Source organism: Dendropsophus ebraccatus, chromosome 13 (assembly GCF_027789765.1).
Source record: "Dendropsophus ebraccatus isolate aDenEbr1 chromosome 13, aDenEbr1.pat, whole genome shotgun sequence".
Taxonomy (NCBI): Eukaryota; Metazoa; Chordata; class Amphibia; order Anura; family Hylidae; genus Dendropsophus; species Dendropsophus ebraccatus.
The window spans coordinates 72,509,301-72,631,196 of NC_091466.1; the positions used below are offsets into that span (position 1 = coordinate 72,509,301).

The 121,896-nt window shown below is 45.3% G+C and overlaps 2 protein-coding genes across 4 annotated transcripts; one reads left to right on the forward strand and one right to left on the reverse strand.

Moving 5' to 3' along the window:
* The first annotated feature begins 9,515 nt into the window (after positions 1 to 9,515).
* On the forward strand, positions 9,516 to 39,384 carry TTC9 (tetratricopeptide repeat domain 9). Its single transcript, XM_069951344.1, has 3 exons — positions 9,516 to 10,013; positions 27,540 to 27,722; positions 31,408 to 39,384. Exons 1-3 carry the CDS (start codon positions 9,752 to 9,754, stop codon positions 31,485 to 31,487), a joined length of 525 nt encoding a protein of 174 aa, XP_069807445.1. The 5' UTR covers positions 9,516 to 9,751; the 3' UTR covers positions 31,488 to 39,384.
* A 20,240-nt stretch (positions 39,385 to 59,624) lies between these two features.
* On the reverse strand, positions 59,625 to 120,413 carry MAP3K9 (mitogen-activated protein kinase kinase kinase 9). Of its 3 annotated transcripts, none has more exons than XM_069950336.1 (12): positions 103,138 to 103,431; positions 100,616 to 101,678; positions 89,395 to 89,808; positions 80,478 to 80,658; positions 78,063 to 78,211; positions 76,028 to 76,203; positions 75,678 to 75,918; positions 73,344 to 73,466; positions 69,414 to 69,564; positions 66,432 to 66,535; positions 64,317 to 65,108; positions 59,625 to 62,943 (listed from the first exon to the last, which is right to left on the reverse strand). In XM_069950336.1, exons 2-12 carry the CDS (start codon positions 101,091 to 101,093, stop codon positions 62,468 to 62,470), a joined length of 3,285 nt encoding a protein of 1,094 aa, XP_069806437.1. In that variant the 5' UTR covers positions 101,094 to 101,678; positions 103,138 to 103,431; the 3' UTR covers positions 59,625 to 62,467. The 3 variants fall into 3 exon arrangements, with proteins under 3 accessions (XP_069806437.1, XP_069806436.1, XP_069806438.1); XM_069950335.1 differs by having other exon boundaries at positions 66,390 to 66,535; XM_069950337.1 differs by lacking the exons at positions 100,616 to 101,678; positions 103,138 to 103,431 and adding an exon at positions 120,381 to 120,413 and having other exon boundaries at positions 66,390 to 66,535.
* Between the last annotated feature and the right edge of the window lie 1,483 nt (positions 120,414 to 121,896).

Consider the following 121,896-nt stretch of genomic DNA (forward strand, 5'->3'; position numbering starts at 1 on the left):
AAGAAAAAAAAAATCTCCGAAGTACCCCTCTAAAGTGACTCTATTTTGAGCCGTCTGTTGTCTCTCTAGCTGCTGCTATTCCCAAGTTACAAGTTCTTCTTAAAGCGAATCTATAACCAAGATAGGAAACTACATTTCCCATGATGCATTTTCCTACTTGGTCCATTTGTGTACTCGCCCCTTAGCTTTCTTTCCTGCCCATTGCTGTCATTACTATTGCACAGTAAACACAGAACTGGTTTTTTTTCACTTATTTTGCATCACATCACCCCAATATGTATTCCATACTAGCTGATGATGTAGCAGAGCTGATGTGCGCATGGTGTAGCTATGTGCTGCATAACGGGCATCTTTACCAGGGGTTGGAGGGAACATCTATAACACCTACAATATACAGAGCTGTGACACAAAGACAGGTACATATGTCTGCATTCACTGACAGCAAGCAGAGATAGAACTATAACTTTTCTTATTACAGAAACCTAGGCTCAGGGACACATGTAAGTCTATGGAAGCAGCACAGGTGCATGGAGATGATGCAGATGAAGTCTCCTGGGGGTCGGGTTATCAAGTCAATAGACAGCTAACCCCTCCCCCAGAGAGGAGATGACATGTCCTGTGACTACAAAGGGAGGGGGGTAGAGGGAGCTGAGCGTGGTCAGAGTGGACCCAGAGTAGAGGATTTTTCATGTCCAGAGTGGAAAGGAATGAGAAAAAAACAAACAGGGAAAGGGTGCAAGATAGGTTATACATGTATATTAGACATAGGGTTGTATTGGGAAGGGGGAGTTCTTAAAAGTATTGTTTTTGTTACCTGGATAACCCCTTTAAGTAGCTGACATTTAAATGGGCGCTATCACTTTAAAAAGTTATGATGGATTAGGTGGTCTGTGGGTGGTCTGAACACTCAGACTCTGACCGATCAAAACTTCAAGACATGCCAATTTTTTTTTTTTAAAGTGACAGGTACACTTTAAGTCCTGTCTGGTTGCCATTTTTGGATGACCCGTTTGATTCATACGCTTGTCTGATCCTCTGAGCGAGATTTGCTCTGGCCGCTTTGCTTTTGCCACATGTTGTGCTGATGCCGCTGCTCAGCGTCTGGGGAGATGACGATACGCCTCCTGACATCGCCTGTCACTTCCAATCAGCCTGTCAGATGGAAGGGAGATCACTGAAGTAAGTCAGCAATATAGTGGATGTGATTACCAGCCGGGGCGGGCAGGAACCCTCCGAGGAAGCCTAAAAATACCGGGGGAAGTGAGGGTTTTCTACTGGACGTGGTGTAAGGTAGTAATTATATAATGGATATGCTCAGGCTGGATCTACCGCAACAATTCCAGTCAGCAACATCGTAGAAACCGAGCTGGTTTATTGCACGGGCCATATTATACTTCTAGAAACCACTATATGGAATATGCTATAGCCGTGCGATCAGCAGGGGGTCCGATCACTGACGCGTCCTGTTAGTCTCCATTCAAGAGGTTATCCATGGCAAATTTACTTTAATTTACAAGTAAGAGATTGGGAGGGTCGCACCTGCTGTTTCTCTGCCATACCTGCGGCTCTATTCATAACAAAGGAGCCAGGGGCCCGATACAGAGATCGGCAGGGGGTATGGAGGCCCGACCCCCATGATCTTTTACTTGTCCCCTATCCTGTGGTTAGGGGACTGGTTAATTTTCCTTAGACAACCTCTTTAAATTCTATGTAGTGATAGAGAAATAGCAGAGAGAGACCCCTGGACTTCCTCTATATCAGGTCAGAGTGTAAGGGTCCTATTAGACGGGCCGACTATGGCCTGATCATTTAGGTAAACCAGTGCTCGTTTACTGGACCTATTAGACGGCCCGATAATCCGGCAGTAAGGACTGCATGGACATCATTAGCCATTGCCCAAACACCTGACACCTTACCTCTCCCCGCTCCCGGTCTTCTCTCCTCTGCGCAGCAGCTTCCTGGTCCTGGCGGCTGCAGCGTCTGAGCGGCCTGTCAGCTGACAGGCCGCTCAGCCAATCACTGGCTGCGGTACTCCCGGTGTGCCGCACATAATATGTCTGGGTGACAATTTAAAACCAGTCATATAACAGCAACCAAATCCCTATTAGATTTGGGTTCTAGTCCCATCACATTTAATGGCAGCCTCACGTAACAGCTCAGAAGGCAGTAGGACATCACTGAGAAGATACGGAGACTGTGAGCAAAATGCAGACCCCTAGTTATATCCTCCTTGTCAGTATTTAAAGGGAAAGTGACAACACTAATATGCATGTGTCCTGCTCTGGACTCTTCAGGACAAGGACAGAGGTGGCATTATGTCAGACTGGAAAGAATACACCACTTCCTGCAGGACATACAGCAGCTGATAAATACTGGAAGACTAGAGATTTTTTAAATAGAAGTAATTGACAAATCTGTATAACTTCCTGACACCAGTTGATTTCAAATCAGTTGATTTTTTTCTTTGTAGTACCCCTTTAAGATACAGCTAGCAGTGTACCAGATCTGAATATAGAACAGATGTACATTGAGGACTCTTTGTCTTCATTACTGTAAAGCGCTGCCATACAGTCCTGTGTAATGTAGCACTTCTGCATCACAATGATGGCTAATGGAACCCATTACTGCGCCTCATTCCCGCCCGTCCTCTTATTCACAGCTTCTTTATAGCGCCTTGTTCTGCTGCCACTGCTTTTAAAGGGAACCTGTCACCCCCCGTGCCGGGGTGACAGGCTCCCGGCCCCCGTTAGAGCCCCATATACTTACCTAATCCCGCCGGGTCCCGCTTCTGGAGGTGGTCGGGTGACGGAGATCTGAGCCGCTGCAGCCCGGCGCACGCGCTGAGAGATGAGTCCAACACCCATAGAGAATGACAGGAGAGTCCAGCGCTCCGTCATTCTCTATGAGCGTTGGACTCATCTCTCAGCGCGCGCGCCGGGCTGCAGCGGCTGAGATCTCCGTCACCCGACCACCTCCAGAAGCGGGACCCGGCGGGATTAGGTAAGTATATGGGGCTCTAACGGGGGGTCGGGAGCCTGTCACCCCGGCACGGGGGGTGACAGGTTCCCTTTAAAGGTTCGTTCGGTTTAGTCAGGACCTGTTATGTCCCCCAGAAAGTAAGACTGTAGTGATTGTGGCCCCTGATTGCAGGACCCCCCCAGAGGAGAGCAAGGGGAGGTTTGTATCCTTAAAGGGGTTATCCGGGATAATGAACAGCGCCACCCCTGTCCTTAGGTTGTGTGGGGTATTACAATTCAGCTCTATTCACTTTAACGAAGCTGAAAACCCCTCCCAACCTCGGATAGTATAAACCTTATTCTATTGGCCAATGACTGTGGATTCCATGGGCCGTTCATATGCCCAGAGACCGGACATGTCATTGAATGGTCTCTATTTGTAGTGTGGGCTCCTGTACTCTTATCTGCATGGTCTGTGACTGGCACTCTGCTCGAAACACAGTTGTCTGGCTATATATATATATATATATATATATATATATATATATATATATATATATTATACAGTACATATACACTATGGGGGAGATTTATCAAACATGGTGTAAAGTGATACTGGCTCAGTTGCCCCTAGCAACCAATCACATTCCACCTTTCATTTTCCAAAGAGCCTGTGAGGAATGAAAGGTGGAATCTGATTGGTTGCTAGGGGCAACTGAGCCAGTTTCACTTTACACCATGTTTGATAAATCTCCCCTATATCCATATATACACCAGCCAGACCACTGCTTCTAGACCAGAGTGGTGGTCGGTAACCTCCACAATGCGCCATTAACAAAAGGAGGGAAAGAGCAGAATATCAGGAGAAGGAGACACCTTTGCTAAGTGATTGTATTTACAAAAATACTTAAAGTGAATGTACCACTTTGCTGTTCCTGGTGGCATGGTCAATTTTTCAAACCGCCACTCGGTTCCTGCCATCTGCTCTGGTTTCTCATAGTGCAATTTGGCCCACTTGGTGCACTGGCGTGCGGGCCCAGTACCTTCCAGTTCACCAATATCCCCTCAGTGACGTGGCTGAAGAGGCAGATCACCCAGAGGAGCCGAATTGCACAACGAGAAACCAGCGCAGATGGCGAGAATTGAGCAGCAGCTTGAGGAATGGGCCACGACGCCGGGATCTATATGCCGCTGCAGACCAGGTAGTATAAAAGTGAATGTACCGCTTTGCTGTAAATTTATTAAGTATTTTTGTCAATACAGCCATTTAGTAAAGGTGTCTCGTGATATGCTGCTCTTTCCCTCCCATAGCTTATGGCGCATTGTGGAGGTTACTGACTACCACTCTGGTCTAGAAACAGTGGTCCAATCCTCAAACTGGTGCTCAGTTCCCGCCATCTGCGCTGGTTTCCCGTTGTGCAATTAAACTCGCTCAGTGCACTGAAGGCTGGACCAGTGCGCCGACCAATCCCCTCCCCTGGGTGACCTGCCTTTTCAGACTCAGTCCGGCCGCGTCACCAAGGGGAGTGGTTATTGCCTTATTGGTGAACTGGGGGGCACTGGGCCCGCACTCCAGTGCTCCGATGGTGCCTAATTGCACAATGAGAAACCAGAGCAGATGGCGGGAACAGAGTAGCGGTTTGAAAAATGGACCACGCCACATTTAGGGAAACAGAGATGGGATAACATTAGCCGAGGCCCTACTGTGCATAGTAGGAGCATCACTGAATCCCTTTATGGTACTTATCCCTCTATACACCATTCCTTGTGATGATCTCCCGTGCTATGACTACCAGGCTGTCCGCTTCCGGTATAGATGTCTGTCCGGACTCATTTGCGTTGCTCACGTTTTGAAACCTGATCAAGTCTGAAAATGGGGCAGAAACCTGAACCCCGGAGTCCAGTGTTCCCTGTAAACAATACAATGTATTGCTCCGCACCTCTCTATGCATTTTTCATACAGTCTTTAAAGGATTTGTGTTTCTTGTGTTTCCCATGGACACTGCCTGTAAGGTATAGGATGTCCCAGTATTCCATACATTTGTAGGTGTCGACAACACAACATTTTACCTTTAATTTTTACAAATCATTATCGAACCCTAGAAGGTTAATTCGTATGCAGACCCCATAATGCTTTTAGGTAATCTGGGCTCGGTATCTGCCTGTATAAAAGGACCTTAAAGGAATTATCCGTGATTAGAATAAGCACAGCTACTTTCTTGCAGAAACAGCACCCCCTCTGTCCTCAGGTTCTGTGTGGTATTACAATTCAGCTCCATTCACTTCAATGAAACAGTGGACAGAAGTGCTGTTTCTGGAAGAAGGCGGCCATGTTTTTCTACTCCCATGTTTTCCCTATACCTTGTTTATCCATTCCACCCAATGTTCTGCAGATGGTGTATGAGTATATAACATAGTCCTCAGCCTATATACAGTATAATGTACTGGGAAAATACTCTCACCCATCACTCTTTGCTGGGAACACACACTTACAGCTTAGATCACCATCACAGGGATCTCTACCCAAAGTATAAGGGTCCATTTACACAGAAAGATTATCTGCCAAAGATTTGAAGCCAAAGCCAGAAACAGACTACAAACAGAGATCAGGTCATAAAGGAAAACTGAGATTTCTCCCCTTTTCAAATCCATTCCTGGCTTTGGCTTCAAATCTTTAGCAGATAATCTTTCTGTGTAAATGGACCCTAAACTCCTGAAGCTAATATCTGGTGGGATCCCTTTGTGGTCCTCGCCCCGAGCAGGTTATGTACAGCTTCCCGGAGGCTGACTGGATGCAGGGAATGGATGGACTCTTTCTTTATGTGACTTTCTAGACTCAAATCTATCACAGAGATGTTTTTTTATTTCGGCAAATAAGCTGCTGTAGTGAATTGGCGGCATACCTGCTGATCCATTGAAGTTAATGGGAAGCCAAATCCACATCTGATTTCATGTATTAAATCGGATGTGTGAGGTCCACGGAGACTTTCTATGTGTGACTGTATCCTTTGAGGGATTTGGAGTACCGTTTATTTGGAGGGTTTTTTTTTGTTTGTTTTATACTCTTTTTATAATAGAACTGTATACCCACACAACCACTCACTGTCAGCAGTGTAATAGCGCCAGCGGGGGAACGAGGAGCAAGCAAGCGCTAACCTGACAGGTCGGTGCCTGCTCCCGGATATCTCCCCATGTAACAGGGGCTTTAGACTCCGCTCCCTGATCCGCACCATTAGTAGCAGTGATCCAGTGGATCCATGACTCCCGCCGTTACTAATCGTACTCTGTGACCTTTAAAGATCTGCTAGATTGGCGGGCTGCAAGCCGCCATCAGCTGCCCATCTTCTATTACACGGAGAGATGTACCAATGGCGTTATACTGCGTTTACACGGAACGATTATCGTGCGAATTTGCGCGATAACGATCGAATTCGAGCGATAATCGTACGTGTAAACTCGGCAAACGATCAAACGTCGAACGAGAAATCATTCATTTTGATCTTACAACATGTTCTCAAATCGTCGTTCGCAAAAAATTTGCAGATTGTTCCGTGTAAACAGTCGTTCGCCGATTTTAACCAATGTGTGAGATAGGCTTAAGCAATTGCCAAATGATCGCAAAACGATTTTCCGTACGATATATTGTACCGTCTAAACGCTGATGGTTATGAAAAAAAAAAATGTTACTCCGACATCGTTAATCGTACGAACGGGTCAATTATCGTTTCGTGTAAACGCAGCATTAGATTATGTTATAACATGCTGAAAGACTGCGATCAGCTGAAAATGATATAATAATATAAGCAAATAGTATAGGAATCTGTGGCTGAGGCCCATGTACCATCCCATTCTATTCCCTCTATAACTATATACAGGACCAATCACAGCTCAGGTTTCAGCTCTGTAAAATGAAAGCTGAGCTGTGATTGGCTGCTGAGGACAGTTTGCACCAGTCTAAATTTTACACCCTTTGATAAATCACCCCCATAGTGTATTAAATAATGGACGTTATTTGAGTGAACGTCAAATGAATGTTCATGACCATTATATGCGGATGGGATTTTGTAAACCACGCTTGTTGTTTTTTAGCTTTTTTTTCACTGTCTTTAAAGGGGAACTCCAGGTAGAGGTAATAAAAATGAAACTTCTGCAGAAGCATAAAGCATTACTTACCTATCTATCGCAGTTTTGAAACTACCAAAAATCTGTTTGTTTTCTATTTATTTATTTTTTATTTTTTTTATTTTTTTTGGGGGGGGGGGTCTGTTTTGTGTTTCTGCACTTCCTGGTTGAGCAGTTGTACACAGTACTACAGGTTCCAGAATGCAATGCTTTCCCTCAGCTGGTTATCACAGTCCTCCACCCTGCACATTCCCTGCCCAAATCTGTTGCAGAACATCTAGGCTGTGTTCACACATTGCAGTTTCATTGTGTTACTGAATTATTTGCAGTAATTTATGATTTCATTGTAGTCCCACCCCCACAGCATACTGTATTCTCTACCTGTAACACCACACAGCGCTGTATTCTCTACCTGTAACACCACACAGCACGCTGTATGCTCTACCTGTAACACCACACAGCACTGTATTCTCTACCTGTAACACCACACAGCACGCTGTATTCTCTACCTGTAACACCACACAGCACTGTATTCTCTACCTGTAACACCACACAGCACACTGTATTCTCTACCTGTAACACCACACAGCACGCTGTATTCTCTACCTGTAACACCACACAGCACTGTATTCTCTACCTGTAACACCACACAGCACGCTGTATTCTCTACCTGTAACACCACACAGCACGCTGTATTCTCTACCTGTAACACCACACAGCACGCTGTATGCTCTACCTGTAACACCACACAGCACACTGTATTCTCTACCTGTAACACCACAGCACGCTGTATTCTCTACCTGTAACACCACACAGCACGCTGTATTCTCTACCTGTAACACCACACAGCACTGTATTCTCTATCTGTAACACCACACAGCACGCTGTATTCTCTACCTGTAACACCACACAGCACGCTGTATTCTCTACCTGTAACACCACACAGCACGCTGTATTCTCTACCTGTAACACCACACAGCACGCTGTATTCTCTACCTGTAACACCACACAGCACGCTGTATTCTCTACCTGTAACACCACACAGCACACTGTATTCTCTACCTGTAACACCACACAGCATGCTGTATTCTCTACCTGTAACACCACACAGCACGCTGTATTCTCTACCTGTAACACCACACAGCACGCTGTATTTAAGAACTTTTTTAATTTAATTAAAAAAAAAAAATCTTTTCATTTCCACGCACATATTATGATCGAGCATCTTTTATCTTTGAAGTTGAGCCCCACAATAAGGACTTTATCCGATATTATCTTACATGGGATATAATGTTTATGGCTTATTTTTTCTCCAGGTGGGATTGGCAGTGTCGGCTCTGATCCTCTCTGCCGTTTAGCATCATTTACTTGTGTTACTGCATCATTTTTGTGAATACGCTGCAGTACTGCAATGACACTCCAACATGTGTGAACACAGCCCTAATTTCACTGAAGAGTTTTGTGTTCTTTTCAGTCTGGAGAGCAGGATAGGGTTTCTTTGGGGATTTGCTGCTGCTCTGGAAAGTTCCTGACATGGACAGAGATGGCAGCAGAGAGCACTGTGTCAGACTGGAAACAATACACCACTTCCTGCAGGACATACAGCAGCTGATAACTACTCCAAGACTTTATATTTTTTAATAGAGGTAAATTACAAATCCATATAACTTACTGACACCAGTTGATTTGAAGGAAAATAAATTTGCTGGAGTACCCCTTTAATGATGGTGCCTAAAAAAACTGCAAATAAACATGATGACATATAAGCAGCTATATACCACTATATATTTGTTACTATATACTTTCATGTCTGGTTAGAAACCTCCTGCGCCAGGAATCTGTCCTCCTTCTGTCCTTAACCTCTTGACCCCTGTATACTTCCTTCCTATCACTAATGGCTTCTCCAGCTGTTCCTCTACTTCCCTTCTTTTAGGGTAAAAAAGAGTATTCCACTCATATAACAACCAAAGTTGCAGATAAAGCCTGCCAGGGACTTGTTTACATCAGCCGGGCGAGACAGAGAGAAAAGCTCACACACAGATTTTTGTGTCTTCAGCAGAAATCAGCAGCTCAGAACTGAGGGAAGGAGACTGAATAGATAATAACAAGTATGGAAGGGATTGTTAGTCTCACCATGGGCAGCAACATATGAAAAGTTATGTTTAAGTGGAATACCCCTTTAACAGGAAAGCGGTGGCAAAAATTTCCAGGATCCTGTGAGGTGTTGTTCCTGCATGAACTGCCTGATCAGCCAATCAGCGGCACAGTCCCCTCTCAGTGATTGGCTGAGCGGGCAGTGCAGGACAACACGTCACAGCAGTCAGTCAGAGCAGTGGTGGTGACGGAGCGATGATCACAGTGGCGGTACCGCATCGCCGCCAGCAGGGGGAGCCAGTACACACAGGGATTGTGATTGTCGTGATTGCTCTGCCCTTCCTGACATGTTTGATACTAAAGATGTTCTGCAGCAGCGGGGAGGGCGCCTGAGGACAGGGGGGCAGTGATCTCAGCCGCTGTGGGGGTGGTGTTGCAGCTGTCTGTCCCTTTAAGATCTGGGGAAGGGGCCGCCCTGAGAGGAGGGGGAGCTGTGTGTGCAGACGGCTCTTCTCTCCATAGAGTGATGCGTGCGGGAGCCGCGGACATGTAACCGGAGCGCCGCCGCCTGCACAGCCATGGACCGGGCCCCCGGGGGGATGCGGGGGGACCCGGCGCAGCTCATACACAGAGCCCGGGACTTCAAGAGCCAAGGGGCCCAGTGCTACAAGGACAAGAAGTACCGGGAGGCCATCGGCAAGTATCACCGGGCGCTGCTGGAGCTGAAGGGGCTCCCGGGGGAGCAGGAGACCGGGGACAGCCCGCAGCCCGGGAGCCTGAGCGACGAGCAACGGAGGGCGGTGGAGAGCATTGAGGTGGACTGCTACAACAGCCTGGCAGGTGGGTGCGGGGGTGCCTGACAGGTGGGTGCGGGGGTGCCTGACAGGTGGGGTCCTGTGCCTGACAGGGGGGGTCCTGTGCCTGACAGGGGGGGTCCTGTGCCTGACAGGGGGGGGGGTCCTGTGCCTGACAGGGGGGGGGTCCTGTGCCTGACAGGGGGGGTCCTGTGCCTGACAGGGGGGGGTCCTGTGCCTGACAGGGGGGGGTCCTGTGCCTGACAGGGGGGGGGTCCTGTGCCTGACAGGGGGGGGCAGCCGGGGGTCCTGTGCCTGACAGGGGGGGGTCCTGTGCCTGACAGGGGGGGGTCCTGTGCCTGACAGGGGGGGGCAGCCGGGGGTCCTGTGCCTGACAGGTGGGTGCAGGGGGCAGCCGGGGGTCCTGTGCCTGGCAGGTGGGTGCAGGGGGCAGCCGGGGGTCCTGTGCCTGACAGGGGGACAACCGGGGTCCTGTGCCTGGCAGAAGGGCAGCCGGGGGTCCTGTGCCTGACAGGTGGGTGCAGGGGGCAGCCGGGGATCCTGTGCCTGACAGGTGGGTGCAGGGGGCAGCCGGGGGTCCTGTGCCTGGCAGGGGGGCTGCCGGGGGTACTGTCTGGCAGGTGGGTGCGGGGGTTCTGTGCCTTACAGGGGGGCAGCCAGGGGTCCTGTGCCTGTCAGCTGGGTGCAGGGGGCATCTCTGTGCCAGTGGGGGAGCCTTTACCATGATGGCTGTCATGCCTCTAACCTAGCCTGGGTAAAGTGGCTTGCTGTGATGGTGCCCAGGGCAGAAGTGGCTGGTTGTGACAGTGTAACAGGGCAGAAGTGGCTGGTTGTGAATGCCCCCTAGGCGGTGATGGTGGCCAGGGCAGAAGGAGGGGGGGGGGGCTGTGATGGCTACGTTGCAGACAGCGGTAACTTTACCCACTGAGTGGCATCAAGCCGATGAGAAGGGTGAAGGTTGTGATGTGACCAATGGGCGAGGGCAGCTGTGTGTGGTGCCCGTTCTGTGCAGAACAGCGTCAGGTTTCTATACTCTTAAAGTGATGCCGCCCACCCTGGTTAATGAAGATGGGCACGTCCCCCCCGGGGGCCAGGCATAGGCCGTGGCCCCCGGGGCAAACAAGGTGGAAATCTACAAGGTGTGATGGAACCGGGTTGTAAAGCTGATAATAATTCTCAGTAATAACAGAGGAGAAGACGTTGCTGACCGATCATAGGACGATGGGGAGGGGGGTGACGAGCCGAGCATCCCCTAAGAAGCACCTCACATTGGGCCAGCTGCTATGTGGGTCACACTGGGCACCATGTGGATTCGTTTTTCCTCGTGAGGTCGGCCATGTTGAGGCGTTCTGCCATCAGGGGTCATTTTTGGCATCGGTAGCCATTCTGGCCTATAGATGGAGGCTGTACCTGGATCTCCTGTAGATCTCCTGAACCACCTTAGATCCCTTATAGAGTGATCACGGTACGTCTGGTCATTGTGGCCATAACACAAGGGCTACAATACATTGCTCCCCCATGATGGCGTCCTAAACCAACCAAGCTCAGCAAATTGGTGACTATGGAACTCCTTGGCCGCCATAATGGTTTGACCATCACTGTCGGCATGCACTTGTCTTGACGTAGCAATGGGTAGCTGGACACCGTTTTAGTTTTGCTATCTAGACAAGTGGGCGTGGCCTCCTTGCACGCCCGCAGTGATGGCAGCTGTCCTCAGCGCACAGGCCGACAGCTCGGCACCTGATTTGTGATCCAGACGCTCTTCTCATTCACCGAGCAGCTGTTCTGGGTTGTGGGCACAGAGGCCGGGCGCGGGATGGCGCGGCGCTGAAGCCGGTCAGGTGATGTACACACTTTGGACGAGTTCCTATTTTTGGAGTGACAGCTGCTCCGGTAAGATTAGGGCTATACGTGGCCATTGGGCTAACCCCGCAGATGTCCTATTCAGAGTAAAGTGAGGAGCGTAGACACATATACACAGTGATGTCTTCTATTAAAAAAAATCTCAAGGCTTCCAGTACATATCAGCTGCTGTATGTCCTGCAGGAGGAAGTGGTGTGTTCTATCCAGTCTGGAGAGCAGAAGATGTTTTCTATGGAGATTTGCTGCTGCTCTGCACGGACAGAGGTGGCAGCAGAGAGCACTGTGTCAGACTGGAAAGAATACACCACTTCCTGCAGGACATACAGCAGCTGATAAGTACTGGAAGACTGGAGATTTTTTAAATAGAAGTAAATTACAAATCTATTTATATTTCTGAAACCAGTTGATTTGAAAGAAAAAGATTTTTGCCGGAGTACCCCTTTAAGCAGTGCAGTGAGACAGGAAAGGCAGAGAGAAGCGTTTAACTACACGCATCTCCCGACTTGTTTTATAGATCAGTCTGGACCCCCACCGATCAACATTATTGATATGCCAGAACCTTGTTGTTTTTTTTATGTTTTGAGAGTGTTCAGGTTTTTTATGTGGAGTTTGTTCCCTTTGTGTTTGTTTTGACTGTCGTCTATGTATCATCATGTGACTCGGGCACGGCTCTGAGGGCATGTTTACGCAGCTGCTTATAGCCATGTGGCTTCGATGCCCCGGTGCTCATGCTGGGAGGGTGATCCCATGTGCCATATTGATGCCGGGGAAGGATATAGGAAAGCTCATGTCTCCTCCTCTGACGTAACATGGATCTGATTGGTGTCACATGATCACCAGCGCCCCGACCAGAGGGCCTAGTCCTCAGACAATGGAGAATTGCCAGTATCTGTAATGGGGAAAAAATGTCATTCCACACTCGACCTATTGCTCCAAGTTCTGATTGACTAATCTGTGGCCATCTTTAATATTTGGGTCAAATCCCGTTCAATTTACTTTGTATAATTCCGTATCTCATTGTCCCATATCTGCCGAGCACAATGTAAATGGTAAATGGAAATCTAAATTAACCCACCCCCCCCCCATGCCGAGCATATATGGGAGAGGGTGTGAGTTACCGAGCTGAATATTTCTACATAATGCAGCCGACTCTTATCCCGCCATCCCTTCTCTTATTATTTTATGTTGTTTTAACCTGATATTCTGTTTTTCTTGCTAAAAAAATACCCAAAACGTATACTTTGTATTCACCATGCGCAAGAGATTGCTACTTGGAGTAAGCTGGCGCATCGCAAGGTATACTGCACGCCGGGCTCGTATCTTATGGACACTTAGGCTGGGTTCACACTATGGAACCCGAGCGGAGAATTTCTGCCACATTAATTCTTTCAGCGGAATCCGCCTGTACATAGAATAGTGTCTATGGCACGGGAGAGAGGCGCGGCCATGAACTGGTACGAGCTACGGAATCTGGTGGAAATTCTCCTCTCTGGTTCCGTAGTGTGAACCCAGCCTTAAGGTGTATGCATACTGAGGAATTCCTGCGGATTCTGCTGCTTGACTCTCCGCCTGTGCCATAGACTGCATTGATATGCCAATTCTTTGGGCAGATGGTGGGATCTGCCCAAGCATAGAATGGAGTCTATGGCACGGGCGGAGCTGCAGAATCCACGGCAAGTTATCCGCGAGAATTCCTGAGTGTGCACATACTCCTATAGCTTGAAATTTCTGCCCATTCTGGTTGAAAGAGTCCAGTGGGTGGAGTCATTCAGTGATTGACAGCTGTTCCTATATGTCCACATTTTGGACAGATCATAGATTATGCCTGGTATATCAGCAATGCTCCGTCAAAGTGCCTGGAGCTGAGATGCAGTACCGCACACAACCCTGTAGACGTGGGGGGCGCCATTTCCCAGTTATTTTTCCCTGCCTGTACAACCCCTTTTAATATTCCCATCTGCATGGTATTTAGGTGGGGTTTCCTTTTAGAATCATGTCTGGCAATTTTCAATTGTGACTGATTTTCAGTTCCGGGAAAAGCGTTGGCGCTTACAATTTACCAGCTGCGCTCTATTGTGCTCTCCTTCCATTCACGACTGACAGATTACATCTGTGTACATAACGCCTCCTAGACCGTTCTCCCGGGCCGTCATGCCAACGTCGATATTGGACCCTTCCATAAAGGCTTCTTCTATAACATAGCAGTGCCGACCCATCAGTCCTTGTGTAAAATGAATGGGGACAAAGTTGGCGGGATCATGGCTCGGGACGTGTCTAGACCCGTGAATGGGTTTACTCTAGCAATAAATGGAAACAATGCCGGAGAGATGTATCCTGTCTTTTCCTGTGTTGCAATGTACTCCCTCGCACTTCCTGCCTGTCAGGATGCCTCCAGGACAAATAACATGGAAAGTAGATCCTGCAAGATTTACAGCTGTTCCTAAGCAGCCATGAGACGTCTCACCTGCTTACTTAAGACTCCATGGAGGCTATAATTATTTTCTAGATAGTTGTATAGATGTAATGTCACATATTTCAGGATGTGCTCATAGTAGTAAGCGAGCAAAGAAAATAGTAAATCGTATGTTAGACTCTTGGAGCAATGACTCCTGTGTCACGTTCCTAATACTGGTGTCAACCTGGACCTCGGCACGTGTTTCGTCATCTGTGCAAACTCTACACACAGCCGAAATGTCTCCAATAAGCAACCACAAGACTAAAATAAAACTCCATGAACATTTGAGGAGATCCAATCTCTCCAGGTAGTTGCCCCCTTCCCTCAACTCTAAACCATACTTCCTTTTTCTTCCTCTATCTATGCTGGATCCTGGATGGGTGTATTTTGTCCACCCCCAAAGGAGAAGGACATAAGTCATGAAGGTTAGAGAAGAGAGAATTCGCCAAAAGTTTGGGTTTGAACGAACCCAAATGATCAACATTTGAAACCTGCTGCCTCCAGAAGATGGATGCTGCCCAAAGACTGCCTGGAAAACACGGATACACCCTATGAATGATGATGGTGCATCATCCTAGATGACCACCAGTGGTGGATGATTATGGTGGTTTCAGAAGAGCAGAGAAATATAGTGTGGTCAAGGTCTTACAGCCGTTACTGTATTTCTCTTCTCTTATAAGACCATAGTTATCCACCATTAGTGGTCATCTAGGATGATGCACCTTCATTGTTCATAGGCTGTATCCATGTTTTCCAGGCAGTCCTCGGGCTGCATCCACTTTTTCTAGGCTTTTAGGTTCAGATGCCGATCATCAAGCTTTATATGAACCTGAACGTTCGGCACTTATTCCTAATGGAGGTTCATCACCTTTAATGGCCAGTGATCTTGCCAAGTAGTGGATGACTACGGAGGCAAAGGTCAAGGTCTTACCGGACAGCAAAAACAGTTCATGAGCCATCATACATGGACACTCAAAGCCGAAGCTTCGGCTGTCCAGACGTGATGGGAATTGAAGTTTTGCAGCAGCTGGAGGGCCAAAAGTTCCCCATCCCTGCCTTAGGGAGTCAAAATGTCTCTTATTCAACGCCCAAAGCAGTTTTAGATACAACTTGGCCTGAACCTGGCCGTCTTCAGTAGACACGGCACCCTCTTTAGATGTTTGGGAACAGCCAGTAATGAGCTCACATGTTCTGGTCTTTCAGCACCTTGAGCGTGTTTTGTATGGCGGCAGCTTTTTGTTCAGTCCACATTGAACTATTGGCAGAAAGCTTCCTATTGACCAAAGCCTTACAGATGATCAATGTTCCTGAGGTATCTACAAAGGCCTTTCTATCTTTTTGTCTGGGATACTCCAGTCAGCCAAAATCTGCCCTTTGAACAGCATCCATATCCTAAGCCGTAGCTGGCTGTGGAAAACGTTGCCGAAATGGCCTGTCTCAACTTCTTAGTCCGAAGGGATTTTTATCAACCAAATGGAACTTCTGTAAAGAGTTCCCTGCAGCTAGGCACACTACTTTTCAACGATTTCTACCCAAAGAGAAAGAAGGTTTTCTCTTAATACACTCAACACTTTGATGAACAAAATGCACCAAGAAATAAGAGTTGTTAGAAATCAGTGAAACTTTTAGTTTGTGACTGTTACCATGATATATGTAAGGGATCGATAGGATGAGTTACAGCACTGGTGTCAAACTCGCAACCCTCCAGCTGTTGAAAAATTACAATTCTCATCATTCGTTAAAAGAAGACTCCAGTAGCCTGTTGGGCGACTTGTAGCTCAGATGGAAGATAATACTGGTCTCATAAGTGCAATAAATCTGATAAAGGGCGGCAGTTTTGTGGAGATGTCCTGTGAACACATGGCCGCAGGATGTCCTGAAGAGAGAGCGTTCCAAGTTCTTAAGTTCATTTCTGTGTAGCAGCCCTCCTTGCTCACGTCCTTGACTTGGTTCCTGTCTGACACCTGCCTGCCTCTCTATAACCACGTTCTAGCCTCACGTCTCTGTACCTCACCTCACCTCAGACACAAGCAAATTGCACCAGGGGTAGCGACGTGGGAGTTGCCTGCAGCAGGAAGTCCATCCCACCTTGCAGCCGGCACTGGTGAGGACAAGCGGCCCCTTAGTGTACTAATTACATGGAGCGATTTTTAACGACCAACGATATTCAAAAATCATTCACCATATTACACAGAACGATAGGGACTCTGCTCCCTATTGCGGCTTATTAGCATGATCACTTCTGGAGGTTACGCGACTCCACTGTGCTCCAGCCATTACAATGCCTGGGAGAGATTGGAGAGGCATGGTGGCATTTGTGTCTGGATGGTGGACTAGGAAACTAGTATGTATACTGGATATGTGCACAACTCAAGCATACTCTAGTCTCATCATTTGTCATTTGAAGTTGTCTTAAGACGTTAGATGCATCCCTAGAGGTGTCTAGGAAAACATGGATATGACCTATAAATGTATCCATGTTTTCTGGACAGAATCCAACTTTTTCAGCCACCGATAATTTATTTGGTCAGTGAGTGTACCTTGTCGACTCCCATAGGGCTACTTAATTTCATAACATCATGGCCAAGGGTGACTGTTGTCAGACATAAATACCCATGTGCCCTTTATATATACAATAATGGTTGTCGGACAGAAGCCTGAGACTAGGACCCTGGGGAGCTCAAACCCCTCTCTGCCCCATCTATTGCCTATTCTACTACGGCAGCAAATGGGATAAAATGGTCACGATCCAACGGCGGTGTCTAATCTCCAAGGTAATGCCACTTATCCTATTATGCTCTTTAAATTCCAGATTGAGTCTGTAAAGCCGCATCTGACATGAAAGCTCATTGAACGCTGATGTTTGTTGCCGGCTGCAGATCTCCGCCAGTAATTGTATGAAAGCTCCGGATGGGCACAATGAGATCTGCAGATCAAAGATAGATCTCTTTTCACTGCCGCCATAGACATTGCTTTTGTTTAAGTATTCGGTATGTAGTCAGATGTAAGGGAGAAAACACATTGTTTGGAATATGAAAGCCGCTCTCATCCGCGACCGAGGCGCGTGTCATAATGATGACGGGTATTATAGTCTAGTGTATATAGTGCGATATAATAAATAACAATTACTGTAGAGATTCTGTAAGGCGTCTTTGTGCCATATTCCATTATAAATATGTAAAAAGAACAGAATGGGCTCTATATGTGCGGGGTTATCCAAGGGGAGTGATACCAATACTAGGAAAATAGAACAGATACCCAACTTGATGGGTCCTACGGTAGGCAATACACTATGAAGAGCATATGTGGACCAAGGAACGGGAAGAAAATGGTGGATTAAAGGAGTACAAGATCCCTGTCAATAACTTAAACCTCTTGGCTAACTTGGCTCTTATCCCGCGGGGTCAGGAGAAGATAATCCTAGACAATTCTTATGAAAGGAATGGATCCTTTATTCAGGAGCCGTGCCATTCCTTTTATCAAATATGAAAAAAAGAGTCTATGAGGCCTCATTTAAAGAGTTTTGAAACACAGGACTACCACCATTTTAAGTGGCCCTTTTAGTCAGTATCCTACTCAATTTACAGGTCTAAGGATTTGACATGGGAAATACCAAAGCCAGGTATCCATCCACAGACAGCTGTTTCGGGGTGTTGCCCTTCTATGAAGGACATATAATATAATATAGAGACTGAAGCCTGGTGGATTCCAATGGACCAATGAACAAAAAGAAGATGGCGGATTAAAGCTAATGTAGCAGCAGGTCACCGTCCTGACATGAAGCACTGGATGCCAGCCTGTCTGCCCCCAGTGTGACAATCTCCCCTCTGTGACGCGGCTCCATTTATTCTAATTCCATAATTCTGTCAAACTAGGGGTGGGCCCGTCTCCAGGCAGGGTCGGTGACCAGAATTAGCCCGGCACCATGCGCGGGAACTGGGCTGCGGTTCTGAAAAAAAATGGCCGCAGCATCGGCATCCCTGTGTCAGCACTGCTCTATTGATGTAAACGTCTTAAAGCGATGTACCTGCTGGTACACTCCACTTTAAAAGAGCGCAAGATCCGTGTAAACAAAACTTGAACCGACTATTAGCTTTTGGGTCAGGAGAACATAGTCCTGGACAATTCTTATAGATCCTTTATGCCTACAACATGTTTCGGGAGCTGTGCCACTCCCTTCATCAGACACACATTGTCTGGATAAAGAATCCATCAGTTTCATGAGAATTGTCAGGGATTATTTCCCCCCCAGAACTAAGAGACAGTTCAAGTCATACACTGGAATCTCACGCTCCTTTAATCCACCATTTTCCTCTTATTCCTTGGTCCATTGGATTCCCCTGGGCTTCATCTAGAGTCCTCGGAAGCAGCAGTCTCACATGGCGCATGGGGGAGCAGAGGAGCCCATTCATATTTGTGCCAATGTACGGTGATGTGGACCACGCCATTTTGGACTCTGTGCCAAGTTTTTGGCCGTCGTCCATTAAAGCGAATCTATATTCGGAGGCGTAGAGAAATCTAGAAGTCCTGGAGACTGCACAGAGCTATAATACAAGGCCCGAGAGTGAGAATCCACAGTGTAAACGGCAGACTTGTCCAAGAATAAGCTGAGCCTGTTTTCGTTAGTTAGCAAGGTGGAGAAGCGGAGAAGGAGTGCCCCCATTCTGGCCAGACTCCTCAGAGACAGGAGCGGTCTAATCATCACCAGTAACTCTGACCAGAGTTTTTATTCCCCCCCCCCCCCATGTGAAGAGCTTATGTGGTACAGTCCATGCAGCTTCATCCTCTGGGGACGTTCTGCTGGTGGCCCCATCCGGAAGGAAAGGATTCCAGGAATTTTCAGTCAGGAACAAATGAGGTAATACCATAGATATTGGCTATCCACATAATGAATACAAAAAAAAATGGGGGGGGGGGGGGAGACTTGTTAGGGGCGATCTAATTGCAATACACAAATATATGAACGGACAGTACAAAGATTTTCTAGTGATCTGCTCCTATCTAGGCCTGGAACATGGAGCCACCCACTACGTCTACAGCAGAGATGAGTGCAACTCCGATCGTTCGGCATTTGATTACCAGGGGCTGCTAATCCAGTTGGATGCAGCACTAGGGAGTCCGGGAAAACGGAGTTGCGTGCCCTCCAGACAGGGATTCTTTACTGTAAGAGCAGTGAGACTGTGGACTGTCTGCCACATGATGATGTGATGGTTCACTCAACAAGATCAAGAGCGGGCTGGATGCCTTTTTCTTATATAAATTACATTTAAAGGGCAACTCCAGCAATTTATTTATTTTTTTCTTTCAATTAAACTGGTGCCAGATATTTGTAATTTACTTCAATTAAAAATCTCCAGTCTTCCAGTACTTATCAGCCGCTGGATGTCCTGCAGGAAGTGGTGTATTCTTTCCAGTCTGACACAGTGCTCTCTGCTGCCACCTGTGTCCAAAGCAGTAGCAAATCCCCAAAGATAACCTCTCCTGCTCTGGACAGTTCCTGACATGGACAGAGGTGGCAGCAGAGAGCACTGTCAGACAGGAGAGAATACACCACTTCCTAAAGAACATACAGCAGCTGATAAGTATCGGAAGACTTGACATATTTTTAATAGAAGTAAATTGCAAATCTCTGGCACTTTCTCACACCAGCTAATTTGATTATATAGATAGATATAGATTTTATATATATATATATATATATATATATATATATATATATATATATATAATCTATATCTAATATTTTTTTTTTCTTTTACTCTTTAATGGGTACTAGATTTCTGGTCATAGGATGGACTTTTTTTTCAACCCATGTTACTATATTTATTTAGTTTGCAAAAATGTAATTGTGTTACTAGGGGCAGAAAAAAACCCTTAAAACCTCCATGGTATTAATGAGAGTGCATGCTGCGAGAGGGGAGAGGGAGCAGGGCAGGATGTGAGTGCTGTGTACTGCTCTATGAGAAGTGTGGACAGCAGGAAACTGCACCAAAGGAAGCGCGAATCTCACGCTAGGAAAGGCTTGCCCACTCAGAAAGCATGCGAGCAGAAGTAATAGAATAATTGGAGTCATGCTGTGAGACGAGAGAGATCCAAAATCCGCAGGTTAGGCACAATTTCTGGAACGCGCTTCACAGCTCTTCTACTGTAAGGTTTCCTTCCCGCTCCTTATAATGGGCTTCGCTCGCCTTACTGCTCTTTTTTTCGTCTATATGTTCATGGGTATTGTGATTACCAGGCTGACGGTATTATATGTCATGTAAAGTGCTGCTACATCTACTCCTGTCATCGGATCTTTACAGCGCGATCGATGTCTGGATCTGAAAACAGCCGCTATTACTGCGTATAAAACGTTCATGTATATTTTAATGTAACACTTCTACATTATGAAATATTCACGCGGTTGGTCGGCTTCCATTGCAATAATATTCTTAAAACCTTTAAAGAGGAATATGTTCCATAACAAATGGTCAAAATGTAATTTTCAGCGGTTTATGGCAAAAAAAAAAAGATTTATAATTTCAGTCATTCATCCCTCCCCCCGCTTCCCTGTGCCCCCCTTGTGTTGCTGCTGTGGACAGGAGTTATCTCCTTCCATGACTGACGTCACTCGTGCGCCGCAAAACTGGGGGAAGAGAGTGGCCTCTTGCGCGTTATGCTGCCTCCGGCCAGAGAAGTGGTTGACAGAGCCAGGAGCCATCGGCTCCCAGGCGTGTTAAACACAGTGCCACATTTAACTCTATGCAAACGTGTACAGTTAAAGGGTCGGCAATAGCACCCGGCAGCACTTGCCCAAGTGTTGGTGCTGGCCCTTTAAAGCGACTCTGTACCCACAATCTGTCCCCCCCCTCCAAACCACTTGTACCTTCAGATAGCTGCTTTTAATCCAAGATCTGTCCTGGGGTCCGTTCGGCAGGCGATGCAGTTATTGTTATAAAAACAACTTTTAATCCGGCAGCGCTGTGTCTAACGGCCGGGGCTTACATTTGTATATGCATTAGGCTGGCACCACCTCTGTCCTTCCTCCCCGCCCTCCTCCTCATTAGGAATACTCCAGGCAGATTGCTTCCTATTGCACACCTGTGGCAGCCTGGCACATGGGCTGGATCGTTAATACACCTGTGCAAAGCTCAAACAGCAGTAAATGTTCCTGGATCATTCCTAATAATGAGGAGGGTGGGGAGGAAGGACGGAGAGGTGGTGCCAGCCTAATGCATATACAAATGTAAGCCCCGGCCGTTAGACACAGCGCTGCCGGATTAAAAGTTGTTTTTATGACAATAACTGCATCTCCTGCCGAACGGAAAAGCAGCTATCCGAAGGTACAAGTGGGTTGGGGGGGGGACAGATTGTGGGTACAGAGTCGCTTTAACTGTACGAGCTAGCCAAGCAATAATCCGGAATTCCAGACACTTTCCGGCCGTGCATCCAGAGAATTCCAGATGCCCTCATAGGCACAGACTCCCACTGAAAAATGGATCTGTATGGATCAAGAAATCTATCCAGGTTACCTAATAAGAAATCCTGATAGATTTTCCTGAAGGGTTAAGGGGGCCTAAGTGTGCCATCCCCCCCTCCCCCCCCCCCCCCCTCAAGCATTCTGTATGCACGGGATACCCCTTTAAATGATTCACAAAGACCATTTGTTTGGTTACTGGGGAATCTTCTTACCATACTTACTTTTGCGAGTTTTTGAAAAAGTTTAAGTAACTGTTACCAGATTTGGTCAGTGCATGTCTATCCGGACGATGGGAGAAGACACCGGTCGTCATTGTTTCCTTATTGATCTCTGTAATAGCAGGTTAGGATTCTCGCATCTGCTAGTGTGTAATTTCTTGTAAGATTAAAGAGTATTTCCTCCCAAATAATGGTGTTTCTGAGATTGGTGGTGTTGTCAGGTTTACGGCAATGCCTTCCGTCGAAGCCCCCGTTTTGCACCTTCTTGCTCTGATCTCCATAGAGGTGCGTTCACACCTGGCCTTTGGAATTCACCCCGAGGTTGTTAATCCTGATTGATCTTTGTGCCTTATGTAAGTGAGATAATGGGCTGTTTCCAAACCCGATAAATCTTCTCACGCCTGTGTGTTACCAGATCATATAAGGCAAGAGTAGGGAACCGTGGCTCTCCAGCTGTTGCAAAACTACAACTCCCATCATGCCTGGACAGCCAAAGCTAAAGCTTTGGCTGTCCAGGCATGATGGGAGTTGTAGTTTTGCAACAGCTGGAGAGCCAAGGTTCCCTACCCATGCCATAAGATGTCTTATGCCTTATACTATTCTATTTAATTGTTGCCGGCCTGGCCGATCATATACGTCCTATCTAAATTTCATGATATAGCGAGTAATTTCTACAGTAAATATGGGCAGGAGTTAGTGACGGCCATGGGAACCTGATGTCTATCCTTCCCTCTACGGCTTTTCCCTATGGGAATCGTCCATGGAAGAGCCTGTGATAAGTAATACTAGACCTATGACAGTGACAGCTATGACAGTGACAGCCTATCAGTCCCTTTCTATAGCTGACATGAATACGTGAGCAGACGCAGCGGACTCTCACACTCTTATCTTGTAAGGTCTGTTAGTTTTGATGTATATAGAGGGTAAATAGGCATGATCTCCAGTCGTGTTTTGGAATAGAACGGTGTCATTCATGTGCACTGTAACTCCTTTCATTGTCTGTGGCAGGGCTGTTGCAAAACCACAATTCTCATCATGCCTGGACAGCCAAAGCTAAAGCTTTGGCTGTCCAGGCATGATGGAAATAGTGGTTTTGCAACAGCTGGAGGGCCGAAGGTTCCCTGTCCCTGGTCTATGGAGCTGCTAAAGATGACAGAGTACATACAGTGCCAGTGCGCTACAAAAAGCCGGGGTAGCCCTGGTCTAACTGTGTATACGGATGCATCTATACGTCAGTATTATAATCTACATGTCAGTATTCTCATTTGTGGCGGAGATTTATCAAACCTAGTGTATGGCTCTGTTCACACGGAGTAAAAGTGGTGGAATTCTCTGCCGCAGAATCCCGCCAGCCTCCATGTCATACTCGGAGTCTATGGGAGACTCGCGCGCCTCCTCTCTCCGTGGTGCTGTCAATTCTTCAGCATGGTAAGAAGGCGCGCCAGCCTCCCATAGGCCACGAAATGTCGCCAGTTTTACTTTGCCTACAGTGAAACTGGCTCAGTCGCCCCTAGCAACCAATTAGATTCCATCTTTCATTTTCTAGAGTCTATGAGGAATGAAAGTCGGAATCTGATTGGTTACTAGGGGCAACCGAGCCAGTGTCACTTTACCTCATGGAGATTTATCAAACATGGTGCAAAGGGAAACAGGCCCCGTTGCCCCTAGCAACCAATCAGACTCCACCTTTCATTTTCTAAAGAGTCTATGAGGAATGAAAGGTGGAATCTGATTGGTTGGAGGAAAAAACAGCTCTGGTGACTAACATGAAAATGTCAGGCTGTATTCATACACAGTAACAGTATTTATTTGCAAGTAAAATTCTATATTCTCCTTTTTATTTTTCATCTATTGCATGGATTTAAAGGGGTACTCCAACAAATGTATTAATTTATTTTCAAATCAATCGGTGTTAGAAAGTTATACAGATTTGTCATTAACTTCTATTAACAAATCTCCAGTCTTCCAGTACTTATCAGCTGCTGTATGTTGTGCAGGAAGTGGTAGTCTGACACAGTGCTCTATGTCCATGTCAAGAATAGAGATGAGCGGACTTTTCGGATTTCTGGTTTGTGATAATTGGCATTGGCTGTATCCCAGTTTTCCAGGCGTTCCTTAAGAAGGTATCAACCCGCTGCACGGAGCGAGCAGACAGCGGGAATCTGACGCCGATCGTTCTGGTTCTCATGAACCAGAAATCCGAAAAATCCTCTCATCTCTAGTCAAGAACTGTCCAGAGAAGCAGCAAATCCCCATAGAAAATCTCTCCTCCTCTGGACAGTTCCTGACATGGACAGAGGTGGCAGCAGACTGGAAAGCATACACCACTTCCTGCAGGACATACAGCAGCTGATAAGAACGGCAATACTTGAAATTTTTAAATAGAAGTAAATTACAAGTCTGTATAACTTACCGACACCTTTTGACAGGGCCGCCGATAGGGCAGTACAAGTGGTACTGCCGTATGGGGCCCGGACCCTAAGAGACACGGGGGGGGCCCGGCGGGCCCGCCGGCCGCCGCCCCCCGACCGCTACGCTAGGGGGGTCCGCACGGCCCCCCTTGCCACCTGTTTTTGAGCATCCCGAAAAGCTGTGGCCACGCAGCTTCTCGGGATGCACTGATCGCTTTAATGTTCCGCCCGCACAGTGAGCGGGCGGAACATTAAAGCGATCAGAATACAGGAGAAGGACCTGTCAGCGTCCTCCTCCTGTATTCTCTCCCATAGGCTGCCGGCACTTCATACCAGCAGCCTATGGGAGGCCGGGCCGTGATCATGTGCCCCTCCGGCAGGCGTGATGATGTGACGTCATCACGTCTGCCGGAAGTCCCGTCCCTGCGGCTCGCAAGATGGAGCCCGAAGAGGAGGAGGAGCTGCTGCCTGCACAGCGCGGATTAGGTGAGTAGGATGTTTGTTTTTTTTAGGGGCACCTCTGGGGGCGTTATTAGTATATGGGGGCACCTCTGGGGGCATTATTAGTGTATGGGGGCACCTCTGGGGGCATTATTAGTATATGGGGGCACCTCTGGGGGCATTATTAGTATATGGGGGCACCTCTGGGGGCATTATTAGTATATGGGGGCACCTCTGGGGGCATTATTAGTATATGGGGGCACCTCTGGGGGCATTATTAGTGTATGGGGGCACCTCTGGGGGCATTATTAGTATATGGGGGCACCTCTGGGGGCATTATTAGTGTATGGGGGCACCTCTGGGGGCATTATTAGTGTATGGGGCCACCTCTGGGGGCATAATTAGTGTATGGGGGCACCTCTGGGGGCATTATTAGTATATGGGGGCACCTCTGGGGGCATTATTAGTGTATGGGGGCACCTCTGGGGGCATTATTAGTATATGGGGGCACCTCTGGGGGCATTATTAGTATATGGGGGCACCTCTGGGGGCATTATTAGTATATGGTGGCACCTCTGGGGGCATTATTAGTTCATGGGGGCACCTCTGGGGGCATTATTAACTCATGGGGGCACCTCTGGGGGCATTATTAGTGCATGGGGGCACCTCTGGGGGCATTATTAGTGCATGGGGGTACCTCTGGGGGCATTATTAGTTCATGGGGGCACAGCTGGGAATCCTACATACAGGGGGCACAGCAGGGGATCCTACATACAGGGGGCATCCCACACAGCGCAGTTACTATGGGAGCCTACAGGAGGGAGGAAGGGAAGGAAGTTGCTAGAAATGTGCGGAGCCTAAATTGTTTGTCTCGCAGGTTCTAAGGGGATGAAACATATCTGGAAGGAATCATCATGGAGGTCTGGGCCGGATGGAGAGGAAAAGGGAAAGTGAGGCCTCAGATCAAAGAAGACGTCACCTGTGAGTCACTGTATGACACTTTTCTTATTTTGTAGAACATCATTTAGTAGGGGCGCCCCGAGGTGACAGCTACTACATTATCTGTACTCAGAGATATCACTGTGTTATCTGTGGTGTTACATAGGACTGCAGATGACTACTACATTATCTGTACTCAGAGATATCACTGTGTTATCTGTGGTGTTACATAGGACTGCAGGTGACATCTACATTATCTGTACTCAGAGGGATATCACTGTGTTATCTGTGCTGTTACATAGGACTGCAGGTGACATCTACTACATGATCTATACTCAGAGATATCACTGTGTTATCTGTGCTGTTACATAGGACTGCAGGTGACATCTACTACATGATCTATACTCTGAGATATCACTGTGTTATCTGTGCTGTTACATAGGACTGGAGGTGAAATCTACTACATTATCTGTACTCAGAGATACCACTGTGTTATGTGGTGTTACATAGGACTGCAGGTGATATCAGGTGATTTCTCCAGGTTGCAGAAGTTCAAACTTCATCGTGCCCTGGTGTGCTGGTGTCTGTATGTCTGTATACATGTGTGCTGGTGTCTGTATGTCTGTATACATGTGTGCTGGTGTCTGTATACATGTGTGCTGGTGTCTGTGTGTGAGATCAATTCTAGAGAACTGGCTCATATATCCCATTTTCCCCAGTGGCTTAAAATGTAACCTCTGTTATACAGTTATAAAATTGTAGAACCTAAATGTGAACAAGGTGCAATTCAAATAGACACTTGCTTGTATAGCTGCCTCTTGTGCTCTGTATGCAGTGCATTATACTCACCCTTGCAACGTACAATTTATAGCGTGTCTACAAGCCCAGCGGGGCTCATTATGATGGAGACTAAAACTTACACAAGACTGGGGTAGGGGTTCCCTGTATTCAGAATGCTGTTGAGTGCTAGGCAATGCCCCGCCTGGGATTATTGAAGTGTCTATTTGAATTGCACCTTGTTTACATTTAGTTTCTACAATTTTATAACTGTATAACAGAGGTTACATTTTAAGCCACTGTGGAAAATGGAGTATATGAGCCAGTTCTCTAGAATTGATCTGAACCAAATTATACCTCCCAGCAAGGCGTGGGTCGAACACACAATTTTTTATTGTTTTTATTAATGTGGGGGGCCCAGACACTTTGGTTGTATGGGGCCCCGAAATTCCTGATGGCTGCCCTGCCTTTTGATTTGAAAGAAAAAAATAGGTGGAGTACTCCTTTAAATAATATTACTCTGTATTAATATTTTCCACCATAGAGAAGGCCGGTTATAGGTATAGTTATAGTTTTATTGCCAGTCTTCTTCACACTAGAAGACACGGATTGTGTAGCTTCCAGACACAGCTGAGGCCATGGAAACCTTGACTACTTTTTATAGATCTCATTGCCAACTATGAATCATGTCATCCTTGTTCTTTATACAGTGTATTGTATTGTGTCCTCCAATGCGGCTGGAGACGACCAGTGAAGGTTTTGGCAGTCAAGACTGTTGTATGTGTTTTTTGTTTTTTTTTGTTTGTTTGTTTTTTACTATTTAAATATTTTATGTATATTTGTGCTGTTGTGATACATTACTGTAACTTTTCTAATGACTTTATTCTGTTACCTATAGCATTCAATAACTTGCATTAATAGAGATGTTCCGGTATAATTTTCGTCCTGAGACGCCTGCGACTAATGGCCTCCCCATTTCCCCCCACAGCGTGTCTCCTGCAAGCCGAGCTGGTGAACTATGAGCGGGTCAAGGAGTACTGCCTGAAGGTTCTCAAGAAGGAAGGCGAGAACTTCAAGGCCCTGTACAGATCTGGAGTAGCCTTCTACCACCTGGGGGACTATGACAAAGCACTGTTCTACTTGAAGGAAGCCAAGAGCCGACAGCCAACAGGTACAGAGACTTTGTGATCCAGCAATGTACATGTTGGGCTGGTGTAGTATCTCGTAGTTTCTCAGCAAAGGTCTGAAGTGTCCCTGATAAGACGGGCTCACAGATGTCTTTATTTGGAATCCAGAAAGTGATAACCCATTCCATTCTCCCTTCCCCCATATGTGCTTGGGATCCTGACCATTCCTTTTGACACCTCACCCACTTCATCACCTTTTGGGATAGTTCTTGCTTAGAATGTGGATTTGCTGCTGCTCTGGACAGTTCCTGACATGGACAGAGGTGGCAGCAGAGAGCACTGTGTCAGACTTGAAAGAATACACCACTCCCTGCAGGACATACAGCACCTGCTAAGTACCGGAGATTGTTAAATAGAAGAAAATTACAAATCTGTATAACTTTCTGACACCAGATGATTTGAAAGAATATTTATTACCCCTTTTAAAGGGATCAGAGTGGTGACAAGGTGATTTTGGTGCTGCGGATACCGAATCCACTGCATGGTGCACAACAATTTCTAATTCTCTACATTTCAGGGAGCAGGACTAGGACTGGGCTTTTGGCCAGTAGCGCACATATATAGAATTCTCTAAAGCTTTGACTGTCCAGGCACGATGGGAATTGTAGTTTTGCAATAGCTGGAGGGCTGAAGGTTCCCCATCCCTGATCTATTGCATGCAGACTGGCCCATCTTTCAGGTACACAGTCCAGGCGCTTTCCTGCACATGGTAAACCTAACCCTCTCTTCCTAATTTGTCTTATTCTAGCTGTTGCTAGAGACAGATTTTCCCCGACGATTGTCAGTGGACAGCAGTTTGCAGAGAAATAAGACTGTACTATAAACAATGATGGAGGTGTGCAGCCTTCTTTTTCTGTGAAGCTGTACAGTCCTGTATAGTGACTCTGACAATCCTCCTCGGATTTGATGGATGTTGTGGTTATTTTTTTTTTTTCATATCTTCCGATAATCCTGAACAACCAGAAAGATGCGCAGATCATCTTCTATATGTCTACTATTACATTGGTCAGACCCCCACCGATAGATATCCGACACTCGGCAGCCCCCTTTAAAGAGGCATCATGATCAGCCCTGACTGCAGACTCCCTGATTGTTATGGTATTGCCGGCTGATGCTACCCTTCTTGTTGTATAGTCTCCCAGTAGAACAAGGGTTAATAATGATCATACAGGGCAGTCCGGCCCATAACTGGTTAATAGATGATTGGCAGTGGCGTGATCCAGAGGCCGAGCTCCCCGCATCACGTACTGCTCTCGGAGTCCCACAAGGACTAGTTTACACAGAAGCCGCTAATCTCCAGGCACATTGAGCTCTGACTCCGCGGGAATCCCTTCTGAATAGACGGCGGATGAGGAGAAAATAATCCCGAGCATTTATAGGAAAATATGGAATAATTGAATCCCCTAATGTAAATGATAGAGTAGCCATAGTGATGGTGGAGTATGTCATAAAGGTGCGTGGCCATGCTTAAAGGAGAACTCCACTGAATCATTTCACATGCGTAGGGAAGGCTAGACACACATCATTCCAGGCTTAGAAAACCATGACCGCTTTCTTCCAGAAACAGCATCTCTCCCGTCCTCACTTTGGGTGTGGGCGTTTTGCAGCTCAGTTCCATTGTAATACCACACACAACCTGAGGACAGGGGTGGCGCTGTTTTTGTGTGTTTTCTAATCTTGGGTAGTACCTTTAACATTCTAAAAGGGGTTAAATGAGATGAGGAGAACATGGCTGCTTTTCATGGGCTGTTTCTAGTATTGCAGAATTGAAGCTGTGCTGCAATACTAAAAGGGGGGCACCGCCTTCACAGGAAGTAAGCAGCCATCTTTGTCAGGTCAGCGCTCCCAGCATTGTGCTATTACATGCACGGGGAGCAGTGGGAGGGGCCGCCTGAAGGATTATTAGATCGTTCGGGTGGCCCATTGAAGGCAGTGCCCTGCAGGAAGTGGTGTATTCTTTCCAGTCTGACACAGTGCTCTCTGCTGCCACCTCTGTCCGTGTCAGGAACTGTCCAGAGCAGCAGCAAATTTCCATAGAAAACTAGGCAGTTCCTGACATGGACAGAGGTGGCAGCAGAGAGCACTATGTCAGACTGGAAAGAATACACCACTTCCTGCAGGACATACAGCAGCTGATATGTACTGGAAGACTGGAGATTTTTAAATAGAAGTAAATTAAAAACCAGTTGATTCCAAAAAAAATGGCTAAATGGCTAGAGTACCCCTTAAATACTTAATTAACATGGCAGTATAGTTACGGCTCCAATCACGATGTAAACGGGGCTTTAGATCTGACACCGCTTTATTATGTATCGTTTTTATGACTCCGAGCTGTAGGAGACTGCTCCGGTACTGTGTGCCTCAGTGCTGTACACTCTTGTATGAAGATCCCATTACCACTCACTGACGCCTCTGTATTTCTGCATGGTCGGCCATAATGCTCCGCCACACACTCCGGACACCGTGTTATCACTACACGATCGTGTTTCCGGCTCTTAATCGCCCTTCGGGCCTTTTTTTTGGCACCTGATATGAAAATCAAACCTGAGCAGGTTGGGTGGCTGACTGTGACCGTGTACTCCTGAGCGCTGAGCACATTAGCAGGCAGCCGCACTTTGGGATGCTGGGACGGATACTTAGCGCAGGTTATAAATAGAGCTGCCATGTGACTGCCAGCAGAGATAGCGGAGCAGACAGTCCCAGCCTCCTCCACCACAACTAGACTATTTGCATCTGTTCAGTATTTCATCCAATACACATGAATATAATGTGAACATGGCCAAAGCCTTGTATTCTCCATACTGCACTGGAGGACCCCGCCTCACTACAACTGAATGTCCAGGAGCAATGAATATTGTGAATGTGCAATGCTAGTTCTGAGCTAGTAGAGATGAGTGCAACTGGAGCATGCACGAGTCCAATTGTACATCATTTGATTACCAGTGGCTGGAGAAGTTGGATGCAGCCCTAGTCCGGGAAAACATGGATACAGCCTTTTCCAAAAAAAAAAAAAAAAAAAAAAAGATAATTTCTTTCAAGTTAAATAGTTGTACAGGCTGAGCTGAGCAGCAGAATTCATGCCTCCTCCCTCCCCCACCCTACCCTGGCATTACTTATGTACATGCCTTAGTACTGAAAGCCAAATCCACAGCATCAGTCAAATAGGGCAGAAATGTGTGCTGCACTCCTGTTCGGCATCATTGATGTGCTGGGTTTGGATTCCAGCACTAAGCCATATACATGCAGGGGAGGGAGAAGGTATGCATGCTGCTGCTCAGCCCGGCCTTAAAGACTCTTAAGCCTAGAAAGAAAACATACTTATTGCCAAGTTATAAAATTATCATTTGTATAAAGGAGAGCTCTGGGGAAATGTAAAAAATCCCAGACTGGCAGAGGGTGGGAAGGATCATAATAAAGAAGTTATACTTACCTGTTCCAGTGTCCCCGCAGCACAGTGTAATCATTCAGCCCAAAGCAAAGACGGTCTCCTGCAGCTCCCGATCCTATAACGTCACATCCCGGCTCAGAAGCGCCGGCTCACCCAATCCGTGATCGGGGCGGGACACCTCTGTAGTCACTGATTGGCTGAGCAGGCATTTTCTGCCGAGACATGACAATGTAGGAAGTCTTGTATGTATTTCTGATCTATTCTTCTTTGTCTCTCCCCAGATACCAACGTCATCCGATACATCCAGTTGGCAGAAATGAAGCTCAGTAGATGTTCCCAAAGAGAAAAGGAGCTGTCGTAAATAAGATACGTCCATTTGCCAATGGGATCACTATGACTATGTCATCACTGCGAGCCGTGCGGGTCAGGTGTCCTCTATCACTGACCACTTCCACTGCTTTTTGTTTTTGAGGGTATCTGGCTGGACGCATCTTTGCTTAAGTACCCAGAATCCTTACTGCCAAGATGGCCAGGAACCTGGAGACGTAACCTGCTGTGTGTGTCGTCCTGTCCACTGCCTGCACCCTCTAAGTGGAGTCGGGGAAGGGGGTGAAGCTGGCCGGGAGCGGATTTCACATAACGTCCTCATTTATTTTCTTGTTTTTTTTTAATCTGCTGACGTTCACAGGGTCTCCTTCATCATCGCGGAACCTTTCCAGGCCGGCTTGGTTCTTCCATCACTTTAGACACCGCGAGCTATTTTTATAGATCTGTAATTGTTACTGCTAAGGTAGAGCGCTCCATGCCGACTATGTGTGGATGGGAAGGGCACTTTGTATACGGCCACGCTTTCCTTTTAGTATAGCTGGAGCTTATATCTATGTGTGCAAATTGTCATCGCGACCTGCCTACGTTCCCGGGGCCGTGCAGTGACCCCATTGGGAGCTGCTGCACGTTTACATTACGTCCTATAGAGATGCTATATTCATTACAACCACCTGTGTAGCTGGAACGGTCTAGATCGCTTTTTGTAATAGAGATTGATGTTTCATGGCCGGGCCCCCTGCTTCTCAGCTGCATGTTACACTCTGTTCTATGAGGAATGAGGATGTATACCTGACTACCTGTCTGTTCTGCCTTTTACTACTGCAATAGCCCTGGCTGGGCCCATAACTTGAATTAAAGAGGTAAATTAGGGAAAGAGGAGTATAGAAGAGCCCTAACGTATGACCTCCTACAGCTCACTACTTCTAAGATGAGGATAGATGGGGTAAAGTCCACCCAAACGATAGGAAAGTCCACCCAAACGATAGGCATTGGAATCCCACTGCCTGGGGAAGTCGGATGCAGCCCGAAGAAGGCCTGGGGAACATGGCCTATAGAGGACAGCCTGTGGCTTCTCCAGGAAGCAGGATTAGCATGCCGATCGTCTGGGTTTATGTGAACCTTAAAGTGTCACTGTCGGTTACATTTATTTTGCAGAAATCAATAGTCCAGGCGATTTTAAGAAACTTAGTAATTGGGTTTATTAGCCGAAAAATGCATTTTTATCATGAAAAAGCAGTTTGAAGCTCTCACCCCTGTCTTCATGGTTGTCTATGGAGAGGGGAGGGGTGGAGGGAGATGAGGCACCAAAACAGGACAACAAAGAGTTAATTTACAGCTACATCACCAGGCTATCTCCTCTGAAGTCAGCACTGACCTGTCCCGCTGTGTAATCCTTTGTTCTCTGCTGGCGACTAATCTCCCGCCTCGTCCCTCCCCTCTCTATAGGTTAAACAGGGAACGACTGAATTCTTGGGCTATATTCGCTCATCAGTATTCCTGTCCGTAATTGCAGACGTCAATCTGTATCCAGCACATTTACACGGACCCATTGTGGGTGTTCAATGCTGCTACTACGGTCCGTACTAGGGCCTGTCCAGTAGTTTTTGTGGATCCGTAACTACTACTGAGGTGTGTATGGGACCATAGAAGTTCAATGGGTTTGCAACCTCCGACTGAATATGCAGATGTGCGAATGAGACCTAAGAATTATGTTACCCATATAATTTGGGTGGGGTAGTGCGATCGTCCGGCATTCGATTCCCGACGGCCAAAGGAGTTAGATGCAGCCATGTGGTGTCCTGGAAAACCTGGATATAGGATATGGCCTGTAGCTGTAGCCATGTTTTCTAGGCAGCCCTAGAGTTTTGGTCTGGACGAACCCCAACTTAGGCTGGGTTCACACTGCGTTTTTAGCATACGTTTAACGGATCCGTTTTTTTAACAGACAAAAAAAAAATAGTGTCAGCAACGGTTTTGTGTCCGTAAAAAAAAAAACTGATCCGTTTTTTTTATAATGGAAGTCAATGGATAAACGGATGCACACAAATGCATCCACTTTTCATCCTTTTTTTTTTTTTTCAAAAAACGGATGGAAAAAACGCAGTGTGAACCCAGCCTTACTATGTTTGCTCATCTCTAGATACTACACTGGCCCAGATCTCAGAATGGTGGACTGTCCACCAATGAAATTGAAGGGAATAGTTTGAAGTGGAAGGTGCACATGTATTGTGAGTTTTTTTTTTTTTTTACATTTTTGCCTTTGATAAATGAGTTTTAAAACACTTACAGCTTTATATCATGGACTTTACTTTTCGTACTTGTAATTTTTTTGGGAGTGACAAATATCTCCTTTTAATATATCATTTCCACCAAAATTGGGCCCAGAGATGATAATAAACTTGACGTCCCCAAGACGTCCTGTGCTTAGTTTCTTTGCTTATAGTTAAAAAGGGAATCTGTTTTTATCGTTAAATACACATAAGCAAATAGTTTTTTTTTAAAAAAAAAAAAAAAAGGAGAAATAGCGCCACCTCTGTCCTTGTGGGAGTAAATGGTATTGCGATTTAGCTGTATTTGCTTGTATGGAACTGATCTGCAATTTTATTCACAGCTCATGGGCAAATGTGGCACGTTTTTTGGAAATCTTGCACCCCCATTAAATAGAACCCATGGCCTCTCCTGACCTGTCAGTTCTACTAAATATTTGTGTTTTCCTTCAAATAACAACAAATCTTGTGCCATTTTTGTGATTCTTACGAGAAATGTAAGATTAAATAGCCAACTGGGTGTGGACAGTTGGGGGGCGTGTCCCTACACAGTCTAGCAAGGTCCGCTCTGATTGATTGTCAGGCAGTGTAGGGACACGCCCAAAACTGGTAACACCCAGTTGGCTATTTAAATCCTGCATTTCTAGTAAGAACAGAGGACTGGCAAAGTATGGATATGGAGAGAGAGAGAGATTGGGGATATATATCTCAGTTGCCCCTAGCAACCAATCAGAATCCACCTGTCAATTCTTCAGTGCGGAGAGAAGGCGCGCGAGCCTCCCATAGGCCGTGGAATTTCGCCAGTTTTACTCCATGTGAACGGAGCTTAAAGTGAAACTGGCTCAGTCGCCCCTAGCAACCAGTCAGATTCCACATTTCATTTTCCAATGAGTCTGTGAGGAATGAAAGGTGGAATCTGATTGGTTGCTAGGGGCAACTGAGCCAGTTTCACTTTACACCATGTTTGATAAATCTCCCCCATGGTGACTAAAAAACAAAAGTTTTCCCCTGGTGGAGTCCGTCTAACACTGGTTTATATGTGCTGATGTTACTGTAGCATAGATAGCTGTCTTAGTGCTAAGTACTACAGGCATCGCTTTACAGCACGCTGCGCTTCCGGAAGGCCATACTTAATTAATATGGCCAACCACATTTTTATTCTTTTTTTTTTTTTTTTTTTTACAAAAGTATATTTCCGCTACGGCATGATAAATGATATTTAATATTGATAAAGCTTAATATATTTTCTTCCACCTTTTAAAGGAATGTACAGTATAAATGGCTAATTTCTTATGAAGAAGAACCCCTTTAAAGGGTTGTCTTGGAGTTAGCTTTTATGACACATCAGGGATCCAGAAGATGAAGATAGAAGTGGTGCTATTTCTGGAAGAGAAGACAGCAGCTAGGTTTGTTTGTTTTTTTAAGTCTTGGATATCCCCTCTAAGTCCCATTAAAAAGTATATATGTCTGTGAATATAGATACATTCATACACACTTGGAAATACTACACGCGGCCCATCTAACTCTATCTGTACATCTGCATTTCATTCTCCCGGTTTGCTGATCTATCCCCAAAATCATCTCCACGGCCGTTCTTCTCGGTCATGCATAGGAAATTTGAGCAAAAAATTTTCCCTTGCAAATAGACTGATCCTATAAACCAGGAGCCTGTGGCTGAAACGTGATCATTCCTGATGTAATCCATGATATATAATTAGTGTGTTGCTTCTTCTTTTCCACCCTGCATTGGTCAGTAGGGGGCAGCATGTGTCTTTCTGCACTGTGGTGTAACTTGCTTCACATCTTAGAGCTTGTACGTCAATACCACGTTCACTTTCAGTTTTAGACGCCCTTTGTGCCTCACTTGATAAGGGGGTGTGGCTTAACAGAGAGGGAGTGGCTACAGCGTGAGTGGGATGGGCGTAACTCGAGCATGCTTGAATCAAGATTGTTTAGCATTGTACTCCTGGCGGCTGAAGAAGTTGGATGCTGCCCTAAGGAGTTCTGTGTGGATACAGCATTTTGCTGTATCCATGTTTCCTGGACTCCATAGGGCTGCATCAAACTTCTTCGGCCACCAGTATGATCGGACTTGTGACGCATAATAGGACAGCCCCTTTAAAACTTCAAGGTGGATGATAAATGACTGACCTCATTGTGCACAGGTTTTTTTCTCCATGATCTTAATTACCCAATGCTGCAGTAAAGCGTAGACCATTATTGGCTATTTTGCAGCGTCCCCATGAAATCCTCCTCCAGCATCTAGTAACAGGTGTCGTGTGTGTGTGTGTGTGTGTGTGTATATAGGCCGTGAGTCATCCAAATGAAGATGATGGCGGCTTTATGTCTTGGAGCTAATCGCTTCCACGTCTTCTCGTCATCCTTCTCATTTACTCCGGAGAATTCCTGTTATATATCTGGGATAGGGAGTGGATCTCGATGTCACAATGAATAAATAATTGTCTGCCATGCTGTAGTGTATTCTGCCGAGTTTCCTGTCCTATTCTATGAGCTCCAGCTCCGTTCTGTATTAGATCTGGGCCCTTAATAAGAGGCGGCTGCTGTGGTAAATTTCCTTGTTTAAGATTTGTTTTCCTCTGTTTTTGGCTGTAGGTGACTTAAAGGGGATGTCCCGGCAAAAGAGGCCGGCAGGGGGTGTGGGAAACTAATAAACAAACTCACCCATCCTTGTGCCTCCGTAGTGCCGCTCCCCAGTCCCGCTAACGGCCACTGGATGTCATTTTCAGCTGGAAACTGGGGACATCATGTACCTGGCTCTTCCAGCTGCATCGTCACGGCCCGGCTGACCAATTGCCCGCTCAGCCAATCAGTGGCTGCGATGGTGTCCCGCCCCAGTCACTGATTGGCTGAGTGGGCAATCACTTAGCCAAGGACGTGATGCTGCAGGAGGCCGGCGGCTGTCATTAGGACCCCAGTGTGGCACTACGAGGCGCAAGGATAGGTTAGCTTTAATTATTTTCCCGCACCCCCCTGGCTTCCTGTTTTTTTTTTTTTTACACAGATTTGTTGCAGACATTCCCACTAGCTGAAAATTATTTCCATGTACCCAAATGGGCTTGATTCTGTGTGATGTGCATGAATGTACAGTCTTTAGCGTACCCTACATTGTATGTAATTCAAGGGGTTATCAAGGATTGGGAAACACATGTACACTTTCTTCCAGAAAGAGCGTGACTCATCTGAGCGGCAAAACCCACCCGAACTGGAGACAATCCTGGATGACCCCTTTAAAGGGATTGGCCCCGGACCTTTGCTGACACAACCCAATAGCGTTCTCCATGCTTGAAGGTGGGGAGTCATGGTGCTGAGGCCTGTACTGTGTTGTGATAATATTGTGGGGAGAAAGCTATCTGGTTGTGTCCAATACCATCTTAGATCCCAGGATCACCCCGTGTTTTATGGTGTAGCTGTCTGCACTGCCAACTAATATCGGTATCTAATAGGCAGCTGTGGTGTTGCCTTCTGGGGTGGAGAAAAATGGCTCCTCTATTTAAAGGGGTTATTTGGGGCTATAACAATCATAACCAATATTTAGCCTGTTTGGTGAGATATCTGACCCCTGAGACACCTATTGAATAGCACAACGGGGGGGTTACGTCTCCTTCATTCTTTATATAGGCACTACCAGGGATTGGGTGCATTGCTCAGCAGGGTATCCTGTTCACTACGGTGGGACTAGGCTCGTTATCGGGCAGATGGGCCGCTGTGTCTACATCAACAGTGAAGAGGAGATGGTCTTCACAGGAACTATGGGGTCTCCATTGGTGGTCAGATCCACAATGGACTAACATAAGGATTAGAGATGAGCGCAACTTGAGCATTACCGGCGGCTGAAGAAGTTTGAGTCCGAGAAAACCTGGATACGGCCTATGACTTATGGTTGTATCCATGTTTTCCCGGACTCCCTAGGGCGGCATCCGACAACTTCAGCCACCGGTAATCACACGCCACACGAGTACCAATCCTCTCTCTTACTGAAGGCCACCATGAAAGGCTTCCTATGTTCTGTATCTATGGGAGGCTTCGGGCGTAGCTGAGTGTCTGTATTATTTATAAGTTATCAGTGCAAAGCTTAAAATAAGGCCGGAGAGCTAAGTGACTCGTCATCGGGCCCAGCGCTCCCATAACAATCCCGCTTGCAGGAGTAAATGGCTCGTATATTATTGGTGATTTAGCAATCCGGCACAATGCTTTCTATGGATAATATCTGCTGTGCGGGTAGTTTACTGGGCATAAATTATACAGTATCTCATATAAGGAGAAATGATGCCCCCCACGGTTCCGCTGAAGAGAAGAGTAAATGAGGATTTGTGTGCACGGATAATACCGCATCTGCATAGCTCTATGCCCGGCGTGGTGGATTTATAGAGCTGGCACGGTCAGAATACAGATGATGTCGCCTTTTTGTGCATTCATCGATCACTTTTTACAATCGTTTGATTTCAACAGCCGGAGTGAAATATTTTTCATTAAAAGCTTGGCCGATGGTTCCCATCTGCTGTCCAAGATTAAAATGGAGGCCAAAGTCTGTAAGATTAGGACCGGTCGGTCCGGTCTGCTAGCACGAGCCAATGTTTCAGGCGTTTGTGAGAAAGCTGCTTAAAGCAGGAGTGGCAGATGATCTGCCAAGTACTGAGACCCGCTGCAATCACGAGATTTAGCTGGGTGAAGTGCATAGCGGCATGCTTTACTCCTTACCTGGCTTATATCATGATCACACTGGGTTTCAGAGGTGAGGCCAGGTACAATCTTAACTTTTTGTGACTTCTATTAAGCACATTCCATGTGATCTTGCATCATACATAAAATGCAGTGGAGCACATAAGGCAGGTTAATATTCCCTATATTCTGCTGCTTATTATTTACTACTATTATTATGCTAACTCTGCCCTAATCTATACAGTAAAGCTTTAAAAGCTTTGCACTGTGCCGTTCCTTTGGCATGAACCAGCCGGTTCTATGCGCTGGACATGGGCCTGCTGCCCCCAGTGTGATGATATCTCATTGGTGTCAAACCTAAGGATATAAAGGATAACAGGGTGAATGCTGGAGTCATGCAGCGCCCCCACCAGGAAAGTCACCAGACACTACACCGGTTCATCTAGAAGTAGGGATAATTCCATTGGACTCCTCGGTTTCCACCATAAACATTTCTCCCTTCCTGAAGCTGTGATGTCGGCCATTTCCCGTTGTTACTTTAGCTTTTCTGTAGTCTGTGTAATTAGTGCGACGCGTTTTCTACCTCAGGCTTTCTGCTCCTATTTCTGGATTTTAATGAGTCTGAACATCTCTGTTAATGCCTTCCTGTGGCTAATACTGTTGTATTATTAAGTAGAAGTTTATTTGGACTCTGGCGTTGGATAGACAAAGTACTACTTAAACCTTGATTTGCCTTGATCATTATGCATCGCGTGGATGAGGGGGTGGGGGGGGGTATGGATTCGGCAGGGTGAAATGTTTGGGGATTAAAGAGACGTGAACGCATAGTGCTAGAACCGCGTTGGATTTACCAGTTTTTATCAGTTTTTTCCCCCGATCTTTTAGTGATGATATAACTTATATTCAGATCTTTTATTTTTACTTTTTGTTATAAAATCTGCACTGTAAATGCAAACCATGTTATAAGTAAAGGAGAACACCTTATTGGCCTCTGGCTGTTTATTTCAATGGGAGAGATGAGTATTTGGACGTTTTAGGTTCTTATGACATTAGACATATTTGACTTTCATCATATAGCCAAAAAAAAGAGGGAGACTGAGCAAATATTTCCTTTTTCCAACACTACATATTTGACTCTTTAAAGGGGGTTGTTGAGCCGCAGCAAAATCTTTACTATTGACTAATGGTGACATACTTACCTGTCCTGATCCTCCACTGCTTCCTGACACCTGTAACCTGTGCATCCCACAGGATCCGCCCACTCAGCCAGTCACTGGTGGCCCGCAAAGTGCTCACTTCCTGTGCAGTCAACAAGTGTGAGGGAATCGGGGCAGGTGAGTGAGTGAAGTGGTAACTAAATGTGCACATTGCAAGTCATACTCACCTGCTCCGATCCCCTTGCACTCTCCTGCTATAGATTCTGAATATTGCTGATCACTGAACTATGTTCAGATGTCCCATAGACTGTAAATGGAGCATGCACACAGATGTGCCATTCACTTACAGCAGGGGTAGGGAATCTTGGCTCTCCAGCTGTTGCAAAACTACAACTCCCATCATGCCTGGACAGCCAATACGTGCACCTGATGGGTTGTTAACGGGTAAATCTAACCACAATTCTGGGCATCTTTTCTAAGGACTTTCCAATGTTTTTATTCCTCCTTGAATTATATGAATTGATTGACAATTGGGTGTGACCATTGTCCTTGTCCACAGGGGTGTGTCAAGTTAGTAGAGGCATCAATGGAGTTAATAAATTTTTTAAAATAGATTTGTGCTCCACCAGCCACTGTAGAAACCTGAGACGACTTTATATACAGAATAAGGATATGAAAATAGACTGGAAATTTACTTACAGAGGAAACGGATAACACAATCTGTTGTGGCGGCAGCCGATTCTTAGAAGAAACTGTTATAAGTGTTATACAATAAAGCGGACTGTGTGAACAGCGACTGGAAGGACCATATGCTCTGAATCTAAACACCACAACACTCTGCTTGGTGCTGGATCGGAGTATATGCGCTTCTCCTCCCCCAACACGAAACAGCAAAACCTATGAAGCCGCCAAACTCCGCTAATAACAATCCGTACTTCATATGTATAAAAGAAAAAAAAGCGATAGGTGAGGGAGTACACAGTATGGACGCTCACCTGATGTCACTAGGATTGCAGCCCGCCACCTTCCGTAACCCGTTCAGAAGTCCCGTCAGCAAGATTAACGTATAGAAAAAGTGGAAAAGCGGTGGCTTTCCATCTGGCCCAGGAGTCTAATGTCTGAATCACTAGGTTTTCCCCGATGTTACCGGACACTGACTCCACGTTTTGGTGTAAAAAGGTTCATTATTTGCATTCAGCTACGTGTTTTGTGGAGGAGACCCTCCTCTTCATCAGGCCTGATGAAGATGTGGGTGGCCCCCTCGAAACACGTAGGATGTCTATAGGGATAACCAGTGTGAATCTGCTCCTGGTGAGTGAGAAGGACTATGTGCACTCGTGTTATAACAACGCTTCTATTTCATTTACCTGTAAAGTCCATCAGGCCGGTATACGTGAAAATAAAGTAGTGTGTTATTAACATGGCGGTGTATGAGCAACCTATGGACTGTACGGCATCTGACAAATGTGTATATCATGACTTTGATGCTTGGTTGTCAGGTGCCAATGCTAAAAGAGCCTTCGAGTATTCCAGGCCAAACCACCCATGCTGCTTATCTGAAGAAAATAAGGAAATTATCATAGAAAATGTGAATCGTGTGACTCTAGAATAAAGAGAATGAGCAGAAAGAGCTGCTCCCGCCCGCAGTCTAGTCCCTGACCTAAAACAACCTCCCAGCTGAGCATTCTCTCTGCTGCCTCCAGGCACGGACCTGCCCTACATCCCCGGTGTACTACTGGCCGAGAGATACCGGGGCTGGGGGGACAGAAACACGTCGGTGAAAGGAGACACAGAGACGGTGTATGGAATAAAAGAAATACAAAGGGAGAAGGATCTAGCAATAACAAAGGGAAAGTGGGTCAGCCACCTATAGGAACCGGATCACAAAGGAAAATACACAGGGGAAATACAAGGAGACGTGAGGAGAGCAATCCTGTATGAATAGAGCCATACACAGGGGACGTATTATATGGATATGGCAAATAATCTCCATTGGCGTAACTAGGGGAACTAACATATCCAAGGCCTCAATATGTACGGGAAGGTAACTTAAGGCCTACACCAGAAAACTAGTGTCAGAAAGGGATAGAGTTTTGTGCAAAAACACAAAAAAAGAGACACTGACATGTTTGTACAAAAATTGGTAACTTTTTTACACTAGAAATCTGATAAATCCCTCCTTTTAAAGGTTTTTTTTTCTTTTTAAATCAGCTGGTGTAAGAAAATTGTATAGATTTGCATTTGAATTCTATTTCAAAATTTTCAGTATTCCATATTCCAGCTCACAATGGTCAGGCAGCGATCACACATTATGTCCGGCTTGTCACATCCTACAACCATGACCGAATCCCAGGCTGCTGCCTCAGTGGTGAGTGAGTCCTGCCCGGTGCCATCTATCCGCAGGACTGGCAGCATCTGACCTTGGAATATCCCTTGCTAGAAAGCCAATTAAACATCCTAAACCATAGCGCGAATCTAATTCAGTCTTTAGACCGATTACCAGCGGCGCAATGAAAAACCATGAAACTGGGCTGACGTCTCTCGGAGAGAACTGGCCGTGAGCGATGGGGAAGGAACGGGAAAATAGCCATCAAAATTGTAATTTTTCACTGTACAATATCTCATTTCTATGGAATGAGTTGAGTGTTAAGGCGGCGATACTCTAAAAAACCCTCTGATTTTCTGCCTGAGATGGGGTCAGCCTGAAGGTGAAACGATGCCGGGAGCTATCAGTACGTTCACGGAATCACCGCTCCATTATACAACATTTACAGAGACAGCTGACTACTGCAAAGATGGCTGACCTAGGCCGACGTGGATTCAATTGGGCTGCGATAGTGACGTCTGTGATGGCCGAGGCTGTGATTACAAATGGCTCATCACAAAATAAATCCCCAAAACTGACAACTTTGTAGATGGTTGAGGCGATGTAAAAATGTAAAACTCATACTGAGCTTCTCCACCGATAATTGCTTCTTCCTGGTCCCTGCGACTTCTCGACCCCAGAGGGACTGAGACACATGGTCCCATCTTAGGGCTCTTTTAGATGGCTCCAGGAACAATCACGAGATCATTTGGGCAGCCCATTGCCACACAAAGGTTGATGAGTGATGATTTTTTTTGAAGGGTCAAAACTACCCAATCAGCCGACAACTTGAGTATTTGCTTGGAGGATTCATTGCTTCACCTGTTAGGTATGACTAGCTTTATTGAATGTTGGAATTACAGAAGCATTAACACAACAGAGGTAACATAACGCTAGTTTGGCCCTAAAAGGCACAGATATGTGTATAAGTATATAGGATATGTCCCATAGCCTGTGGTGCTTAGGGGCTCTGGTGTTTTCACTGGGGAACTTATGGGGCAAGAAGTGGCGATACCCACCCCTGGACACACAAGTCCAGAGTCAGGTTTGGTAGCATAAGTCCCAGAACTACTGGGTGAAGCTAACTCCTCAAGATTATCCGAGAAGGTCGCGCAGTGGGATACTTCGGCTTAGGCCCTTTGTCCCACTGAGGATCAATGCCTTGACTTGGTAGATTGTCCTGAAGGATCCCAGACGTAGGCAAGATTGACCCAGTGACAGTTACCCCACCTTTGGGTTTAGCACTCTTTTCTTAGGGGTGCATCCAACTTCTTCAGCCACAGGTAATCAATGCTGATGGGACCCGAGAATAATAATCTTTTGACAACAATTCTACCTTGCTGAGTCATTGCTTCACTTGATCATATACAGTATTTCCACCGACACAGCGAAACTCTGCGAGCCGCTGGGTCCGGCGGAGTGAAGGCATGTGCACCTGCGGATGGGACGGGAGATAGTAGTTTCATGCCCTTGAGTCAAGGCTACATGGAATAAACAAGAACAAAGTGTCCACAATGTGATTCTTCTTATCTGAGAGGCCATACATCATAATATGGTGATGAGACGGGAATGTCCTCTGCAAAAGCAATGCAAATATGGCCGGAATAAATACTGGAGGAATAAAAGGAGATGCGAGCAGATGTGGACATGTTTTTTTTTCAGAGCAGTACGTTCTATCTATCTTATATCATTCACCTCTGCAAGACCCCTGAGATCAAATTGCTTTCTGCTATGGACCTGTTCAGACATGGGCTGGAAAAATAGAAGTCCATGATTGGTCAAAAACTTGATAAAATCACACAGGCAAAAACATAGTACAAAGTAGTCAATAGGATTCATGTATTATATCACAGGAGGGGAGGTAGACAATGGTATAGGCCAGGGATAGGGAATCTTTAGCAAAACTACAATTCCCATCATGCCTGGACAGCCGTATGGGTATAAGCACAGACAGAACTAGAGATGAGCGCAACTTGAGCATGCTCGAGTCCGATTGGCCCATCGGCTGTATCCATGTTTTCCAGGACTCCCTAGGGCCGCACCCAACTTCTTCAGCCACAGGTAATCAAATGCCGAGCGATCCCGACCTCCAGCATGCTCGTGTTGTGCTCATTTCTACTGGGGTACACACACCCTTTATCTTGGCCGTTAACCATAGTTTGGCACAACAGGACACCATAATTGCATATCCTTGGCACAACCGACAAGGCACATGATACGTTTACCCGCCCCTGTATCTTAAAGGGAATGTCTCATCACAAAGAACTGTGACAATCCTTTGTGGCTTCTCCTTACCCCACCAGCCGTGATCGATTGGTCTTCCCCTAGGGAGGGATCTATCAGACGGGACCAGTGTGGGGAAGCCACCATAGAACGTCCTGTTTACACGCACCGACAGTGAGCAGGTAAGTGCAGGGGCGGGGGGAGGGGTCATCAGACTGTGTGGACTGCCCATAGAAGATAGCGACGGTCTACTGCCACCACTCCCATTACACGGAGCAGCGGCAGCTTATGGTTGCTGGGCTGATAGCTTGTGTTTTTGCCTGTTAAAAGACAATGATCAGCTGACATTGTGCGTGTGGGCTGACCGTTGTCTTCTATTACACAAAGCGATTATCAGACGAATACGACCGACAATCGCTTCATGTCTTGGTTCAGTCAGCGTGAAAGTGAGGATCCCCTGGAGATGTCGGCGTAGTCATCCAGGAGCACCCCCATTATCTTGCTTCCTTCCCTCTTCTCCGTCCCTGATGATATTATACCTCTCCCTCGGCCGTCTTACGCCCTGCCTCTCCGAGCTTCCACTATAATTATTATACCAGGATTATATGCCTATTTATCTCTTCCCTGGGGAAAACGTCCCATGGCTAGTGAGTCTGAGAATGTGCATGCTTCCACTAGATAAGCCCCTGTCCAGTCCTTCTTCACTACAGCAATCACTAGGCCACAAGCCCATACTGGCAGCACATACTCACACACTTACATGGCTATGAAGGGGCATGATAACGTAATTGTGTAATTTACTATATATCCATCCTGATATACCATTAAAAGTGAATTTCGAAAACAGAATATGCAATAGGTGTAATAATATGTGATGTAAGAATGTGTGTAATATATCTAACAAAGTGTGTAATGTATATACACGTAGATACTTGATGGGTAGTAATAAGAATAGAGATGACTGGAGGTCTCGCCCCATTGTTAGTCTGCCAATACAGAGGCTCCAAGCGATTCTTCTTGGATCCCCGCTGCGTATCGCCATACTGCATCTACACAACGCTGATGCAGTTTAAGACTATGGTAAAAAATAGAGCCCTGGGTTCCCTGATCCGACAGACCTGCAGCCCACAAGGGTTTGGGAGCAGTCTTCCAGTACTTATGAGCTGTTGAGTGACCTGCAGGAAGTGGTGTATTCTCTCCAGTCTGACACAGTGCTCTCTGCTGCCACCTCTGTCCATGTCAGGAACTGTCCAGAGCAGCAGCAACTCCCCATAGAAAACCTCTGCTGCTCTGGACAGTTCCTGACATGGACAGAGGTGGCAGCAGAGAGCAGTGTGTCAGACTGGAAGAAATACACCACTTCCTACAGGACATACAGCGCTGATAAGTACTGGAAGACATGAGATTTTTAAATAGAAATAAATTATAAATCTATATAACTTTCTGAAGCCAGTTGATTTGAGAGAATTTTTTTTTCTGCTGGAGTACCCCTTTAAACTGTTAAAACAAACGTATACAGGAAAATAAAGTATACGCCATACAGCAGAACATATTAAGTCTAGAAGATGCCTTTTCGATGATATACTGGCTACAATAAAGAAGACTCTAAGGGGGAGATTTATCAACATGGTGTAAAGTGAAACTGGCTCAGTTGCCCCTAGCAACCAATCAGATTCCACCTTTCATTCCTCACAGACTCTTTGGAAAATGAAAGGTGGAATCTGATTGGTTGCTAGGGGCGACTGAGACAGTTTCACTTTACACCATGTTGATAAATCTCCCTGGTCCTTGGATAGGTAACAGCCCAGTTTATGGGATATGTTCTAGACACGGTGACCTTGTGTGTCTCGCCATGACTGTGTATTCTGCCATATGTGGTCATTACATAAGGTTCTATGGCTGATGCCAGGCATCTCCTCTTCCTGCAGATAACCGTTCTCTCGCTGGTCGGTGTCGGCACGGCTCCTGGTTGTGTCCTCGCACGATGAAGGTCACTCATTGTGATGATTTGCTGGTGCGCCACCTCCATGGCGGAGATAATGTCAGGAGCGGCACAGCTGCCAGACGCTTGATAAGGAGCCGGCCAGCCAGATCTCTCTGATGTCTGCATCTAAGGAACCAGGCAATTCATTAAGAAACCGTCCGTAAATCCCTCTCCGGGGGGCGGCGCGGCGTCTCCCGTACACATTTCTTTTTTGCCATTTGTTTCGGGTTTTGACGGCGCACTCAGCATAATTCTGTGAAATGTTCTAATTCATTCCATCCACTTATATACTAAAATATATCCGGTGCCAAACTGTGTGGGCTCAGACACAGATTAATAAGACGAGAAGCTTATTCTTCCAGCGATGCGTCACCGCTCAACGCCAAATATTCAGCGATTTCACTAAATCCCCTCTGTATCATTGAGGATAAGTCTGCCATGACAGTCCCCATAGGCGTTTCATCAGACTGAAGCCCCCCATCAGCTGCTAGCAGCTACTTTTATTGGAAAAAAAAAAGTCTTCCAGTACTTATCAGCTGCTGTTTGTCCTGCGGGAAGTGGTGTATTCTCTCCAGTCTGACACAATGCTCTTTGCTGCCACCTCTGTCCATGTCAGGAACTGTCCAGAGCAGGAGAGGTTTTCTATGGGGATTTTCTGCTGCTCTGGACAGAGGTGGCAGCAGAAGGTTGTGTCAGACTGAAAAGGATACACCAGTTCCTGCAGGACATACAGTGGCTGATAAGTATTGGAAGACTGGAGATTTTTTTACATAGAAGTAAATTACAAATCTATATAACTTTCTGAAACCAGTTGAGTTATAGTAAAAAAAAAAGTGGAGTGGGAGGAAAATGCAACTGGCTGAATTCCCAGCTAGAGTGTACAGCAGCAACAGGATTGTCACCAAACAGGAAGAGAAAGAACAGATCAGGAGCAAAAGCAAATCCCCATAGAAAACCTCTCCTGCTGTGGACAGTTCCTGACATGGACAGAGGTGGCAGCAGAGAGCACTGTGTCAGACTGGAAAGAAAACACCACTTCCTGCAGGACATACAGCAGCTGATAAGTACTGGAAGTATGGAGATTTTTTAATAGAATTCAATTACAAATCTATATACATTACTGACAACAGTTGATTTGAAGAAATCGGTAAGGGGTCCAGGTGCTAAGACACCAACTGATTACTAAAATGAAGGGGCAGAATTGCCGCTATCATCTGCACAGAGCTCTCCATCATGGGGGACACTTTGCTTCTTACTGCTAGTTATGATGTAGTATAAAACCATCACTGAAGGCAATGAAGGCTGGAGGATTGGAGGATTGGAGGCTTGGAGGCTTGGAGGCTTGGAGGCTTGGAGGCTTGGAGGCTTGGAGGCTTGGAGGCTTGGAGGCTTGGAGGCTTGGAGGCTTGGAGGCTTGGAGGCTTGGAGGCTTGGAGGCTTGGAGGCTTGGAGGCTTGGAGGCTATAGCTCAGTGGTGTAAGTGTTGTGTCTTATATGTGGGTGACCAGTGTTCGAATCCCCTTTCTTCCAGGGTAAACCATACATTTGACTATTCATTTCCTTTAGCTCCTCTCTTTATTGCCATTGGAGTTTGCTCAAGTGGAATATAAATACAAGGAATACTGTCTGTAGTGATGGAGGTGCAGGTTCAAATCGAAGTACTTACTAATGGTATCCATGTTTTTTGGGTTGGACTCCGAACACAGAACGTTACTTTGAGGGCTGAGTTCTTTAAAACATATCATCTCTTTTCCACCTGAATATTATTTAGTGCAATGATACACAATAATACAATAATACAATGAAATGCTATATGGTTTCCTAGATGCACATAAGTTGGTTGTATATGCCTGTAGGTCAGTGGTATAAGTGGTTGCCCTTGGTGTTGGGTGACCAGGGTTCTAATCCTGCTTTCCCCCTTTCTGTGCTTGTTACAATATAATATCTTTTGACCCGTTCCACCTATTTGTAACAATGACATTGAGAAATCTTCCGTCATGTCTTAGCACAGGAGTTGGCTCAGGGGGTTAGGAACCTTGCAGGCCCTGATGTGGTGTTGCAGACCCAGGTTCAAGACCCAGTGCTGTGCTAGGTGTTGGCCTCCCTGGTTCCAATGCTGGCTTGGTGTGAGTGACCTGGGTTGATACCCAATGCTGGCTAGGTGTTGGGGAGCTGCGGTTCCCAAGTACAACACTCCCTGCTGGCACGGGAGTGGAGACCTGGGTCCAGGACCCAATGCATCATGTATTGGTTTCCATAGCTCCGATACTTGGTGCTGGCTGGAGTGACACCCCCAGAGCTGGCTCCTTGCTAATAGTGGCTCAAGTCCCTGCTTGTTTGGGACTCACAAGTATCTCTATATAAGAGAGCTGCCCTGTGGGGCAGCTCTTTAAATTTTTCAATAATAGGTATGAGACACTAGTACATCTAGATAGTAGGTATGAGACACTCTTATAGTACATCTAGATAGTAGTATGACACTCTTACAGTACATCTAGATAGTAGTATGACACTCTTATAGTACATCTAGATAGAAGGTACGAGTACATCTAGATGGATAAATGTAATTGAATGCATCTATTACAATGGAGGAACACATTCTATGAGAACTATTACCATTGATAACAGCGCTCATACGAGATTCGAACCCATGTCTCCAGCATGAGAGGTAAGTGAGATACCCTCTGAGCTATCATGTTGCCTTATAACACAGGGTGTATGTTAGTATCTAACCGACCTGAGGATGACTATGGGAGGAGATGAAGAGGTGGATCTCCTGGGATTATCAGTATCGAAAGGATCGTGGAGATGAGAAAGTTTGAGTCTATTCCATATCTAGTGAGATCTAAGTACAGGCGATCTCTCAGCAGATGGATGATCTAGGTGACAATGTGATACCGTCTAAAAAACGATTATCGGCCGTTAATTCACCCGTGCGATTGACAATTTGGAAGTAACAATTATTTTTTTTATATATATATAACGATCAGTGTTTAGACAGAACGATATATCGTACGGAAAAATCGTTTTGCGATCGCTTAAGTCTATCTCACACATTGGTTAAATCGGTGAAAGACTGTTTACACGGAAAGGTCTGCAAATTTTTTGCGAACGACCAACGACGAGTTGAGAACATGTTCAAAAATCAAAATGAACGATTTCTCGCTTGATCGTTTGCCGCGTTTACACTTACGATTATCATTCAAATTTGCACGATAATTGTTCCGTGTAAACACAGCATAATAGAAGACAATAGAAGCTCCCCGTGGACCTCCCGGCTCTTACCCGCTGACAGCGCTCGTTTGCTCCGCAGCATCACCCCGTGTAATAGGGGGCTAAGGGCATGTGCACACTATGGAATCCTAACAGAACACCCGCTCGCAGAGGCTAAAGCTTTGGCTGTCCAGGGATGATGGGAGCTGTAGTTTTGCAACAGCTGGAGAGCCAAGGATCCCTTCCCTACTAGAGATGATCGAACATCAGGAATTTTCAAGTTCGATCGAACTCGAACCTTCATCATTTGATTCCCGTTCCGTGGGGAAGGTGGAGGCAGCCCGAGTACCGCCTGGAAAACAGGGATATAGTCTAGGTAACAGGCTGTATCCACCTTTCCCCACGGAACGGGAATCAAATGACGAAGGTTCGAGTTTGATCGAACTTGAAAATTCCTGATGTTCGATCATCTCTGTTCCCTACCCCTGGACTAAGGTATATATCAGGACCTTCTTCCAGTATATACATCAACCCATCCAGGGGCTCAGGCTATGCTCACATCGGTAACCACACTCCAAAAGGATCAGGTCAATGCCTCATGTAACAGGTTCCTTAAGCCCTGACATAAAGAAACCACAGCATTACAATAAAACATAAAAGTCTGTCAAAAAGTTTCCATTTTAGAGATATAGATACATAGAGAAGTTATAACAGAATGATGACGGCGTCCTGAAGCGAGCGGCATATTTGCTGCAACATTGACGGCTGTGTTCTACTAAACTTTTAATGAACCTCGCCTCTGGACCTGAGTGCTGCATCAGCACACTGCCACCTAGTGGTGAATGGGAGTCAGTGTCATATTAAAAAGAAAAAAACAAAACAGATCTCTTTGTGTTTCTTACCTCTCACATCATCAAAGGGAACATCAAATACAATGATCAATCCATGTCCAACACCTCATATGTCTTTTGCTTGCAGGGCACGCTGGGAGTTGTAGTCTCCCAGCAGTTGGACTGCCATAGATCAGTTATCTAAATCATTACATTCTCCACATTCTATCATCTATGATATCTCATAGGGTTCCAGTAATATTTCCCATATTGCTAGTTTCTGAACTATGGGGCCCAATTACAGAACTTCTGTGAACCGTATACATTGTTGCTTTTATTGGATGTGAGCTTAGAGATGTGCTTAAAGGAGTATTCCGGGGAAGAAAAAATAGTTTTCAAACCATCTTATGTCAGAAAGTTATATAAATATGTAATTTACTTCTAACTAAAATTTTCCAGTCTCCCAGTACTTATCAGCTGCTGTATGTCCTGCAGGCAGTGGTGTATTCTTTCCAGTCTGACACAGTGCTCTCTGCTGCCACCTCTGTCCATGTCAGGAACTGTGCAGAGCAGGAGAGGTTTTTTATGGGGATTTGCAGCTGCTCTGGACAGTTCCTGACATGGACAGAGGTGGCAGCAGAGAGCACTGTGTCAGACTGGAGAAAATACACCATTTCCTGCAGGTAATTCAGCATCTGATAAGTACTGGAAGTAAATTACAAATCTATATAACACTAGTTGGTTTGAAAGAAAAAATTATTGGCAAGAGTTCCCCTTTAAAGCCCAATTCCCTATGGAGGAGGCTCCTGTAGGACTAGTGGGTGGAGTTATAGTCAAAAAGGTGGAGTGGGAGGAAAATACAACTGGCTTATTTCCCACCTAGAGTGTACAGCAGCAACAGGAAGTCCTTAACAAGATGATCACCGAAAAGGAAGAGAGAGAACAGATCAGGACCAAAAGGAACACCTGAAAGATCACACATAGGTAGTAAGTACAGTAATATTACTAACCAACATATGTCTATAGATAGAAAATAGGTTTCAGCATAGGAAAACCCTGTTCACACGTACAGGATCCGCAGCAGTATTTAGTTACATTGCTATCAAATCTGCTGCGGATCCTGTACGTGTGAACGCACCCTTACAGAGAAGCGGTCAGCGCTGCCAGCATGCCCGGAGTGGTAAATACTCGGCATTTCCCATGAAATAATTACCAAGCTCTTCTTAGTAATCTGCGCTCGTCTTCCTGGAAATCTATGAATAAACCTATAAGAGAGCGCACAATGCCACATGACAATGGGATGTGTTCCAACAATGGCTGGCACCACTTCTCCCTCCCGCAGCCTCAGGTGGGTGCAAAGAAAAAGATTATATTACAGGGTTTCCAATTTCCTTTTATTATGTAAAGGAAATATATATATATATATATATATATATATATATATATATATATATATATATATATATATATATAATGTACAAAGGACAATGCTGCAAAGCAGGGCCTATCCAACCAGGGAGGAGTCAGATTGGCTCCAAAACCCCCAAACATATCGCCAATGTCGTGTTATGCTCGTAATCTAAGGCACCACTGTAATCTAAAACCTTGGCTACAGACACGACAAGACACGGAAGACAGAGTGTTTAACCATTTTATTTATGGTCTGTGTGCTCTAATATTCAGACCAGGCCTAGGGCAGCTCATCATATATAAGAACATTTCCTGTTGCACCAAGCCGGCTTGGTAAAAAAAAAATAAAAAAAAAAATTTTTTTAATATTAACATACAAACCAAAATAAAAATGAATCCCATTAACTTCTGGCTCCAATTTAAATACTTTGACATACAATAATTTAATTTAAAAAAAAAAAAAAAAAATTTAAAAGAAAAAAAAATAAAAACAAAAACAATTTTTCAAACAACACAGATTACACTCACAGTAAATTGGAAATAGTCAAAAGTGTGTGGGGGGAGGGGGGATGAACAGTAGGATTTGCACAATCTTAACCCCTTCCCTGCTGAAGAGGTTTCGGGTGCATACATAGTCAAACTGGCCCAGTATATACGGAAGGCCCAAGCTACATAGTCATAGGTTTGTTTTTTTAAAAGCACACCATCGACCTCTATTTCGGCTGTTTTTGTCATTTTTGAATAGCGCTCTAACAATATCGTGATATTTCACAGCTAGCAAGCGTGCAAACCCGAAAAAGAATAAAACAGATATACATTATACATTCTGGAGATGTCGAATAAAATAATAATTAAAAAAAAAAAGACCCATACAGCACACATTGCCGTACTCCACACCCGAAAAATCCAGGATATGTTTGGTCAAAGCTATAAAATTCTGCATATAAAACGTCAGGGGTGCGAAATAAAGCAGAGACTATGGATCTCTAAGCTTCTTCCATGGCATCTATAGAAGGGGACATTCTCCGGAGGACCACCACCCTCCAGAAGCATATCCACCTCGGGCAGCACTTTTGTAGGATAACCAGAGAAGAATACGGTGTGTCCCATTTGGCTTGACAATTGGATTAGTCATTGACCCTCTTCCTCTCAAACACTCAATACACTATATATGAACAAGATACATTACTACAATGACCAAAGAATAGTATCGATAGGCTTCATCTACTACGCCAGAGGGGATACTGTATATATCAATGACTCTTACCAGAGTCCTGTTCACACAAAGCAGTTTTAGTGGAGCTTCGGATTCTATTTATTTATTTTTTAGGGGGGGAGATTTCCAAAATTGTTCCAATCAATGGGGAAACGCCCAACTCCCGAAACCCAGGCTGAGTAGCTTCTTAAAAGCGTTCCCTCCATTCATAACAGGCCATTCATAAGTGGGTCCATTCAATCACTTTGACAGATATGAAAGTGTTGCAGAACTGTTCGGGATCAGCAACGTTCTCCGAACCTATTTGACTCCCGGTGGATGGAGAAGTTGGGGGCCGCCCTAGGGCTGCCAGGAAAACATGGATACAGCCTATGACCATGTCCATGTTTCCAGTACTCCCTAGGGATCCAACTTCTCCAGTTGCCGTGAGCCTAACGTTCGGAGAACGTCGCCAAATCCAAACAGTTTGGAAACTCTGCTCACCACTAAAAACCACTTCAGAACAGCTTAACGTACCAAGAAGGTGGTGCCAAACCAAAGCATGCATGCCTCCCCCCTTCCCCGTGATTGATATACAGGGCTCGTCTTCCAGCACTGAGCTGTGTACATCAACTAGTCAAGGCAGGCAGGGTGGGGGAGGCAGGAGGCTTGCATGCTGAGGCTCAGCAACTCCTCCTTGACACTTGAAGATGCTTTTTAGGGGCTAATTCAGATTTTGGCACCAGATATCCCAATAAAACCACTCTATGTGAACAAGACACAGACCATTTTAAAAGTGACCCGTGACTCAGGTCATCCAAGCCAACGTGCCGAGCCACAGCTAGCCACTCTCATTCAACGAAACTGCCCAGCTGCTGCACATAGACCAAAGGACATGCTAAATACTGAACTGTATGGTCTATGCTCAATGACAATAGACAAACATCAACTCATGACAGAACACATAAAAAGGCAGCAGTATACAAATATCTACATAAACGTAAAATACATCGACGTGACAATACATACAGCGTCATTGTCCTAAAAAAAAAAAACCATGGAGGATCTCTAAGAAGATGCAAAGAGGACAACACCGTAATACCCGCAGATTCACAACGCAACAGTAAGAACAAGTTGGTCAGTGCACATGTAACGCCTATCAAACACAGCTCAATATACTAACATACATTTACTCTGGAATAGGAACGAGTCAGACATTACCCAGCGATAAAATCCAGTGCTAAATGTAGGAGAAGATGGTGGTTTGTTTTTAATCGGCTCAAAAGGGAAAAAGTCCCAGAAAGTTTGGTAGATGCAGAAAGTTTTCCGCACTCACATATTTTAGGAATGTAGCACCATGGTACAGACTGTAACTTACTACTGTTAATGTGGATACTGGACAATGGTAACAGTCACCCACACATCGGAAAGATTGTGAAAGGGCGTATTAAAGCATGGAAAATAGGAATACTGACTCTTAAAGCTCAAGGATAGCAATGTCTTCAGTATGGACCGAAAGAGTTTAGAATTTACCAGGATTTACCGGGATCGGTGTAATATTCATTGGGGCATCCAGACCAACTCATCTTGTAGGCCGCAGGTGTCAAACTGGTGGTCCTCAAGCTGTTGCAAAACTACAATTCCCATCATGCCTGGACAGCTAAAGCTTTAGCATGATGGAAATTGTAGTTTTGCAACAGCTGGAGGACCACCAGTTTGACATCCCTGCGTTAGGCCATCATAGGCAAAGGAGCCCATCAAGTCTCGCACGCATATTGTCTATATATAAGTCTATGATTGGGTCATGACCTATAATACCCAATGATAATCCTCCCGCTCAGCCCAAGAGTAGAGGAATGTTACAATACAACGTTTGTATGAAAAGAATACTGCCATAATATTCCAGAGAGGCTGGAGTACAATATCGTACAATCCAAGAACACATTCAAAATCATATTGTATATCAGAGGTGCCAATATAAAACCAGATACACAAAGTCTTCCGGAGGTGTCCTCAGAAAAAAGGAGGTCTATAGGGAAAGTGGCAAAAATGCTAAAAGGATCAGTAGAAAGACGGGAAAGAGAATGATGGCCGCTTAAAAGGGTTGTCCCATTAAGACTTATTCTCCATCTACATGATAGAAGGTGAATGATCGCGAGAGATTTAATGGATGGCGTCCATGCTATCTCGGGAAAAAGAGAGCACAGTGGAAACCACACATTCATTGGCTATGGAAGTTGCTGGCGATAGTTGAGCGCTGGACCCATAGGCCATTAATAGTGTGGTAGGGCACACATGGGATGGCCACTTCATTCCGACAGGAGAATTGAGGACCCCATTCTTAAGATCCAAGAAGGACAACCTCACCCTACAGATAGGGAATAAGTGTGAGGGGGTGCAGATGGTTGCGACTACAGCTGCACCCTCAAAAGTAGTCAGGCATGTAAATCCTAATTCATCTCAGAACTGGCGGGCCCCCCAGCAAGGTATCAATTTAAGGAAGAAAAAGATTCAGTAGAACTTTTATTTATATATAAATATCTGCTCTTCCAGTGCTTAGGAGTCCAGTGGGTGGTGCAAATCAGGAAATTCTGCCAATCACTGAGTGAGACCACCCACTAGACTCCTATAAGTGCGTTCTTTTCTGGCTCTGTGCCACATGACAGAGACAGACTCCTAGTCTCAGAGCACGGTTCACACTCAGATACACCTTATAAAATGTTACGTAACGGCAACACATATCCGCTTGTGAGCAACCAGGCATACGGTCATTAGCATTTCCTGAAAATGTCCGCAAGATTATAATTCATCCATTCACAGATATCCACATACTCTATTACAACCGACAAACATTAAGGCTGGGTTCACACTACGTATATTTCAGTCAGTATTGTGGTCCTCATATTGCAACCAAAACCAGGAGTGGATTAAAAACACAGAAAGGATCTGTTCACACAATGGTGAGTGGATGGCCGCCATAAAACAGTAAATAACGGCCATTATTTCAATACAACAGCCGTTGTTCTAAAATAACAGCAAATATTTGTTATTATATGGCGGCCATCCACTCAATTTCAACATTGTGTGAACAGAGCCTTTCTGTGTTTTTAATCCACTCCTGGTTTTGGTTGCAATATGAGGACCACAATACTGACTGAAATATACGTAGTGTGAACGCAGCCTTAAAGTGTATACCATGGTATAAAAAAGTATTTAACTTTCCATGTTAAATTTTTTTTTTTTAGTTACACAATTACATAAAAAACGACTTTATCTGCATATTGTACACGCAGGCTGGAAAATCGTTGGGCTTTCAGAAGCCATCATGCAACGTTTAGCCCATGTATAGTGTAATGAAGGGAACAATCCCTCCCGAACAGGAAAAATGGCGGGTGTTTGGCATTACTATAGGCATAGCATAAAAGCGCAGCCAGGGTTAAATATAGACTGAACGGCGAGATACATTGTATGGATTAGGAGAGGAATAGCTCCGATCGGACATAGTCCTGCACAATGCCCTGAGGCCGCTCACGCATAATTTTACGTACTCTCTCGACCCACCTGATAAAAGTTTGACACATCAGAACTAAAAATGCTGACAGTGTTAAAAAAAATTATTATCCTGTCTCGTAAAATCTGATGAACTAAACTAAATGTGAACTTGGACTAAAAGCAGATTTGAATAAACTTCAGACCAATGAAAATCCACTCCCGTCATTCCAAAGATTTGTTAGACTTGAGTAAGGGTTCTGTTAGATGAAGCGATTTTTAACGATAAATTGTCTATCGTTAACCAGAAATCGTTCACCGTATTACACAGAGCCGTAGTAGTTAGCTGCGATTGTTATTATGATCATTACAGCAAATGAAGGAACAATGTAGAATTACACTAAACGATTAGCGTACGAATGCGGAAATACAGCGAGCGAGTGGTGTCAGCACCAGATAGAGCGATGAATTATTTCTTGTCGATCGTTGCCGGCATTTACATGAAACAATTATCGTTAAAATTAGAATGATAACGATAATTTGCACGATAACCGTCCCGTGTAATAGGGCCCTAACTAAGGCCAGACTGGGACAATATAAGGTGTCACTGCGCTCGGCCGTCAGGGTGTCAGCCAGCTGCCTTGGCTCCGGGTGCCTGGAGAAGCTGGATCCAGTCCTGGGATTAGTTTACTAGCACCACATCCAGTTTTTCCAGGCAGCCGGCTGACAACCCGATGGCCGAGCACAGTGAAGAGCTAATACTTCAGATTCACTTCTCTCTAGTTAAAGAGGTACTCCGGGCTGGGGTTATTTTTATTGTACGGCCGGTCACTTACCTCCCCGATTCCAGCGCTGGGTCCCAGATCGCACCGCACCGTTCTCCCGTCCCGCTGCCTGGTCTGAACTGCAGTTTGATAAGTGACTTCTGAAGGAAGCTCAGCCTTTTAGCGGTCGTAGCGGGGTCGTAGTGAGCTGCCTTGTCACGTCTCAAGCCACAGCGGGATGGGAGAACGGGGCGGCGCGATCCAGGAACCAGATACTGGAATCGGGGAGGTAAGTGGAAGCTGGCGTCTATATCCAACCCCTCCCCGGCCATACACTAATACCACCCCCATCCCAGAGTACCCCTTTAATATATTTGAAGAACTGACACTAAATCCTGTATTGTATCTGAATCAGGAGATGTGTACGCTCCAGGCTTGGTGCAATTACGTGTTGGCAGTACCATCCAGAATTACACATAGTACAAGCAGGAGTAAGCATTACTCACTTCCATGTTGGTGCACACCTGGATGTTCTATCCTGATCAGACAAGACCAGAAGGGGTCAGATACGTCCAATGGAAATTATTATACAAAGTGTGAAGAAATCTGGGGAAAGGCGTCAATGCCGAAGGTTCAATCCACAACCAGGATTAGTTATAGTTATAACAACATCTAAAACTCTGAACGATTGTGAATACTTTATAAAGGATCATTTGTAACAATAAGGGAATTCTCGCCTTGTGATAGGCCTTAAAGGGGTATTCTAGGATTTAAAAGCTTCAGGGGCTGCTTTAAAAATAAATAAAAGTTACTTGCCCCAGTCCCCTGTAGCTCTGGGCTCTCCTGCTCCCAAGACAACACAATGGAGGCTGGCCAATCACTGGCCGGGGCTGGCCAATCACTGGCCGGGGCTGGCCAATCACTGGCCGGGGCTGGCCAATCACTGGCCGGGGCTGGCCAATCACTGGCCGGGGCTGGCCAATCACTGGCCGGGGCTGGCCAATCACTGGCCGGGGCTGGCCCTGTTCTAAAGCAGGAAACAACAAGAACTGGAGTGGGCAAGTATAGTCTATTTCTAGGAGTCCCCCCCCCCCCCCCCCCACACACACACAGTTACGACAAATATTGCAAACTCCAGAATGCCCCTTTAACGGCGACGTCTTTAGGTCCCCATTATACAGAAATATTAGTGTGGGAAAAATCGTTATATCGTTAGAATTTAAGCCTTAATCTTTTCATGGCTAATGAAAACTTGTTAGTTTGTCGTTGATCGCATCTTAAAATCACTGTTAAACGGGTTCTCCAGCGTTAGAAAAACATGGCCACTTTCTTCCAGAGACAGCACCGCTCTTGTCTCCAGTTTGGGTCCAGGTTTTGCAACTCAGTCCCATTGAAGTGAATGGAGCTTAATTGCAAACTGCACCTGAACTGGAGACAAGAGCGGTGTTGTCTCAGGAAGAAAGTGGCCATGGTTTTCCAATGCTGGAGAACCCCTTTAATGGTTCACAAATCTTTCGGTGTATGGACACATCGTTCGTAATCATGATCATTTGTAGACTACAGTATACACATGTCCGTGATTACAATCATAACGAACAACTATCGTTCCGGGTATAATGTAATGGTGCTCGTTCTCAATCGTAAAAAACAAAAAATCACTTAGGACAATAAGAGTAACAAGCTGTGGGAATAATGGCAGGAGCATCTATCCTAAAGATTATCATTGGTCAGAAATGTTGCCAGATCTTAAGACGATTGCAGGTCGGCCATCTTTACCATTACTATTTTTATCATATGACGACAGGGCGTCAAAATGACCAAGACAGGTTTTTAAATTTTAAGAAAATTTTCAACGATTACTATGAATTTCCCATGACTCTTATAGTAACATAGTGAAATGTTTAAGGGGTTCTCCGGCGAAAATCGTTTTCTTTCAAATCTGCTGGTTTCAGAAAGTTATATAGATATATAATTTACTTCTATTTATAAAATCTCCAGTCTCCAAGTACTTATCAGCTGCTGTATGTCTTGCATGAAGTGGTGGATTCTTTCCAGTCTGACACAGTGCTCTCTGCTGCCACCTCTGTCCATGTCAGGAACTGTCCAGAGCAGGAGAGGTTTTCTATGGGGATTTGCTGATGCTCTAGACAGTTCCTGACATGGACAGAGGTGGCAGCAGAGAGCGCTGTGTCACACTGGAAAGAATCCACCACTTCCTGCAGGACATAAAGCAGCTGATAAGTAATGGAAGACTGGAGATTTTTAAAGAGAAGTAAATTACAATGGAAATTTCAGCTCTTGGTAGGAAAACCAGAATAATCCTTCTGGTTTAGAAAACTATTTTTTTAATTTTTAAAACTTATACATATTTATATATATATATATATATATATATATATATATATATATATATATATATATATATATATATATATATATATATATATATAAATATATATATATATATATATATATATATATATATATTATATATAATTACATTATATATATATATATATATATATATATATATATATATATATATATATATATATATATATAAAATTTTAGTCGAAATTGTGTAAATTGTGTGTTGTAAAGCCTCCTTAAAAAAAAAATATTATATTTAAATAAATGATGGCCCAGCGAAACGGAGAAGAGAATATCAGCCCGGACGTTGCTTTTCATCGCCTTGCTGGATAATTTGAGATAATTAAATTGCCGTAAATGGGTTATTGATCGGTAAATTTTTATTCAGCAGGCAAAGGGAAATTCAATGCTCTGAATAAGTCGAAGTTAATATGATAGCTGAAGGCTGGAGTCACGCCACGACTGATGGAGCCATACCTTTGTGATGCTCGGGATCGGGGGCTCTATATGTAATTCCAGACTTTGCATATAATCTACAAACTTCGCTTAAATTCTCTTATAAAATGGCAGTATATATTATGTATCTGCAAGTTCACCGAGCCTCTGCGCTTTAACGATCTAAGCATTCCCTGCTTATTCAGTGTCTGTACAGATCTTCACACTGCGTTTTTGCAAAAAATAAAATTAAAAAATGGATGAAAAAACTGATGCATTAGTGTGACTTCCATTATATCAAAAGCATCCTTTTTTTTGTTTTTAAGAGTACACAAAAACGTGGTCGATCCCATTTTTGTGTACGCTAAACAGATGTGCTTGAACCCTATTTATTTTTATTTTTTTATAATGGAAGTTCAATTAAAAACAGAACCAAACAGATGCACACAAATGAAACTATTTTTTTCATCTGTTTTTGTTAAAAATTGTGAACCTAGCCTAACTAATGTAATCTGATGAAAACATTAAAAGAAAAAAAGTTGGGGAGTGTCAAGTATACTGATTCTGTAACTGGCAGAATTACGAATACAGCTGGAGGCTATATCACGGGCTGGGCCCATTTGCATATAGAACAGGCAAAAATGTAAAAAGTAAGTATATGGTTTGTAAGAGAGTACACTGAAGGCCAGGAAAATTCACCTCTAAATTGGAACAGAGAATCTTTTAGTTGCAAGAAGATCCCAATATCATGAAGCATGGCTACCTGAAGACTCTAAAGAGCAATCTGACAGCAGAGGCGATGGTCTGCTGACAGGTCTGCAAGGAAGCACAGGAAGATGGCAGCTGAAAGCAACTCTGAAGAAGGTTATTAGAAACATTGCTGCTGCTACAAATGAAAGATTCCAGCAATGGCTTGTATAGTATCTATTCTCATAAGTGCTTGAGGAGGACATTAAAGGGACACTCCAGCAATGTTTTGCCTGTATAATACTGGGTTGTACTGAAGAAGAATTGTCTATGTCTGCTTAAGTTAATCTGAACTTTCTAGACGGTGTTGCTTTGAACTGCTCTCCTCTTGACGGACTGGTTTCTTTGTGTGAAGCAGCATGTCCCCTACTATATCACTGCACTCCTGGCCCCTTAAGGAAAAAAAAAAAAAAGTATCTGAGACTAAGTTTTTGTTTTGAAATAAAATCAAGCACTGTACTAGTAGGCAAGCTGGGACTACACGATATAGGTACACAATGAAATGGGGCAAAATGAATAGCCGAAACAGAGCTGGGATGAGACAGATTACACTGGTATAAAAGCATAATATGCTTATACGTCATAATAAAATTGGCTGGAGTGCTCCTTTAAATAAGGACACCTGACTAACAGAAGACTATTTCAAAGGGAAGCTGCTTCGCGTAATCCTTAACCAACTGCGAGTCTAGCAGATATATAAGATCAATGACACAAAACAGGGAACGATTATAGAATTCTATGCGAGGCGGACAGTGCTATATAACAGCTTATTTTAACATTCGCCAAGACGCATTCAACGCGTGAATTTTTTTCCCCAGGGAAAAAGTCAAATTGGGTCAGTGCGGGGGCCTAGGGGGGACAAACATTTCTTAAGCCCTTATGTCAATTCAATCACACGTATGCTCCACAATTCACAGACTCCTGTCGAACTATGTTCAGCCGTCAGCCCCAGCACTACAGGAATCCCGACCCCATCACTCGGCTCCGCACCATGCTGATCGCTACACTACTCTTAACTACATTAGAAAATTGGATGGGGACTGATCCAGATCAGCTGTATCTAAGCTTTAACCCCTTGTCGGCAAGGCCATAAGCAAAACACAACCACGTTCTAGTAAAAGCTACTCACTGCAATCTCTTCCGCCAGTATCAGAGCTTACAGAACAGGCCCAAGAGACTTAAAGGCGAGGTCAGATATTTAAGTAATAGGCAAATCATGCATATAGGGAGAATAATCTAAAAACAGCATTACCATACGGCCGCCAAAAGACGGGGAATTCGGCCGAAGCCACTGACTACAAATATTTTTTTCTTCTTCAAAGTTCCAGTGTTGGCATTAGTATTAGCAATATAAGGGCCCAGGGGGCGGGTAGTATACATACTGATGAACACCATCGAGGACAGTCACCGTTAGAGGTCACTTTTTCAGAAGTTTACCACAATAAATACATAGAAGGACAAACATTTGCATATATCGTTGAGGACTTAATCAGGACAGTGATTGACTGGAATGGGAAAAAAAAATTTAAAAAATAAAATAAAAACCAGGAATGTCAACGAAATCACGGCAGCAGGTAAAAAAAAAGTAGATTTTGGATACTTGGTTATAATTTTTTTTTGTTTCCATGGGGGGGGGGGGGGGAGCTATAAATCAAATCCAAGAAAGGAAGGAGCTTCTTCCTCCTGGATTGTTGAAGTTTCTGAATATTAGCGTATTGCAAAGTCTTCGAGACGAAAAGGCGTATTTAAGGATAATCGGGGCGAGCAGCATAACGACTAAATTTTCATATTGCCTTCCAGTGATCTTACGAATCCTCAAAGTGCATTCAGTGCAAGATACGTGGTCATGTCACACTTCTGCTGGCCCGCAGACAGACAAGCCGCTTTAAGACCAGAACTCGTGTTTTTGTTCACAGGTTGTTGTTTTGTAGGTTTTAAGTTTGGTTCTGCATAGCGGAACAGTGCTATCTTGACTCTGGCCCTCCACGTCCACGTCCAGTAGTGTTCGTTCACCTATAGGGTGCGCCACGTGAACGGGGATGAAACCAGAGAATCCTGGCCTCTCCTCCACCGTGCTCCCGCTGCTGCTGGCAAAGCAGGAGTCCATGTTACTTGGGGTTTCAGTGCATGAACTATTAGCGGGAGATTCCCCGCGGTTTCTACTTGGAGATACAAACCACCAGGAGTCGAGTCTCTGTCTGTTGGTGGAGGGTCGGGGTCTTGGAACAAACTCTAAAGTTTTGGGTCTTTCCAGTGTAGAATCTTGCTGAACGTTCCAGCGTCGTGGCGTCGGTGGGAATATCAAATTAGGGTCAGGAAGACGGGGAACTTCTTGTGGATCTCGGTTTGGAGAAACAACGCCTAGATTAAGAAGAAACCAGAATATCGGATATGTTTAAGTAAAAGAAGCCATGAAGTCCAGACAATGCTGTGACTTATATACAGTATTTAGACAATAACTCACACGTATTCATGAAAGGCGTCCTTCAGTAGTGTTGAGAAGAGATGCTAAACTTTTGAGCTTGGCAACGTCCTCCAAATGCTTGGCATTTGGCTCCCCGTGGCTGGAGTAGGGGTACCATGAAAACATGAATACAGCCTGGACTCCCTAAGGCTGCATCCAACTTCTGCAGCCACAGGAACTCAAATGCTGAACGTTTGGGTTCAGAGAATGTTATCCAAGCCCAACAGTTCGGCATACCCAACCAACACTATTCTTCAGTCTACTTTATTAAAGTTTTGCATAAAAGAAGTAGTAAAATTACAAAAGGGTCAGACTGCTGTGACCCCCACTGGCAAGCTCCAGAACAGGGTCCTGACTACTTAGTTTTGAATGGAACAGCGGGTCAGCAACGTGCCACCTCTCCATTCAATCTCTATAAGGTTGGGTTCACACTACGTCTTTGCAATCCGTTTTTTCAAAAAAACGGATACATTTGTGTGCATCAGTTTTGATCTGTTTTTCCAATGACTTGTAGTGACTCGTGATCCAGGGGACCTGCATGTGGTACATGAGGCAATATGGTTTGATCAAATTATATACCAACATCCTGGCGTTGGTTTTTAAATGTAGCCAAGAGGCATTAGTGTCAGCCATAGGTGTGAGGTGCAGCAGCTTCTTTCTCTCCATGTTGTACAAAAATAAGGAGGACTGCGTTTTTGTGTACGTAAAAAAAAAATAAAAAAAATAAAAGGATCCTTTTTCTATAATGGAAGTCAATGGAAAAATGGATCAAAACAGATGCACACAAATGCATCAGTTAAAAAAAAAAAAAAAAAACATTGCAAAAACGTAGTCTAAACCCAGCCTTACCTGTAGAGGAGCTAAAGCTGGAATACCCCTTTAAATGTTTCAAATGGTAACATCCATTACTTACCATAAATATGCAATAAGGCACCAGGTACCCCACTAAACACGCCATAAAAATACCTTGTAGGAAAACTTGAAGGGATTTTAATGGTTATAACATATAAGGCTCAACCTAATAAACACTAAATGTTAAGCCCAATATCAGTAGCTATACAACTCTACTGTATACAGAAGGAGAAAGATCAGTAATACGCAAGGCTTTGCCCCTCTCTATAACACCACGCCTCTCAACCACCATTGCCCACATACAATTAGATTCTATATATTTTATGGCATCGACCCATTATACATTTTCTAAAAAAAAAAAAAAAAAACATTTCAGGACGTAAAAAAAACAGAATCAATAAGAGAAGATATGACTTACTTGACCCTGAAGAGCTTACTAAGCAACTATTGGGTGAAGTCCCATTACTAATGACTGGCATGACTTTAATGGCACCATCGGAGGGGGTTCTTCTGTGTTCTTGGTGGGCTCGGGAGTTTAGAGTCACATGAGTTGGAGTGAGGGACTGGTTGGGGTCCCGTTTAAAAGTTTCAATGTGAATATTCACCAGTGGATTGCAGACAACTGGCGCCTGTTCCTCTACAGGAGTGCTGGGCATCTCATAAACCACTATCTCGTCACTGTCCGAGCGCAGCAAGGAACGAGTCGAATTACATTCAGAAATGGAAGACAGGGACTGCATCGTGATAGAGGTTGTCGGCTCCGCCGGATGAGAAGGAGAATCTTCTTTTCGGAAAAGTTTTCTAGATGGCGGGCTGGTGCTCCTCCTGGGACGGGCGGCACGCTGGAATAAGCTCTCCTTTTTCTTCTTCTCTTCTTTTGGTTCAGGTTCGTCTTGACCTAGGTTGCATTTACCTGCTTCTAATAGGTCAAAGCCTAAGCCGACGGTGGCGAGAAGAGCTCCGCAGCCCAAGAGAACCATTGAGCATCTCTTGTGCTGAGAGCCGCGCTTGAGGCTATTGGTGGGGGTCAGCTGCGGAGTGCTGGTAGCAGAGTTCACCGGGGTGGGATTGTCACTGGTATCGCTGAATGGACCCTCCACATCTTCTGCTTTGTGGAATGGTATGCAGAGGTAGGATTTGTTCGGAGTGGGTGCTTGGGAATCTTTGACGTCCGGCTGGCTCACAAATGGGTCAGCAGCATTTTCAGCTTCTGCTCAAAGCAAATAAAAAATAAAAATATATAACCCATAATAATAATAACAATATAAAGAGGTTATTATAGACTCTAGGACTGCTGAGGCGTGATACACAGGGTGCTAAAGCAATCCGGCATGTAGGGGGCGCTGCCCGACCACCCTGCAATCTGCTTCCCCTCCACCCTCTGCATGTGAATGTATGTGCCTGTATGTGAATGTATACACTCATCTCAGGTAGCAGCTTAAAGGGGCTATCTAGGATTAGAAAAAATCCCAGGGAAACATCTAGTAAGTGTGTGTATTAAAAACAAAAAAAAAAAAAAAAAAAATTTAATAATAAAAATTCCCCTTCCCTAATAAAAGTCTGAATCACCCTTCTTTTATAAATAAACAAACAAACATACATACATGTTGGGTATCGCCATGTGCATAATCACCCGAACTATTAATTTATTTAATTCCTAATCTCACAGGATAAACGGTGTAAGTGAAAAAAAAAAATTCCAAAGTGCAAAATTGCGCATTTTTGGTCGCATCAAATCCAGAAAAATTGTAACAAAAAGCGATCAAAAAGTTGCATACACGCAAACAAGGTACCGATAGAAAGTACAAATCATGGCGCAAAAAGTGACCTCACACAGCCCCATAGACCAAAGGATAAAAGAGCTATAAGCCTGGGAATCGAGAAATTTTTAAGGAACATATATTTTTTTTAAAGAGGTTTTAATTTTTAAAAAGCCATCAAATAAAATAAAAGTTACACAAGTTACATATCCTTGTAATCATAACAACTTAAGGAACATGCATAACACGTCAGTTTTACCCTAGGGTGAACGGCGTAAACACGAAACCTCCCCAAATTAAAAAAAAAGTGTGTTTTTTTTTACAATTTCACCACACATTAAATTTTTTTCTGGTTTTGCAGCGTTCTTTATGCAAAAAGTAAGCCTGTCTATTCAAAGTACAATTAGTCGCACAAAAAATAAGGGCTCATGTGGGTCTCTAGGTGAAAAAAAGGCAAGCGCTATGGCCTTTTGAGCACAAGGAGGAAAAACACCACAATATTTTGCAGCAGTTTAGGGTACCAGGAACACCCACCATAATGTACAGCACCTGTCATTTAGAAAATCTTTTCATTTCTCACAGAGAAGTGTCAAAAGTTTTGATCGATTCGGATCTCAGCGCCGAGACCAGCACCAATCAAAACTTATGACATATGCAAAGTATTTGTAAGTGACAGGTACTCCTTACTGAGAGACAGAACATTATACAGACGGACCCAACCAACTCCTCACCTGTCGCTTGATGCAATGGAAGTCGAGCCTCATTTTGCCTACCTGTCTCAGTCACAGTGGTGAACCCAGGCGCAGCCGACGTTTTGATGGGTTTCCCGTGGTTCGATGTACTTGAAGAGCAAGACTTTGAACTTTCTAGAGATATCCTGCAGATTAGGAGAAAGGTAACACTGTTGTTTCCGTTTCACGGTGGATTTCAAGAATAAATAGATTCATACCATAGGTCAATGAATATAATATATAAGTGATAAGGACAAGTATGCGGTTTGATTTGGGTTTTCTTTTTTATTGTGATAATCAATGGAAAAACAGATCAAAAATGATGCACACAAATGTATCAGGTTTTTCCATTCGTTTTTTTTTTTTAAATAAATAAAATAAAAATAGTGTGAGCCTAGCCTCAAACACGTTTTTGTGTACGTTTTACAAAATGTAAATTAAAAAAAAAAAAAAAAAAAAAAAAAACTGACACGGTTTGATCCCTTTTTTAACCCCTTCAGGACCGGTCCAGATAGCACCTTGAGGACCAGAGCCCATTTTTGAAATCTGACCAGTCTCACTTTAAGTGGTTATACGTCTGTGATATTATAACGTATCCTAGCAATTCTGAGACAGTTTTCCTGTGACACATTGTACTTTAGATTAGTGGTAAAATTTGGCCGATATCCGTACAATTTGGGTGTGAAAAATGCCCACATTTCATGATAAAATGAAAAAATTTGTGATTTTCATATATTTTTTTCTGCGATCACCGTGCGGGTTTAGTTATGTGATCATTTTAAATCGCCAGTGTCATTACGTACGCGGCAGACCTAAATACGTGTACTTTATTTTTTTTTACATTTATTATTGCATTGGGGGCTATGGGGATTTTATGTGTTTTATTTCTGTCTGTGCATGTTTTATTTACTTTTTTAGTTTATTTTACTGCCCCACCATGCGGACATCCGTGTCTGATTGCCCGATTACAGGCACATTACATTGTATTGCAGATCTGCATTGCAAAGCTGAGAAGGCAAAGCTGAACAGGCAAAGCTGAACAGGCTCAGCCAATAGAGGGAATAGAGGGATGATTCTATTCCACACTATAGGTGCTGCGATCGGCCTGATCGCAGCACTTAGTGTTAACTGCCGCGATCCTCGTTCGGCGCGGGTCAAGACAGATGCGGCGGGTACCAGCCAGGACCCAGCGCAGGATGGCATGGGCGCAGCTCCTCCGCCTTTTTCATCCCAGGATGTAACTGTGTCCTTGAGAGGCAATGCACCGCAAAAAAGGACGTACAGTTACGTCCTTGGTCCTGAACAGGTTAATAATGTAAGTCAATGGAAAATGGATCAAAACTTATGGCAGACAACAGCATCCGTTTTTAACATCTCTTTTCTTTTCATAGAATGGATACATTAAAGGGAGAGCAAAATCTTGATGTGAACCTAGCCAAAGTATTAGAGATGAGCAAACCTGAACGTTTAGCATTTGATTACCGTTTGGATACAGACATTAGCTATATCCAAGTTTTCCAGGACTCCCTAGGGCGGCATCCAACTTCTTTTGCAATTGGTAATCAAACACTGAACACTCTATGTGCTCCAGGTTCGCTCATATCTACTAAGTTCTTGCTGTTTTATTCTTTGTATCTTATTGCTGTGTATTTGGCTTTATAAACTATATCTATTCCCTATATCAGGGGGAGGGAACCTTGGCTCTCCAGCTGTTGCAAAACTACAACTCCCATCATGCCTGGACAGCCAAAGCAAAAGGTTCCCCATCCCTGCTCTATAGCATCAAATTGTTAAACAGCTTTCATTCTTTACACGTACAGATCTCCCAGCATTCCCTGCTGGCTCAGTATCTGCACAGTGTTTGCTCTGGTGATTTGGCTTCTGGGAATACAGGTATAATAATGCAATGTAGGAAAAAAATCACTCTCAAAATGCAGTGCTGAACATGAGCGCCCCACCAGTCGATAGAAGCATACCCTGACCCTTTATTCCCACACAAGTACAGCATACAGTTATTTGGTTTGTTACTACTATTTCATACAAACAGGAAATTTCCAAAATTAAATCATAAAAAGATTCAGTTTGTTTGTTTTTGCAGATTTCCTAAAATTCCACACGGAGTTTAAAGAGAAACTAACAACAGATTACAAGCATCTAACTGTTCTATTCCCATAGGGCGCGGGACGCCGAGAATCAAGGTAACTTCTTCACCTTTAGAAAGCCTTTACACAGCGAGATTTATCTGGCAGATCATTGAAGCCAAAGCCAGGAAGAGACTATAAACAGAGATTAGGTCATAAAGGAAAGACTGAGATTTCTCCTCTTCTCACATCCATTCCTGGCTTTGTCTTACAAAAATCTGTCAGATAATCTGTAACAGGGCTGTTTTTGCTAAATTTTCAGTTTAAAGAATATATAAATCGGGTGGTTTGGCACACTGGGGGTATGACTACTGCCTTAATCGCATCAATCTGACCTACCCCGGTGCTCATCACTGCAGGGTGACAGATGACTATGGGAAGCGGGGTGGATCGGTGCACACAGTGCACCAAAACGGATAATTTACATATTAAACATAAGATTTTGCAAACATGGCTCAAACACCCTCCTGTGCGCTATGGGAACATAACAGCAGTGTTTATGTTAATTTCCCTTTAGGCAACATGTTAAAGGATGTTTCCCTTAGAAAAAAGTCATTAATATCAGACACCCAGCACCCCCATTGATCAGCTTTTTGTCTGAGCTATGTAGCGGCCAAGACCAGTTTCTGCAGCTCAGCTCCCACTGAAGTAAATGGCAGGTGACAGAGGCAGCCCCCTCCCAACATTCAATCACCTAATGTCCATAGTATATTAAGTGCCTTATTCCCCCAACAGATCTGACGACAGATTATCTGCCAAAGATTTGAAGCCAAACCCAGGAGTGGATTTGAAAAGAGGAGAAATCTCAGTCTTTCCACTGTTAACTTTTTACTATACTGAATACTCTAGTCAATATACACTGCAGCTTTTGCACAACACTTACCTATCCTCGCCGGCACTGGAGTCTTTACTGCCCAAAGCGGCTGGAGCCCAAGGACGAGATTTCTTCTTAGTCTCTTTCTTCTCTTCATCTTCACTTTCATCCTTTTGGCCGCCAGCGCTGCGGTTTCTGGATTTATTGGTGTCTCCTGTCACTTCACAAAACAAAAAAAAAAAAAATACATTGTCAACATATGTGTTCCCTCTATCTAAGACTACTGCCACCTCCTAAACTCAATGTTAATTCTTTAAAAAGCCTTAAAACATGACTGGAGATTATGTGCCAAGCTAGAACATATTGCTTCCTACTTGGCACAGTCTCCATATAGACACATACACAGTGGTGCCTTGGATTACGAGCATAATTAGTTCCGGGACCGGGCTTGTTATTTAAATCATTCTTATACCAAAATTTTCCAAGAAGAATCATTGAAATGCAGAAAATTGGTTCCACAGCTGCTGTCAGAGGTCTGTGTGGTCACATGACAGAAATGGGGAAGGGGTGTGTGTTCAGCATGGGCCAATAAGAAAGTGAGAATGACAGAGCCGTGCAGGAGGACAGTTACAGAAACTTCTCTATACAGCAGTGTGAATGGCTGAGTGTGAGTGCAGGCACATTATAGCAGCAGTGTGTATAGCTGAGTGTAAGTGCAGGCACATTATAGCAGGAATGGAGGGGATGGGAAACACTGACAGAGACTGCAGGGAGCATCAAGGAATGCAGCACTCCGGGGAGAGAGGGGTTACAGCTATGGAGAGATTACCTCCACAGTCCTGTCCCCTGATGTAAGCCCCATATTGAGGTGGATCTGCTATGATTTGGAAGGTGAGGGAGACTTCCTGGGTCAGAGTACAGGGCTGTAGACCCCGCTATGCAGACCATGCCCCTGCTCCAGTTGCGCTCCCACCCAGTACAGGGAGCTCTTAAACCAAATCAATGCTCTTACACAAAGTTACAATTTTGAAAACCTGTGAGCTCTTCATGCAAAACGCTCTTAAACCAAGTTACTCTTAATTCATGGTACTACCGTGTATATATATATATATATATATATATATATTATATACACACATACACACACACACACACACAGTATATGCTGTGTGATGTGGCCAAAAAATAAAATCTCTTGCTGCAACAGTCCATCATTTTTACCCGTAAGGGCCCATTAGGAGCCCTTATGGTAAAGACATAGGTGCAGGAGAAGACTACCTTCTGCTTTACTGCTGGTGCGCGGATAACCCCTGACCTCTGCAGGGAGCTCTGCATTTTCCTATTTGATTGTGGCAGCTGGAGAACAGAGGCCAGGGGTTATCAGAGCAGTGAAGTAGAGATCTTTGTCTCCTGCTTGTTAACCCTTTTTTTGTGTTGCAGCATGTAAGTAAACATTGGGTCACTTACACACTGCAGTACATAAGGGGTTAAGCAGAAGGACACTCGCTCTTACCTTCTCCCCCGGGCCCCCCTCCTGCACGGGCCCTATAGCAAACTGCCTACCCTGCCTCTATGGTAGCGACACCACTGAGTATAGGCAATTGTTGTGCAAAAGCCATAATGTTATTCTCTATCTTTCTAATTAGATATACACAGTATATACACACACAAACTATAGACAGAAAACTGCCAATCAGCAGCCAGTGGGCAGAGGGAGCTGGTGTTCATGAATATAGAGGACTACTGAGCACATGCACATAACAGGACTAGTGTGCGGTGTTTTCACTATTCAGGAAGTGATACATCATTTTACATCTTAAAGAGACAGAGTCTTTATAAGAGTCAAACAATAATTTGAATACATGGAAGAAGGATCAGATTTTTTTTAAGAGGACAGATGGTTTTAAACTTTTTACCGTAGGTGTTTTCAGACAAAATAGCAAAGCGTTAAAAACTAATAAAGTAATCCATCTACACAACATCTGAATAGTCCTGTCGGCAAAGCAACTGCAATAATTTTATTAATATGAATTATATTACTTCCCCGTAAAAAAAGAAAAAGAAATTATATAGAATTTTTTTCTTTTCTAAAATGCTTATGAATCCTCTATCCAGCAATAAATGTTCCCTGCAGCAGCACCGATCCCAAAATACCAGTCCTGACACCTCCCCTTCAAGGAGAATGTTCTCAAGATCTAATCTACTTACACCTTCCCTCTTATTCTTAGAAACCAATTTACCTTAATGCAATTACCCAAAAGCCTGAGGGGACATACAGATAAATAACACAGTTAATATTTGCTGCACTAACTCTTGGATAAAAGATAAGAATATGCCTTAGTGCATTACTGTCATTTAGCAAACTTTTTGACATGTCATAAGTTTTGATGACTGGGGTCCTCCACCAACCACTAAAAGGAAGCACTTGATTGAGCTCTTCTCTCTGTGGCTGGATTCTGTATAGTTAGGGTACTATTACACAGAATGATAATCGGCCCTATCCGGCCGATTATCACTCTGTGTAATGAACACAACGATCAGCTGATGACAACGATCATCGGCTGATTGTTGATATATGTTTGGACCTATAATTGTCGGGCACAGACCGCGCTTCGCTACGTGTAACAGCGATATGCAAACTGTATACATTACCTATCCATGCTGCAGGGCGCTGCAGCGCGCTGCAGCTTAAAGGGGTAGTCCACCCAAAATTTTTTTTCCTTCAAATCAACTGGTGCAATGAAGTGCCAGAGATTTGTAATTCACTTCTATTAAAAAATCTTAAGTCTTCCAGTACTTATCAGCTGCTGTGTGTCCAGCAGGAAGTGGTGTTTTCTTTCCTGTCTGACAAAGTGCTCTCTGTTGCCTCCTTTGTCCATGTCAGGAACTGTCCAGAGCAGTAGCAAATCCCCCTAGAAAACCTCTCCTGCTCTCCAGACTGGAAATAATACAACTTCCTGTTGGGCATACAGCAGCTGATAAGTACTGGAAGGCTTGAGATTTTTTAATAGAAGTAAATTACAAATCTCTGGCACTTCATGGCAGCAGTTGATTTGAAAGAAACATTTTTTGGTTGAACTACCCCTTTAAGAGCGGCCTGTCTTAGGCTGGGTTCACACTACATATTTGCAATCAGTTTTTTCTTCCATCGATTTTTTGAAAAAAAAAAAAAAAAAAAGAGATGAAAAACAGAAACGTGTGTGCATCAATACTGATCAGTTTTTTTTTTTGCGGACACAAAAATGAGATCAACCTCGTTTTTTTGTGTACGCTAAAAAAAACCGATCCGTTTTGATCCTTTTTTTTAATAATGGAAGTTAATGAAAAAACAGATCAAAACGGATGCACACAGTTGCATCCAATTTTTTCCATCAGTTTTTCATCCGTTTTTTGCAAAAAAAAACGATGAAAAAAATGTAGTGTGAACCCAGCCTTAGCTGACAGGCCGCTCAGCCAATCACTGTCCGGGACTGCCACGGCCAGTGATTGGCTGAACTGCCTGTCAGCTAAAACAGGCCGCTCTGCAGCTGCAGCATGCGGGATCCAGGAAGAAGCGGACCGCAAGAGGAGCCCTGGACCATGGATAGGTAATGTATGCAGTTTAAGCAAGGGCTGCAAGGACATCGGTAACAATGTCCATGCAGAGCTTGTTAAATCATTATCAGGCTGTGTAATAGGCCCAGTAAAGAGTGCCAATCTAGTAGAGCGGCGCTCGTTCACAGTTATTATTGGGCCCCCGTCAGGCCAATATAATACTACCCTTAGTCCATGGAGCCTGAACACCCAGACCACGACTGATCAAAACTTTTACAACTATGTCTTTATAGTGAATTCACACAGTGTTAACAAGTGAAGACAAACACCATCTTACCACGTATATCTGCATGAAACGGCTCAATCGTTTGCTGTGCTCCCATAACACTCACTAAGCGAGAAGCATGTGATGAGCGCAGCCAGATTTAGGAGCTGTGACCAGCAGTCTTTTGCATGGCTACTTACGCTGAATGGCTCGGAGGCGCGGGATAATGGTGGGACTGGCGGGAGGGCTGAACTTGGTGCTTATTAGGCTCTTCCTTTTGTCCATGGTCGGGGAAGCCTGGACAGTGAACTTGTGTTGAAAATCTGTAAAGCAGATCATAAAGCAAAGGAGCGCCGCTTAGCAAAAAAACATACGTCAATAGCTTTTTTTATGGTCACGAGTTTTCATGCATATTAAAAATACACCAGCAATAGCAAAAACATAATACGGTCAATAAAAATGGAGCGCTAATTTAGGGTCCTATTACACGAGCTGACAGCGCTATCTGCTAGATCTGTGCTCGTTTACTGGACCTATTAGACGGCACAATAATCAGCAGCAAGGGCTGCATGGACATCGTTGACGATGTCCATGCAGCCTTTGCCTAAACACCTGACACCTTACCTCTCCCCGCTCCTGGTCTTCTCTCCAGTGCTCCACAGCTTCTCGGTTCTGGTGGCAGCAGCAGCAGTGTCTGATCAGCCTGTCAGCTGCAGGGCACAAGAAAGAAGAGAAGACCGGGAGCAGGGAGAGGTAAGGTGTCAGGTGTTTGAGGAATCGTCGGCCACACATCGCTATTACACGTAGCTATGTGCGGTCGGCACCCAACGATTTTAGGTCCAAATCTAAACCAATGATCGTCGCCATCAGCTAATCGTTGTCTCTATCCAGCTGATTATCGCTCCGTGTAATAGGGCCTTTAGTATGAACTGCATTTAAAGTGGGTGTTTTCCACCTGGGCAGGTAAAATAGCGGCAGACCGGAGCCACGATGATGGGCTCGGCAAGGTGAGAATACAGCATTTTATTATTTTGTACCCTAAGCAGGCTGTTTCTGTATGTCAGAAAATCCCTTTAAGGCTATGTTCCCACTGTGTACACGGGATTGGCCATTGTTTAATGCTTCCCACAGCCGGAATTAATAAACAGGTAACATTAAACAATGGTGGTTCCAGCATAACGGCCGTAGTTTTGTATGCAGTGGGAATATTTATATTTTTGCAGAGTTTTCTAAGTTTAAATCAACGTTATACATATGGCCACTAGGTGTCTCCCTTCACTGCGCATGTGTAAAGCTGCTGCATGTTCACATTCAGTAGCAGAGAATCCTGGGAGTGCTCACATTGTACAGTCAGCTCTCCTGTCACACAGCACCAAAACCTCTGTAACCACACAACGACATTACACTGACTGAATTGAACTGTATCCTGGTAAGCTGCATAGTTGATAGGCCAATTATATTAACTTTTGCTAATTAGGGAAGGTTAATGGCCTGCATGATGAACGGGTGACTTTCCTAGTGTGAGCGCACAGAGGACTTGTGTCTCTTTTTGAGCAGAGAAAAGACCAAGCATGGACCACAGTCTGGCCACGTGTGTAATGTTGATTTAAACATAGAAAAAAAAATAAAATAAAATAAAATAATGTGAGTATATTGCAAAACCGCTTGCAATCACAACCTCTGTTGATTTTCTCAAAATAATTTTTTTGCGACAGGTTTACTTTAACCCCTTAAGGGCCCAGGACCTACTAGTACGTCATAGGAGCCTATGCCTTTAGGACCCAGAATGTACTGATATGCCATAGGGTCTGGGAGCTCTATGAAGTGAGCTTAGGAGCTCATAGAGGGTTAAGACCGCCTGCTATCAGTAGCCAGGTCCTCACCGTTAATGACGGGCTGCCGCAATCGTGCTGCCACCTGTCATTAACCCCTTCAATGCAGCCGAACGCGGCATTTAACCATCAGCCCTGTAAGTGGGAAAATAAAAGCACTATGGCTCTTAGAAGGTGAGGAGGAAGAAACAAAAATGCAATAATAAAAATACGCTCAGTCCTTAAAGTGTCACTGTCGTTTTTTTTTTCAGAAATGAATAGTACAGGCGATTTTAAGAAACGTTGTAATTAGGTTTATTAGCCGAAAAATGCATTTTTATCATGGAAAAGCAGTTTGAAGCTCTCCCCCCTGTCTTCATGGTTTTCTGTGTAATCCTTTGTTCTCTGCTGCCATCTCCCTCCTCCCCCTCCCCTCTCCATAGGTTACACAGGGCCCGACTGATGTAAAAGAGTTGAGATTTCCTGATAATGAGCAGTGAATAAGAAAGAGGAGGGAGGGGGGGCCTGGGGAAAGGCTTTTTGAATGCAGATAATGGCAGATTAGCCGAATAAACCCAATTACAAAGTTTCTTAAAATCGCCTGGACTATTGATTTCTGCAAAAAAAACAACAGTGACACTTTAAAGGCCAAAGTCAATATAAAAATTTCCATGACATCCTAGTAGGTCCAAAATGTGAAGGGTCTTGTTGACCTAAACTAACCTGATGGCAGACTGATGATGTTCCCGTCTTTCAGCTTGAGGCGACTCTTCTTGAACTTGCCCTTGCGTTTCTTCACCTTGGGTTTCTCTTGACAGAGTTGGTGGATGATGATGTTTAGTTCTCGTTCCAAGATGTCGATTTCCCGTTCGGCCAACTCTTGCTCCCTTCTTCGAAGGAGTTCCTCGTGATTTTTCTGCTCCAGGGCGGCTCGGGACAGCTCCTCCTCCCAGCTCCGGAGCTCCTATAGTGGAACATAAAGACATCTCGGCTTACTTCTCTGCTCTCGTCCTATGGATTATAACACTATACACTGTGCACTACAGCACCAAAGCCCCACAGGACACACGTACCTTTTCCTTTGCCCGGAGCTGGTCGAACATTTCCTGGATCTCTTGCTTCCAGTCTTCTTGCAATGAGTGGAAAGAATCTTTGGGCATCTCAAAGAACCCAGACTCCTCTATTGTGGTCAGCTGGAACAGGATGTTTGTAAATGAGGGACGACAATGGGGATCGGGGTTCCAACAGTCTGTGGGAAATGTACAGAAAGAGAGAACATTAAAGGAGAAGTCCGGCAATTTTGTCATCCGGCAAAGGGGAACATAAAAAGAAAAAAAAAAAAATAAATCATAACTTACCTCTCCCCGTGCCAACAAAGTGCAGTGTCACAGGCTCCCGGACCCCCGCTGGAAGGCATCCCCCCCCCCTCCCTGAGTTCAAATACCCGCCCTGGCTGATGGACCGCCCTATCAGCCAATCAGAGACTCCAGTGGTGTGACACCTCAGTCACACAGGAACCAATCAGCCGGGTCGTGGTATTGTAGCCAAAGCAGATTCTGGAGCCTGGTGGGAGTCCCTGAGCGTTGAGACTTCTCTGCAAGGGCACGGGGAGAGGTGAGTAGTGATTGTTTATTATGTTTCCCTGGCTGACAAGTTATTTTAATTTTAAAATCGCCGGAATGTTACGGGCCACCCAAACAAACTTAAGATCATTCAGGCTGCCCATTAAAGTCAGTGGCGGTCTGCTGTTGCTCCTATTAGACGGAGCAACGCACTGCAGCCCGTACTGACCCGTGACCTTGTGACCGATTGCGGCCTTCTAAAATGTCCTATTACACAAAACGATTGTTGGTTTGATCAACCAACAATTGGCCAAGGCAGGCTGATAATGGTTTTGTGTAATAGGGCCTTAAGATATGGTACAGTGATCACCAAATCCCATAAAAGATAACGAACAACATTACAAAAATAAATCATACATGGTGTGTATTATGTGAAATAAACCATTTGTTATACTGCCTTGTATTCCTTATTTCTGCAGCCTGCATGTATAACGCTAAACTGCAAGCTGCCCCATTCCCTCCAGCCCTCAGTTTTAAGGCCCTATTTGGCCGATTATTGGCCATTGCTACGATAATCGCTTTGTGTAATAGAAGGTAACGATCAGCCGACATGTATGATGTCGGCTAATCGTTGTCTTTCAATAGGTTTAAAGACTAATGACAACTATGGCAACGATCTGCTCCCGTCACTCTGTGTAATAGGAGCAGTGGCAGAAGACCGCCGCTATCTCCTATGGGCTCTCTGTACAATCTAATGGCCCTATTACACGGGACGATTATCGTGCGAAAATCGTTAGATCGTTGTAAAATTTTAACGATAATCGTTCTGTGTAATTGCAGGCAGCGGTCAAAAAATCGTTCGCTGTAATTCTACATTCGTTCGCTCAAGTTCTGCATTTTTCCACTAATCGTGAAGCCAAAGCCAGAAACAGACTATAAACAGAGATCAGGTAATAAAGGAAAGCCTGAGATTTCTCCTCTATTCAAATCCTTTTAAGGCTTTGGCTTGAAATCTTTGGCAGATAATCTGTCAGATAATCTTTCTGTGTAAATGAACCCTTACAACCATCATTCTGTTTAATATGGTGAATGATTTTAGGTTAACGATAAACAATCTCGTTTGCGATTGTTTATTGTTAGTCATTCGTTAAAAATCGCTCTGTGTAATAGGACCCTAATGATCGTCTGGGGACCCCTATGCCGCAGCTCCCTGCGGCCCCTGCAAGACTTACCCACTCGCTGTCAGTGCATGTAACAGCTGAGCTGACAGGTTGGCGCTCGCTCGCTCCCGCAGATCGCCCTGTGTAATAGGTCTTTTAGCCGATAGCAGGGTGTCAAACTAGCTGCCTTCCAGCTGTTGCACAACTGCCTTTCCCATCATGCCTGGACAGCCAAAGCTTTAGCTGTCCAGGCATGATGGGAATTGTAGTTCTGCAACAGCTGGAGGGCAGCTAGTTTGCGCCTTTGGTCTATATCATAAAACCAGTACCCAATAGGGAAAACGCTTCATGTAGAATTCATTGCGATGCTAGACACGGTGCCTCACCTTCCATAAGCCTGGCAAAGGGTTCTGGACAAGTGGAGGGGATGGGAAGGGACAGCTTATTCATGGCAACACCATACGCTACTGCCAACCCATCAATTCCCCGAAATGGGACTTCTCCGGTCAGCAATTCCCATAGCAGGACTCCATAACTGTAGTGATGACAGGAAGCACAAGTTACTTCAATCAGCATGGCAGCTAAAATACAGATCATCATGGGATAGAATGAGAAGCCACTAGGAAATGACCAATAAATGTTCTTCTAGTATCTGGTTAGCTCCCGGCTACAGGACATCCTCTCTAGAACAGAAGGAAACCAGGACCAGCTTATTGCTTTTGACAGCAAATTCAGTGTCATTGACCTTAACGTAAAGAATGGAAAAGACGAAAAGGTCACTTTTTTCGCAACTAAAAACACTCCCATACATGTTAATGGGAGGCAACGGTTGTGTAGGGGCGTTAAAAAAAATCTCTTGTCACTGAAAACCAATATGACCACCTTAAGTGCCACCCTTGTCCTCAGGTTGTATGTGGTATTACAATTCAGCTTCATTCACTTTAATGGAAATGAGTTGCAAAAGTTACACCTAAACTGAGAGAAACTATTTCTGGAAGAACGCCACCAGGTTTTCCTAAGCCTGAACAACCCCTGTAAAGCGTTAGTCATTTCCAGTAACTTCACTGATAGCACTGGGTGTCCCTCCTGAGACCTGCCGCGATCCCGAAGTACAGCTTCTTCGCATCACAGACTGGAATGTAGCGGGAAAGTTAGATTTGATTGACAGCCTCGGAGAGAAGTGTGCTGCCACAAACTCTTCACGGCAGTTTCTTGGATCTCAGGAGTGAGACCTGATGTGATCAGTAACCTTTGACACATCTGAGGATACTGGAATTGACACTAAGGGCCCTATTCCACGGGCAGAGCAAGGCCCGAACGACGATGTAAACGAGCGCCGATCTGATAGATCGACGCTCGTTTAATGGGCCTATTCTACGGCCCGATGATCGTTTAGCGAGGGCTGCAGGGACATCGTTACCGATGTCCTTGCAGCATCATACATTACCTGTCAGGTCTTCTCCTCCGTTCTGTCTTCCTCCTCGGGTCCTGCGCGCTCCAGCTTCAGAATGGCCTGTCAGCCGACAGGCCGCGGCCTGTGATTGGCTGAGCGCTCAGTCAGCTGAAAGGCCACTCTGAAGCTAGAGCGTGCGGGACCCGGGGAGGAAGACAGAGCGGAGGAGAAGCCCTGCAGGTAATGTATGCTGCGCTTCTCAAAACGTCGGTCGCCCGCCTTGCACCGCTATTCCACCGTAGCGATGCGCGGTGGGGGAACGATGATTTTAGGTCTGGCCCTAAATGAACGATCAGCCGATGACACAATCATCGGCTGATCGTTCTCTCTATTCCAACGAGCGATAATCGGCCGAATATCGTTCCTGTGGAATAGGGCCCTAACACTTTTAGCTTCCTAAAACTAGTCATCCATAACATCAAGGTGGGCCGAATGTTTGGTTGGCCAAATGCCATTTCCCCACTCAGTATATACTCCTCTGAGTGCGCATGTGTGTTTTGAATAGAAAGAAAGCTGATGCCAGTCACCTTTGGCAGCGTCTGACCTTCCCAAGAACAGTAGCATCAGGAAACTGGAGGGGAGTCAGGAGGACATTACATGTTAGGCGGCTGCTCCCAATCAATATCAGTGTTTGCAAGCTTAAAGGGAATCTGTACCGCCCGGTAACCACCAGAACTGTTTTATACACTTCAACACGCCATTACTGGTCCGGGTCAGCCTTACTCCTGGGGCTGGTATCTTAGCGAAAAACAAGTGTAATTCTGGCAGCGTGGGGAGTCAGAGAGGCGGGGCCTAGAGCATCCATGCCCTTAGCCTGCACCATCTCTCTCCCTTTTTGGCATGCCCCTGGGCTGGATGGAGGCAGGGAAAGAAGCGATGCAGGCTTAGGGCACGGATGCTCTAGGCCCAAGCCTCACTGACTTCCCGCCAAGGTGGAATAAAACTCGTTTTTCGACAAAATACCGGCCCCAGAAGTAAAGCCGACCCAGGACCGGACATGACATGATGAAGTGTACAAAACGGTACTGGTTGTTTGGGGGGTGGGTACCGTCCGGTACAGATTCGCTTTATGATTTCTGTATACCACTACCTCCCCAATTATGCACAAATAATTCAATGGTGCATAGACAGTGTCAGACTGGCCCACCAGAGGCCCGGAGAATCCTAAGGTGGACCCCCAACTTTAGAACCTGCACAAACACTGACTGACATGTCGCTTCTCACTGGTTCTTCATTGGCAGGCCCACTGCATAGACAAGCGTATACTGTATACCAGTCAGCAGTTGTAACATTGCCGACCCTACAGATGTGGCATTAGAATAACATAAAGATGGAGCAGGGATCTTACCTCCATACATCGCTGCCCTTTGAGAACATAGAGGAGCGGATGACCTCTGGAGCCATCCAGGCGTAGGTCCCTGCTGCGCTCATCTTGGTGGTCCTGTGCCATTCTCTCGCAAGGCCAAAGTCTGTGATCTTCAATACCTTGTTGCTGAGGTCACTGTTCTCCACCATTTCCAGGATTAAAACTGTCATAGAACAAGAAGAAAGAAGAAGTCGTCATGAGTTCTCGTCTATAACCGAACACAGAAACAGATGGTTGCCAGTCACTGTAGCCGCCACTTGTTTAACGTATAAGAGGTTATGATAGCTGAACTCTTTATGAACACACATCAGCTGGTATCACATATACACCTATATATATATATATATATGCACTTGAGAAAGATGACATACTTCAATGCAACAATGCTAACCACTGATCCTCTGTGCTCATTACAGAGCCCTGGAAATGTGAGGTCAGCGGTGCCTACATCCACACTCTGACCGCTCATCTAGTAGTGGTGCACCGACCCCAGCAGCCGACCCCATTGCTCCTACATGAGCCTGGGCTTGCCCAACATCATAAAGGGAGCACATTATCTTGTCTGATCCATTTTCAAGTATAATTTACTTCTTATTTAAAAAGTCTACCAGTACTTATCAGCTACTGTATGTCCTGCAGGAAGTGGTGTACTATTTCCAGTCTGAAGAGCAGTAGAGGTTTTCTATGGTAATTTGCTGCTACTCTGGACAGTTCCTGACATGGACAGAGGTGGCAGCAGAGAGCACTGTGTCAGACTGGAGAAAATACACCACTTGCTGCAGGACATACAGCAGCTGATAAGTAGTGGAAGACTGGAAAAATTTTTATAGAAATAAATTACAAAATTCCTGGCACTTTGATACTAGTGGATTTGAAAGATTTTTTTCCCCACTGGAGTACCCCTTTAAAGGGGGTTATCAGAGTTTAGAGAAACATAGCTGCTTTCTTGCAGAACCAGCACCATTCAAGTATAATCTCACTGTGTGGTTACAGAGGTTTTGGTTCTGTGTGACAGGAGAGCTGACCATACAATGAGAGTACTCTAAGGATTTTCTGCTACTGAATGTAGACGTGCAGCAGCTGTACACATGCGCAGTGAAGACTTGTCCTACTCCGTGTGGACCAAGCAATGGCTGTCAATCAATACCGAGCGGTGTCTAAGAGCGGGCAAAGCATGGGGACTTCCTGTGTTTGGTCTCAGAAAGAAGACCAAATATCATCACAGAGGGAGCATGCATGAACTGCAGTATGACAGATAGGGAGACACCTAGTGGCCATTTGTATAACATTGCTTTAACAATGAAAATGTAAAAAAATATATATATATATATTATAGATAATTAGATAGATAGATAGATAGATAGATAGATAGATAGATAGGAGATAGATAGATAGGAAGGAGATAGATAGGAGATAGATAGATAGGAAGGAGATAGATAGGAGATAGATAGATAGGAAGGAGATAGATAGGAGATAGATAGATAGGAAGGAGATAGATAGGAGATAGATAGATAGATAGATAGATAGATAGATAGATAGATAGATAGATAGATAGGAAGGAGATAGATAGATAGGAAGGAGATAGATAGATAGGAAGGAGATAGATAGATAGGAAGGAGATAGATAGATAGGAAGGAGATAGATAGATAGGAAGGAGATAGATAGATAGGAAGGAGATAGATAGATAGGAAGGAGATAGATAGATAGGAAGGAGATAGATAGATAGGAAGGAGATAGATAGATAGGAAGGAGATAGATAGATAGATAGATTACAAAACCACTTATGATCACAACCCCCTATTGATTTCTTAAAAGCAAAATATTACGACAGTGTCTCTAAGTCAAAGGAGACGAGTAGTAATACCGCACTCCACCAGGAGTACAGGGGGTGGCTCCGATTTTTTTTTTTTAAGAAAGCAGGTCTGCTTTTCTAATTAACCTTGTGCAAACACTATGGGGCGCTGTTTCATCTTTTTCATTGAAAAATGGCCACCACATTTGTATTTAGTCATATGCCACTATTTACACATTTTGGGGTGAAACTCTCCTTAAAACAGTGTACAGCAGTGCCCCCCAACCTGCGAGTCTCCAGCTGGTGCAAAACTACAATCCCCATCATGCTCTGACAGCCTTAGGCCTGGTGCAAGAGGGGCATCAACCGGCTTTACCATCTCTTACAGTCATGGCGTATGGCGGGGATAGGCTACCATTATCGAAGGGAGTGTACATTACCATGTGCATAGCCAGGCACAGGGCTAGATAGATTCTTAAAGGGAAATTTAAAACCTAAATTTTCTTTTATCGATTAGTGTCAGATATTAAAACTTGTTCTTTTATTCTAATCTGTTCCTATTTTCTGACATAATTTTTTCTTTCACTATTTGTTCATTGTTATGGGGGCGGCTGTTCTGAAAGGGGTTAGTCACCAATTTTTTATTTTTTATTTTTTTCAAATCAACTGGTGACAGAAAGTGCAAGAGATTTGTAATTTACTTATGTTAAAATATCTCCAGTCTTCCAGTACTTATCAGCTGCTTTATGTCCTGCAGGAAGTGGTGTATTCTTTCCAATCTGACACATTGCTCTGCCTCTGTCCATGTCAGAAACTGTATGCAGCAGAGGCAGCAGAGAGCACTGTGTCAGACTGGAGAGAATACACCACTTCCTGCATACAGCAGCTGATAAGTACTGGAAGACTGGAGATTTTTAAATAGAAGTCTGTTACAAACCTGTATACCTTTCTGACACAAGATCTGCTTATAATCACTTCTGTATTACTGACGACGAGTCACATGACTTTTGAGCCTCTTTTCTGACCTTTCCGATTATAGTGACTTGACCCAAATGAATACGAGAAAGAGCTTAAAGCGGGAAGGAAATCCTTGTAAAAGGTAAGGAATGAAGGGGTTAATAGCTGACACAGCAGATCCTTCAGCCTCACGGACAGCGCAGGAAGTCTGCCCTAAGCAGATAATCGGCTTCCTGCGGAAAAGCTTTATGCTAAAATTACTGGCATCCCCCCCCATCCCATTTACACGGCCGCCTCCGAAAACAACGCATACGGTCGGGTCACAACACATGCCACTGGCTGCATTGTATAAGAGCTGACAGGTGGCAGGTCGGCTGCAGAACTCCTAATCCGCCCCATACGTCCTAGAGGGGACGTTCTGCAGCCAGTGCATGGAGTCCTTCCAATCCCTATTCAGAACAATGAAGCCGCCACCTGTCTCCGTACAGTAGGGCCACATTATGCTTTTGCCTAAGTAACTAATGCAATACAGGGATATAATTGTGTGCATCCGCTTGGATCCGTTTTTCCATTAACTTAAAGTGTCACTGTCGTTAATTTTTTTTTTTGCAGAAATCAATAGTCCAGGCGATTTTAAGAAACTTTGTAATTGGGTTTATTAGCCGCAAAATGCATTTTTATCATGAAAAAGGAGTTTAAAGCTCTCCCCCGTCTTCATGGTTGTCTATGGAGAGGGGAGGGGTGGAGGGAGATGAGGCACCAAAACAGGACAACAAAGAGTTAATTTACAGCTACATCACGGGGCTATCTCCTCTGAAGTCAGCACTGACCTCTCTGACGTCTGAATACCAGCTTTCGCACAGGTCCCGCTGTGTAATCCTTTGTTCTCTGCTGGCGACTAATCTCCCTCCTCCCCCCTCCCCTCTCCATTGGTTACACAGGACACGACTGATGTAAAAGAGTCGAGATTTCCTGATATTGAGCAGTGAATGAGAGGAGGAGGAGGGGGGAGGGACCTGGAGAATATCTTTGTGAATGCAGATAATGGCAGATTTGCCTAATAAACCCAATTACAAAGTTTCTTAAAATTGCCTGGACTATTGATTTCTGCAAAAAAACAAACAAAAAAAAAACGACAGTACACAAAACGGGGTTAACCACATCTGCCACATTTATAGCAAACGTACCACTAGATATATCGCTTTTTTGGTTTTTACATCAATAGACCACAGCCTGAGTGGGGATGCCGGTGGTGCAGTCCTTTTTTTGAACCGCTGTCCGGTTCCCCGCCTATGGCACGGTCTATTCCACGGTCTATTCTCCCCTCCCCTCTGTGACGTGGCTCTATTGAATCTAATGGCGCTACATCAAAAAGAGGAGGGGGTTTTGCCAGCAGGAATAGACCGTGCCGTACGCTAGGACCCAGGCGGCGGGTAAAAACAATGACCACACCACTGGCATCCCTGCGCCAGTCTTTCCATGTAAATATCAGAGAAGCGATGTACCAGTGGTACATTAGCTATAAGATCCCCCATAGAAGCTCTCACACCCCTCCCACCAAGCAAGGATATTGGCTGAGGCTGGATCACATATAATATTCTACAATGTAAAAAACCTATGTCACCGATCGCCTGCACTTAGATGGGCCTCTGAGCAAGTGCACTTAAAGGGATTATCCAGACTTGGCAGCTTTCTTCCAGAAACAGCACCAGTCAATTGGGGTGTGGATTTTGCAGCTCAGTACCATTGAATTGAATGGAGATGAACTGTAATACCACAATGGTGCTGTCTTTATAGCAAATTCTGGATAATCCGTTTAAGACACTTTGCATCTTCTCTTTCTGAAAAGACAGAGGCATCTTGGGAAATGTAGGCTGCTAAAGAACAGTTATATTAAATAAGGAAATAAGGATCGAGATATGCCTTGCAGTCTGTACTACACGGCTTTCTCATCTACCGCGAGAGCCACATCACTTGGAGCCCCCCCATCCTTCGTACAGACGTCTGGGACGGTAAAAGCTCCCGCTGAGCCGTGCATTAAATAATTTAGCGCAGCAATCTGTAAGAAATCCTGCTGAATGTGTAGGAGTCATCAGATCCTATACAGAGAGCGTGAGCGTCCATTACACTGCTGTAATAACCTGAACATTAACCAGCAGGCCATTTGTCCCGCACAATGGAGACAGCGCCGCAGTACGCCGGGATCCTCGCGTAAGCAGCATAAAAGGAAGGTAAAAAAACATTCTACTGGCAACGCCACCAACTCGCTGAAACGCAAGTTGTGAGAAAATAAAAAGTTTGAAACTGTGTCCAAAAAAAAAAAAAAGTTGTGCTCAGAAAATGTTTAGTTTAATGGTTTGTAGGGCTGCAGTATGTGCCTCACAGCTGCGCTTCCTACTAGCTAACAGGACGTTGCAGCCACAGACACTCATTTTGGAGGTCACACGTTTAAAGATGATGCATGTATGTATGTATGTATGTATGTATGTATGTATGGGCAAACATTTCCTGTCCTTTATATGCTACACCAAGGCATGATGGGAGTTATAGTTGTGCACCAGCTGGGGGACACTGGGACCCCAAGTCAACGCTTTAGACATGTCTATGATGCCCCCAGTTTGGGTCAGTGGAGCCGTGATGGGGCCGGGATTTGAGTCCATATTATGCTGGTCTGCGCTCCCTGGTGTATTGGTGCGTGGCTGACTATATACACATACACACACACACACACAAACAGCCAAACTTAATTAAAAAGCCATCAACTGCGTATAATGGAGAACAGCTCAGCCCCTGCTAAAGGACAATCTAACCCAGAGAGCTGCTGTATAACAGCCTTACATACTGTACCTTATGGAACCACTCCAGGCTGCCTCCCCTTATTTCTAGTTATAAGCTCTCGACAAAAAGGTTAAAGGACAGCTCCAGCCAAAACGCATTTCTTGTATTAAGTTAGAAAAATTTCTAAAGTACATTAATTATGGGAAATGCACAAATAGGGCTATTTCCCTCAATTTAGTAGATCAAACAGGGTTTAGATTCCATAAAAAAACGTGATGTCACGAATCAGGTGTAATTCCTATGGAGTGTCCAGCAGGGGCCGCACTATATGTAGAAGTCTATGGCACTGTATTGAAGTCTATGTAATGTAATGTGGTGTAATGCTTTATTGATGCAGTACGTTTATGGAATGATTTGGGGAACAAAGACACTTGCTTCCCAAATAAAGGGCACCGAGCAGGGAGGGAGGGAGGTGCTGGTGCATCTACCCCCCTCCCTGCTCGATGCATAGATACACACTACTATTCCTCCCATCATAGATGATGGGGGAGTAGTACCAGGGAGATCCCCATCACCAAGACCCACCCACCCCCAGCTGACATCCCCCCCATCTCCAGGGATCTCCCTGGTGGTACGCCCTCATCATCTGTTTGGATGGTGGGAAACAAGTAGCAGGGAGATCCCCATCACCAAGTCCCCCCCCAGCCAGCGTCCCCCATCCCCCAGCCAGCATGGTACTGGTACTACTCCCCCATCATCTGCTTATAGTATGAGGAGTAGTAGTGTGTATCTGTCCCACTGCACCAAGCAGAGAGGGAGGGGGGAGGTAGATGCACCAGCACCTCTCTCCCTCCCTGCTCGGTGCCCTCCATTTGGGGAGCAAGTGTCCTTGCTCCTTAAATTATTCCATAAACGTACTGCATCTATAAACCATTACACCACATTACATAGACTTCAATACAGTGCCATAAACTTCTACATATAGTGCTCCCCCTGCTGGACACTCCATAGGAATCACACCTGATTTGTGACGTCACAGTTTTTGAGATAATTTGAAGCCTCCCTGATCTACTAAATTAAAGGGAAATGGTAGTATATGTGCATTTCCCAAAATTAATGTAGATTAGGAATTTGTCTAACTTTGCTTAAGTAATAACATATTAAAAAATACTTTTGGCCGAACTTCTCCTTTAAGAGAGCTTTTTTTTTTTTTTTTTAAATAAGCTTCAAGAATTACTGTCACAATTTTTGATCAACGATCGTAATTACGAATGAACACACATACAATAAGCAAACTACTAACAATAATTTTATGATCATCTCCAAGAATGCTATCAATGACACATGAAGAAATTTCCCCAAGTAGTCATCTGGGAGTTGGGCTGTGGAAAGGTAGTCACGGTACCCTGGGCGGTTCGGCAAAGTACCACGACATCCTCCAGAGACCTGCTGAAGCGTACGGCGGCATGCCGACGTTGTCACCACGCCACACATGCGCAGTACAGCAAGTCCCATTTTGTGTCCTGTGATGAGAACGTCTGCGCACCGTTAGACACTACGGCACGCCTCTGGAGGACGTCACAGCTTCACTGGAGTTTGAATCGCTCCCCTCACGCCCAAAGGGGCGTGATTACATTGCCAAACCGCCCAGGGGACAGTGACTACCTTCCCAATAACAATATATCGATTTTTTGCACAATAATCGTTCTGTGTAATAGAGCCCTTACTACAGAAGCCAATTCCTGCAAGAAGACTGGAGGAGAAGAGAGCCATGGAGTGATGCGCTCAGCCATGCACTTCTCCTTGCTGTAGTGAGGGTCAGATCCCAAAAGATCAAAACTTTTGACATGTCTGTATACGGTATATGAAAAACTTTTAGGGCACTATTCCATGGGCCAATCAACAGTGTAAACGAGCGCTGATCTGCTAGATCGGCGCTCGTTTACTGGGCCTATTCCACGGCCCGATGATAGTTTAGTGAGGGCTGCAGGGACATCGTTACCAATGTCCTTGCAGCATCCATTACCCGTCCCGCTCGCAGCATCAACTCCGGTGCCGTCTGACTGAGCTGTCAGACCGCTCAGCTCGGCCTGTGATTGGCTGTGCGGTCTGACAGCTCAGTCAGACGGCACCGAAGCTGCTGCTGCGCGTGGGACCGGGTTGAAGACGGAGCATAGGAGAAGCCCTGCTAGGTAACGTATGCTGCTTGAATCGTCGGTCGCCCGCTGCGCATCGCTATTCCACGCAGCGATGCGCGGTGGGTAACTGATGATTTTAGGTTTGGGCCTAAATAAACCATCAGACATCAACATCATGACACGATCGGCTGTTTCGTTTTCTTTATTCCACCGAGCGATAATTGGACGAATCATCGCTTCGTGGAATAAGCCCCTTAGGGTGCGTTCACACGTACAGGATATGCAGCAGATTTGATGGTGCAGATTCAATGCAAAGCAACTCTGGGCCATCAAATCTGCTGCAGATCCTGTACGTGTGAACGCACCCTAAAACTTTTGAACTGACAGTAGGACAATAAGAGCGCTCAAGGACTAATATATATATGTAAATAATACACACACTAATACACAAATATATATATATATATATATATATATATATATATATATATATATATATATATATATATATATATATATATAAAAATAAACAGAGGTAGTACAAACAAGACACAATCCGAAATCCCACAAAACTATCTAGGAAATTCCAAAACATCAGTCCTTCTGTTCTAAAGTGATATGAATGAACGGGGGAGGCTTCCTGCCCCAAGTCACATGAATCCGTTTGCCTTTTAAGCTGGACAGGAAACTGTGAAGCCGCTCATTTCATATTTTCCTAGTAAGCATGTATAGTATTATACACACATACATTACACGCTATCAGCAGATGTCAGGAGATCAGATCGGCAAAGTTTTAACCCAATATGATCAACTCTCTTGCTCAAATGCTTCATTTGGTTTGTAGAATTTAATCCTATGGTAGTAAGCAGAATAGGCAGACTATATATGCTACACTACTGGAGCCAGGACTAATCCGATCTGTTGTAAAACCCTGATACACAGCCTAACAGCAAGAGACAAGATTACATTTTATTAACAATGAATGGACATTCTGTTTCAAAAGGGTGATCCCCTTCTTCTTCAGGTCCATCGGTCAACATGTTTCAAAGAGTGATACCTTTCTTCTTCAGGTCCATGGACCTGAGGAAGAAAGGATTCACCCTCAAAACACGTTGTCATTGTTTTTATTATCTTGTCCATTACCGTGATACATGCACTGTACAAGGCTTTACAATAAGTTAGTGCCAGTAAGCAGTACAGACCAGACGTTTTATTGTGGCAGAATCATACTTACTGTTGCTTGACTTCAAGTCACGATGGATGACTGGGACAATGGCTTCATCATGCAAGTAGTTCATCCCTCGGGCGATCTGGACGGCCCAGTTAACAAGTATATCAGGTGGAATTTTCTTCCCGGAAAGCACCCTATTCAATGATCCACCGCGGGCAAACTCCATGATCAAACACAAGTTGGGCTCCTTCAAGCACACCCCCCTCAAGGCTATAATGTTGGGGTGCTCCAGCATTGCAAACAGTTTGGCCTCCTGCCGGACGTTCTCAATAGTCTGGCTGATGTCTTCATCGGGGTCATGGCGGGCAGCTTTGACAGCCACCTCCTCATCTCCCCAAATGGCACGATACACTTTCCCAAAGCCTCCGATCCCGATGATTTCTTCGAGTAACAGTTCGTTGAAGTCAATCTCTTGTACTGTGGATAGGAAAGAGAAGAAAGCATTAGAATAGGGATATATAAAATATGGTCACTAAGATGTGTAAATATCGGACACTATCGGTTCACCAGTCGCCCCTTCTCCTTGGCGTACTCTCTGCTGTATGCCCAGCTCGCCTGATAGGTGGGCAAGGAGAAATCGCGGTGGAGGGCAGCAAGGCGGGAAGGAGGCATTGCAGGCATAAATCATGACCCAAACCTACACCTACTTGAAGTGCCGGACGCAGGTTCGGACACCTGGCCTCTTAGTGAATTTGGCGGGCCTAATTTAAGACCGGCGTACAAGTACACTATTCTTCATAAATCCCCCTCTAAGTGTCTGATCACAGGGGGCCAACTGCTGGTCCATAGTGGCAAACCCCCTTTAAGGCTATCCTCACACATTTGATAGATGGATGCTGGCTATCCTATCCTGTCTCCATACGCATGCACACTTGGTTAAGGGGGAAATAAACTGAGGATAGAAATCTCTGGTTCTTAAGAATAAAAGGATGAGGCCTGTAAAAATCCCAGATCCCTGTTTTATACTGTCAGGACCTCCACTAACTTAAGGCCGTATTACATGGCACAATGTGGAGGCAGAAGTGACACACACACACAGACAACTAGCGGGGGGAGCAGGGGGAACATGGGGAGCAGCGGGCGGGACTGTCCGGACGAGCTGTAGATCTATTACATGGAGCGACAAGCAGGCAACCGTCCCTGCACTGATCATGATCATTTAATATGCCGACCATGATCAGCAGTCATTGCGCATGCCAGCTGATCATGGTCTTTCAACATGCGCTATTACGCCAAGGGATTATCGTCCGGAATGGCCAGTAAATCAGCCAAGTACGGCCGATAATCGTTTGGTGTAATAGGGCCTTTACAGTGAGTTTGGGTTTGTCCGACTAAACTCTCGACATTTAACTCCTGGAGGCTGGGGAATGTGCATGCAACCGTAGAGTCCAGAAAAACATGGATATAGCCTGGTTCCAGGACAAGGAGGGGGGATGAAGCTGCAGTTACCCATAGAAGAAAAAGGGAGGAAAGGCAGGAGGGTGTAACATCTTTTTGCTCACTTCCTCCAGCCCCAAAACAGAGCCCAATTATAAAGAAAAAAAAAAAAAAAAGCAGAAAAAAAAGATCCAAAATGAGCAGTTTCCGGAAAACATTTGGATGCAATAGTTGAGAGTCCAGAATAGTAAAATAGACGAATGTTCAGTGTTCCACAACGTAATGCACAGATATCAGATATTCAAAACGCGTTTCAGCAAGAAAACATCTGGCACCATCTCCGCTCTGTTGCCAACCCGTCCTGAAGCCAATGTGCTGGCGCAGCAGCAAGAAGAAGCCTCTGACAGCTGAGATGATGGATGACGCTCACACAACGCCACAATCATTGAAACATGTTACGATTCAGGAAAAATGGCGCAGATTTCCATCAGACACGCATGACGCTGACAGGTAGCGTATGCTTTTTTCTTTTTTTTTCTTCTTTTTCATGGCCGAGTGGTTGTAGACCGAGTCAGAATGAATGGTTGTCAAAATGTAGAAATATGGATGGCAGAGATAAGAGCGGAGCATGATAAGACACGTCACATGGTATCCACACCCTGATGAATAAGGCATAAGCTCTCGACAACCTAAACACTATCACCAGTGCCCTGGCATACTCTACTTAAAGGGATTGTTTTATGAGGTCAATTGCCTTCTGTAAGCTGGATTAGAACACATGGACGCCCTTAAAGGAGTACTCCAATAAAAAATAAAAAAAATCAACAGGTGTCAGAAAGTGCCAGTGATTTGTAATTTACTTCTATTAAAAAATCTACACTCTTTAAGTACTTATCAGCTGCTGTATGTCCTGCAGGAAGTGGTGTGTTCTCTCCAGTCTGACACAATGCTCTCTGCTGCCACCTCTGTCCGTGTCAGGAACTGTCCAGAGCAGCAGCAAATCCCCATAGAAAACCTTTCAAGTCTGGAGAGGAGGAGAGAATACACCTTTTCCTGCAGGACATACAGCAGCTTATAGGTACTAAAAGACAAGATTTTTTAATAGAAGTAAATGAAAGATCTCTGACACCCTTCGATTTGAAATAATTTTTTTCCCCATGAGTACCCCTTAAAGAAAACCCCCCAGTTGTGGCTTCCTTCAGGAAGTTGCCCATAGCTGGGAGAAGCTATAATGATTAAAACTTATCACCTATTGATAGATAATAAGTGTCTGATCACAAAGACCTCCAGTATTTACAATGGGGGTCCTGTGTCCCCAGCCGAGAACAGAGTCTGAACAGAACAGCAGGGCACACGCTCGACCACTGCTCCATCAAACTGGAAGGACATCCTCCTTTCCCATGGTCGATTCCCAATATACACACCTTTTCTAGGTAAGGTGGGTGGGAATTTTATTTTTAAAAAAGGTTGTGAACATTGGACATGAATATGGAAGCTGAGGAGGCTTGACCCAGGTATGGAGTATGAATAAAAGGCGGAGGTGGTGTGACCACAAGGGTATGTTCACACTGAGCAAATCAGGCGGAATCCCGCCTGTGTCAGTGTGTCATTGCCCGTCTATGGGGGAGCACATGCTCCTCCACTGCCACAGCTCTCCGCTCACGGAAGCGACATGTCAAAAGTTGAGAGAGGCGTCAGCGCCTGATTTGCTCAGTGTGAACATACCCTAAGGGTCCTATTCCACGGGCCGATGGGGACCCGTTCAATAATGTAAACGAGCGCCAATCTGCTAGATCGGCGCTCGTTTACTGGGCCTATTACCGATAATCGTTTAGCGAGGGCTGCAGGGACATGGTTACCAATGTCCTTGCAGCCCCTGTTTAAACACCATACATTACCTACACATGTTGCAGGTCTTCTCCTGCGCTCCTTTTTCCTCCTGGTCTCAGGCGCAGCAGCAGCTTCGGTGCGGCCTGTCTGAGCTGACAGACTGCTCAGCCAATCACTGTCCGCGGCGGTCCTGGCCAGTGATTGGCTGAGCAGTCTGTCAGCTCAGACAGGCCGCACCGAAGCTGCTGCTGCACAGGATTGGGAGGAAGGAGGAGCGCAGAAGAAGACCTGCAACATGCTAGGTAATGTATGGTGTTTGTGAAATCATCGGTCGCCCGCTGCGCATCACTATTCCAAGCAGCGACGCGCCGACCTAAAAAAACGATCAGCCGATGAGGCAATCAGCTGATCGTTGTTTCTATTCCACGGAGCGATAATCAACCGAATCCGCCGATTATCGCTCCGTGGAATAGGCCCCTTAGGCTGAAGGAGCACAAATGAGACCCAGGATGGAGGAGACTATGCAGCCGAGGGGAATTAATCAGTCCTAGATATGAGATATGAGGCAGAGTAGTCATAAATTAAGGTCACACCTCCGAACCTAACACTCACGCTCTTAAGGTTCCCACCCATCTGACTATTCAGGGAGAAGTGCAGATAGTCAACCAAATACGAACGTCTCTGTATTGTGGAAATGGATAGGTGGGGTAGGGGGCCTGGGAATAACAATTAAACAACGACAGTCATGGAAATTAAGTCCATGGGGCCATAGAAATAATAGGCCTCTTTCACACATAAGATATAAGTGTTATAGTGTCCATAACTGCAGACAGCATAGTACTCACTGATGTAAAGGGTGCAGGCAGGGGGGTGCGGGAACATAATACTTACCTATCCCAGTGCACCCAGCTCACTAACTGCTGCCGAACTCAGTCACTGACTGGCTGAGCGTGCACTCCTAAGCCCAGGTCATGGCGTTTCAAGAGATCCAGGAGACGGGGAGGTTCAGTCAGTGATTAAGGCAGCGCTGCAGGGGCACAGGGACGGGTACGTGAAGATTTTTTTTTTTTTTATGTTCCAGCAACCCCCTTCCTGCAGCTGATTTGTCATCTTGGTCGGACTTTAAATGGAGCACTTTACACATCTAGAGTTGTAAGGGTACGTCCAAACAGAATCTTAGTGGATCAACCGCCGCGGTTCTGCCATCTGCCCAAAGAATGAGCAGGTTCATTCTTTGTGATTCCGTAGTGTGGACATACCCTTACAGATCTTTAAAGAAAGAAAAAAAAAAAAGCTTGAGTGTCCTAATACTTGAGTGCCCTAATACTCCTAATACTAATACAGGCCGTCTTTGCAGATACACGCTTTTCAATTATTGGTTCTGCGCAAATGCGGACAAGAAAAGATACAAGTTTGAACTGCAGGTGGCAGGTGTGCGATTACGGGCAGGATTATTGACATGTGAATAGGGCCTTACTAGCATTTGAAGCAAAACTGCCAGTGAATATAAGCGGCAGGCACAGAGACGGACGAACGTTCAGGGCGACAGTGTAGCGGCCATTAGCAGATGTCCCGCCATGTTCTATACGCCCAGTATAATATTTGTAATAGTGGGATATACATCTTTAGGGATGATTTTCCTAAAGCTTTGATCGAGTTACGTGAAATCTCCTCCATCAGACAGCAGCCATTCCCTGTGATGTAAGGTCAGGAAACAATGCACACGCTGAACAAAGCCAGATCCCTATACCATGAGCAGGGAGGAGGAGGAGGTTTCCTCCTGTTCCAGCCACAAGGTGTGGAAGCCATATACAATGGGAGGCCATTCGAGTTAACCCAGGGCGTGTATTCTTCTGTGTGTCACCACATCTGAGATTAATCGCCTCTAAAGTACTGATCCCGACAAAAATTACATTCCTTCTGTGAGCGAGACGCACAGGAACATTGTTACAGCCTATTGTACATCTATCACCCGCTGCCGTTCTATGGACTCGTGTAGGGTCTCTTGGAAACTCATGGGGCGAATACATCACCAGGTCTATAAATCCAGGTGAAGGCAATTTAGAGGGAACCCGAGGAGACATGTACATTCCCAGAACATACGCCACTTGGGTCCGAACATGGCAGAATTTATTTTTATTTTTTTATCCCGAGTACCCCAGTAAAGACGCAGCACATGCATGGATCCTTAGGATCACCTACCACAGCCATATGCTTCTCCGCCCATGCCATAGACTCCATTCCATGGTCAGGCAAATTCCGCTGTCCACCTAAGGAACTGACTTGTCAATTCTTTGGCCAGATGACAGAATCAGCCTGTGCATAAAATGGAGTCTATGGCACGGGTGGAGATGCGCACAACCGCAAGCGGGGGGTGAGCTGCAGAATCCGCGGTGGGTGATCCGCCCAGATTCCGTAGTGTGCACATACCCTTAGCGCTAGATTTTTACTGCTCCGGTATCCCCATTCTAAGGTCAGAACATGCACTTCCTACGGACATGTTACCTGTTCTCCTAGCCCATGTTTGTATTGCTGCAGAATATGCTGATGCTGTATAAGATGACAGCTTTGTGGTAGAAAAGTCAATGTCTCTACATCTGTTCCAGACTTGTGCACATGGATTTCGCAAACCTCATCCAGCTGAATTATTTTTTGCAAGGCCAGGTCCAGACACGATGGATAATCTCTGGAATCCATAGCTAATCCAAGAAAATCCACAGTACGCTCTGATGTCTGGGTAGACTTTTTCTGGTACATGAGGATGGGGTTTGGAAAACTAAGTGGCCTATTCGACAGAGTGATAATCGCTCTGAGGAACAGAGAGAACGATCAGCCGATGATCGTTGTCATCGGCTGATCGTTCATTAAAGGTTCAAACCTAAAATCATCAGTCGCCACCCGGGCATCGCTACGTGGAATCGCAACGATTTCAAAACATCATACATTACCTGTCCAGGCGCAGGTCTTCTCCCAATCCTGCGCCGCAGCAGCTTCGGAGCTTCGGGTCTGTCTGAACTGACAGACCGCTCAGCCAATCACTGGCCCAGCTCAAACAGGCCGCTCCGAAGCTGCTGCTGCGCGGGACCAGGAGAAGTAGAAGTCCTGCGCCTGGACAAGTAATGTATGAAACAAGGGCTGCAAGGACATCAGTACCAATGTCCCTGCAGCCCTTGCTTAAACGCTTGTCGGGCCGTGGAATAGGCCCAGAAAACGAGCGCCGATCTAGCAGATTGGCGCTCGTTTTCATAGTTGATCGGGCCCTGCTCAGCCCGTGGAATAGGACCCTTAGGCTACATTCACTAATTGTGTCCGTATTTACAGATATGCAATTTAGGGCCCACTGACCTCGATCGGGTCGTATATTTACGGATCCACAATTAGCAAAAATTGCAGACAGGCTATAGTACAGACCGCCATTGCGGCACAGATTGGATTGTCCAATAAAAATCTATGGGAGTGTCATTTTTTGCAAATCCATAATTTTTACAGAAGAAACGTGCGACTGCCCGTTCAGCCAGTCAATGACTGGGGCGGTGTGACTGATTGGCTGAGCCAGTAAGCACACAGCAGGGTACACGACGCCCGGGGGCTGCGCTATGGGGCGCGAAGATGGGCGAGTTTAGGTTATTATTTTCCCGCACCTCCTTTAAAGCACCCACAGAAGATTTTGACCTTCAGGACCCTGATTTTCTGCTATGAACTCATGTATTATATACCTTTAACACCCCTAACAGCTATAACATTATAAAAGTCGTGTATTCAATATTCATAGGACATAGCACTGAGCCGTCCCTCTGTTATTACACTTAGACATTTGGGTAGCAGCTATAGAATATACTAAGGCTATCGACTGATTTCTGCAGGAAGCCAAGCATTTCCTGCACGGGACATGTACTACCACATGGCGCCTATTCAAATTCAGCACGGTAAGGTGGCAAGATACCCAAATTTCCTAAGGCCAAACTCCAATATGGCAAACTTGTTGCTGCTGGCCGTGGCGTTGTCCCGCATCTGACCATCTCCCTGTCCTATACACAGATACTGTGTTTATACTCTGATGGATCAAGACCACAGAAAGATGAGCAGACGTGGAAAGAATGCAGCAGGTGCTGCAACCTTACTGATTATGTGATAACCTGCTGTAGAATGAGATGCTCTGCAACATCTCTGATAGGGAGGAACAGCAGGTGCATACAAACCGACTGATCGTTCCCAGTAGCCCCCCTACCTCCTCTATTCAGCACTGCTCTAGTGATCCTTCTAAGGGCCCTGTTCCACCGGACGATTATCGTTCAGATTATCGTTAAATCGTTCGAATCTAAACGATAATCGTTCGGTTGAAATGTAGTTAACGATTAACGACCGAACGAGAAATCGTTGATCGCTTTATAAGACCTGGACCTATTTTTATCGTTGCTCGTTCGCATCGAATAAGACATCGTTCGGTCGTTTGCAATAAATACGAACGCAATAGTGAATCAATAGCGAAGAAAAACGATCGCAATTACGATCATAAGTAACGATTATCGTTCCATGGAAATGAGTGAACGTTTTCAGGTCTTTCGCAATAGCGGTCGTTTGAGATTGTTAATCATTAACGATTAGGCAAACGATAATCGTCCGGTGGAATAGGGCCCTATGGCTGGGTTCACACTACTTTTTTTCATCCGTTTTGATCCATTAAAATTTTTTATTTTTTTTTAAATGGATCAAGACGCATCCTTTTAAGCATAGACAAAAATGTGGTTGACCAAATTTTTGTGTACGTTAAAGAACGGATGCATTTTTTTTTTTTTTTTTTACAATGGAATTCAATGGAAGAATGAATCAAAACGGATGCACGGAAATGCATCAGTTTTCCATCCGTTTTGGCAAAAACGGATGAAACCAAGCTTAGCGTGAATCCAGCCTAAGTCACACCTTTTTTAAGAAACTTGATCTGGTAAAATATGTAAATTTGCTCCTTTGGAACACTGGCCACTGCAACATTTGGCCGGCCCTCCGATGGTTTCCCCTACTTATGCATATTCAAGCAGGCTGGTCCTCCGCCATACTGGAATAGGCATTAGTAGGCGCGCCTGTAGGAGGCGGCAGGTGGTATTAAGGGGGATCACAAGAGCAGCGCTGATAGATAAGGTAGGGGCTACCAGGAACTATCAGCACGTTCATAGTTTTACTTTAAGACCCCAAAACAAATGGATTTTGGGTGGCTTTAGAATTGGGGCAAACAGGTAAGTAATGCCATTTACAGCTGGAGGGCTGCCGCTTTGACACCTGTGCTTTAGGGCTAACCAGTGACTTTAGCTGCAACACAGACTGTGCGGCCCAAGGTCCCCGCTTCATCACAGATAGTGAAAGTGAATGTCATCAGGTAGCGACCCCAAAAGCTGCCGTACATCTCTTCAAGGGTGATGTGCAGGACCCCCTTTAACTTAATTAGCTGCAGTGCAACACGGCAAACTTGTGGCTGCACTGCCTGCACTATAGCCAATAGCCATGTAGTACGTGCTTTACCAGACACTTCTTGAATGAATGGCCAACTAGGTAACACATAACCGGACTACTTCTCAGTACTGTAGCTCTGGACCCCCAACCCCCCACTATGACCTCCGTGCGGCCTAACGTTTGCATTCACTAAACAGAAAATTATTGGCACGGAACAACCAGGAATGATTAGAATTCTCACACCCGATCAATACTGTCAGCACAGAAACCAATCTGACCGGCTGACTTATCGCTTGACGGATCCCAGGAGCCGGAGACGTTTTCTATGAACTCTAAAAGGCAGAAATTCAAAGCAAATTCTCAGATTTCTGCCACGTATTTTACCATCCTTGTATTTAGCCATGGGCTGGGGACTGGGTATAAGGCCTTTCTGATGATTTTTTGTTGCCTGGAATATGCGACATGGCTCGTTCAAATCTGCATTACGTGTGGAAAGCATGGCCCAACTCCTGGGGCGCTCCTCCTGGTTCCTAATGTCTATAGTAATAGCCCATCCCCGGCCCAGGGTCACCCTCACATTTCAGGAGGGCTGACTGAATATGTCGTCTAAATATAAGAAAAGACAGATGGAGCTTGTAAGATTTAGGCAGGCCCAATGGTCATATGAGCAAATCTCGAGTGCGCTTGAGTCCGTGAAAGCTTAAACGTGTGGTATTTGATTACCGGTGAAGAAGTTGAATGCAACCATAAGGCTGCCTGGAAAACATGGATACAGTCATAGGTCTTATTCAAACATCCCATAAAAATTTCCATGGTCTCAAATCCGCAACCATGGAAAATTTTAGGGCTGTTAAATCCCATGTGTGCATTCATAACATCTGTACCAGCATCCTTGCCGCAAAAAATAGGACAGGTTATAGTGCGAATCATGGCACGAATGTCTCTCCCCACTCCCATCTCCCCCCCCCCCTCCTGCGGACAACACCATTGCCTCCTGACCCCCAATCCAGCACCCTCCAGTGTTTTTCACAGAGCACATAAAATCAGGCTCCTTGAAAAACACTGGACATGTGAATGGGGCCATAGGCTGTATCCATGTTTTCCAGGCCTCCATAGGGCTGCATCCAACTTCTTCAGCCACCGGCAATCTAATGCTGAACGCTCAGGCTCAAATGGACTGGAACGCTTGTGAGATGTGCTGCGTTTAAAGGGAACCTGTCACCCCGGGCAACCTCCCCCCTCACCCTCCCTACCCCTGGATAGGGCCCTGCATACATACCCGCCCCCAGTGCAGATCCCGCCATGGAGATCTGGTCGTCTGCTCATCTGCACGCTCAATATGTAAATAAGCGGAGAGGAGTCCAATGGCCATAGGAAAATACTGCTCCAACGGCCAGATCTCCATGGCAGGACCAGCACTGGGAGCGACACAAACAGGAGCAGGTGCTTATGCGAGGGCCTATCCAGGGATGGGGTGGGTGGTTCTCTTTAATGGGGAACAGAAGGATTTCTGGTGTCTGTTGCGTTGCATCACAGTAACACCATGCGACAAGGTGGCCCAGAACAGAGCGGTAAAGAGGGTGCAGCACTACATCACCAGTCTTGATTTATGGTGTGGGTGTCAAACAGCGGCCCTCCAGCTGTTTCATAACTACAGCTCCTATTATGCCTGCACAGCCAAAGCTTTAGCCGTCCAGGCATGATGGGAATTGTAACTTTGCAACAACTGGAGGGCCACATGTTAAGACACCCCGCTTTATGGAATCAGTAGAGGTACTGTAGGTCTGAGCCTTTTAAAAAGCTTAAAGGGGTATTCCACTCAAACTGCCCATGGTGAGACTAATAATTCCTTCCATACTTGTTATTATCTATTCACTCTCCTTCCCCCAGTTCTCAGCTGCTGCTTTCTGCTGAAAACGCAAGAATCTGTGTGTGAGCTTTTCTCTCCGTCTCCCCCACCTCCCCCCTCCCTTCTGAGAGGGCTGATGTAAACAAGTCCCTAGCGGGCTTTATCTGCAACATTGTAGGTTCTTTGTAATGCTGGGAGCGTTATTCTGAGGTCAAGTTGCTGATAAACTCACTGTGATTATCCCTCCCAGCATTACAAAGAAGCTAAAAAAGTTACAGATACAGCCTGCCAGGGACTTGTTTACATCAGCCGTCTCAGAAGGAAGGGGGAGGAGGGAGAGACAGAGAGAAAAGCTCACACACAGATTTTTGTGTCTTCAGCAGGAAGCAGCAACTCAGAACTCAGGAAAGGGAATTGTTAGTCTCACCATGAGCAGCAACATATGAAAAGTTATGTTTGAGCGGGATACCCCTTTAAGACTGGTAAGGGGTCAGTGATGACAAGGACAGCAAAAAGGCTGAGGTCAACAACCTTTGGCCCTTTTGCTCCTTGTGACCTGACTGGCCATGTGTCCGCTCCTGCCAATATCACCTATATGTGCCCATGATGTGGTATACAGGCTAAAGACCCGACCTATGACATTGCTGCCAATCATACCCTACTAGGCAGCGCAGGTGACAATCAATAAAACAGGTTTTTCTGCAAGAAATCACATTCTCTTACACTGCAGAGCAGACGCCGGGCAGCAGGGAAGCTCCTCCACTCGTTTTCCTTGTAGTTTACTGGAGAAACTTTGAGTTCTGGTCACGTAATTGCTAGGAAAGATGCCCACCCGGTCCTGGATCTTTCCAGTCCACCATCCCTCGTCTCCAGACACCCGCGAGTCCTTGGACAGCACCTGTACCAAGTCACCTAGGCGAAGGGTCAACTCATCCTCCGCAGAAGCCTCATAGTCAAACACTGCAGTCCAATACAATGGGTTGGAGAGGGAGTCGGGAGGTTGCTCTCCAATGCCTCCAGCACCTCCTTCTCCACCCCCATCATACTCCTCCAAAAACTCCTGTCTAGTGGGAGTACTCTCTCTATCCTCCTGATCTTCTTCATCATCGGTAACCAACGGCACCGGTAACACTGATGCATTGGCTATTCCTCTGACTTTGCTACTGCCGGGCAGGGAGAGCAGAGATCTGAGGGGCTCCATTGAAGCGATCCATAGGTGAAGCTTGGTGTATGGAGCCTGGTGCCCATGCACTGCACTTCAGAGACTGAAAGCAAGTCCGAGAAAGGGAGTACTCCTTATAATACAGAATCCCAGAACGTGAGTACTCCTTGTAATATCGAATCCGAGAAAGTAGAGTACTCCTTGTAATAGAGTCCGAAAATGTGAGTACTCCTCGTGATACCGAATCCCAGAATGTAAGTACTCCTTGTAATATAAAATCCAAGAATGTGAGTACTCCTTGTGATACAGAATCTAAGAACGTGAGTACTCCTTGTAATATAAAATCCAAGAAAGTGAGTACTCCTTGTAATGGAATCCGAGAAGGTTAGTACTCCTTTTAAGAGAGTCTGAGACTGTGAGTACTCCTTGTAATACCAAATAAGAGACGGTAAGTACTTCTTGTAATAGGGTACGAGAGGGTGAGTACTCCTGGTAGTACAGAGTCCAACACATGTACTGTGGGAGCCAATGGGGGGGGTCTCCTGAATCCACCACAATACAGGATCCCAATGAAAGTTTCCAGAGCTCTTAGGGTTCAAGCATCATAGTGGTGATTCCTGGGCCCTGTAATAGAGATAAGAGATGCAGGAGGAGCACGGGGACAGGTGATGTGCAGTCGATGCAGGAGGAGCACGGGGACAGGTGATGTGCAGTCAGTGCAGGAGGAGCACGGGGGCAGGTGATGTGCAGTCAGTGCAGGAGGAGCACGGGGGCAGGTGATGTGCAGTCAGTGCAGGAGGAGCACGGGGGCAGGTGATGTGCAGTCAGTGCAGGAGGAGCACGGGGGCAGGTGATGTGCAGTCAGTGCAGGAGGAGCACGGGGGCAGGTGATGTGCAGTCAGTGCAGGAGGAGCACGGGGGCAGGTGATGTGCAGTCAGTGCAGGAGGAGCACGGGGGCAGGTGATGTGCAGTCAGTGCAGGAGGAGCACGGGGACAGGTGATGTGCAGGAGGAGCACGGGGACAGGTGATGTGCAGGAGGAGCACGGGGACAGGTGATGTGCAGGAGGAGCACGGGGACCGGTGATGTGCAGGAGGAGCACGGGGGCAGGTGATGTGCAGGAGGAGCACGGGGACAGGTGATGTGCAGGAGGAGCACGGGGACAGGTGATGTGCAGGAGGAGCACGGGGACAGGTGATGTGCAGGAGGAGCACGGGGACAGGTGATGTGCAGGAGGAGCACGGGGACAGGTGATGTGCAGGAGGAGCACGGGGACAGGTGATGTGCAGGAGGAGCACGGGGACAGGTGATGTGCAGGAGGAGCACGGGGACAGGTGATGTGCAGGAGGAGCACGGGGACAGGTGATGTGCAGGAGGAGCACGGGGACAGGTGATGTGCAGGAGGAGCACGGGGACAGGTGATGTGCAGGAGGAGCACGGGGACAGGTGATGTGCAGGAGGAGCACGGGGACAGGTGATGTGCAGGAGGAGCACGGGGACAGGTGATGTGCAGGAGGAGCACGGGGACAGGTGATGTGCAGGAGGAGCACGGGGACAGGTGATGTGCAGGAGGAGCACGGGGACAGGTGATGTGCAGGAGGAGCACGGGGACAGGTGATGTGCAGGAGGAGCACGGGGACAGGTGATGTGCAGGAGGAGCACGGGGACAGGTGATGTGCAGGAGGAGCACGGGGACAGGTGATGTGCAGGAGGAGCACGGGGACAGGTGATGTGCAGGAGGAGCACGGGGACAGGTGATGTGCAGGAGGAGCACGGGGACAGGTGATGTGCAGGAGGAGCACGGGGACAGGTGATGTGCAGGAGGAGCACGGGGACAGGTGATGTGCAGGAGGAGCACGGGGACAGGTGATGTGCAGTCAGTGCAGGAGGAGCACGGGGACAGGTGATGTGCAGTCAGTGCAGGAGGAGCACGGGGACAGGTGATGTGCAGTCAGTGCAGGAGGAGCACGGGGACAGGTGATGTGCAGTCAGTGCAGGAGGAGCACGGGGACAGGTGATGTGCAGTCAGTGCAGGAGGAAAGGCTGCAGCACCAGGAGGCTCTGGATGAACGATGACGGTTACCAGCATGAGGGCCCCCACCACGCAGGGTCCACACGGCCTAGCACTCCGGTCAGGTGAGGAGATGATGTCTAAAGCTCCTTAGGAAGCAGAACTTGCAGGAGCACAGGGTACGGCCGTAAAGAGAGACGCTGGGCCTAGTCCACTTCTACGTCTGCAGCCGAGTCCCGCACTTTACTTCACTCGTAGACTGTAGGCACCAAGAGGCTGACCCGCAGCATCTCTCCTCTGCCCAGCGCCCGCTATCTGCTGCCCGCACCCATCCGCCCGGCACCCCCCACACCTCCTTCTTGTCAGTGAAAGAGGGAAGGAAGCTGGCAGCTCGCGAGCCGCTCAGTCATCTCATTGGCCGGCGCCGCCGTCCATCAACTTCGCTTCCGTATCTGATTGGCTAGCTGACTTCGCTCGCTTCAACCTATAGTTCACGCCTCCTCCTGTCTACAAACCTGCTGACCCTCAGCTTTTTTTTTTTTCTTCAAACAAAACTTTAATAGTTTTTAACATTTCATTGCAGGATACAATGAAGTGAAGTGGAAGTGTGCTGCACTGTGCATGATGTTGTTACTGTAGAGCTTATAGTCTGTATGGGTGTTCAGACAAGGAATAATTGTTAATATATATATATTATATACTGTAGCTATATATATATATATATATATATATATATATATATATATATATTTATTTATTTTTTTCTCCATGTTAACTTTTTTTTTAAACGGCGTGCAATGTATATTTTAAATAAACTATTATTAGAAAGTTGTATAGGTTTGTAATTTACTTCTATTTAAAAATTTCCAGTGTTCCAGTACTTATGAGCAGCTGTATGTCCTGCAGAAAGTGGTGTATTCTCTCCAGTCTGACACAGTGCTCTCTGCTGCCACCTCTGTCCATGTCAGGAACTGTCCAGAGCAGCAGCAAATCCCCATAGAAAACCTCTCCTGGTCTGGACAGTTCCTGACATGGACAGAGATGGCAGCAGAGAGCACTGTGTCAGATTGGAGGTAATACACCACTTCATGCAGGACATACAGCAGCTAATAAGTACTGGAAGACTGGAGATTTTTTTTAAAAAAAGTAAAGTACAAATCTGTATAATTTATAACTTTCTGATTTAAAAAAGGAAAAAATTGCCGGAGTACCCCTTTAATTGAACTGAGCTGCAAAACAACATGGAAACTGAGAGTGGCGCTGTTTCTGGAAGAAAGCAACTACAATTTTGGAATCCTGTATAATGCCCTTAAAAAAATAATAGCCAACAAGTTGTGAGGTATACATCAGGTGGCGTGCTTTGCCGTTTTCACCCAATTTGGAAATTGATCGCTGAGGACCTCATTCATTTTTCAAATTATGATTATGAAAAATAATGATTTCTGTATTTATTTTCAGAATAATAAAAAAAAAAAATGATGAAATAAAAGAGCCCTGCCAAGGGGAGAAACACGTCGGGGTGTGTACACCAAACACAAGGCAGCCCCATACAGCTCACAAATCACCTGGATAGGTGATAGGTCAGCACTGGTGCACCACATGGACCAGAGCACCTGACCACTTTGAAACAATTGAAAGAGGTTGTCCAGGATCAGAGAAACATGACTGCTTTTTCTCAGAAACAGCGCCCCCCTTATCTACAGGTTGGATGTGATTAGTGTCGAGCGAACCTGTCAAAATTTTCGGGTTCGGCAAAATCTTTTCTTTCAGATCGACTGATGTCAGAAAGTGCTAAAGATCTGTAATTTACATCTATTAAAAAATCCCAGGTTTTTCAGTACTTATCAGCTGCTGTATGTCGTGCATATCTTTGTTTATGTCTATGACATACAACAGCTGATAAATACTGAAAAACCTGGGATTTTTTAATAGATGTAAATTACAGATGTATATAGATGGGATAGTGCAGTCAGTGGAAGATGGGGGTATATAGATGAGATGGTGCAGTCAGTGGATGATGGGGGTATATAGATGGGATGATGCAGTCAGTGGAGGATGGGGGTATATAGATGGGATGATGCAGTCAGTGGAGGATGGGGGTATAGATGGATGGTGCAGTCAGTGGAGGATGGGGGTATATAGATGGGATGGTGCAGTCAGTGGAGGATGGGGGTATATAGATGAGATGGTGCAGTCAGTGGATGATGGGGGTATATAGATGGGATGATGCAGTCAGTGGAGGATGGGGGTATATAGATGGGATGATGCAGTCAGTGGAGGATGGGGGTATAGATGGATGGTGCAGTCAGTGGAGGATGGGGGTATATAGATGGGATGGTGCAGTCAGTGGAGGATGGGGGTATATAGATGAGATGGTGCAGTCAGTGGAGGATGGGGGTATATAGATGGGATGATGCAGTCAGTGGAGGATGGGGGTATATAGATGGGATGGTGCAGTCAGTAGAGGATGGGGGTATATAGATGGGATGGTGCAGTCAGTGTAGGATGGGGGTATATAGATGGGATGGTGCAGTCAGTGTAGGATGGGGGTATATAGATGGGATGGTGCAGTCAGTGGAAGATGGGGGTATATAGATGAGATGGTGCAGTCAGTGGATGATGGGGGTATATAGATGGGATGATGCAGTCAGTGGAAGATGGGGGTATATAGATGAGATGGTGCAGTCAGTGGATGATGGGGGTATATAGATGGGATGATGCAGTCAGTGGAGGATGGGGGTATATAGATGGGATGGTGCAGTCAGTAGAGGATGGGGGTATATAGATGGGATGGAGCAGTCAGTGGAGGATGGGGGTATATAGGTGGCATGGTGCAGTCAGTGGAGGATGGGGGTATATAGATGGGATGGTGCAGTCAGTGGAGGATGGGGGTATATAGATGGGATGGTGCAGTCAGTGTAGGATGGGGGTATATATGGGATGGTGCAGTCAGTGGAGGATGGGGGTATATAGATGGGACGGTGCAGTCAGTGGAGGATGGGGGTATATAGATGGGATGATGCAGTCAGTGGAGGATGGGGGTATATAGATGGGATGGTGCAGTCAGTAGAGGATGGGGGTATATAGATGGGATGGTGCAGTCAGTGTAGGATGGGGGTATATAGATGGGATGGTACAGTCAGTGGAAGATGGGGGTATATAGATGAGATGGTGCAGTCAGTGGATGATGGGGGTATATAGATGGGATGATGCAGTCAGTGGAGGATGGGGGTATATAGATGGGATGGTGCAGTCAGTAGAGGATGGGGGTATATAGATGGGATGGAGCAGTCAGTGGAGGATGGGGGTATAGATGGGATGGTGCAGTCAGTGGAGGATGGGGGTATATAGGTGGCATGGTGCAGTCAGTGCAGGATGGGGGTATATAGATGGGATGGTGCAGTCAGTGGAGGATGGGGGTATATAGATGGGATGGTGCAGTCAGTGTAGGATGGGGGTATATAAATGGGATGGTGCAGTCAGTGTAGGATGGGGGTATATATGGGATGGTGCAGTCAGTGGAGGATGGGGGTATATAGGTGGCATGGTGCAGTCAGTGGAGGATGGGGGTATATAGGTGGCATGGTGCAGTCAGTGGAGGATGGGGGTATATAGATGGGATGGTGCAGTCAGTGGAGGATGGGGGTATATAGATGGGATGGTGCAGTCAGTGTAGGATGGGGGTATAGAGATGGGATGGTGCAGTCAGTGGAGGATGGGGGTATATAGATGGGACGGTGCAGTCAGTGGAGGATGGGGGTATATAGATGAGATGGTGCAGTCAGTGGAGGATGGGGGTATAGACGGGTGGTGCAGTCAGTGGAGGGTGGGGGTATATAGATGGGATGGAGCAGTCAGTGGAGGATGGGGGTATAGATGGGATGGTGCAGTCAGTGTAGGATGGGGGTATATAGATGGGATAGTGCAGTCAGTGGAGGATGGGGGTATATAGATGGGATGGTGCAGTCAGTGGAGGATGGGGGTATATAGGTGGCATGGTGCAGTCAGTGGAGGATGGGGGTATATAGATGGGATGGTGCAGTCAGTGTAGGATGGGGGTATATAGATGGGATAGTGCAGTCAGTGGAGGATGGGGGTATATAGATGGGATGGTGCAGTCAGTGGAGGATGGGGGTATATAGATGGGATGGTGCAGTCAGTGGAGGATGGGGGTATATAGATGGGATGGTGCAGTCAGTGGAGGATGGGGGTATATAGATGGGATGGTGCAGTCAGTGGAGGATGGGGGTATATAGATGGGATGGTGCAGTCAGTGGATGATGGGGGTATATAGATGGAATGATGCAGTCAGTGGAGGATGGGGGTATATAGATGGGATGGTGCAGTCAGTGGAGGATGGGGGTATATAGATGGGATGGTGCAGTCAGTGGAGGATGGGGGTATATAGATGGGATGGTGCAGTCAGTGGAGGATGGGGGTATATAGATGGGATGGTGCAGTCAGTGGAGGATGGGGGTATATAGATGGGATGGCGCAGTCAGTGGAGGATGGGGGTATATAGATGGGATGGCGCAGTCAGTGGAGGATGGGGGTATATAGATGGGATGGAGCAGTCAGTGGAGGATGGGGGTATATAGATGGAATGATGCAGTCAGTGGAGGATGGGGGTATATAGATGGGATGGTGCAGTCAGTGGAGGATGGGGGTATATAGATGGGATGGTGCAGTCAGTGGAGGATGGGGGTATATAGATGGGATGGTGCAGTCAGTGGAGGATGGGGGTATATAGATGGGATGGTGCAGTCAGTGGAGGATGGGGGTATATAGATGGGATGGCGCAGTCAGTGGAGGATGGGGGTATATAGATGGGATGGCGCAGTCAGTGGAGGATGGGGGTATATAGATGGGATGGAGCAGTCAGTGGAGGATGGGGGTATATAGATGGGATGGCGCAGTCAGTGGAGGATGGGGGTATATAGATGGGATGGAGCAGTCAGTGGAGGATGGGGGTATATAGATGAGATGGTGCAGTCAGTGGAGGATGGGGGTATATAGATGGGATGGTGCTGTCAGTGGAGGATGGGGGTATATAGATAAGATGGTGCAGTCAGTGGAGGATGGGAGTATATAGATGGGATGGTGCTGTCAGTGGAGGATGGGAGTATATAGATGGGATGATGCAGTCAGTGGAGGATGGGGGTATATAGATAAGATGGTGCAGTCAGTGGAGGATGGGAGTATATAGATGGGATGGTGCTGTCAGTGGAGGATGGGTGTATATAGATGGGATGGTGCAGTCAGTGTAGGATGGGGGTATATAGATGGGATGGTGCAGTCAGTGTAGGATGGGGGTATATAGATGGGATGGTGCAGTCAGCATGGACCAATCAAGAAGTGAAAATCACAGAGCTGTACAGGAGGACAGACACGAAAGCTTTATATACAGCAGTGTGTATAGCTGAGTGTGAGTACAGGCACATTATAGCAGCAGTGTGTATAGCTGAGTGTGAGTACAGGCACATTATAGCAGCAGTGTGTATAACTGAATGTGAGTGCAGGCACATTATAGCAGCGGTGTGTATAGCTGAATGTGAGTGCAGGCACATTATAGCAGGAATGAAGAGGATGGGGAACATAAGGACTGACAGAGACTGCAGGGAGCATGAAGGAGCAGGACATATGTGGGCACATACATGCAGCACTCTTTGTCCGGGGAGAGAGGGGTTACAGCTATGGAGAGATTACCTCCACAGTCCTGTCCCCTGATGTAAGCCCCAGCCTGAAGTGGATCTGCTATGGTTTGGAAGGTGAGGGAGACTTCCTGGGTCAGAGTACAGGGCTTTAGACCCCGCTATGCAGACCATGCCTCTCCCCCACTCGCCCTCCCACCCAGTACAGGGAGCTCTTACACCAAAGCAATGGTCTTACACCAAGTCACAATTTCGAAAAACTGTGGGCTCTTCTTGCAAAACACTCTTAATCCAAGTTACTCTTAAACCAAGGTACCACTGTACTAATAGGGTGGGCTAGATGGACCAAGGAGCCTTTGGAGGAGTATATGGAGGAGTATATGGAGGAGTATATGGAGGAGTACATAGAGGAGTATATGGAGGAGTATATGGAGGAGTACGTGGAGGAGTACATAGAGGAGTATATGGAGGAGTACATAGAGGAGTATATGGAGGAGTATATGGAGGAGTATATGGAGGAGTATATGGAGGAGTACATGGAGGAGTATATGGAGGAGTACATGGAGGAGTACATAGAGGTGTATATAGAGGAGTATATGGAGGAGTACATGGAGGAGTATATGGAGGAGTACATGGAGGAGTACATAGAGGAGTATATGGAGGAGTATATGGAGGAGTACATAGAGGAGTATATGGAGGAGTATATGGAGGAGTACATAGAGGAGTATATGGAGGAGTATATGGAGGAGTATATGGAGGAGTACGTGGAGGAGTACATAGAGGAGTATATGGAGGAGTATATGGAGGAGTACATGGAGGAGTACATGGAGGAGTACATGGAGGAGTATATGGAGGAGTACATGGAGGAGTATATGGAGGAGTACATAGAGGAGTACATGGAGGAGTATATGGAGGAGTATATGGAGGAGTATATGGAGGAGTACATGGAGGAGTATATGGAGGAGTACATGGAGGAGTACATAGAGGTGTATATAGAGGAGTATATGGAGGAGTACATGGAGGAGTATATGGAGGAGTACATGGAGGAGTACATAGAGGTGTATATGGAGGAGCATATGGAGGAGTACATGGAGGAGTACATAGAGGTGTATATGGAGGAGTATATGGAGGAGTACATGGAGGAGTACATGGAGGAGTACATAGAGGTGTATATGGAGGAGTATATGGAGGAGTACATGGAGGAGTACATAGAGGAGTACATGGAGGAGTATATGGAGGAGTACATGGAGGAGTACATAGAGGTGTATATGGAGGAGTACATGGAGGAGTATATGGAGGAGTACATAGAGGAGTACATGGAGGAGTACATAGAGGTGTATATGGAGGAGTACATGGAGGAGTATATGGAGGAGTACATGGAGGAGTATATGGAGGAGTACATGGAGGAGTACATGGAGGAGTACATGGAGGAGTACATAGAGGTGTATATGGAGGAGTACATGGAGGAGTACATGGAGGAGTACATAGAGGTGTATATGGAGGAGTATATGGAGGAGTACATGGAGGAGTACATGGAGGAGTATATGGAGGAGTATATGGAGGAGTACATGGAGGAGTACATGGAGGAGTACATGGAGGAGTACATGGAGGAGTACATGGAGGAGTACATGGAGGAGTATATGGAGGAGTACATGGAGGAGTACATGGAGGAGTACATGGAGGAGTACATAGAGGTGTACATAGAGGAGTATATGGAGGAGTACATGGAGGAGTACATGGAGGAGTACATAGAGGTGTATATGGAGGAGTATATGGAGGAGTACATGGAGGAGTACATGGAGGTGTATATGGAGGAGTATATGGAGGAGTACATGGAGGAGTACATGGAGGAGTACATGGAGGAGTACATGGAGGTGTATATGGAGGAGTATATGGAGGAGTACATGGAGGAGTACATGGAGGAGTATATGGAGGAGTACATGGAGGAGTACATGGAGGAGTATATAGAGGTGTATATGGAGGAGTACATGGAGGAGTATATGGAGGAGTACATAGAGGAGTACACGGAGGAGTACATAGAGGTGTATATGGAGGAGTACATGGAGGAGTATATGGAGGAGTACATGGAGGAGTATATGGAGGAGTACATAGAGGAGTACATGGAGGAGTACATGGAGGAGTACATAGAGGTGTATATGGAGGAGTACATGGAGGAGTACATGGAGGAGTACATAGAGGTGTATATGGAGGAGTATATGGAGGAGTACATGGAGGAGTACATGGAGGAGTATATGGAGGAGTATATGGAGGAGTATATGGAGGAGTATATGGAGGAGTATATGGAGGAGTACATGGAGGAGTACATGGAGGAGTATATGGAGGAGTACATGGAGGAGTACATGGAGGAGTACATGGAGGAGTATATGGAGGAGTATATGGAGGAGTACATGGAGGAGTACATGGAGGAGTACATAGAGGTGTATATGGAGGAGTACATAGAGGTGTATATGGAGGAGTACATGGAGGAGTATATGGAGGAGTACATGGAGGAGTACATGGAGGAGTACATGGAGGAGTACATGGAGGAGTACATGGAGGAGTATATGGAGGAGTATATGGAGGAGTACATGGAGGAGTACATGGAGGAGTACATGGAGGAGTACATGGAGGAGTACATGGAGGAGTACATGGAGGAGTACATGGAGGAGTACATGGAGGAGTATATGGAGGAGTACATGGAGGAGTACATGGAGGAGTACATGGAGGAGTACATGGAGGAGTACATGGAGGAGTACATGGAGGAGTACATGGAGGAGTACATGGAGGAGTACATGGAGGAGTACATGGAGGAGTACATGGAGGAGTACATAGAGGTGTATATGGAGGAGTACATAGAGGTGTATATGGAGGAGTATATGGAGGAGTACATGGAGGAGTACATGGAGGAGTACATGGAGGAGTACATGGAGGAGTACATAGAGGTGTATATGGAGGAGTACATAGAGGAGTATATGGAGGAGTATATGGAGGAGTACATAGAGGTGTATATGGAGGAGTACATGGAGGAGTATATGGAGGAGTACATGGAGGAGTACATGGAGGAGTATCATTCCGTATTGGAAGTAAATAGATGTTGATGTGTTTGGAGTCTCCTCTTGTTTTGGGGTTACCGTTGCCTCACAGCTGTCATTCTGAGCCAGGAAGCTGAGCCTGACTTCAGGTTTGCAGAATACATCGGCCGCCAGGAAATGTCCCATTGTTAACCAAAAAAAAAAAAAAAAAAAGTTTCCTATGGCAGGAGTATTGTGTGAAACTCCCACAAGATGTCCGGCATAATGACAGGGGGCGTATATCATACACGCAGTGACTTCACCTTTGAACTTACATGTACCTGGGTGAAGAGTTTGGAACACGTTATAACGCTTAATTTTTGTTATTAATTATATTCTCTGTTAAACCCCTATTTTGTTAAATTAAAGGGGTATTCCGCTGACACATAACTTTTTATATGTTGCTGACCATGGTGAGACTAACAATTCCTTCCATACTACTTGTTATTATCTATTCAGTCTCCTTCCCCCAGTTCTGAGCTGCAGCTTTCTGCTAAATGATGTTTACCTGCAAAAAAACGGCCGTTGTGTTATACGGATTTGGATGGTGTGTGAACATTAAAGGGGTTATCCAGGGCTACAAAACCATGGCCACTTTCTTTCAGAGACAGCACCACTCTTGTCTCCAGTTCAGGTGCAGTTTGCAATTAAAGGGGTTATCCAGCGCTACAAAAACATGGCCACTTTCCCCCTACTGTTGTCTCCAGTTTGGGTGGGGTTTCGAAACTCAGTTCCATTGAAGTAAATGGAGCTTAATTGCAAACCACACCTGAACTGGAGACAACAGTAGGGGGAAAAGTGGCCATGTTTTTGTAGCGCTGGATAACCCCTTTAAGCTGTTAAGTTACTGATTACACCGGTTCTCACACCTGAAACGTGTTGCGATCCCCAGATCTAGTTGGGGTGAGTGTGCGGCAATGTACGTGACTCCCCCAACTAAACATCTGGCTCTCTCACTTTATAGCAGGGGTAGGGAACCTTGGCTCTTGTGCTTTTGCAAAACTACAACTCCCATCATGCCTGGACAGCCAAAGCTTTAGCTTGATGGGAGTTGTAGTTTTGCAACATCTGGAGAGCCAAGGTTCCCTACCCCTGCTTTATAGACTACAATAAAGCAGAAGAATCGCATTTGATTGACAGCCGGGGAGAGACGTGCGCTGCCCCCAGCTGTATCTCAGGATCACAACGGGTCTCACAAGTTAAACCAACAGACTCTATCAATGTGTATGCACAGAGGCCGTCACTGTTCAGTGCTGGAAGTGGGTAAGTTTTGTTATGTTGCAGTCTGTGCCGACTCCTCATAAATAAATCAGGATAGTAATTCACAGCACTAAGTTCTGCAGCTGGGAAAAGCTGATAAACAGCATCTTAAATGTATTGGCATTGCTCTGGGGTATTGGAAATGCTTCTGACTACTGCAACTCTCGACTTCCTCATGTATGTGGCAATGTGCCTAATGAATTCCAGCATACCTGAGCCGTGGACCTGCAGCAAAGTGCTGACTCAATCCGGCTTTGTCGCTGTTATTGTTTCAATCACTCTGCAGTGGAAACGCTGCACAAGTAAAAGCCTGCCATCAAGTGGCCGACAATGGTAACAGCATCCGCTAGGCCAGGGCAGGGAACCTTGGCTCTCCAACTAAAGCTTTGGCTGTCCAGGCATGATGGGAGTTGTAGTTTGCTACAGCTGGAGAGTCATGAAATTCACAGTATAAAATCTACCGCTTAAAAACTTATAAATATACATGTGAATATAGTTCAGCAAAAAAAAAAATAAATTTAAATCTTTCAAACTGGTGCCAGAAAGTGCCAGAGATTTGTAACTTGAAATTACTTCTATTTATAAAATATAAATTTCAAGTCTTTCACTACTTATCAGCTGCTGTATTTCAGCGGTAAGTGGTTTATCCCTTCCATTTTGACACAGTGCTCTTTGCTGCCACCTCTGTCCATGTCAGGAACTGTCCAGAGCAGCAGCAAATCCCCCATAGGAAACCTCTCCTGCTCTCTAGACTAGAAAGAATATATCACTTCATGCAGGACATACAGCAGCTGATAAGTACTGGAAGACTTGAGTTTTTTTTTAATAGAAGTAAATTACAAATCTCCGTCACTTTCTGGCACCAGTTGATTTGAAAGATTTTTTTTTAATTGTTGAAGTACCCCTTTAAGATGGGTTTTTATCATCTTTAGGCTGGGTTCACACACAGTATATTTCAGTCAGTATTGTGGTCCTCATAGCAACCAAAACCAGGAGTGGATCAAAAGCACAGAAAGGCTCTGTTCACACTATGTTGAAATTGAGTGGATGGCCGCCATATAACGGTAAATAACGGCCATTATTTCAATACAACAGCCGCTGTTTTAAGATAACAGCAAATATTTGCCATTAAATGGCGGCCATCCACTCAATTTCAACATTATGTGAACAGATCCTTTCTGTGTTTTCAATCCACTCCTGGTTTTGGTTGCTATGAGGATCAAATACTGCCTGAAATATACTGTGTGTGAACATAGCCTTAAAGGGGTAGTCCACCCAAAAAAATTTTCTTTTAAATCAACTGCTGCCATGAAGTGACAGAGATTTGTAATTTACTTCTATTAAAAAATCTCAAGCCTTCCAGTACTTATCAGCTGCTGTATGCCCAACAGGAAGTTGTATTATTTCCAGTCTGGAGAGCAGGAGGGGTTTTCTATGGGGATTTGCTCCTGCTTTGGACAGTTCCTGACATGGACAGAGGAGGCAACAGAGAGCACTGGGTCAGACAGGAAAGAAAACACCACTTCCTGCTGGACATACAGCAGCTAATAAGTACTGGAAGATTTAAGATTTTTTAATAGAAGTGAATTACAAATCTCTGGCACTTTATGGCACCAGTTGATTTGAAAGAAATTTTTTTTGGGTGGACTACCCCTTTAAAGGGGTTGTCCAGCGAAAATCTTTTTCTTTCAAATCAACTGGTGTGAGAAAGTTATAAAGATTTGTAATTGACTACTATTTAAAAATCTCAAGTCTTCCAATACTTATTAGCTGCTTTATGTCCTGCAGGAAATGCTGTTTTATTTTCAGTCTGACACAGTGCTCTCTGCTGACATCTCTGGCCGAGACAGGAACTCTGTCTCGGTTTTCTATGAATCACCATAGAAAACCTCTCCTGCTCTGGACAGTTCCTGTCTCGGCCACAGATGTCAGCAGAGAGCAGTGTGTCAGACTGAAAATAAAACAACATTTCCTGCAGGACATACAGCAGCTAACAAGTATGGAAAGACTTGAGATTTTTTTTTTATAGAAGTCAATAACATCTCTATAACTTCCTGACACCAGTTGATTTGAAAGAAAACTATTTTCGCTGGACAACCCCTTTAACATTGCAAAAGATATATTAAAGTGACTGTACCACCAGGCCTGGGCTAAAGCACTGGAGGTGGGCCGACCCACCCTTAATGGGAAGAAACTCCAGCCCCTCCATGACGTGACTCCATTAGAATCAATGGAACCCTATCATAGGGGGGCGGGGTTTTCCTCCCACTAAGGGTGGGTCGGCCCACCTCCAGTGCTTCAGCCTGGGCCTGGTGGTACAGTCACTTTAAAGTTGCATAAACCTTGTGGGATAGTCACCGGTTGGGAGAGTAGGGGTCTCATTACCACTTTTTGCTCCTTGTCTTATAGAAGTTAATGGAGAAGGAATCAAATTGGGGTCCTGCTTGGACCCTATGTATATTGTATGCTTAAGAATTGCACAGCTGCAGTACTCAAGGGGTTATTGTTGTTTGTGATTTGTGCACCAATGAGAGCTCTTTCCTCTTCTCTAACTATCTCTTTTTTCCTTCTTTCTCTGCACTCTCTTCTCACCCACTAACAGCAGGTATTACATACCCTGTAGAAGGTAGTCACATGGGGAGAGGAAGTGTTAGTGAGTCTTAGTCTGGTTCCCGTACAGAGAGGACCCAAGCCAGAACGGTCCCTACAGCAGTCACGTTGGGCCCTGGCTTATGCCAGGTCCCCTGCTAGAGCCAAAGTCCAGTGTAGTCTGAGGGGTGGTAGTGAACACGCAGGGGTAACAAGGACACTCTTTTCTTGAAAGCAGCACTTCCACACACTATGCAGTGCTAAACACTCTCAGAGAGGTCAGGGATCATTCCAACCCAACGCCGTGAACAAGTCTAAAGGTGCAGGACCGTATCCTGACGAAAGAGGAAATGATCTGGATAGAGCAAAGTTGCTAAAAGCCTACGTACTCTATCTCGCAGCACGGGTGTAACCAGAAATCTCTGACCACTCTGCTCACCTCAGGTAACAAGGTCTGGGGCTTGTGTAACCCTCTAGGACGGGTCGCCCGACACTGGTGGGCAATAGGTGGTGTAAAGACAAGGAAGTCAAAACACGGGTACGGGTATTCTCTCTACTCTCAAGTCTACTTATTCTATTTTTAAAGTTCCAGCAGAGCACAGTACTACATTGGGTTGGGACTCTCTTGACATCCTACTCTCTACTTCTCTGAACTTACTCTACTTCTCAGCATGCAACCAAGCCAGCAAGGCTATTCTACCTCTCAAGCTCTCAGCACAAGTCTTGTCGGTCAAGTCCAGAGTATATTGTCAAGTCAGAAGTCCATTTTATATCATAGTATCAAGTATTTCTAAAGTATAAGAGAGTTTATTTATGGTAACGGGACTAAGCACCTACACAGTAACGTCACCTTCCTTGGCTTATCTCCCCTTTCTGTGGGTGGAAGTACCGATAGTCCGGGTTGGTCTCAACTCCACTCCGTCCCACTGTGATAAGCGCCCAAGGGACCCTCTCACTGCCCAGCATGTCACCAACCACAGGGGAAAGGGTATAGCCAGCCCCCCTAAAATAAAAGCAGGTGTGCCACCATACCTGTGAGCCCTACCGGCACTGGCGTCCCGACAACCTAACATCTGGCTGAGCTATATCCCGACCAACCACCACTGTAGTGGAGGCACACTTCACCATCTAGCAAGTGACCGGTCGGTCCTCACACTGGGGCAGCACCACACCTATATTTCTGGCTGTTACTGCTGAAAGGTATGCAATTAGTCACAACCTCGTGACCATGAGAGCGTGTGTCCCATAAGAATGAAGGTATGTTAAAGGGGTAGTGCAGCGTTTTTCCTTTTCTGCTTAATCAACACACATTAAAAGAAATATAACTTTGTAATGTCTGTTAATAAGCTGAAGGTCTTCAGTTTTACTACTTTGCCACTAGGTGTCTCACTATCCTGATGTACTTAGCACATCAGGATGTTGTCAGGACCAGGGCACTGGAGGACACAAGACAGGTGATGCCCTAGCACTGACACCTGCTCCGCTGACCCTGCCTGCTTACCGCAACTGCCCTAAACGGCAGCGGGTGACTGGGCGATGTTCCAGCGCCTGCACATGTGTTACACAAAATGTGGACACGACAGACAAACACAATAATACGTGGTCAGGATAGTAAGGTCTGCAACAGTCGGCCAGCGCAGTACAAAAACGTAAGTCAAAAGGGTAGTCGAAAGCCAAAAGTCAAAAGCCAGAATCAGGTAACCAGGAACACAATATGGGAGGTGAAGTCCCAGCCCCAGGATTGGGGCCTAGGAATCCAACCTCTCGTACAAAACCACAGGGGATGCTGCCCCAGCGTAGTAGCTGAGGATGCCGCCGGCGCACCCCTAGCATTTGGATGGTTACCAGGGACACCGTTGGGGCGCTTGACAGGACAGCTGTGTGTTCCGGCAGTGCTGGGAGCCAAGTGCATGGCCCGGCTAATGACAGATGTATTGTTATGGGTTAACACTGCACTTGTGTCTTGTTTGTTTGCCACTGTATTATCCAACCTTTGAGCTGGGTACCTCACAATTCTGCACCTATCATAAACCTGGGGTCGATCAGAACTAGTCTAGCGGTGGTTTAGTAATGTGTTTGAGCTAGTATGTGTTTTCCATTTTCATGGGTTGCTAAATGGAGGGTTAACTACCACTAGGGGACAATCTTCGCCTACATCTGAGGTGACAAATCCTTATTCAAGTTATGATGTTCCCACAGCTATTGTCTGCACTGGAGCAAAGTGCAGCTACAGCCGAAGTACTTCATTGATCCTCAATCAGCCATCTCAGGTAATCTTGAGACCGGTAACCTACACAATGAGAGGGAAAGAGCAGCTGATCAGGAGAAGGAGAAGTTTGCTGAATGATTGTCTTTACAAAGATACCTAAAAGTAAAAAATCAGCGGGTTGGACCGATCTTTGGTGTATGGGGTGCTGAGGATGAAGATATGGAAACCATCAGTGTTTTCTGGTTGTAAAAACATAGGAGTTTTTCTCCTTCGGCCCTCTGGCGCTGTATGAGCTCGAGTGATGTTGCAATGCATCTGGAATTCCACAGATTCCAAATGCATTATCTGGACATATATTTTCTGGCATGGACACCCTTCAAGTAAAATCCTGAAGGGTATCTGTGCCCAATAGATCCCTATGGGGCTAAAAATGTATTGCAAATGGTGATTTCCTATTCCCCCTTATAGTTTGCACTGTATTCTACAAGCACAATGCTGCATCAGCCTGAGCGGTCACTGAGTCTGTCTGACCAGTGCGGGTATAGTGCCAGTGCATGTGGCTGATGAAATGGAGACCATTGAGCTTGAAACAAAAAACTTTACTGTCAGCACTAGCGGATAATAGACTCGGCCAGCCACACACAAAAACATTGGGCCGTGCAAAAGAACACAAAATGGAAAAATCATAGCAGCACAGGTTTAGACATCCGTGCACAATACAGTGGTCGCAGGATTTTTAGGACTTGTCTAAAATCATTAAACAGGGGTATTTGCAGAAGGATATTAGAGGGGGTGAGGGCACCTGCAGTCATCAAGTTGGGGAAATCCATCCACAATGTCCAACTGGTTGCCAATGTTCCCATGGACCTTCACGAGTGAGGCCTTCCCACCAGGCCCGGACTGACAATCTGGGGTACCGGGCAGATGCCTGATGGTCCACCCAGTTTACTAGTCAGAGGGCTGCCTTCCCAGTCATTTTGGAAGGTATACTTCCAAGCTGTGAAGAAGGTAGAAAATGTCAGGAGCAGAACAGGTCAGACTCCCCGAACAACCCCTTTAAGAGTACAGTTGCCTCACCAGAGTATAGGGGTAAAGCATCCACATAGAAATAGTTAAAGGGGCTTTTCAGGATTTGCTTTTATGGATGGGTGCCTTATCCTTAAAAGGGTTATCCAGTGCTACAAAACATGGTCACTTTCTTTCAGAGACAAAGCAACTCTTGTCTCCAGTTCAGGTGCGGTTTGCAATTAAGCTCCATTCACTTCAATGAAACTGAGCAGCAAAACCGCACCCAAACTGCAAACAAGAGTGGGGCTATCTGTGAAAGTAAGATAACCCCTTTAAGATAAACCATTAATATCAAATTGATAGGTGTCCTTGCCAACCAGCTAATTGAAGGGGCCCTGAACAAATCTGATAGCAGGGGCAGAGAGGATCGGATATAAGGCAGTTGTTTGACGAGAAGCAGACTACAGTCTGACAACATCAGATGCCTGGGGAACCTGTAGTTGTCAAGCTGAATTCCGATATTCTTTCTGCCACCACTAGGGGGAGCTCACTACATATTGATATATTATAGGAGTCACTCCCTTCCCAACATTCTCAGTATGCAGTACCTGCACTGTACCCATTGATTTCAATAGAATGAACATAGGCTCTGACGGGATCAGATCACTGTCACATATACAAGATAACACATATAAAAGGGGTCAGTCTTATTGTGTAGATTGGTGTTTGTCTTCAGGTCCGGATTGTTGGGGGTCCCTACAATGGACGGCCTGCCTGGTGGTAGACGCTGGATTATCACTGACTGCCTTGTTTATTTCTGTAACTAGTGCAGCGTTTACACGGAACGATAATCATGCGAATTTGCACAATAACGATCGAATTCGAACAATAATGGTACGTGTAAACACAGCGAACGATCAAACGACAAGCGAGAAATCGTTCATTTTGATCTTTGAACATGTTCTTAAATCGTCGTTCGTCGTTTGCAAAAAATTCGCAGATCGTTCCGTGTAAACAGTCGTTCGCAGATTTTATTTATGTACGAGATAGGCTTAAGCGATCGCAAAACGATTTTTCCGTACGATATATTGTTCCGTCTAAACATTGATCGTTATAAAAAAAAATGCTCTTCGAAATCGTTAATCGTACGATCAGGCGAATTATCGTTCTGTGTAAACGCAGCATAACTCCGCCTGTTACTAAGGCTGGGTTCACACTGCGTTTTTGCAATCCGTTTTTTTCATCCGTTTTTTTGTGTACTTTTGTGTACGTTAAAAAATAAAAGTCAATGGAAAAACTGATCAAAACGGATGCACACAAATGCATCCGTTTTTTTCTTGCAAAAAAACAAATAGAAAAAAACGGATTGCAAAAACACAGTGTAAACCCAGCCTAAGGGTCCAATTACACTGAGCACTGAGGGGTCGAAACGTTGCTGTTTGATGATCGGATAGGCAATAAAATTTTGAAACTTGTTATAATTCAGTATCTTGCTCCTGTACGCCCTAGAATTTTATAATCACCAACCTCCTGCATGGATAGAGAGAGAAGCGTCCAGGCCCGTGCTTCCCCTAGCTCGCTCCAGCGATCCTTTGGGGTCTGAATAACCAGACCCAAAATAATCAAAACTGATGACAGGAAGACTCTAAAGACTTAGGGGAAGATTTATCAAACATGGTGTAAAGTGAAACTGGCTCAGTCACCCCTAGCAACCAATCAGATTCCACCTCTCATTTTCCAAAGAGTCTGTGAGGAATGAAAGGTGGAATCTGATTGGTTGCTAGGGGCAACGGGGCCTGTTTCACTTTACTCCATGTTTGATAAGTCTGCCCCATAGTATCTCCCTAAATAAACAAGTCTCTGATAGAGATCGTGCACTTTTCTTATATTGTCCAGAACAAGAACATAATTCAATGCTGAGAATCTGTACAAAACTTCTCGTCCTTCTTAGGAGCCTGCAAATGGCTTCTCTGGCAGAGATAGAAAAACAGGAGACAATTTTTTTCAATTGTGTTCAATAAACCTGTGATGAGATTTGAAAGGGGAACTCCAGTGATTTTTTTTTCTTTTAAATAGACTTGTCTAAAAAAAAAAATAATAATAATTAAAATTTTTTTTTATATATATATATATATATATATATATATATATATATATATATATATCAAGTCTTCCACTACTTATCAGCTGCTGTAGTATGTCCTGCAGGAGGTTGTGTATTCTTTCCAGTCTGTGGAGAACAGGAGAGGTTTTCTATGGGGATTTGCTACTGCTCTGGACAGTTCCTGACATGGACAGCAGAGAGCACTGTGTCAGACTGGAAAGTATACACCACTTCCTGCAGGACATACAGCAACTGATAAGTACTGGAAGACTGGAACTTTTTAAATAGAAGTAATTTTTGGCACCAGTTAATTTATAAACATTTTTTTTTCTCCAGAGTACCCCTTTAACTTTGTTACTTAGATAACTTTTTTCATTATTTATTCTTACCTCTCTCATCCCGTATAATAACATCACTTTGCACTTTCTGGCGGCTTCATATGAGCTGTAATTGTCAGGTGTAGGGTCAGGTTCTTCTTTATGTAATACACCTTAGAGATACACAGTCACTCCCCAGTTGCCTTGTGATGCTTTCCAGGCAAACCCAATTCTATATTTATATTTCCACACGGTGGCGTTCATGCTGAGCTGTGCGACTATGAACAATCTGATGCCTACGAGCGGAGGTGCTGCCATTCTGACAGGCCTACTGTGCAAATAAACAGGTTCTACGCCTCTGGATGAGGGACATTGGACAAAGAGCCTGTGCTGGTACGGACTGAATAATATGGATTAGTGGGGGATCATAATGATACCAAAAGTTGCCACAACTCCCACTTTAAAGTGTTATGCAGCATTATCTGTTAGGTTTTTTTTTTTTACAGAAACAGCACCACTCTTGTCTTCAGGTTGGGTATGGTATTACAATTTGGATCCATTCAGTTTAATAGTACTGAGCTGCAATACCACAAACAACCTCAATACAAAAGTGGCACTGTTT

What these genes read in the sequence shown, in the direction of transcription:
- MAP3K9 (XM_069950335.1), bottom strand. Translation starts at nt 101,093, where the DNA reads ATGGAGCCCCTCAGATCTCTGCTCTCCCTGCCCGGCAGTAGCAAAGTC. An exon ending in AAGGGCAGCGATGTATGGAG is followed by an intron (nt 78,212 to 80,477) that starts GTAAGATCCCTG and finishes TCATCACTACAG; the next exon opens with TTATGGAGTCCTGCTATGGG. An exon ending in GCGCCTCCGAGCCATTCAGC is followed by an intron (nt 69,565 to 73,343) that starts GTAAGTAGCCAT and finishes TGTTTTGTGAAG; the next exon opens with TGACAGGAGACACCAATAAA.
- TTC9 (XM_069951344.1), top strand. Translation starts at nt 9,752, where the DNA reads ATGGACCGGGCCCCCGGGGGGATGCGGGGGGACCCGGCGCAGCTCATA. An exon ending in CTGCTACAACAGCCTGGCAG is followed by an intron (nt 10,014 to 27,539) that starts GTGGGTGCGGGG and finishes TTCCCCCCACAG; the next exon opens with CGTGTCTCCTGCAAGCCGAG. An exon ending in CAAGAGCCGACAGCCAACAG is followed by an intron (nt 27,723 to 31,407) that starts GTACAGAGACTT and finishes GTCTCTCCCCAG; the next exon opens with ATACCAACGTCATCCGATAC.